This window comes from Bos javanicus, chromosome 11 (assembly GCF_032452875.1).
Source record: "Bos javanicus breed banteng chromosome 11, ARS-OSU_banteng_1.0, whole genome shotgun sequence".
Taxonomy (NCBI): Eukaryota; Metazoa; Chordata; class Mammalia; order Artiodactyla; family Bovidae; genus Bos; species Bos javanicus.
This window is the reverse complement of record NC_083878.1, coordinates 67586847-67698161: the sequence shown is the minus strand read 5'-3', so window position 1 is coordinate 67698161 and position 111315 is coordinate 67586847. Positions and strand designations below refer to the sequence as shown.

The window sequence follows — 111315 nt, the reverse complement described above, 5'->3', positions numbered from 1 at the left end:
ACTCTTTGCGACCCCGTGAATCGTAGCACACCAGGCCTCCCTGTCCATCACCAATTCCCAGAGTTCACTGAGACTCACGTCCATCGAGTCAAGTGATGCCATCCAGCCATCTCATCCTCTGTCGTCCCCTTCTCCTCTTGCCCCCAATCCCTCCCAGCATCAGTCTTTTCCAATGAGTCAACTCTTTGCATAGATGTTGATAAAACATTATGGCTAGTCACAAAGGACAGATACCTCAAATTAACGATTTTAGTGACTTTCTATATATGGGAAGATGCAAGAATCTAGGGTCATTTACATTCTTCCTGAGGTATGCATCTCAACTATCTGGGAGCCAGCTTATTCAAAACACGGAATGCCTCACCATGTTTTGGTCCCCACCCCCCTCAATTCCCTTCAGGGCTCCCACTGTGAGTCACAGCAGTGGGTTGTGACTTAGTCCTTTATGTAATAGACGGTGGGCAACATTCTTTGAATGGTTAAAGTATGTGCACAATGTATGGTTGACAAGTGATAAGACAGACTGTTTTAGTTAGCATAAAGTCCAAGCCAAATTATGTATAAGCCAGAATAACTTCCCCGTACTTCAGTATGTGAACATTTCTTCCATCAAAGAGAAGGGCAAGGGGAAGGAGAAGGGGAGAAGGAGACCTATGGGAATACAAATGATTTTTTAGGAAAAGACAAATAGGTTTTTCAGAGAATAGAGATAAGATAGTTTTGTGAGAATGTCTGCTTTGGTGTTTTCTTATTCCTAAGCCAAATTCCCCTCTTCAGTGATAGGAGTCCATCTTTCCTGGTTGCTAGACTACTGGGGAGAGGATTTATAACAGCTGAATTCTTTTGTGAGGCTCTATTTTTAGGTAGATAAGGGAAGTTCAAAACAAAGTTCCTGAAGTAGTATATTCTGGATGCCTTCAACAGAAAGAGATAAGTATGTGAGATTGGGCAAGGCTCTAATAGTTTAGAAAGTCCATTTCCACCACCACCTTTTCTCTGCAAAGTAAAATCTGCCAAGAATGAGGAGGAAATGGAAATCTTTAGAGTAGCTAGTAAAGAGAATGGTTAAAATATATATACATATAACTAGTATTTTGAATAGAAATGAGTTCACTAAGATAACTGTGTTTGAACTCAACAGTGTCTGACTTTTTGCGACCCCATGGACTGTAGTTTGCCAGGCTTCTCTGTCCATGGGATCTCCCAGGCAAGAATACTGAAGTGGGTTGCCATTCCCTTCTCCAGGGGATCTTTCCAACCCAGGGATGGAACCCATGTCTTCTGCACTGCAGCTGGATTCTTTTTTTTTTTTTTTTGCAGCTGGGTTCTTTACTGCCTGAGCCATCAGGGATTCTTGCCTGGAGAAATCCCATGGACAGAGGAGCCTGGCGGGCTACAGTCCATTGGGTTGCAAAGAGTCGGACACGACTGAGCAACTAACACACACACCTGAATTGAAGTTTGTCAATTAATCACACACAAAAAAGGGAAAGAGTACCAGGAATGAGGTCCCCCGAAGTGCTTAAGAGGCAGGCAGATGAAACCCTGCAAAGGAGAAGGAGGAGTAATCATAAAAGTAATAGGCACAATTGGCAGTAGTAGTGCCAGGGAAACTAAGGAATGAGATTATTAAAGGAAGGAGAGACCCTCAGCATTTGATGTTCTGGAGGTCAAGAAAGGTAAAAATGAAGAAAAATCCTTCAAATTCAGCAACATGGTTGATGGGGGTGGTCTTGACTAGAGCAGGTCCCCTCCCTGTACCAGTGGGACACAGAAGGCTGCTTTTGGTGGTTTTGATCTCAGGGTGCCTCAGGCTCCAGCAGCTTGAAGCAGGATTTCAGTTTCCAGCCAGAGGTTGAGGTCAGGCCGTGTCAGTGACAGTGCTGAATCCCAGATACTAGACCACCAGGAACAGTGGCCAGGGACAAGTGCCTGGCCTGTCACTGTGTGGCAGTGAAATTCCACATCGAGATGGAAAGTAGTAAGTAAAGTATTTATTAGGAGGGAAAAAGAGTACGTGTGTATAGACACATGGGTGGGCTCAGAGAGAGTCGCACCCTCCTGGTAGTTTGAATCACTTGGATGGGGCATTTCTTCTGGGTTTCCTGTGGCCAGTTTGAGGAGTGGGAGGTGAGAAACTAGAGACTACAACTGTAGGCAACTCTTACATCAGTCGACTTTGCAAGAGGAAAAAGTCATTTGAAGGCGGTTTGGGGCAAGGCAGGATTTTTCTTGTAGGAAGGAGTAGATAAAAGATGGAGAAGTTGAAGGTGAGAGAAAAGATGGTTCCTAACTGGGGTATGTGGAGAAGGCAATGGCACCCCACTCCAGTACTCTTGCCTGGAAAATCCCATGGACGGAGGAGCCTCGTAGGCTGCAATCCATGAGGTCACTAAGAGTCGGACACGACTGAGCAACTTCATTTTCACTTTTCACTTTCATGCATTAGAGAAGGAAATGGCAACCCACTCCAGTGTTCTTGCCTGGAGAATCCCAGGGACAGAGGAGCCTGGTAGGAGGCCGTCTATGGGGTCGCACAGAGTCGGACACGACTGAAGTGACTTAGCAGCAGCAACTGGGGTATGTTCTTGGGCGGAGGAGCCACGTTGCACACTTGATTCAAGGTCTAGAAGACAGTAAAGGGTCAAGCTGTGGATGACACTGAAGTCTAAAATGGGTCAGAAAAAAATGAAGCCAATATACAGCCTTGAGTATGTAAACTGCACTCAGTTTTTTCAGCCCTAGACCAGCTGTAGTCTGAAGCCCTGCCCACTCCCTTCAATGCCTCCCCTTGGATGCCGTCTCAACCTGTCCGACAACAGGTGTGTTGTGTCCATTTCAAAAACCAAAGGGAAAAGTGAAAGTATTAGTCACTCAGTCAGTCTCCTACTCGTTGCCATACACTGTATATATTCTAGAGCAGTGCCTCTCAAAGGTAGCTTGCATCAGAATCACCTGGAGGGTTTGTTAAAACCAATTACTGGATCCCACCTCCCGAGACTGCGGTTCAGTAGTTCTAATGTGCAGTCTGATAATTCACATTTCCCACTCATTCCCATGAGGTTTCTGCCCCTAGTCCACCCTTCGAGAACTGCTGTCCTAGAAAAAACTGTATACCCCAATAAGATTCTGGAAAATAGATAATGAACTTTGTACTGTGCTCTGCAAACTAGTCAGTACTCATGTTTATATAGAAGAAGGCAGCTCTGCACTAAAGTGAGTCTCTGTGCGTGCTGAATCCACAAGCCCAGCCTTATCCAGAGCCATATGGGCCTCACAGAAGGAAGGCAGGCAGCTAGCTGGCTGGAGGAAGGCGAGAATCTTCTCAGAGGATGCTACAGGGTGACTTCTGAGCTGGGGCTGAATGGCGAGAAGGATTTTACTGGAGGTAATGGGCAGGGTTAGGGATGGGGAACAGCATTCTGCTCTGCAGAATCAGGTAGTGCAAAGGCAGCACCCATCAAGTGGGAAAAGAAATGTACGGTTCCGCGCATGCATGCAGAGTCCCTCGTGCTTACCTGACACCTGTGCAGGCATCGAAAGAATTTCTACCTGCCCCCTAGCCCCCCCCCCCATTGCCCAACCTTATGAAGTAGATAAGTAATGGTTTCAAATTCACTCAAAAAAAACAAAGACCATGGCATCCGGTCCCATCACTTCATGGCAAATAGATGGGGAAACAATGGAAACAGTAACAGACTTTATTTTGGGGGGCTTCAAAATCACTGCAAATGGTGGTGAGTGCAGTCATGAAACCAAAAGATGCTTGCTCCTTGGAAGAAAAGCTATGACCAACCTTAGTTCAGTTCAGTCACTCAGTCATGTCCGACTCTTTGTGACCCCATGGACTGCAGCACGCCAGGCCTCCCTGTCTATTACCAACTCCCAGAGTTTACCCAAACTCATGTCCATTAAGTTGGTGATGTCATCCAACCATTTCATCCTCTGTCATCCCCCTTTTCTCCTGCCTTCAATCTTTCCCAGCTTCAGGGCCTTTTCCAATGAGTCGGTTCTTCCATCAGGTGGCCAAAGTTTTGGAGTTTCAGCTTCAGCATCAGTTCTTCCAATGAATATTCAAGACTGATTTCCTTTAGGATGGGCTGGTGGGATCTCCTTGCAGTCCAAGGGACTCTCAAGAGTCTTCTCCAACACCACAATTCAAAAGCATCAATTCTTCAGTGCTCAGCTTTCTTTATAGCCTAGCTCTCACATTCATACATGACTCCTGGGAAAACCATAGCTTTGACTAGATGGACCTTTGTTGGCAAAGTAATGTCTCTGCTTTTTAATATACTGTCTAGATTGGTCATAACTTTTCTCCCAAGGAGCAAGGGTCTTTTAATTTCATGGCTGTGTCACCATCTGCAGTGATTTCGGAGCCCAGAAAAATAAAGACTGTCATTGTTTCCATTGTTTCCCCACCTATTTGCCATGAAGTGATGGGACCAGATGCCATAATCTTAGTTTTCTGAGTGTTGAATTTTAAGCCAACTTTTTCACTCTCTTCTTTCACTTTCATCAAGAGGCTCTTTAGTTCTTCACTTTCTGCCATAAGGATGGTGTCATGTGCATATCTGAGATTATTGATATTTCTCCCAGCAATCTTGATTCCAGCTTGTGCTTCATCCAGCCCAGCGTTTCTCATGATAACCTAGACAGCATATTAAAAAGCAGAGACATTACTTTGCCCACAGAGGTCCGTCTAGTCGAAGCTATGGATTTTCCAGTAGTCGTGTATGGATGTGAGTTGGACCATAAAGAAAGTTGAGCGTGGAAGAACTTATGCTTTTGAACTGGTGTTGGAGAAGACTCTTGAGAGTCCCTTGGACCTCAAGGAGATCAAATCAGTCAACCTAAAGGAAATCAGTCCTTAATATTCATTGGAAGAACTGATGCTGAAGTTGAAACTCCAGTACTTTGGCTACCTGATGCGAAGAACTGACTCACTGGAAAGGACCCCGATGCTGGCAAAGATTGAAGGCAGGAGACCTGGTCGACAGAGGATGAGATGGTCGGATGGCATCACTGACTCCATGGACATGAGTTTGAGCAAGCTCCGGGAGTTGGTGATGGACAGGAAAGCCTGGCGTGCTGCAGTCCATAGGGTCGCAAACAGTCACGACTGAGCGGCTGAACTGACTGAACTGGTTTCAAATAGCCAGACTCAAGCCCGCCGGGCCAGTCCGCAGCAGCGCCGCGAGTGGCCAGTAGGGTGCGCTATTCCCGGTGCCTTGCCTGATCTCAACTGACCTGCGCCTGCGCTCACGCCTGCGCGGGGCTTCGGCACCGCTTCGAAGGCAGGGGGAGGCGGGGGTGGGCGAGCGTCCTGTCCTACGCCTGCGCACTCGGACTAAGATGGCGGCGGCGGCCCGCCTGGGCTGGGGAGTTGCTGCCGCTGCCGCGGGGCTGCGGAGGCGGTAGGTGATGATCCCGGAACTGCATAGGGGTGCCGCTGGGCTTAGCCATCTGAGCGGTGGTCGTCCCGTTCGCCCCCTCTTAAACCGAGTGGGGAGAAGTGCCCCTGACCTTGCTTTTAGGTTCACTCCCATCGCCGAGTTAGACTTGAATCTAGAGGTGGGCAGCTCTCGGTGACGCAGCTCTGCGACCCAGGTTCTGGCGGACCGTGCCATTCCTGGTTCCAAGCTCCGAGACCCGGTGCCTGAATCCCTGCGGTGGGGAGACTCTCAGAGACCGACTGTAGGGACCCCACTGAGGAGCTCTTTTTAAATCGTGGCTCCTCCAGCTCCTCTACCATGTGCATTTCCTCCTCCTTTTAAACACAAAATCAGAATGTCAGACAAAATGTCATCATTTTCTCAGTGAAACCCGGAAACGGAACGTGACCTGAGGTCACACAGCAATGAAGTGATGGAACTCATGTGCATCCAGAACCCTAGATTTCCCCCGCCCACTCCTACCGGCTAAACCCTCTTGGTTTCCTTGTCTTTCCTCTTTCTATTGCACTGTCTTTGACATCTGTCAACATTGATTAGGCGAAAGGCACCTAGGGCTTAAGTAGCTGTTGTACCCTGATTTCTCGAATGGAACAAAAGGAGCAAAGAGCCTAACAAAGGTTGACCTCCTCAGTGTTAGGGATTTTAGTGCTAATGATGCTTTTAAAGTTGAAATGCATTTCCTAAAAAATTAGCTTTGCAGGAGGATTTTTTGTTAGTCACCTCTTGTCTCCCTCTCTTATTCCTGAAATAATTTAACTCACCTTTACTGTTTTATTACTCTAGACTCATTTCTTCTCAGATTATTTGTCCTTTCTGCCTTTTCCATCCTCGATGCCCTTCCATAGTCCAAGGTATCCAAGATTTAGGGAGTGTGCTATATATAAAAATATCTTCACCCCAAACCTGAATTCCATTTAATAAACAATTGTACTGCATGGCCTAGCACTGTTTTAATCACTTTACATCGATTATTTGGATCCATCTTTGCCTTAATCTTTATGAGGTAGCTGTAAATATTACTTCATCTTAGAAATGAGGAACCGGGGTAAGTCATCAGGCTAGTGGCTAGGGACAGAAATGAAGACAGCCTCTCAGAATCAGAAATGTAAAAAACAAAAAATGATCATAAATATGCTTAAAATTCCTCAGTGAAATAAAAATTGGAATGGATGGGTGTATTAATATTTAAAGTAAACTGGATTTTAAAGTAATTACATCAGATTTCTAAAATTTTCACAACTAATGTCTCTTTTTGTTTCCTTTTCCAGTACTATTTGTTTTTCCCTTCTCCTTTTGTTTTTAAGTTGTCAAATCCATGAAAAGAATAGCCAGTCAACACCTGGGAAATTTTGTAACTCTGGTTACTCCATTCTGATTATATTCAGGGTGAAATACAAAACAGGGTCAATATGTTTCCAATCAAAAAGCACATAGGCTGTGGACTTCTTTAGCAGTTTGGTGGAGAATAGTATACTTTCTGTTAGACTTTCGGAGGCATTTGAAATGCCTTTCAAAACAAATAGCAGAGGTTATTGAAAGGCAGAGACATTACTTTGCCAACAAAGGTCCATCTAGTCAAGGCTATGGTTTTTCCAGTGGTCATGTATGGATGTGAGAGTTGGACTGTGAAGAAAGCTGAGTGCCAAAGAATTGATGCTTTTCAACTGTGGTGTTGGAGGAGACTTTTGAGAGTCCCTTGTACTGCAAGGAGATCCAACCAGTCCATTCTGAAGGAGATCAGCCCTGGGATTTCTTTGGAAGGAATGGTGCCAAAGCTGAAACTCCAGTACTTTGGCCACCTCATGCGAAGAGCTGACTCATTGGAAAAGACTCTGATGCTGGGAGGGATTGGGGGCAGGAGGAGAAGGGGATGACAGAGGATGAGATGGCTGGATGGCATCACCGACTTGATGGACATGAGTTTGGGTGAACTCCTGGAGTTGGTGATGGACAGGGAGGCCTGGCGTGCTGCGATTCATGGGGTCACAAAGAGTCGGACATGACTGAGCGACTGAACTGAATTGAACTGATCTCTTTCCAGGGAAACATAGTGGTAGAGACCGAAAAGGAGGGAGACTTTTCACTGTATTTACTTTTATTCCCTTTGAATTTTGAACCACGTGACTCTATTACCTAGTTGTTTTTGTATCTGAAAAAGGATAAAGTTTGTAGCTTTGCCTCCTTCATGCATAGCTAATACTCTGTAACTTTTACACCAAATATTACAATATTCTGTGTACACTCAGTTTTCAAGGTTGTACATTTCCCCTTGAGCTCTTGTTTTAAATTGTTTGCAGATATTGCTTGCCTAAGGGAGTGGAAATAATGTTGATGGAAAATGAAAATTCATCTTGGTTATTATTTTCATTGTGGTTTTTTTTATATATGAGAAGTAGAAACTTGAGCTTATCTCCTAAAATGTCATTTTTGTTTTTAAATATAGATTCTGTCATGTGACGAATCCATATACAATTAAGAAACAGCTTCTGCATCAGTTTGTCCAAAGACCGCTTTTCCCACTCCCTGCAACCTTATGTAACACAGGTAAAATTTCATCTCTTTTAGAGCAAACCGCCGGAACGAAATTTTGTAGGTCATAAACAATGAGAATTTGTAAATTTTCTATTCAGATGCTTATGAAAAGAATATAACATTTTTTCTATCATAAATCACACTTTAATTATTTGCTTACACATATCATTTGGCATTAAATTTCAAGAATCCTGAATACAGTGTCCAGTAAATCTGTGAAATCTTAGCATGTTGTGTAACACATGTTCTGGAACATAAGAGTTGCTCAATAAGTAATTTCTGAAATGGAGATATAAAAAGAAGTTACAAATGGGTATGAAGATAGGATTTGAACATTTTTGCAATGTGACCACAGTCATGTGGTTAGGGAACCTTGGGGCAAGGGTGTGTTGTCTGTCTGTCTGTGAATGCCTACCTTATGGAGCTGTAAGAGTTTGGATTTGCTTATGGAGCTGTAAGAGTTTGGATTCAGCTCTTGGCCCATCTCCATTTCCATTGCTGTCTTGAACTGCTTATGGCCATTCTCTGGAGGGTGGCCGACTGTGTCTTATGGCATGAGTTGGATCAGGGTAGAGACCTTACCTCCCCTGTATCCTGGGGCAAAAATAGGATTGCCTTCCTTGACTCTTTGCTTGAATCACAGAGCAATTTGGGCATAAATAGTAATTCACCTTAAGCTACTTTAATTAGACTTAAATTTTATGGAACTGAATTATGTAGTCATCTAGGCTTTCAAGTTGGAAACCTGCTTATTTTAGTCTTTGATATTGACGTCAGGAACCATTAATCTGTATTTTGGGGGGAGATTATGTCTACTTTTTTATCTGTTACCTGATTGGTCAGAAACAGGGTTAAAAGAACCTTATTTTCTGTGTATTTACAGAAAGTCGTGGCAGCTTTTTCTATAATGTTCCGTCTGAAAAATTGTTCCCTTGTCAGAGGAATTTATTGCTTGGAAGTATAAATATTTTAAATCAGGTATTAGGTTGGCCAAAATGTTTGGTTTTTTTTTTTACCATAAGATGGCTTTAATAGTGCTTAGTTGTTTTTAACTTCATTCAAAACAATTTTGTTAGATTGTATTCTACAGCTGCCATATCAGCATGCATTTTTTAAAAAGCTTATCTAATTTGAAGAACTTTTTATAGTTACCGTAATATTGAAGATGGAGGATAAAAAGGAACATTTTCAGCATATTATACTTTATTATTTCAAGAAAGGTTAAAGTGCAGCTGAAATGCAAAAAAAAGATTTATGTTGTGTATGGAGAAGGTAGTATGATTGACCACATATGTCCAAGTGGTTTGCAAAGTTTCACACTGGAGATTTCTCACTGGATGATGCTCCATGATCAGATAGACCAGTTGAAGTTGGTAGCAATCAAATAGAGACATTAATTGAGAACAGTCAGTTTTATACCATGTTGGAGATAGCCGACACACTCAATATATCCAAATCAAGAATTGAAAATCATTTGCACCAGGTTGGTTATATAACCCAAACCATTTATATTTGGGTTCTACATAAGTTAAGCAAAAAAACCCTTCTTGACTGTATTTTGGCGAGCAATTCTCTACTTAAACATAATGCAAATGTTCCATTTTTAAAACAAATTGGACAGGCGATGAAAAGTGGGTACCGTTCAATAATGTGGAGCAGAAGAGATTGTGGGGTAAGCTAAATAAACCACCACCAACACACCAAAGGTCGGTCATTATCCAAAGGTGGGATTGGAAGGGAGTCGTCTATTATGAGCTCCTTCTGGAAAACCAAACAATTCTAAGTACTTCTCCTAATTAGACCAACTGAAAGCTGCAGTCAAGGAAAAGTGTCTGGAATTAGTCAACAGAAAATGCATAATCTTCCATCAGGATAACACAAGACCACATGTTTCTTTGATGACCAGGCAAAAACTGTTACAGCTTTAAATTTTTTTATTTGAAAACTAAAGGAACTTTCAGGCCAACCTGGTACTTCAATGTTGGAGGTTATCATTTTAAATTTTTCTCCTTAATAGGATTTGCCTGGCACCAAGTCACCAACCAATATCTTTACAAGACAGTGACTTAATCAAAATGTATGGGAGTTTTGCTCTTCTTTACCAAGAAAATGACTCATCATCAGTTAGCTGGAATTGTCTGGAGAGGTGCAGAAAGAATCTCATTTGTCAAATTAGAATGTTCTTTTGTAATAGTTAAGTATTTTTATACCAACCATATGTTTTGCCAAATTTTATCATTTTCTAATTTAAAATAAAACTGTTACTTTGTGATATTTTACTCTTTCTTAAGACAGGTGATGTGAGGATCATGATAGGGTAGAAAGACTGAGCTTAAATATCTTTTTCTTTTATGCTTGGCACTAGTAAGTATGAAGTGGCACTATGCACAGTGGTTAAACACGTGCTGCAGAACTGGCCAGGCTTGAGTCCAGGCTCTGTCACTTAACTAGCTGGGAGACTTTGAGGTTTAGTTTAGTCATTTATAAATTAGGATAAAAACAGTGCTTCCTTGGCAGGATGTAAGGATTAAATGATATAATTCACATAAAGTGCTTAGCACCATATGCAACACATGATAATTACTCAATAAATTAACCTATTTCCATGTACTGCTCTAAGGTGAGAATTGGGTGGTTTTTTTTTTTTTTAAACTAAGTTTATTTTTATCATAAATAACCAGAACCTGTTTAATAGTTGTAAACTATTAAGACCTCAGTATTATCTTTTTGTCCTGCAAGCTGTTATCATAATAGCAAGGTAGGAAATTCAGGATTCTGTTATTCTCAATCTAATCATGGCCTGAGAAGAAACAGAAGAATTTCTGAAGATAATTTTAAAATATCCTGAAAAGTAATTCCCGTGGAGTCTCACTTATATGATGATTTATAATGTCACTATACCTTTGGACAAGTTATTTAACTTTTAGTAACTTAACAAGTAATTTCTAAGTCTCAGTTTCTTCTTTTGTAAAGTAGGAACAATAATACCTTCTTCATAGGATTGTTAAAGGCTTAAATATATTTAAAGCACTCAACCCTGTATCTGACATGTAATGAGTAAGCATAAAATAAATATTATGATAATTTTTTTTTTTTAATGTTAGCACTTTGGCAAGTGATGATGATTTGTAATTATAGCCAGTTTGGTATTGAATTACCAAAGAGAATACATCGAAGACTGCCTTCCTACTTAGGTATACGATTTTGCTAGAGTTTGTGGAGTAACAAAACTATATAAATAATATTAATATAAAATTCAATGTAATTATCCTAGATATTTTTATAAATTTGCTTTTTATCTTTAACAAGTCTTCTTTTGTAAGCTTGGGCAAGAAAGCTTTATTTTTTTGTTTTCTAATTTTTCTTATATCTTTTGGTTCTCTGAAAATGAGCACTTCATAGTCCATAAGCTTGTTAACTAGTTTTTTTTTCTAGAATAACATTCCTTTTTCTTTTTTCTCTTTTAGTGAGATACATGTTTATTCAAACACAAGATACCCCAAATCCCAACAGTTTAAAGTTTATTCCAGGAAAACCAGTTCTCGAGACAAGGACCATGGATTTTCCCACACCAGCTACAGCATTTCGCTCCCCTCTGGCTAGGTGTAGTATTATTTTTATTTGCTTTTACTGAGAAACATAAATAACTGACTTCAGGAGTTAAGGTAGCCTTAGCTATTGCACTTTTATGTGTGTTGCATCTCTTCAGTATAAAGATTGTTTTCTTTTCAGGTAAACAATAAAGAAAAACAAGATTTGATATTAAGAAACTCTTCTCTTGAAAATTGATGTACTTAAGAGATCTGTAGCATGACTAAATAGAATTTATATTTTTACTTTTAAAAAATCTATCAAAATGGTAATATGGCAGATATCCATCCTAAATCTTAAAACGCTGTTTTTTAAAAAACATAAAAATGTGCTCATTTTTTTCTCAAGGATAGCTGAACTTCTAGATGCTTCAAAATGGAGTAGTTTCTAAAACAGTCCTCTCAGAATTATAAATGATGATAATTATTAGGTGTGGCATGAATTTTTAATAAACGAGTTGTGACAGTTTTTATTCATTTTTATTGAAGTATAGTTGATTTACAATATTGTGTTAGTTTCAGGTGGATAGCAAAGTGATTTTTTAATTTTTCTTTTCAGATTATATTCTATTACAGGTTATGAAAAGATACTGAATGTAATTCCCTGTGCTACATAGTATATACTTGTTGCTTACCTATTTTACGTGTAGTAGTCTTTATCATACTCCTGCCTGGAAAATCCCATGGATGGAGGAGCCTGGTGGGCTGCAGTCCATGGGGTCGCTAAGAGTCGGACACAACTGAGCAACTTCACTTTCACTTTTCACTTTCACGCATTGGAGAAGGAAATGGCAACCCACTCCAGTGTTCTTGCCTGGAGAATCCCAGGGACGGGGGAGCCTGGTGGGCTACACGACTGAAGTGACTTAGCAGCAGCAGCAGCAGTCTTTATCATTAATCCCATCCTTCTAATTTGTTGCTCCCTTCCTTTCCCCTTTGATAACCATAAGTTTATTTTCTGTCTTTGAATCTGCTTCTGTTTTGTATAGATTCATTTGTATTATTTTTGAGATTCCACATTTAAGTGATATCATACAGTATTTGTCTTCCTCTGACTTCCTTCACTATGTATAATATTCTCTAGGTCCATCCATATTGCTGTAAATTGCATTATTTCGTTCCTTTTTATCATTGAGTAATATTTCATTATACCACATCTTCTTAAGCCAGTTATCTGTTGATGGCCACTTGGGTTGTTTCCGTGTCTTGACTATTGTAAATAGTGCTACTATGAATCCTGGGATGCATGTATCTTTTGGAATTAGAGTTTTCATTTTTTCTGGATATATATCCAGCAGTGGGATTGTTGAATCATATGGCAGCTCTATTTTTAGTTCTTTAAGGAACTGCCTTGCTGTTTTCCGTACTGGCTGTACCAATTTACATTCAGTGGTGACAATTTTTAAATTCACTAGATAAAGACATATTAAATGTATGTCAGATGATAAGCCACAAGGATAAAATTATAAAACCCCTTCTAAACTGATAGCTAGAGAAATCATTTAAAATAAAAATGTTAAAGTCAGTCACATCAATTGAAATTTTTGGTAACCTAAGTCTGATACTGATTGCCAAGGATATTGAGAAAATTTAGATAACTGTTTCTGTATACACACAGCCATTTTATGTGTCTCATTTAGGGGAGCCAGAAATATGCTTATCTCAAGAATGGTTTTTAAAGTTTCTAGTTAATCAATGTGCAAATTTCCTTTGACCTAAACATGCCACTTCTTGGAAGATATCTTAGCACATTTGTTTTTTGTGCTTTTTAATACAAGCCACAGTAAGAAATATTTTATATGATGATGCACTATACACATATACACGTATACATACAAAGATATACCTATATCTGTGTATACGTATGTGTATATATATATGAATCACATGCATGTGTGTGTGTGTGTGTATATATATATATGAAACAAGTGTTTGATGGGGCAGTTTTTGCCTTTATAAGGTATGAAACTTGGTTATATTTCCTTTCTTTTTATATTATGATGTTCTGTTTTATTTTATTGAATAAAATCCTGGTTACTACATAATTGATTTTACAACTTACTGGTAGGTCTGAAAAACACTGCCTGAAAGAATTAACACGTATATACATAAGTTGTGTGCAGTGGTGTTCATTGTAGCCTTGTTGATAATGGTAGTAAGTTGGAAACAATCTAAATATTCATCAGTATGGATAGTTAGATAAACTTTGTCCATCCATAGCCCACAGATATTGAAAAGGATGAGGAGGAACCATATTTACTGTTAATAGAGTGACATCTAAGACATACTTATTAGTGAAGAAAGCAAGTTGCAAAACAGTGAATACAGTATGTTATTATGTGTATGAAAACAAAACACAAAAATGCACTGACAAAAAAGGTATGGAAGAATGTATATCAAACTGATAACAGAGAATTCTCCAGGCCAGAATACTGGAGTGGGTAGCCGTTCCCTTCTTCAGGGAATCTTCCCATCCCAGGAATCAAACCAGGGTCTCATGCATTCCAGGTGATTCTTTATCAGCTGAGCTATTAGGAAAGCCCAATAGTTTGAAATGTGTACATCAGATATAAGCTCACATATTTAGTATTTTTAAAAATGTAAAAATAAAAAAGCCCAAATTGATTCAGTTATAAATTGGTTGGAGATCATTGTCAGATGTTCAATTGGCCAAAACCTTTTTCAAATTAATCTTTTAGAATTCACCCATTTCTTGTGTTTACAGAATTTGTTATCTTCAGTCAATCTTATTTTGTTTAGCAGAGAATATTTTTGCTGTAAACATGAGGACGGAAACCAGTCTGTCCTACTGGTCACCGTGTCCCTAATGCTTAGAACGGTGTCTGTTACTCGGTATTCAAATATTAGTTGAGTGAATGAGTAAACAGGAATATGTCTGACTTCAGGGAGGCATTTGACTTGTTTTTTCCTAGCCTTGCAGAGAAGATGAGGAAATACAAGCAGAGGGTAGACCTACCTCTAAGGACATGTGAAAGGGCTCTGAATCTCTGTAGTTGGCGTGTTTATTCAAGACATTTTAAAAACCAGCAACATTAATAAGATATAATTATCAGTTTTTCAGATGATAGGATTTGCTTATCTGTTGGATGACAAAATTCAGAGACATTTTAAAAAGTTTCATTAGGCTTGTATGATAGGTTGAAGCAAATAAGATAAAATCTAGCAAGAGTAAGTATTAAGCTGTGTGCTTAAATTTTTTAAATGCCTAGCACAGTTATGGGATAGAAGAATCTGACCTCTCAATTATGTTAGAAATATGCTTTAAAAAGTCAGTCAAACAGAGTCCTAGTGTCCAGCATAAGAGAGGTAATAGTTTTTGTATTCAGAACAAGTTAGACTACCTTTGGGAGAGTATGTTCATTTCTAGGTATCATATTTTGTTTACATTGATGAGTTGAAATTGTCCCGAGGAAAATAACCTAAATGACAAAGCATTTATAATAATGCTTGAAACTCCTTTTTCAGCTTTTTCTTTCTCTTAGGGACAGAACTTCTGAACTCTTTGCTACAAGCAGTCTCCATGATATGGCCCATGTGTGTGCTCAGTTGCTCAGTCGTGCCTGACTTTTTGCAGCCCCATGGACTGTACAGCCTGCCAAAGTCATCTGTCCATGGGATTCTCTAGGGAAGAATACTGGAGCGAGTTGCCATTTCCTACTCTAGGGGGTCTTCCCAACCCAGGGACTGAAGCCCCACCTCTTGCGTCTCCTGTATTGGCAAACTGATTCTTTACCATTGCATCCCCTGACATAGATCAGGTGTCTTCTTTTGCAATGTGCTTTCATTTGGAGGAAAAAGAAGTTTTGCTAATAGTGCTAATCAAGGGTCCTACTTAGAGGTCTGTGTTTTGATTTATTGCATCATAAGCTGCAACCCAGAGAAGGCGATGGCACCCCACCCCAGTACTCTTGCCTGGAAAATCCCATGGACGGAGGAACCTGGTGGGCTGCAGTCCATGGGGTCGTGAGGAGTCGGACACGACTGAGCGACTTCCCTTTCACTTTTCACTTTCCTGCATTGGAGAAGGAAATGGCAACCCACTCCAGTGTTCTTGCCTGGAGAATCCCAGGGACGGAGGAGCCTGGTGGGCTGCCGTCTATGGGGTCACACAAGAGTCGGACACGACTGAAGTGACTTAGCAAGCAAGCAAGCAAGCTGCAACCAAAAACTTTGTGACGACTTGCAGATTTAACATTAAGTGGTTGTGTAAAGGACTTAGCTGACATTGTTTCAGAAAAATTCCTAAGCAATTTCAAAGCAGTAATTTTGATAACATTCTTGCAAAGGTAGACAAAGAAAAGGAAAACTGTGACCTTCCTTGGAGTATGTCAGCTTTTATTCCTAAAGTTGGGGGAAAAGGATACTGCTCTAGTGTCTGCTAGATGTGGTACATGTATCAGTGACTGGGAGGGAGGCCGTATTTCAAAATCCTTTGAAGGGTTTTTCAAATTATAATCTGCCCCTCTTTCTCTTAAAAATTAGCTTTACTGAAATATAATTTACGTACAATAAAAATCACGGAATTTCCAGTGTACAATTTATTGGGTTTTGCTAAGTATATACAATTGTGTATCCACCAAAAAAATACAAATATAAAACATTTTTATCACAGCAAAAGATCCCTCATTTCCCTTTGTTTTCAGTCTCCTCTTGCTTTACCTCCCTGGTAACTTTTTTTTATGGCAATGACTTAATTTTTAAAATTTTATTAAAAAATGTTTTTTCTAGGAGGGAGGGGATATATGTATACTTACAGCTGATTCATACTGTTTTATATCAGAAACTACAACTTTGTAAAACACTTATCCAATTAAAAAAAGATAAAACCAAATAAAAAATGATCAATTAATCCAATAACAATGTTTTTTCTAGCTTCTGTGAGATGTAATTGTTATAAAACATTGTATAAGTTTAAGGTATACAGTGTGAAGATTTGATACACATACACATTGTGAAATGATTACCACAGAAAGGATAGTTAATACATCTCTCACACTGGTAACTGTTGATCTTCTTACCCTATTGTTAAATTGCTGACTTCTGTCCAACTCTTTGCAACCTCATGGTTGCAGCACACCAGCCCTCCCCGTGCCTCAGTTATCTCCTGGAGTTTGCCCATGTTCACATCCATTGAATCAGTGATGCTACCTAACCGTCTACTCCCGTTTTGCCTTTTCTAGAGTTTCATATAAATGGAACCATGTAGTCTTTTGTGTTTGGCTTCTTTGATTTAGTATGATGATTTTGAGAGTCATCCTTGTTCTTGTAGGGATCTGTAGTTCATTTCTCTTTACTGCCAAGTAATACTGTTGATACAAAGTTTGTGTGTGCTCGGTTACTCAGTCCTGTCCACTCTTTGCCGCCCTTTGGACTATAACCCTAGGCCAGACTGTCCTTGGGATTTCACAGGCAAGAATATTGGAGTGCCACTGGAGTGCCATTTTGTCCTCCAGGGGATTTTCCCACGTCTCCTGCGTCTCTTGCATTGCAAGTGGATTCTTTACTGCTGAGACACTGGGGAAGATCTGATGTACTGTATAGTTATTCCCAATCTGTTTTGTCATTCCCCAGGGCTTCCCCAGTGGCTCAGAGGTAAAGAATCTACCTGCAATGCGGGAGAATGGGTTAAATTCTTGGGTTGGGAAGATCCCCTGAAGAAGAAAATGACAAGCCACTCCAGTATTCTTGCCTGAGAAATCCCATGGACAGAGGAACCTGGCGGGCTGCAGTCCATGGGGCTGCAAAAGTATCAGATGCAACTGAGTTATTATCTCTCAGTTTTTATTTTTTCACAGGCAGTTATTTAGGATTGAGGGGGTAAAAAGTGTCTTTTTTGGACCAGATTTCATCACTGTCACAAAGGTAAGCAGAGTATTATATAAAACAAGATGTGATGTACTTCTGCTTTTTTCTGAGTCCAATGCTGCTGTCCAGAATATCCATTCTTAATGTGTTTTACACATGCTGTTATTAAAAATCTCAAGTTTACTTCTCATATTTCTCAAGATAATTATTTAATAGAATTCACAAGTTGAAATTAACTTCTAGATCTCTTGTTTTTCAAGAAAGAAAAACATAAGCTTCAGAGAGTTAAATGCAGTGTCCAAGACTCAACCTTGGCAGGACTAAAATTTAGGCTTCCAAGTATTGTTTTTACTAATTCTTAGCTTACACTGATAGACTACAAAAAGAAGTAAATAAATTATCAAATATATATATGTTAATATATATATCAAATATATATATATATGACCAACAGAATGCTTGAATATTTGTCTTCTTTCACAGTGAGCATTTATAAAATGGCGCCTGGCACATTTTTGTGTCAGCCTGCCATCCCTCAATGAGACTTTAGAGCTTCACAGATGAGAGCAGTGGGCTGTGTACTTCTGTAACACTTGGATAATCTCTTAATGTCAAAAAATCAAACTAAATATGCTATACCCATCCAATATCTGAGATCATATTTGGTACAAAAGACTTTCATTTTTAAGTGTACTAGATTAATGAGAAATGAATTACTTAAATTTAAACTGCATATTCTTTTAAATCTATAATTGATATATATGTGCTGAACTTAATCTCTTGTCCAGTTTTGCATCAAAATCAAAAGTATTCAATGAACTCCTCTTAAGCAGTTTGGAAGGATTACACTTACTGATTTACTTATTTTTATTTCTTACTTTACTGGGTCTTCGTTGGTTGTGTGGGCTTTCGCTAGTCGCGGCGAGCGGCGGCCACTCTTCTTGTGGTTTGTGGGCTTCAGTAGTTGCAGTACATGAGTTCAGTAGTTACGGCTCGTGGACTCTAGAGCACAGGCTCAGTAGTTTGTGGCCCATGGGTTTAGTTGCTGCAAGGCATATGGAATCTTCCTGGACCAGGGTCGAACCAATGTTGCCTGCACTGTCAGGCAGATTTCTATCCACTGCACATCAGGGAAGGCTATGGATTGTTTCTTAAGGATACCAATCTTGTTGACAGTCCACAAGTGCTCTAGCATAGTAGCCATAGATGAGACATGTTATAGTTTGGGTTCAACAGTTATGTCTTTGATGCTCTTAAGTAATATACATAGGTTGAATTTTTTAAATAGTCATAGGATATCCTGTATAGTTCATGAAGCAGTTATATCCTATTTTATTAAAAGAATGGGAAGTCTGTTTATTATCCACTCTAAAAATAGAATCCAACTCTTTTTACTTTATGAAAAAGTATCATTTAGTCATTTTGATATCCCCTCTACGGAGCATGTACACACACCACACTTAATACAGGTTTGATGAATGATTGAATGGGATATGTTCTAAGATTGTATCTTCTAAAAGTCATTATAAGCTAGCTCCTCAATAGTAACTGACGTATTTTCTAGAAATGAATGCTATTGCATGTTATAGAATATAAATAGGGAAAGAGTCCTAAAAGATTCACATTATTGTTTTGTATTTTGTCTTTGCTCTTGGATGAAAATGTAATGTTTTCCTTCAAATATTTACAGGAGAATGAAGAATTAGACTGGAATTTATTGAAACCAGATATCTATGCCACAATTATGGATTTCTTTGCATCTGGCTTACCTTTAGTTACTGAAGAAACACCTTCAGGAGAAGCAGGTAATATGTTGGGAATTAATATTTAGCTTTTTTAAAAAATTGTTCTGGTTTCTTCACATTTGTCTTGATTTCTGAAAGCATGGGAAACAGATTTTTGTCATTATACTTTATTGAGCACTGGAACCAATTCCAGAGGGGATAAAACCTCATGTATACTAGTTTTACCCATCATTTTATAAAATGTGTGTTTACATGGAATATATTATAAAAAACTAAAACTTTCAACTATAAAAATTTCAAACTACTATTATTTGTTATAATATTTATAATATTATAGTATAGTATAATATAATATTTTATTGTTTTCAAAATAATATAATGCTCACCAGCTTGCCCTTCTCTCAGATTTAACAGAAGTTTAACTTTCTGCCTTAATTACTTTAGAATAATTTCTAAACACACTATTAAAGATAATAACGACCCCAGTTTTCTTGCCTGGAGAATCCCATGGACAGAGGAGCCTGGGGGGTTGCAGTCCATGGTGCTGCAAAGAGTCGAACACGACTGAGTGACTAAGCATGCACGTGTGCACATATGTCTACACACACACACACAAACATTTGTATAATCACCTTTAAATGGTACAGTTTAACTTCTAGATATATACTCTAAATGAGTCTGATAAATGTACACAAGACAACATGTGGAAGCATATTTCAATATGTTCATTGAAATATTTTAAAAATATATTAGCAGTTAAAAGGAGTGAACTTGATTAGGAGATACCAATGTGAAAAGAAATGCAAAAAAGCAAAATGGCTGTCTGGGGAGGCCTTACAAATAGCTGTGAAAAGAAGAGAAGCGAAAAGCAAAGGAGAAAAGGAAAGATATAAACATCTGAATGCAGAGTTCCAAAGAATAGCAAGAAGAGATAAGAAAGCCTTCTTCAGCAATCAATGCAAAGAAATAGAGGAAAACAACAGAATGGGAAAGACTAGGGATCTAGTCTTCAAGAAAATCAGAGATACCAAAGGAACATTTCATGCAAAGATGAGCTCAATAAAGGACAGAAATGGTATGGACCTAACAGAAGCAGAAGATATTAAGAAGAGATGGCAAGAATACACAGAAGAACTGTACAAAAAAGATCTTCACGACCCAGATAATCACGATGGTGTGATCACTGACCTAGAGCCAGACATCCTGGAATGTGAAGTCAAGTGGGCCTTAGAAAGCATCACTACAAACAAAGCTAGTGGAGGTGATGGAATTCCAGTTGAGCTATTCCAAATCCTGAAAGATGATGCTGTGAAAGTGCTGCACTCAATATGCCAGCAAATTTGGAAAACTCAGCTTGGCCACAGGACTGGAAAAGGTCAGTTTTCATTCCAATCCCAAAGAAAGGCAATGCCAAAGAATGCTCAAACGACTGCACAATTGCACTCATCTCACACGCTAGTAAAGTAATGCTCAAAATTCTCCAAGTCAGGCTTCAGCAATATGTGAACCGTGAACTTCCTGATGTTCAAGCTGGTTTTAGAAAAGGCAGAGGAACAAGAGATCAAATTGCCAACATCCGCTGGATCATAGAAAAAACAAGAGAGTTCCAGAAAAACATCTATTTCTGCTTTATTGACTATGCCAAAGCCTTTGACTGTGTGGATCACAATAAACTGTGGAAAATTCTGAAAGAGATGGGAATATCAGACCACCTGATCTGCCTCTTGAGAAATTTGTATGCAGGTCAGGAAGCAACAGTTAGAACTGGACATGGAACAACAGACTGGTTCCAAATAGGAAAAGGAGTTCGTCAAGGCTGTATATTGTCACCCTGTTTATTTAACTTATATGAAGAGTACATCATGAGAAACGCTGGACTGGAAGAAACACGTACTGGAATCAAGATTGCCGGGAGAAATATCAATAACCTCAGATATGCAGATGACACCACCCTTATGGCAGAAAGTGAAGAGGAGCTCAAAAGCCTCTTGATGAAAGTGAAAGTGGAGAGTGAAAAAGTTGGCTTAAAGCTCAACATTCAGAAAATGAAGATCATGGCATCCGGTCCCATCACTTCATGGGAAATAGATGGGGAAACAGTGGAAACAGTGTCAGACTTTATTTTTTTCGGCTCCAAAATCACTGCAGATGGTGATTGCAGCCATGAAATTAAAAGACGCTTACTCCTTGGAAGGAAAGTTATGACCAACCTAGATAGCATATTCAAAAGCAGAGACATTACTTTGCCAACAAAGATTCGTCTAGTCAAGGCTATGGTTTTTCCTGTGGTCATGTATGGATGTGAGAGTTGGACTGTGAAGAAGGCTGAGCACCGAAGAATTGATGCTTTTGAACTGTGGTGTTGGAGAAGACTCTTGAGAGTCCCTTGGACTGCAAGGAGATCCAACCAGTCCATTCTGAAGGAGATCAGCCCTGGGATTTCTTTGGAAGGAATGATGCTAAAGCTGAAACTCCAGTACTTTGGCCACCTCATGCGAAGAGCTGACTCATTGGAAAAGACTCTGATGCTGGGAGGGATTGGGGGCAGGAGGAGAAGGGGATGACAGAGGATGAGATGGCTGGATGGCATCACCGACTTGATGGACATGAGTTTGGGTGAACTCCTGGAGTTGGTGATGGACAGGGAGGCCTGGCGTGCTGCGATTCATGGGGTCGCAAAGAGTTGGACACTACTGAGCGACTGATCTGCTCTGATGTGATCTGATGTGAAAAGATATAAAAAATATTAAGTGGTAAAAGGAGACTGAAGTGTTTATTTACAGATTCTTAACAAATATACCATTTATGCAGATTTTAAATAATACATGAAATAGTTACATATATTCTTGATAGGTATATATGTAAAACTGATATATCATTTTGAGAGCCTTTGACTACCTCTGCCAAAATGTAAAAATACACAAGGCTGTCGACCCAACACTAGAAATTTACCTCATAGATATATTTGCAAAAGTGCACTGATGAATACTTTACACAAACACATCAGTAGCAGGATTGTTAGAAATAGCAGCAAACTGGAAACAAATGATTTAAAAACTAGCCAAAAGAAGACAAATTCATATAAAAATCACTATGCATTTATTTTGAAAATTGAGCCACATCTTTATATGCTGATACAGAAAAACCTTTTAGGTCTATATTAAATAGAAAAAGGAGAAGGCAATGGCACCCCACTCCAGTACTCTTGCCTGGAAAATCCCGTGGACAGAGGAGCCTGGTGGGCTGCAGTCCATGGGGTCGAGAAGAGTCAGGCACGACTGAGCGACTTCACTTTCACTTTTCACTTTCATGCATTTGAGAAGGAAATGGCAACCCACTCCAGTGTTCTTGCCTGGAGAATCCCAGGGACAGGGGAGCCTGGTGAGCTGCCGTCTGTGGGGTCGCACAGAGTCGGACACGACTGAAGTGACTTAGCAGCAGCAGCAGCAAATAGAAAAAAGCAAGATACATAACAGTGAATGTAAATATAGACATGTAAATGTAAACATGTACTAGAAGGAGGGTATATACTAAACTAATGATAGCAGTTGCCTATAGAAGTGATGATGGCAAAAGGAACTTAGGTTTGCTGATGTAAGAGAATTTTAACTTAATTGTATTCTGTTTATTTAAAAAAATCAAAGTTGATATAATTTAATATTAATATGTTGGTATTTATATTGTTGCCAGAATCCTAGTGTCTGTCGCAATGTAATTTGAATTAGCTGTATTTTTAGTTTTCCCAATGATAAAAGAGATTTTTTTCCAAATAAATGTAAAACCCATAAAGATAGACATATGTGAAGATCTATATATAACCTTACAAAGTAAAAAGGAAAACAAAAATGGACTTTGCTGGTGGTCCAGTGGTTAAGAATCAGCCTGCCAATGCAGGGGATGTAGATTTGATCACCGGACTGGGAAGATTCCACATGTCTCGGATCAGCTAAGCCCCTGCACCACAGCTGCTGAGCCCATGCACGCTAAAGGCTGTGCTCCAAAACAGAGAAGCCACCGCAGTGAGAAACTCATGCAGCACAACTGGATAGTAGCGCCTGCTCCCTGCAGCCAGAGAAAGCCCGTGTGCAGCAATGAAGACCCAGTGTAGCTAAAAATAAAAAATTAAATAAATTTTCTAGAAAAGAAAAAAATGAAAAAAATGAGGTTTTTGTTCAGATTTGTAGAACATTTTAGAATTTCCATAAGGCTTATATCTGTACTTAGTATGATTGTCATCATGAAAACCACTAAATTGAGGGGTTAAAAATTTAACTTAAAAAGTAGTTAAAAAAGACTTAAAAAGTGCCTTTTTGTCTCAAAGTTTTCATCAGGATCCAGGCAATGTCTTTTCTTTGCTCCTTTTCAATCCTTGAGAAGGATAAAAGTTTACAAATATATTGACCAAAAAATTAAAACCCTAACATCATTAGTAGATCATGTTATTTTCGTATATTCACAGTTATCACCATGTTGATCAGTGCGCCTTAGTTTTTCTTCAGAGAATCAAATGAATGATCCTTCCATTTTCCCCCTATCACTTATTTCACTATACCAAGTTGCATGTTCTATGCTTTTTTTAATGAGACATTAAGTTAAAGTCACTTTATTTTAATATTTGTACTTGCATGGATATAAAATTTCTTTTGTTGATATGTTTTATTTGTAATTGTTTCTAGGATCTGAAGATGATGATGAAGTTGTGGCAATGATTAAGGAATTGTTAGATACTAGAATACGGTATGTGTTCGTCTTTCTACCTGAGATCAGATACACTACAGTGTAGCAATAAATTTTTGGTTGTCTCTGAGGTTGTAGTAGAGTTCCAAAACAAGTATAAGTTAATGTAAACAAAATAGGTAACCACAGAAATTGAATTCTAAAGTCTGCAGTTTCTTTACCATCTGAGCCACCAGGAAAGGTCCCTCCAAAATGTATAACACTCTGTCTAAATATAGTCAGTAATTTATGTAATTTATCTTTCATGGTCACTGTTTGGATTTGATATTATTATAATACCAAATTTCTTAGAAAGAAGAAAATGACTTAACAGTGTTTGGGAGAACTGTGAGGAGAGGAGTACCTCTTTTCAGGCTGCTGCCCCACTTTTGCTTATAGTAAACCAATGGTCCTGCTGAGAGTTCCAAAAAAATCTAGGTAAAATACACAAAAAGTTTGTTGTTGGACAGTATGATATAGCTGCCAAAGCAAATAAGATTCTGTAGAGAGGGGAAGCACACTGAAGCTTCTCTTGGGGTATTTACTCATTCTTGGTGTGAGGTTAGAGTATGAGAAGGTGGGCAAAGAGCAGCCATTGAGAAACAGAGAAACTGTGTTAACTTTCAGCAAATTTGTTGAGATTTGGAAGAATGAAGCTTTGACTTTAAGGAGCAAGACCCCAGAGGAAAGAAAAATGTAAGCCTCAGCACTCAGAGCTTCTCCCCACAAGGCACTTAGTTGTTTTTAGCTGTGAAAGGAAAGAGACTAAGTGAAACAAAAGACAGTTGAAAACCTGAGCAGAGTTTTGGCAGTTTTATGGTGCTGGGAGTGATAAAACTTGGAGTTTAGTATCTGTCAAGGAGGGTGGGGCCTCAAAGAACATCCAGGCTCTTAGTTGGGTTCTCTAGAGGACTATACCGTTGAAAGAGAGAAGCCAGAGGTAGACCAAGCCTTGTGAAACTATAGGCCAGTATTGAATGAACTTAATTCCACAGAGGGTTAAGCTGGTGCCACAAGATAGGATGAACCCTTTCTAGTATAATATAATCCCAAGTCACTTTAGTTCTTCATATTCGTTGTCCATCATTTCTTGCCCCCCAAATTACTAGGCATAGAATTTGGAAACTGAACCAACAGAAAATAAAACAAATCCATTGATAACCTAGATGTGAGAGTTATCAGACATGATCTTTAAAATGATTGTGAATAAAACGTTAGAGAAAACAGAAAGTCAGATGAATTTCATCAGAAGACTGGAATCTATAAGAAAAAGTAATTCTGAAACTAAAATATACAATAGCTAAACTTAAGAACTCATTAGGTTAGTTGAATGTCACACTGGATTCTGTTGGAGAGAAGATTAATGTACTGGAATATTTTAATAGGGCAGTAGGAAATATCCAGCTAAAGCACAGAAAAGAGAATGGAAAATACAGCCAAAAAAAAAATGATAGACATAGAATATGTGACCAAAAAAAGTCTCACAATATCCTGTAGACTTTTTAATATATGTAGAATTTAAATATGGGACAAAAATATAACGTGCTAAGTATAAGAGTAAGTGTTCTTCATTCTTGGCATATCTGGGAATTAATAGCAGTATAATGTATTTTGCTGAGCTGTGTGTGCTCAGTTGGGTCCAACTCTTTGAGACCCCATGGACTGTAGCCTGCCAGGCTCCTCTGTCCATGGGATTTTCCTGGCAAAGAATACTGAATTGGGTTGCCATTTCCTTCTCCAGTGGATCATCCCAACCCAGGATCAAACTCACATCTTCTGCGTTGGCAGGCGAATTTTTTACCACTGAGCCACCTGGGAAGTCTGCACTAATCTGTATTCAGTTCAGTTCAGTTCAGTCGCTCAGTCGTGTCCGACTCTTTGTGACCCCATGAATTGCAGCACGGCAGGCCTCCCTGTCCATCACCAACTCCCGGAGTTCACCGAAACCCCTGTCCATCGAGTTGGTGATGCCATCCAGCCATCTCATCCTCTGTTGTCCCCTTCTCCTCCTTCCCTCAATCCCTCCCAGCATCAGAGTCTTTTCCAATGAGTCACCTCTTCGCATGAGGTGGCCAAAGTATTGGAGTTTGTATATAGGTTAATTAACAAGAAATAAAATTGTCAGATTGCCTGTTGAAAAAAGCTATATACTGCCTATAAGGACAGTACCTTAACTATAACTTAACTATAAGGACAAAGAAAGGTTGAGTAGAAAGATGGAGAAATATATAGCATGCAAAGAATGGATAAGAGAAAGCTGGTATAGTTGTACAGATATCAGACAAAATATACTTTATAGCTAAAGACATTACTAGCAATAAAGAGAAATCTTTCATAATAATAAAACGGTAATTTCTGTGAGGAATATACACTAATTTTAAACATATGCATCTAATAAGAGCTTCAGAATAGGTGAAGAATATTTGACAGAACTAAAATGAGAAATAGATAATCCACAATTAACAGTGGAAGACCAACACATCTCTCTTAGAACAAGTAGAGCAAACACATACAATGATGAGTAAAAATACGAACGTTTTATACATGTGATTAACAAACCTGACTAAATTGTCACACATGAAACATTACACCCAACAATAACAAAGTGCTTATTTTTTTTCAAGTGTACATGGAAGATTTACTAAACGGGACTATATTCTAAATCATAAAGCAAGCTTGAACAAATTTTCTGGATTGAAATCATTGAAAATATTATTTTCTATAGTTAGATTAAGCTAGATGTCAATTACCAAAAGGTATCTACATAATCTATATATATTTGGAAACTAAACAGTGCTCTTCAAAAACACCAATGGTCAACAAAGAAATCGCAAAGGAAATTTAAAATAGAGTTTTTGCATGACCTTTGGATAGGCAAAATTTTTTTTTTGCAAGACATAAGAAAACTTAAGAGAAAGACATATAAAGTAGACTATAATAAAAATAAGACTTCTTCGTCAAAAGATATCACTTACCATGAAGAAGCAAAGCACAGATTAGAAGACATTGATAATATGTATGTCAGAATATATTTAAAATCTCTTACATAATGTTAAGAAAAAGACAATCAAATAGAGACTGGAGCAGTCTCTTCACAAAAGCACTGGAGTAACAATTCATGAAAAACAATAACCAAATGACAGTAAACATGAAAAAGTACTCAACCTCATTATAGATATTCAGATTAAAACTGTAATGAAATATCACTGCATATCCACTGGAATGATTAAAATTATTAAAACTGACAACACCAATTGTTGGCAAGTTTGTGGGGCAACAGGAACTCTCGTGTACTGCTGGTGGGAATATAAGTTTAAATAACTTTGGGAAACTGTTTGGCAGTAGCTACTAAATCTGGACATAAGCCTATTCTTGGTGAGCAGTTTCACTCTTGGGTACATTCTTAGTTGTAGTTTATTAGTATGCCATATGGAGAAGGCAATGGCAACCCACTCCAATACTCTTGTCTGGAATATCCCATGGATGGAGGAACCTGGTAGGCTGCAGTCCATGGGGTTGCTAGGAGTGGGGCATGACTGAGTGACTTCACTTTCACTTTTCACTTTCATGCACTGGAGAAGGAGATGGCAACCCACTCCAGTGTTCTTGCCTGGAGAATCCCAGGGATGGGGGAGCCTGGTGGGCTGCCGTCTCTGAGGTCGCACAGAGTCGGACACAACTGAAGTGACTTAGCAGAAGCAGCAGTATGCCATAGGATATTTGAAAAAATCTCCATAGCTGTGCCATTTGTAAAAGCCAAAAGCTGGTATTAACCCAGATGTCCATCAGCAATAGAATGAGTCCTTCTCTGGTGGTCCAGTGGCTAAGCTTCATACTCCCAATGCAGGGGGCCCAGGTTCAATCCCCAGTCAGGGAACTAGATCCTACATGCTACAGCTAAGATCCAGAGCAGCCAAAGAGATAAATAAGTAAAAACTAGATATTAAAAAAAGAATAGATAAATTCTGGCATATTCACTTAATGGAATACTCTGCAGCAGTGAGATTGAATGAACTATTACTATATGCCACAATGTAGATGAGTCTTGCAAAGAGAAAAAGAAGCCAGATTAAAAAAGTTAATACTTTGTGCTTTCTAAATGAAATTTATGTTTATAAACTATAAAGTTAAAAAGCAGGCAGAATTTGTCAGTGGTGATAGCAGTTGGAATAATGGCTACCTTTGGTTGGGAGGAGTGGTAAAAAGGAAGAATAGGGGGGACTTTGGGGTTCCAGTGTTCTGTTTCTTGGTCTAGAACATATATATGTTCAGTTTGTTAAAATATACTTAATTGATCTTACATGATTTATGCATTTTTTTGAATTATTTATATTTCAATGAAAAGTTTTAACTGGAAAAAAAAAAAGCCAGCACATGTCAGTCTCCCTCCATTTACTTAAAAGAAGTGAATGAGTATATCTTAGGTAATCAGTATAATTATTAGGAAATTTGAAATCTTAAATGATAAATAAGATTAAAATGCAATAAGCAGATAAAGTTCTTGTATGAATGAATTGGCATTTTATCTGAAAGTTACAAATGAGACTAGCTACTAACTGTTGTTATTCTTGTTTATAAGAGTGGCTCTAACTTTGTGAATTTATTAATATAAAATCTAAGCTCTGTGTTGTATTTTTTCAATAAAAACATATTATTTTAAATATATCACAAATATTCTGTGTCTACAGGCCAACTGTGCAGGAAGATGGAGGAGATGTAATCTATAAAGGCTTTGAAGATGGCATCGTACAGCTGAAACTCCAAGGTTCTTGTACCAGCTGCCCCAGTTCAATCATTACTCTGAAAAATGGAATTCAGAACATGCTGCAGTTTTATATTCCAGAAGTAGAAGGCGTAGAACAGGTATGCCAATATTGTATGACAGTTTAGATTTAATATTAAAATGAAGTTTTTGGAAAGAAAAGAAATTCATGACGTGACATTTTCTTCAACTGCTATATCATTGTGTTACCATTATTATCAGGCTCCTTCTGTGAGAATTATCTTTATGTTAATAATTCCCTGCTGTGTGCTCAGCAGTTTTCCAAATATTACATGGTTTATTTTCTAACAACACGGTTTGTTAAAATTAAATAAGTCACTTTCATTTTGTACTTGGGAAACAGAGGGCATATTGCTGTTCTGGCTGTAGAAAAATTATGAAAGGGAAACATCATGGAATTTTATAGATGACATTTATCAGTCTTTAGTGGAAGAGCTCTACTACTTCATATTTTTTTAATTAATTGATTAATATTTGGTTGCACTGAGTCTTTGTTGCTGTGTGTGGGGTTTCTCTAGTTGAAATGAGCAAGGGCTACTCTTCATTTTGGTGCACAGGCTTCTCATTGCGGTGGCTTCTCATGTCGCAAAGCGTGGGCTCTTGGGCATGCAGACTGCAGTAGTTGGGGCTCATAGGCTCCAGAGCACAGGCTCTGTAGTTGTGGCGGACAGATTTAGTTGCTTCACAGCATGTGGGATCCTCCCGGACCAGGGACTGAACCTGGATCCCCTGCATTGGCAGGTGGATTCTCATCCACTGTACCATGAGGGGAGCCCCTCCACTACTTCACATTTAAATACTTCTTGTTCTTAAACATGCAGGCAAGAAGCCCTTCAAAGAATCATACTTTGTTGTACAAAGTACAGTTACAGATAGAGTTTTAGAGCTTTATTTATAGCCTGATGTCGACATTTTTTTCCTGCCCAAAGATATCTAAGGAATATAGTATAAGTATTTTTCTCAGCAGTAATAGTGACCTTCACTGCTGTTATTCTCAACCAAGAGGCAAGGCTTTCTGGAGAGCCATTATCAAGGAAGGAAAGAGAATATGGAAATTAAAAATTTGAAAAAAAAATGCTTCAGGTAATTCTGTGCTTTTAAGGAGAAGGCATCATCTCTCAGTTCCTGTGAGACTCACTCTTTTCTGGGCAGTACTTAAACCTGTCCCTGTGGTACAACACATGCCATCTCCTCTTTGAAGTTCTTATTAGTTCTTCAGTTGGAGTTAAGCCCTTCTTTGGTGCAAAGCTTCTGTGTGTCTGTTTCAGCTTTCTGGTAATGGATAATTCCTTGAGAGATTTATAATCGTACCTAGGTCTCTGTGTTCTTCTGTAACAGCCTTGTGTGTTGTACATGTTTACCTAGTTTTCGTTAAATATTTAGAAACATTATTCCAAATTTAGGAATATTTTGCCTAAAATAGAAGTTGATTGACAAAATTTTTTTGATTGGATGTTGCTGAGATTGCATATAAAAATATCAGTTCCTTGAAAGTAAATATCCATTTTTTATTCAGTGCAAAAGAAACTATGAGGGAATTGATTGTCTCAGATCAGAACCAGATTCATCTAGATTTAAAAAAAATTAATTTTGGCCCCATTATCCTCTGTATGCCTTTTTAAAAAAATAGCTAACATTTTGCTAGATTGACAAAGGAAGGTTTTTATTCACTTGTCCAGGGTTGGGTGATGAATTGGCAGTAGGATTATAAACCTGAGTTGGTTTTAATTACAGTAGGTGTGGCTAAGAAAAAAAATAGTCTTAGGTTTATATAACCCTTTTCTTTTCCAGAGGAGTTGGTTTTTATTATCTGAGTAATATATTAACTCATGAAAAGATACTAATCCTTTTATTTTTTCCTTCGAGTATTCATTAGTATTTTTCCGTAACTTAACTTGAAATGAAAATCTTCATATTTTTCTAAGGTTTAAAATGAACTTTTATCTGAGTAAGACCAACGTGATTAGTTGCTAGTATATTTTCTAGCAACTATAAAGGTATAGTCTCTTTACCATTTTTAGGGATTCATTTTTCTAATACATATTTTTGCAATAGCAATTTGGTATATTTCCCTAGGACTATGCTTAAGGAAATAAGATGCTTTTGAAATAAAAACAAAAGAAGTCAATTCTGTATATTAGTCATAGAGCTAGGAAATACCAGTTCATCATGATGGTCCTCTATGTCCACCTGAGACTCTGCTTTTGGAAACCTCCTTTGGAACAAGGAACACAGACCAATGTTTTAATTAACTTGCTGCCCAATATGCTACTGGAGATCAGTGGAGAAATAACTCCAGAAAGAATGAAGGGATGGAGTTAAAGCAAAAACAAGACTCAGTTGTGGATGGGACTGGTGAAGAAGCAAGGTCTGATGCTGTAAAGAGCAATATTGCATAGGAACCTGGAATGTTAGGTCCATGAATCCAGGCAAATTGGAAGTGGTCAAACAGGAGATGGCAAGAGTGAATATCGACATTCTAAGAATCAGCGAACTAAGATGGACTGGAATGGGTGAATTTAACTCAGATGACCATATCTACTACTGTAGGCAGGAATCCCTTAGAAGAAATGAAGTAGCCATCATAGTCAACAAAAGAGTCCAAAATTCAGTACTTGGATGCAATCTCAAAAATGATAGAATGATTTCTGTTTGTTTACAAGGCAAACCATTCAATATCATGGTAATCCAAGTCTATGCCTTGACCAGTAACACTGAAGAAGCTGAAGTTGAATGGTTTTATGAAGACCTACAAGACCTTTTAGAACTAACACCTAAAAAAGATGTCCTTTTCATTATAGGGGACTGGAATGCAAAAGTAGGAAGTCAAGAAATACCTGGAGTAGCAGGCAAATTTGGCCTTGGAGTACAGAATGAAGCAGGGCAAAGGCTAATAGAGTTTTGACAAGAGAATGCACAGGTCATAGCAAACGCCCTCTTCCAACAACACAAGGGAAGACTTTTTACATGGACATCACCAGATGGTCAACACCGAAATCAGATAGATTATATTATTTGCAGGCAAAGATGGAGAAGCCCTATACAGTCAGCAAAAACAAGACCAGGAGCTGACTGTGGCTCAGATCATGAACTCCTTATTGCCAAATTCAGACTTAAAGAAGGTGGGGAAAACCACTAGACCATTCAGGTATGACCTAAATCAAATTCCTTATGACTATACAGTGGAAGTGAGAAATAGATTTAAGGGACTAGATCTGATAGACAGAGTGCCTGACCAACTATGGACTGAGGTTCCTGACATTGTACAGGAGACAAGAATCAAGACCATCCCCAAGAAAAAGAAATACAAAAAGCAAAATGGCTGTCTGAGGAGGCCTTACAAATAGCTGTGAGAAGAGAAGTGAAAAGCAAAGGAGAAAAGGAAAGATATACCCATTTGAATGCAGAGTTCCAAAGAATAGCAAGAAGAGATAAGAAAGCCTTCCTCAGTGATCAATGCAAAGAAATAGAGGAAAAAAACAGAATGGGAAAGACTAAAGATCTCTTCAAGAAAGTTAGAGATACCAAGGGAACATTTCATGCAAAGATGGGTTCAGTAAAGGACAGAAATGGTATGGACCTAACAGAAGCAGAAGATATTAAGAATAGGTGGCAAGAATACACAGAAGACCTATACAAAAAAGATCTTCCCGACCCAGATAATCACGATGGTGTGATCACTCACACTCACCTAGAGCCAGACATCCTGGAATGTGAAGTCAAGTGGGCCTTAGGAAGCATCACTACAAACAAAGCTAGTGGAGGTGATGGAATTCCAGTTGAGCTATTGCAAATCCTAAAAGATGGTGCTGTGAAAGTGTTGCACTCAATCTGCCAGCAAATTTGGAAAACTCGGCAGTGGCCACAGGACTGGAAAAGGTCAGTTTTCATTCCAATCCCAAAGAAAGGCAATGCCAAAGAATGCTCAAACTACCACACAACTGCACTCATCTCACACGCTAGTAAAGTAATGCTCATAATTCTCCAAGCCAGGCTTCAGCAGTATGTGAACCATGAACTTCGAGATGTTCAAGCTGGTTTTAGAAAAGGCAGAGGAACCAGAGATCAAATTGCGAACATCCGCTGGATCATCAAAAAAGCAAGAGAGTTCCAGAAAAACATCAATTTCTGCTTTATTGACTATGCCAACACCTTTGACTGTGTGGATCACAATAAACTGTGGAAAATTCTGAAGGAGATGGGAATACCAGACTACCTGACCTGCCTCTTGAGAAATCTGTGTGCAGGTCAGGAAGCAACAGTTAGAACTGGACATGGAACAACAGACTGGTTCCAAATAGGAAAAGGAGTACGTCAAGGCTATATATTGTCACCCTGCTTATTTAACTTCTATGCAGAGTACATCATGAGAAACGCTGGGCTGGAAGAAGCGCAAGCTGGAATCAAGATTGCCGGGAGAAATATCAATAACCTCAGATATGCAGGTGAAACCACCCTTATGGCAGAAAGTAAAGAAGAAGCAAAGAGCCTCTTGATGAAAGTGAAAGAGGAGAGTGAAAAAGTTGACTTAAAGCTCAACATTCAGAAAACTAAGATCATGGCATCCAGTCCCATCACTTCATGGCAAGTAGATGGAGAAACAGTGGAAACAGTGGCTGACTTTATTTTGGGGGGCTGCAAAATCCCTGCAGATGGTGATTTCAGCCATAAAATTAAAAGACGCTTATTCCTTGGAAGAAAAGTTATGACCCGCCTAGATAGCATATTAAAAAGCAGAGGCATTAGTTTGTCTGCAAAGGTCCATCTAGTCAAGGCATTGGTTTTCCAGTGGTCATGTATGGATGTGAGAGTTGGACCATAAAGAAAGCTGAGTGTCAAAGAATTGATGCTTTTGAACTGTGGTGTTGGAGAAGACTCTTGAGAGTCCCTTGGACTGCAAGGAGATCCAACCAGTCCATCCTAAAGGAGATCAGTCCTGGGTATTCATTGGAAGGACTGATGTTGAAGCTGAAACTCCGGTACTTTGGCCACCTGATGCGAAGAGCTGACTCATTTAAAAAGACCCTGATGGTGGGAAAACTTGAGGGCGGGAGGAGAAGGGGACGACAGAGGATGAGATGGGTGGATGGCATCACCGACTCAATGAACATGCGTTTGGGTAGATTCCAACAGTTGGTGATGGACAAGGAGGCCTGGTGTACTGCGGTTCATGGGGTTGGAAAGAGTCAACACGACTGAGCAACTGAACTGAACTGAACCGAATATTCAGTTTGCTTTTATGTTGCTAGAATATCAGATTTTTATGTAAACCTTGTGCTTTGGGGCTGTTGATAGATTTATTCTTACTGGATTGGTATGTACTGTTGCAGAGTATTTTAGGTAAGCAAGTAATATTAAAATCATGAAAATAGCAATTTCTACTCCTTAATTCTGTATTTTTGTTTGTTTGTTTGTTGTTTGTTTTAGGTTATGGACGATGAATCAGATGAAAAAGAAGCAAACTCACCTTAAACTCATTTGAGTTTTCTGTGGGCCCTGCAGTTGGACTTGTTGATAATATGTACTAAGCTTTTATTATTAATCTGCTAAGCAACTTGAGGATTAATAAAATATGTCCTTTCTTCAGAGAATGATATATAAATATTGCATGTTTGCTTTACCTCATATGAGTTATTTATAACATCCTGAATCATCTTCTGTACACGTGGATTTTGTCCAGGGATATTTTTATTTTTGTTCTTCATTTCTCATGGTTCCTTCTTTGCATAATGTGTGAAGCAGTTTAAAATACATTCCCTACCCCCAATCTGAGTTATTTACTCTTTAAATACAGAAGTAAATAGGGAGAATCTTAAGATATTCTAAAATGGCTTCACTTTTTATGAGATGTTTTAGACTATTTTTACTGAACTTTTACCTTGTTAAACACTAAACAATTTTAGTTTTAAAATGGTATCTGGTGACTTCCCTGGTGGTCCAGTGATTAAGAATCCACCTTGCAACGTAGGGGATGCAGTTGGATACCTGATCAGGGAACTAAGACCCCACGTGCCACAGAGCACTTGAGCCTGCATGCCACAGTGAAAGATCCCAAGTCCTGCAACCAAGACCCGATACAGCCAAATAAATAAAATATTTTTTAAAAATGGTATCTCGCTAGTAGCTCCCAACGTAGTATCATGTAACTTCCCACTGAAAGACCAAAAAAAAAAAAAAAGGATCACAATGCTGAAAACTGATAAAGAACTAAGTCCTAGAATGTGGACAAAATTTCTATTGATTACAAGACAGCAGGCTGAATTGAGAAAAACTGCCTTAGTGTGCCATGCCAGAAAATTCGACAGTTATCTTTCTATTAACATAATGCAAAGAGCCAACTCATTGGAAAAGATCCTGATGCTGGGAAAGATTGAAGGCAAAAGGAGAAGGGGGCAGCAGAGGATGAGATGGTTAGACAGCATCACCAACTCAATGGACATGAATTTGAGCAAACTCCAGGAGATAGTGAAGGACAGGGAAGCCTGGCTTGCTGCAGTCCATGGGGTTGCGATGATTCAGACACAAGTTAGCAACTGAACAAGAACAACTTTCTACCCCATAGGGGTAACTTTTCTCAGATGACCCAAATAGCAAATTACACGTCTCTCTTATTTTTGATGGGGTTTCCCTGGTGGCTCTGATGGTAAAGAATCTGCCTGCAATGAGGGAGACCTGGGTTTATTCCTCAGTTGGGAAGATGCCCTGGAGAAGGGAACAGCTACCCACTCCAGTTATTCTTGCCTGGAGAATTCCATGGACAGAGGAGCCTGGCAGGCTATAGTCCATGGGGTCACAGAGGCAGACAGGACTGAGTGACTTTCACTTTCACCTTCTTATTTTTCTATAGGAATTCAGAGACAGCAGTTCATAGACAGTATCAGGAAAGGAAACATAAGTACGTTGGATCTTTGGAACTTTCTTCCCCAAAAGTGTGGAGATTAACATAGGGATGGAAACAAAAAGAACTCCAGCATTTGTGAGTGGTGGAAAGAGAAGTTTTTATTTTTGTTCTTTTGGTTCATAGAACCGGGCATTGCGGTTGGAGAATTTGTTTCCTGAGCCATTATAGCGGAGAAGGCAATGACACCCCACTCCAGTACTCTTGCTGGAAAATCCCATGGATGGAGAAGCCTGGTAGACTGCAGTCCATGTGGTCACTAGGAGTCGGACACGACTGTGTAACTTTCAAGTAGACAACCTGAGTGACTTCACTTTCACTTTTCACTTTCATGCATTTGGAGAAGGAAATGGCAAGCCACTCCAGTGTTCTTGCCTGGAGAATCCCAGGGACGTGGGAGCCTGGTGGGCTGCCGTCTCTGGAGTCACACAGAGTCGGACACGACTGAAGTGACTTAGCAGCAGCAGCAGCCATTATAGATGAATTTAGGTTAGACTTTGGGAATTACTTTGTAAGCTAGGCACAGTAACCTGCCCTTTAGCTGAAGCTACAGGAAATTGAAATTGTGGAGGAGATGCAGTTAATCAGTCTTGGGTCTGGCCACAAAATAAGTGGCTGAGTGGGGGTGGGAGATTCAGTTACTGGAATATAGGAACTCACAGAACTGAGAGGCCAAGTTATTGGAAAGATTCTCTACAAAACAGAGCAGCCATGAGGGACAAGGAGGAAAGGTGGAGAACGTTCTCAGCACACAAAATGTTGTAATCAGAATCTGGAAGCTGTGAGATGTATTTGGGAACTGCAGGAAGCTAAGTAGGACTTGAGTGTGAAGTGGAAGGATAGGCCTTAGCTGGAATGGGGCAGAGGCAGGCAGTGCTTTGTGCAGACAGCACTGTAGAAGTTCTTGGCTGCCTACCCTTCTTTCAGCCAGAGAGTTTACGCTGAGGCTTTCTTCTGACTGAGAGGTCTTCTCAGTTACCATTTGCTTGCCCTGTGCCCAGGGAAGATAGGTCTCAGCTCAGTCCCAGGGGATAAATTATGACTAGTCTAACTCAGTACATCTTAACTCCTTTTTTCTTTGCCAGTCATTAGTCTAAGTATGGACACAGTCATGTCCGACTCTTTGTGACCCCATGGACTATGCAATTTATGGAATTCTCCAGGCCAGAATACTGGAGTGGGTAGCCAGTCCCTTCTCCAGGGGGTCTTCCCAACCCAGGGATAGAACTCAGGTCTCTCTCATTGCAGGTGGATTCTTTACCAGCTGAGCCACCAGAGAAGCCTCTTAAGTATGGATACATGACCCAGCTCTGCCTGTGAACTGAAAGAGAAAGTCTATTAGAAAGTTCTGGAAAGATTGTCTTCCTTGATTGAGAGAGAAGGAAGTTTATATGTAAAGAAGGCTCTTTGCTTCTCCATTCCATTCCTCCCTGCTAGGTACACTGTAATATGAAGACTTGATGTCCAAGGCTCTGACAGTCAGCTTGTGATCATGAAAAGCCAGTTTGCTAACAATGGCAAAGAAGAAGCGGAAAAAAAAAGGAGATCTGGATATTTGAGGACTCTATTGACCTTTGAGCTAGTCCAGGAACCACCCATTTTCAGAGTATCATGTGAGATAAAAGGTTTTCTTGTTAAAGCTGCTGTTATCAATTACTCTCTCATTTGAAGCTGGTTGCCTTCTAACAAAGAACCTGGTAAATCATGGAGAACTTTGTAAGTAATTTTACTGCTTAATTATTTGTGGTAGACAGTGCCTAATGTTTGGAGAAGGCAATGGCAAGCCACTCCAGTACTCTTGCCTAGAAAATCCCATGGATGGAGGAGCCTGGTAGGCTGCAGTCCATGGGGTTGCTACAAGTCGGACGCGACTGAACGACTTCACTTTCACTTTTCACTTTCACACAATGGAGAAGGCAATGGCAACCCACTCCAGTGTTCTTGCCTGGAGAATCCCAGGGATGGCAGAGCCTGGTGGGCTGCCGTCTATGGGGTCTCACGGAGTCAGACACGACTGAAGCGACTTAGCAGCAGCAGCAGCAGTGCCTAATGTTGATCCTAAAATGACAACAAATTTACATTTTTAACTGAGCCACTTTTTCAAATATTTTTTCAATCAAATATTAATTTAGGTTTAGATTAATCAGGTGATAGTTTTTCATTTTGAATATTTAAGTTATATTTAATTTCCTCCTCCCGGACAGCCACAAAGAAAGTAATCATTAGTTAGTTGTTTTTCACTAAAACAAAAAAATTAACCCCTCAAAATGTATAAAATTTTTGTTACATGAAATATTCTTGAAGGCACTTTATGGGATATTTTAATATGTATTTGAGACAGAGATTATTGGCCAAAAGTAAAGAGAGCACCTGGAGGATTTTTTACTAAACAAAATTAGGGTGTAGCCTATCATGGAAGGAGTAATTTCCCCCTCCACCTCTCTTGAGTTCTTATGAGTGGACACATAATTAAATTGATACAAGATAGATTAGCTGGAGAAAAAGAAAAAAATTTAATTCTTATAGATGTCTCATAGCAATTCGACCTAAGAAGTGGCCAAAGCAGTTGGCTTTTATATTTCCAGACAAAGTTGAGAGGAATTGACAGAACAAAGAAATGTAAGTTTGGGTGCTTAATTAGTAGGACTTCCCAGGTGGCTCAGTGTAAAGAATTTGCCTGCCAATGCAGGAGAGGCAGGAAACTGGATTCAGTCCTTGAGTTGGGAAGATTCCCTGGAGGAGGAAATGGCAACTCACCCCAGTATCCTTGCCTGTAAAATCCCACAGACAAAGGAGCCTGGCAGGGTTGCATTGAGCCAGACGTGACTGAGCACACAGGCTCAATTAGTAAGGAAGAAGTTTGGACTTGGGTGGGTAGTAAGGTAGAAAGGAAGTGACGAGGTTTGTTTAGATAACCTCCTGGTCTGAATTCCCTATCTCTACTGATAAGGATGTCTTCCTACCTCCCAGTACAGGAAGGGTACCTGTCACATGGAAGATTTATTTCCTGCTTTCAGGGAGACGAGAGGGTCAGTGAGTCCCTCTTGTAATGGCTATTTCTTAAGTAACTTGAATTCAAAATAATATGTCTTTGAGGCATATTTTGGGGTGCCTGCCTTGAGCCCCAACAAACCCTAAACAGAATAATGAGCAAAGTATATAAAAGTAGTAAACTTTCATTGTACATTCACTGTGTGACACTGTTGTAAGCACCTTATATTTATGAAGTCATTTAATCTTATGAGATCAGTAACTATTGTTGTTTCCATGAGGCACAGAGAAGAGAAGTACGTATTCCATTGCCATAGAACTTAAGGGGAAAAGACAGGAACATGAACCCTGGGCATTCTGGTTGCAAAGCCTTTGCACAATACTGTACTATTTTGCCTTAAGGGAATTGAACCCATGTACCTTTCCTGAGTATTCCTATCTCAGGGAAGGGAAAAAGCATCTCTTGTCTCCATAGCTGCTGCTTTCTAGTGGACAAATGTCTTTCCCATCTGTTATTTGCTCCAGACCATTACGGGCCAAAGCAGTGCGTATGGTGGACAGTTTTAAATGCAGGAATATGAAGCTAGCTGCTCTTCAGTCCATTGGGAATTTACATCCCTTTGTGAGGGTAAATTTACACTCCCAGCCTTATGCTCTGCTTCTCCACATCAGGATTATCAATGACAATTCCACAGGGTGCTTACAGTCTGCAGAATCCACTTTTGGAAGAAACTCCAGAAAACAGTATTTTTCGTCACTGTACATTTCTAGCTGTCTTTCAGCTCTAGGCAGCTCCCTAGAATGGTCCACTTTTATTTTGGCTCTGGTCACATCCTGCTGCTGCTGCTAAGTCACTTCAATTGTGTCCGACTCTGTGCGACCCCAGAGACGGCAGCCCACCAGGCTCTGCCGTCCCTGGGATTCTCCAGGCAAGAACACTGGAGTGGGTTGCCATTTCCTTCTCCAGGTCACATCCTAGAGGACAGAAATAGACAGGCCCGGTTAATCTCATGGTGTCCAATTTGTTGACAATTTCTTGGCAGTAGAATGAGTTTCTTTCTAGCAGAGGAAGAAAACTTGCCCCAGGTTCTGCCTACTGTGGAAATTTGGAGCCACCCTAGAGGGGAGTATTGGGAAGTGTGTTCATTGTTCATTCTAGTTGGAGTCAGTACCTCAAGTTTGTCCTCAAACCTGAGGAGTGGACATCTTTTGATTGTGTGTCTTTGGTGTCCCCTCATTCTTTTCATCCTTTCCTTTGAAGACCTACATTTTCCTGACTCCATGTGGCTCTGTCCAATCACCATGTCCTGCCTTCTTTGCAATGGAAGTGGGGCATGTGACTCACACTAGACCCATCAGAATCCTTGCCTAGAATATAAAAAATGAGGATGGAGAAGTAACCTCTTTCCCCTTGGACTGCAAGCTGGAAATAGGTGATTTCAGAACTGTGGGGGGTGGGGTGGGGGTCTTTTCCTTGTCCATGAGGTCACAGAGAGAGACAGAGTTCTGACAGTTTGTGTCCCTGGATATAGATGTACTTGAAACTCTGTATCTCTGTCCTTCCAATTACATTAGCCAATAAATCCCCTTCTTCAACTAGTTTGAGTTTCCTCTAGAAATTTAAAATAAATACATATATTCACACTGAGGAAATCAGTAAGATCAACCTCGGATGTATTAAGGTTCTCTAGAAAAACATAACTGTTAGGACAGACAGGGAGAGAGAGAGTGAGAGAGAAGGAGAGAGGGAGGGGAAAAGAGAGAAACAGAACTAATAGGAGCGATAGGAGGAGAGAAAGTAAGAGAGGGAAGAAGGGAGAGAGTGAAATTCATTTTAAGGAAGTGGCTCATGCAGTCATGGAGGCTAGCGAGTCCAAAGCATGCAGGATGGGTTCCGGGCTGGAGACAGGGAAGAGCTGATGTTGCAATCCAACTCCAGTTCCGCTGGGGAATTCTTTCTAGCTCTTAGAGGCGGGTGTGTCAGTGTTTGTTCTGTTCAAACTTTTAACTAACTGGATGAGGCCCATCTACGTAATGGAAGGCAATGTGCTTTACTCAAAGTCCATTGAATATAAACATCTGGAATATAATATTTTACCAAATATCAGGGCACTAGTGCAACCAAATTGACACATAAAATCAACCATCACGGTGGGTAAAGTTTGCCTTCATCTCCAACTTCTTTCTGATTCCTTCTTCCATATCTCAGCCTCCTCTCTCCGGCATTACCACACCTAATTCCACACGCCCTTATGTTGTCCCTTTCTCGCCCAGTGTGGTAATTTGTCTGGGTGTTCTTGTCTGGAGAATCCCAGGGATGGGGGAGCCTGGTGGGCTGCTGTCTATGGAGTCGCATAGAGTCGGACACGACTGAAGTGACTTAGCAGCGGCAGCAGCCTTCCTTCTAATTTTAGAATTATCTTCACTTTATCCCCATCATAACTTGTATTTCCTCAGGGGTTTTTTTCACACCTGATATCCAAATGAAAATAATCCCATATTTTCACTCTAAAGTATAATGGATAATGACTTAATGTAGATCTCCTTGGGGAGGGAGTAGTGAGTAGTGTTCCACATTAAATATATATGTACAGGTAGAGTTCAGGAAATGTGATAGGGAAGAAGTGAAGGTAATTTTGCACAGGGAACTTGCTGATTCCCTTGTAATCTTATTTTGTGAGTAATTGTCTAGTTCTCTATAGTTAAGTCCTAACTACTTAATATTTGGTTCCCTTTTTAATGCTTCTTTTTTAAAAAGGGGAAATGCAAAGATGCAAAAGTTCAGGATTTTTCTTTAGGGAACTACCAATAGATTAAATATAGCTAGACCATAAGATGCTTGAATAGAACGGTGGGAGATGATGCTAATAAAACTGACAAGAGTGAGATCTGAATAACAAATGGTGTGTGCATAGGAATCTGGACTTAACCCTGCAGGTGAAGGATACCCACTGAATTGGAAGCAGAGAGAAACAGGATCTGATCTATATTTTTGAAAGATCACTCTGGTGTGAAGGTGTATAGGATGAACTGGGTCAGTGGTGGAACCAAAGGGGTTCACTAGAGGGGTCTTTCTGAGGCCACGACTGGTGCCTTCTGTTCTTCTGTTTGTTGCTTTCTTCTCATAGGCCTTTGTGGCTCAGCCTACTTCTTTTTCCTTTGATACTTGCTACCACCTTCTCTGTTCACTGAAGTACACTTCACAGAACTCCAGAAAAAGTGGGCTACACATGTCCTTGCTTCCTGTATTCTTTTAATGCACAGACCTTTTAAAATATTGAGATAGGGGCTTCTTTGGTGGTCCAGTGGTTAACAATCTGCATGCCAATGCAGGGGACACGTGTTCCATTCCTGTTCCAGGAAGATCCCACATGCCAAGGAGCAATAAGCCCATGGGCCACAGTTACTGAGCCTGTGCTCTCGGGCCTGTGTTTTGCAACAATAGAAGCCACCGCAATGAGAAGTCCATGCACCACAGTGAAGAGTAGCCCCTGCTTACTGCAACTAGAGAAAGCTTGTGTGCAGCAACAAAGACCCAGTGCAGCCAACAATAAAAGTTAATTAAAAATATTGGGATATAATTGACATATATTCGTTTCAGGTGTATAAAATTATTGATTTGTACTTATTACAAATGATCAGCACAATAAGTCTAGGTGACATCCATCACCATACAGTTATAATTTTTGACCCTGGAGATGAGAACTTTTAATATCTTAGCAACTTTCAAATATATAATATGGTCTCATTAATTATAGTCACCATCCTGTACACTACATCCCCAGGACTTATTTATCTTATAACTAGAATTTTGTACCCAGGCCTTTTTAGTTTTAGTAATTTATTGCTACTTATTGTTATAATCCAGATGAGGGATAACAAAAATCACAAACATGGGAGCATTTAAAAATCTTATAAAGCCATTTCAATTATGGTTCTTTGATTCATTGGTAAAGACAATGAAATCTCTAATGGCCTTCAGCCCATCAGTTAGCATGGCAAGGAGAAGGCTGAGAACCATCATATTCAACAGGATCACTTATTTAACTTATATGCAGAGTACATCATGAGAAACTCTGGGCTGGAAGAAGCACAAGCTGGAATCAAGATTGCTGGGAGAAATATCAATAACCTCAGATATGCAGACGACACCACCCTTATAGCAGAAAGTGAAGAGGAACTAAAAAGCCTCTTGATGAAAGTGAAAGTGGAGAGTGAAAAAGTTGGCTTAAAACTCAACATTCAGAAATCGAAGATCATGGCATCCGGTCCCATCACTTCATGGGAAATAGCTGGGGAAACAGTGGAAACAGTGTCAGACTTTATTTTTTGGGCTCCAAAATCACTGCAGATGGTGACTGCAGCCATGAAATTAAAAGATGCTTACTCCTTGGAAGGAAAGTTATGACCAACCTAGATAGCATTGAAAAGCAGAGACATTACTTTGCCAACAAAGGTTCATCTAGTCAAGGCTATGGTTTTTCCAGTGGTCATGTATGGATGTGAGAGTTGGACTGTGAAGAAGGCTGAGCGCCGAAGAATTGATGCTTTTGAACTGTGGTGTTGGAGAAGACTCTTGAGAGTCCCTTGGACTGCAAGGAGATCCAACCAGTCCATTCTGAAGGAGATCAGCCCTGGGATTTCTTTGGAAGGAATGATGCTAAAGCTGAAACTCCAGTACTTTGGCCACCTCATGTGAAGAGTTGACTCATTGGAAAAGACTCTGATGCTGGGAGGGATTGGGGGCAGGAGGAGAAGGGGATGACAGAGGATGAGATGGCTGGATGGCATCACTGACTCACTGGACGTGAGTCTGAGTGAACTCCAGGAGTTGGTGATGGACAGGGAGGCCTGGCGTGCTGCGATTCATGGGGTCGCAAAGAGTCGGACACGACTGAGCGACTGAACTGAACTGAACCATCCTTACTTTTTTTTTTTTTTGAGTTCAGTTAGTTCAGAACTTTCGTTCAGGAAAGAAAATCTTTTCCATTTCCTCAGATGTTTGAATTAGACCCAGATGTCCTGTTTCTTTCATAGACCATTTATTTTCTTCTCCAGCCCTTATCCCCAAAGGTCCAGCTATGGCAAAGCTCTGTAGAGATGGGGGTCAGACAAAGTTCTTCTGTATCAGTGTCTTTTGACTGATGGTTACAAAGGCTCTTTGTTGCAGTGGGTGGGTGAGCTTGTTCAAGGTTGGGCTGGGAAAATATTGACCTTCAAAGTTTCTTCCTGGCAACTGGTGCATAAGCATCTTCCAAAATAGCTGTAGAACGGACAAGACAAATTGGTAGTCACGATAGATGAGCAAGCAAAAGAGGAAAGCCAGGGTCTGATATATAATTAGTTTGAGCATGAGAACTTTGGTGACACTGGGTAACATTTTCTTTGTGGCATCAACGGGTTTTCTGGTGATGCACAAAAGTAATGTTCAAACTTTGGAATCGTACCTTCACTCCTTGAGTGAATATCACTAAGTAAATATCACTAAGATTTTGCCAGAATCTCTTAGATCACGGTTCTGAGGCTAATATGTACATGCATAGACTTTTTTGCCTCTTGAGTTAAAAAATGCGTAGTCTATTAACAAACAGCAAACAGCTCACTGTTCTTTAACTTTGCTATGGGTAATTAAGGAACCTATTTCAGGGCCTGAAATATTAAATGGCTTTCAGGTAAGAAGTACTTTAATTAGTTAAATGTGACATTTTCCTGTCTTCCTTTGAGAACAGTGATAAAAGGGCATCTTTTTCCTTTTTTGAAAACAAACAACTTTTTATTGAAGTATAGTTGATTTACAATGTTGGGTTAGTTTCAGGTGTACAGCAAAGTGATTCAGTTATATATATATATATATATATATATATATATATATATATATATATATGTTGAATGTATTAATAGTTTCCTGTGCCATACAATATGTCCTTGTTGGTTATCTATTTTATATATATTATATATTTTATATATAGCAGTGTATGTATGTTAACCCCCAAATTCTAATTTATCCCTCCCCCCTTTCCTTTTTGGTAACCATAAGTTTGTTTTCTATGTCTGTGAGTCTACTTTAGTTTTGTAAATAAGTTCATTTGTATAATTTTTTAGATTCCACTTATAACTGATATCCTGTGATATTTATGCTTGTCTGATTTACTTCACTTAGTTTGATAATCTCTAGGACCATCCATGTTGCTGCAAATGGCATTATTTCATTCTTTTTATGGCTGAATAAAATTCCATCATATATATATATAGAGAGAGAGAGAGAGAGAGAGAGTTTGTAATGGAATATAATGCACCTTCTTTATCCATTCATCTGTTGATAGACATTTAGATTGCTTCCATACTTTGGCTACTGTAAATAGTGCTGAACATTGGAGTGCACCGTATCTTTTTGAATTAGTGTTTTCATCTTTTACAGATACATGCTAAAAGGACATCTTTTTTCCTCTAAGAAAAACTGGAAAGCCCTTTGCATTTGATTAGATAACCAACCATAGAAAGTCAATTCTGCTAAGAACACAGGACTTTTCCCACTCATTCAGAAACATTTTTGATCTCTTACTTTGTGCTAGGGTATACTAGGTGCTGGGCATGCAAAGACTTGTTCTACTCTCAAGAAACTTAGCTTTGCAGGGAAATATACAAAAAATCATAAAATATAGATGCATATTGCTTTAAATCCGGCAGCTCAAAGAATGAGAGGTTAATGAATAGGCTTAAGTCTCTCTGGGGAAGACAAAAAGGGTTTTCCCCAAGAAGCAGTACTTAGGCAGAGATGGGCTGGGGATTCCCTGAAGGTTAACTAATACATGCAAAAGATTGAGGATGTTGAGAAACTGCCCAGTTGAGAAACTACCTGTTCAGAGTGTAGAGGACTGAAAGGTAGAGTAGGAAGACATCAGTAGTGCGAGAGACGTGGAGTCAGAATATCATGTGGTATTCTGTGTATAACACAAATTTTACTTGATTCTAATCTTGGCCATTAATTGAGTTATGATAGCACTCTACGTTTGATCAAAGATAGCATTTAAATCTTCTTAAAGCAAATGCTCAGGTAGTAAATTTTCAGAAACATCGTCTCTCTCTGATTAAGTCTCTCTTGGCAGGAATGGTGCATTAATTCATAGAATTAATCATTCATGAGCCCAAGCTAAGGCTGTCAAATCTAGGCAATTCCTACACTCCTCTCCTGTTGGCCATTCGAAGTCTGGGCCAGCAGAGTTTCTTAAGCCCGAGCACATAGTATTATTGGATAGTTGAACCTTACAGTCAGCCCCTCCGCCTCTGCAAAAAAAGGGGGTTATGCGGTGGGTATGGGGAGCAGAGGTTTTAGAGGCCACGCGTATGACTTAGAGCTTAAGCTGGGACCTGAATCTCCTGTCACCAGAAAGACTGGCCGAACCTGAATACTGCCTTTCTCCCCTCCCCTCACTCAATCCTGTGCAATTTCTCATCAGTCTTCTGTCCTTTTCCCTTCCTGACTTGTTGGTCCCCCAGGATAAGGCCGCCTGTTCTCTTCCTCCTCCTCCTCCGCTCGATGGGGTGCTGGGTCTTGGGGCCTTGGGCTACACGAGGCGAACAACGCACGCTATTTGCTTTGCTAACAAGTCCATCCTCTTTACTGATCCTTTCGTCGTTCCCTGCCAGCCGCCGTGTTCCTTATTCCCCGCAGGGCAGTGCCTAGCGCTCCTCGCCCTCGGGGCGGGCGTCTCCAGGAACCTCAAGCGGATACGGCCACGAACCGGTGCCACGTCTCCGCCGCCAGCAGGCCAGGGCCTGCGTGGGCTCGGGGGCGGGGCGGGGCGGGGCGGTGCGAGGAGGCGGGACCTGCGCGTGAGCGGCGCGGGCGCGGCCCAATGGGACCTGCGGGCGGCGGCGGCGGCGGCGCGCTGCGCGCCGGGGGGCGGGGCCCCGCGGCAGTTGCTGGCAAGCCCGGGAGGCCGAGACCGCTGTCGTTGCCTCCGCCGTCGCATCCCCTGAGGGAGTCGTGTCGGCGCCCCCTTGGTCCCCAAGCTCGCGGGTTGCCCTACAGGCTCGTGTACGCTCCCGGACTCGCCAGCCGCTCGCCATTCGCCTTGCCAACCGTGCCTCCTGCAGCATGTGTGGTAAGGGGGCCGCGGGCGGGGGGCGTGTTGCGGGGCGGTGCTGGGGTGCCGTGCGGGCGCCGTTGAGGCCGGTGGCGCCGGCGGGAGCGGGGAGCGGGAGTGTGGAGGGTGCGAAATCTGGGTGTTGGGCCGGGGGCGTCCCGCGGTGGCTGAGGCTGCTGGGGGAAGGGGAGCTGGAGTGTGGAGGGGTGGACCTGGGAGGGCACCTGAGAGGAGGGCGGGCCTTAGAGGGGATCTGGGGGGCCGAATGGGGGCTTTGCGAAAAGAAGAGAAATAGGAGGGAAAAGCAGTGTCTTGTATTGGAAAAGGGGCGAGGGCTGAGGGAACTGAGGTGTGGAGGGGAGTGAATTCAAAAGAGTCCAGGTGAGTGAGGCAACCTGTGGAACATCAGGTGAGGTCTCTTGAATTTATCTCGCATGTTTCTAGGATTTATCCTTTAAAAAATACTTAATTTTAGTTTCTTTCTTTCGGGCACGCCCAGCAGAAAATAGAACTATAACTAGAACTACGATAATGACATTATGCATGATCTTACTTCCTGCCTACCCCCCCGCCCCGCCCCCTGCCCCCGACTCAGCAGAACCCAATGCTGATCAATACCTTTGCGAATGGGCCCGGAAGTGGCCGTGGAGAGAGATCGTACTTCATTTATCCCTTGAGTGTGCTTCCATTTGAAACACTTACTTATGAGAAATATTGGCCTACATTTAATGAATGTGTTACCTAGAACAGCTAAAACCTGAAGTTAGGCTCTTCTATTACATGATTTGAGACTTAGTCATTTTAATAGTAACCTGAAAGTGTTGTGAATTAAAAGGGGCTTCCCAGGTGGCGCTAGTGGTAAAGAAACGACCGGCCAATGCAGGAGATGTAAGGAGACGCAGGATCGTACCCTGGGTCGGGAAGATTCCCCAGGAGGAGGGTATGGCAACCCACTCTAGTATTCTTGCCTGGGGAATACAAAGGACAGAGGAGCCTGGCGGGCTACAGTTTGTAGGGTCTCAGAGTCGGACACGACTGAAGTGACTTAGGACGCACGCACAGTGAGTTCGAAAGGAATTGTCAGAATTGTATCTGAAATGACTAATATGCTCTAAAATTGGTACTAACTTGGCTATTGTAAACAAAAAGAATTGAATTCTTACCTTCCTTATTGAAATTTACAACGACCTTACCCCTGGAAGATAAACACCTTTTAAGGGAATTATGATTGCAATAGAATTGAAGCTACCTGGGAAAGTTATTCTTTGTAGCCCTTTTCAAGAAGAACTGAGCAGGAGGTAGCTGGTGCTGATTAGTGTCTCTTTTTCTTGTATTTAACTTAATGCTAATTTCAGCTTCTAAAATGAAGATCAGATTTAAATTTAGAGTAGACTAAAAAAACTGCACAAAAAACAAACAACTATAAATAGCTTGCTGAAATTATTTGGAAGAGTGGACTTTAGAATCAGTTATACTTTTGCTGTGTCTCAGGGTAGCAGAATGGTTTTCCGAAAGACATAATTTAGTTTGGAGCTGGCCCCCAAACTAAAGGGGGCCCCCAGGGTGCTTGGTTTGGTAATTAAGTGTTTCTAAGTGATGAAGCATTCACCTAGTCAAGTACCTGGCTTTCTGGTTGCAGATCATTTCTTATCTTGTTCCAGGAAAAAGGAAGTAAAAAATAGATTAGTATAAAAGAAAACATAAGATCTGGTTTAGAAAACGTTCAGATAAGAGTGGAGGTTCAGATTTTAGGGTGGAGATTAAATGTTAGACATTTTCACACAGCCAGCATCCCCATTCCACCGTGTTTTACTACTGAGGAAACAGGTGACGGAGCAAGAAATAAAAAACTAGTATTTGAGGCATTTCGAAGGTCCTGCTCTTAACCTGGATCAGAGTTTTACATGATTCCAGGAATATCCAGAATTTATCTTCTCTTTGGTGTATGGTTCTGAAAGTTAACTGTTAAGACAAGATTTGTCTTTGTTTTCTTCCCACTTATTAATTATTGAAATAGAATTTCTAGGCAGAGGAACTGAGTGGAGATGAGATTAGATGGGAAAATTTAGAGGTTTACTTTGTGAATACCTGCTGCTTGTTAAAGGTTTTCTAAATGATTATTTGATTTCAACATTGCAGAATATTGAAACAGAAGAATGAGGGTAGCAATTCTTTTTTGATAGCTTTTTCCAATCAGAAATACTGGTAAAACTGTTATTTATCAGATTGTATTGGGATGTTAGTGAGTGTTACTGAGGGGAAAAAAGATTTTATGGTCAAATAAACTTAAGAAGCAAATTTAAACAATACTGAACTGGCCTTTTTTTTTTTTTTTCAGTTTTTTAATTGCAGGATTTATTGGAACGTTTCATGTGCCAATAAGCATTAAGAACCTTTGTCTTCCTCTTATTCTTGATTCTTCGGAATGCACTTTGTCCTTTATAATCTGTTTTACCTTTGGCTTCAGTGAGAGAGTCAATTCACTTAAACTTCACACAGCTCTTAACAGATTTTGCTGCATTTTTTTTTTACATAAGTATGGGATTATACGTTTTTGCTTCAGTGGTATATATAAGCGACATTTTCGTAGATGAGATTGTATTTAAAAGCAGTTAGAGAGCCGCAATTAAAAAATATTCTGAAATGAATCCTTAAAAATTGTTTTGTAATTATACTGTGTAATGGCTGTGGGGCTATTTAAGTGATGCTGAGACTGGCTTCTATGATAAATCATAAAATTAGTTATATTGCCATATTCTTAAACATACCGAGTATGAAGTAGAAGTGAAAGAAAAGAATTATCGCTTAATGAGCATTTTCTCAGTTGTGTTCCCTGGAAAAGGAAAAGTTAACAGGTTCTGGTAATGAGCAGTATAAGGTGGGAGTTTTGTAACAGATAAGTTTGGGTAATTCTGCTTTTGGAGATTCTCAATTAGCAAGTTTAAAGTTTTTAGGAAGTTCTACAAATAAAACTGTTAACTTTGTTTAACCCAGTATTTCTTAAACCTTTAATTATGGAGACTTTCTTTTACTGTATGCCTACTTAGCATCCTGCAATATAGTGTTCTCTTTCTGTGGTTTGAGAATTTTTGACTGTACATTTTAGGTGCCTAGAAAGTACTAGAAGGTATTTGATATGTATGTATAACTGAGTCACTTTGATGTACATCAGAAATTAACACACCATTATAAAGCAACTATACTTCAATAACAAAATATTGGTAAAAGAAAAGAAATTTTAAGTGATCTCTTTGTACTTGGCACTCTGCCCTTAGGAGAGACGACTAGAACAAGGGAATTGCCTTCAAGGAATTGCTGTCTGATTGAAAGGAACAGTAAATACACGTGCAACAGGTGTGGGTGATAATAACACAGTCCTTGTTCATTGCCATGTTTAAGATTTTGAGTGAAATGAATAGAAATTCAGAGACTGGTTAGGCCAGGAATGTTCCAGATGACAGGATAGGACTCTTGGTGAGGACTGCTGCCAGCTGGTAAAGAACTAGTGCATTGTGAGAGACACCACTGATGACACATTTTACCAAACAATGTATGAAGTCAGAAATAATAAATTAAGAAGCACTACCAGTGGGTTTGAAAGAAGAAATTGAAGTACCAGGAAAAGAGGCCAAAGAATAGTAGTTAGAGGCACAAACGTTCTAAAGTGGTATATTGCCTTAGTAGAAAGTCTGTAAGAGTAGAAAAAGGTCATTCATGTTTAATACTGCAGAGAGAGATTAATTGCATTTGGCTATAAAGAAATCATTAGAGAAGTTACACATATGAAGGTAGAAGAATTTAAGTTTGTGTTCAGGAAGAGAGCATGTATACCAACAAGAGAGACAATATTGTGAAACTGAAGTCCCTGGTAGAGTTGAAAAGTTGATTTCCAACATGTAAGCTATGAAATTAAAACCAGGTGTTAACTGGTTGATTCATACCCTAAGCATTGTCTCTAAATTGACTGAAAGTTGAGCTAGATCATTAGATAATGAAAACTCAACCCACTGTTGTGTAGGACAGGGATGCCTGGTGTGCTGCAGTCCATGGGATTGCAAAGAGTCAGACACAACTGAGCTACTGAACTGAACTGTTGTGTAGGATCCTCATAATATTTTGATGTTAACAAAAAGTTCTGTATTTATAAAATCAAGGACTCACTTATCAAGACAAGTAGGAGAGGTTTGTTCAAGTAGGAGAGGTTGGTTCATGGAATAGTGTGTAGAATATCTTTCTCTATTTTGAGTTTATAAGGAAGGATAAGAGAGGTATAGAGTATTATACCCTTAAGATGAAGAAGAAGGCTTCAGTTCTACAAAGAATCTACCAGAAATGAGAAAGAAGCTGGAAAGAGAGAAATGAGGATTTAAGAGTTAGTCTAGATTCTAGACTTTAGCATAATATCTGGGGGTGATTTGAAAGTTAGACAAACAGTGAATTAGCAGAACTGGTCAGCAGTTGGGAGGGTCTCTAGGAAAGTAGACCTCAGATGGATGGATGACCTGAAATGGATGGATTTCACTGTAGGAGTGCTCAGGGACACAGGTGAGAGCATAATGGGCCCAGAGGGGCTGACTTGGCAAGATGATGAAAAACTGTGGTCTGATGTGTGATTGATCAGAGAGAAGCAGGAGAGATGGAATGTTGGAATGTGTGTAAGCAAGGAATGCATGCTTTTTCTCAGGAAAGATGATGACAAAGGTAGACTGTGAGGGAGTGTATAATTAGTGATGTCAGGGTTTAAAACACAGCTTTGAGTTCCAGGGTGTTAAATACGCAAGAGAGAAGTGTTTTGGAGCTCCGTCCAGTGGCCACAAGTATTTACAACAAAGTAGGGGACAATTCAACCAGCATTTTGTAACTAGGAAAAAGATTTTGAACAGTTAAATAAAAAATGGGAATTTCTCTTGTGTCACTCCATATAATTTTTTCTTTGTGTTTTTGGGGTTGTAGAAAATGTTCTCTCAAATATTTCATCTTTTAGAGGAATCTTACCTATAGAATGTGCCTGCACAATTATAGTATTGACTGTGTTTTATGGCAAGTGTCCAGTTGTGTATAACTTTAATTGCAGAATTGTTTATAATTACAAAGAGTTAGGAAAGCCTCAATAAATAGGTAAATGGCTGGGTAAAAAATGAGAAGTCTATTATGATCTACTATTATTATCCAGCCATTAAATAGACTGGGGTGGATGTGCTGTACTGACATAAAAAGATCTCCAACATCTTAAGAGAAAAATACAGAACAATATGTGTATTATCACATTCATATGCTTTTAGAAAAACCTCTAAGACCATATACATCTGAGTTTATATATGTAGAAAAATTCATACCTGAAGGTTTGGTGCAATTTGTGTGGGGTTAATGGTAGTTATCTCTTGTATGGAGGTGGAAAAGAGATTTTTCACAATTTATTCTGTAGGATTTGTGTAATTTGAATCTTTAGTGATAATTTGTAAGTTGTTATAAGAATTGTAAAAAGGAAACAAATGACATTGTGGATGGATTGTTTCAGAAAATATAAAATTTGGAGAAGGGATTTGAACTCTTAATACTGATAAACTCTGATATCTAGGTTCTCATCAGAATATTGAAGCTGTCAAAGTGAGAAAATACGGAAGAGCAAAATTTCTTCCTGAAACTAATACAATATTGCAAGTTAATAATACCTCATATAAAGTAAAATTTTTTGTTCATAAGAACCTAAATTAAACCAGACATAGAAACAATAATGTGATTGGTCAGCTAAATTGCATTGTTTTCATTTCAGTACAGTTGAACAGTCTTTGCCTATAACTAGATTGCTTTTAACCAGGTGTGTCAAGTCTATGATCTAGGTCATGTCTGAATATCTTGTTAAGCAAGGCGCTTATAAGTGCTTTTATGTCACTGAATTTAAGTTGCCATTTTCTGAGAATGGTGCTTGTAGGTGCAGCCTCTTGCTTCAGTTAGGGATATATTTATTCCAGGTATATTACATTAACAAGAAATTTTCACTTTGGAAACACAAGCCGACTTGGCAGTAGAAAATCTCCTGTGCTCCATATAGCTACTACTGTTAGTGGCATTGGAACAGTTACTGAAGAGCTGTGAAGAGTTGGTTTTTAGGCTTTTGTAGTTACCTTAAGCAGAACTGTTTATTGTGAGGTTTGACAAGACAAATACCAAAGACCTGAAGTAGGGATTGCTACTCTGTCGCTTTGAGTTATGAATACCTACCCTGTAAACAGCTGTAAATATGCTCTGCATGCCCAGTTGGCAATTGTTTGCGGTTCTGTTTTCCCCAAGATTACAGATAACCCCCTAACCTGAACAAGTGGGCCAGCTGTGCTCTCAAGGGGCTGGTGTGTAAATCAACAGATTTATCCTCTTTATCTTTCATTTTCCTAATGCTGGATAACTAACTTTCTTCTCCCAGCTCTGATACTTTGATCTTAGAGAATTTTTCTATGTGTGTCGTCCTTTTAATCCTCTTAGTTTCTGCCTAGTTATGCAAGGAGAAATATCGCTCCTACTACTTCCTCTATTCTACCTCTTCTTTTTTACTTTGTTCCAATAGTGAACCAAAACAATGACAGTAATGATTATTGGTAATAGTAGTGCTTCCTCTCTTGAGAGAAAGGCAGGTTTTGAATTGGAATTGATATATGGTATTTCATTGAATATAAGATGCCATTTATTGGGAAATGTACCATTTTTATATGGACCACAAAGAAAGAAAATATGAATGTCTTGAAATCAGTGTTGTCAGTATCTAAAGGCCTAGAAATTGTTATGAGAATACTTTCAGAGTATCATAGGCTAAGCGATATAGTTGTCTTTACCGTAAAGCTGCGATGAATCTTAGTATTGCTAATAGGGAATCAACAGACAGTATAAAAAACATACATACTTACGTGAAACTTCCCTGGCGGTCCAGTGGTTAACCCTCTGTGCTTCCATTGCCGGGCGCGGGTTCGATCTCAGGTTGGGTAACTAAGGTCCTGCACGCTGCAGTGAAGGCCAGAGGTCCTGTGTGCTGCGACTAAGACCTGGCGCAGCCAGATAAATAAAAACCTTGTTTGTTTGGAGAGGGATATTCGTTTAGAGAATATTTCTCTTCCTATAAAATTGTACTCGGGATCTCAGGATCCATACAATGAACCAATGTAAACCAGGGAGATTGAAGTTAGGAAAAATATCAAAGTTGAATGTTGTTGAATTACATGTGTTGAAATTAGTGAATTTAGTATGACATCACTGTGAATTTTCTTTTAAAAAATGTATTGAATCTCTCTATAACTTGTCTTAAAAACAATGTTTTTGTCATTAACATTTAAATTGTTTTAAAAATTGGTATTTGATTATCATATTTCATCTTTAATTCTATGAATGTATTATTTTTTTACCATCAGAATTGCATTTCTTTAAGTGAACAAACCAAACAAAAACAAGAATGTAGCAACACAGAACAGAGTATATAAGGTATACAGAAGTAGAAATATAATGTTGTATGTGTGTGTGTGTGTTAGTTGCTTAGTCGTGTCTGACTCTTTTCAACCCCATAGACTGCAGCCCACCAGGCCCCTCTGTCCATGGGATTCTCCAGGCAAGAACACTGTTGGGGGCGGGGAGGGGTTGCCATTTCCTTCTCCAAAAGGAACTATAGAAAGAAGGAAAGTGATGTCGCTCAGTCATGTCCGACTCTCTGTGACCACGTGGACTGTAGCCTACCAGACTCCTCCATCCATGGAATTTTCCAGGCAAGAGTACTGGAGTGGTTGCCATTTCCTTCTCCGATAATGTTATATACATGCAACTTATTACCTCAATAAAAAAATAAATACCTCATAAATTATATTGAGGTAGAAAGAAATGCCTCAGTATTACCTCAATAAAAAAATAAATCTCAGGAAAAAGGAATTATATTTCTTTTATTTTTATTTGTAAAAAAATTTTGGCCATGTTTCACTGCACATAGGATCTTAGTTCCCCAACCATGGATTGAGCCCACACATCCTTCATTAGAAGTGCAGAGTCTTAATCACTGGAACGCCAGGGAAGGAATTACATTTCTTAAGGGAGAGCTGATTTAGTAGTGAATTTTTCTGAATGTGTTGCATTATTGGGATTTGGACTTCTTTAAGGCTTTTGGAGAGTGAAAAAGTTGGCTTAAAGCTCAACATTCAGAAAACGAAAATCATGGCATCTGGTCCCATCACTTCATGGGAAATAGATGGGGAAACAGTGGAAACAGTGGCTGACTTTATTTTTCTGGGCTCCAAAATCACTGCAGATGGTGACTGCAGCCATGAAATTAAAAGACACTTACTCCTTGGAAGGAAAGTTATGACCAACCTAGATAGCATATTCAAAAGCAGAGACATTACTTTGCTAACAAAGGTTCATCTAGTCAAGGCTATGGTTTTTCCTGTGGTCATGTATGGATGTGAGAGTTGGACTGTGAAGAAGGCTGAGCGCCGAAGAATTGATGCTTTTGAACTGTGGTGTTGGAGAAGACTCTTGAGAGTCCCTTGGACTGCAAGGAGATCCAACCAGTCCATTCTGAAGGAGATCAGCCCTGGGATTTCTTTGGAAGGAATGATGCTAAAGCTGAAACTCCAGTACTTTGGCCACCTCATGTGAAGAGTTGACTCATTGGAAAAGACCCTGATGCTGGGAGGGATTGGGGGCAAGAGGAGAAGGGGACGACAGAGGATGAGACGGCTGGATGGCATCACTGACTCGATGGACGTGAGTCTGAGTGAACTCTGGGAGTTGGTGATGGACAGGGAGGCCTGGCGTGCTGTGATTCATGGGGTCGCACAGAGTCAGACACGACTGAGCGACTGATCTGATCTGATCTTATAGTTTGATTTTTCAGTTTTTATACATTTAAGCTATATTCTTGCTGGCCAAAGCACAATCATGGAAGACCTCAGAATATTTTCATGCTGCTATTCCTAAAATGTGGATTTCCTTTACCTGTGTTCTGTTGCCACTTTACTGGATCAGTTTATGTTGTACAAGTCTCTGTTTATAGTTTTGCTTTTCGAAATGATTGCTCCTTTTCTATGAATTCTCAGTTCAGGTTCAGTCACTCAGTCGTGTCCGACTCTTTGCGACCCATGGACTGCAGCATGCTAGGTTTCCCTGTCCATCACCATCTCCTGAAGCCTACTCAAAATTATGTCCATCGAGTTGGTGATGCCATCCAACCATCTCATCCTCTGTCATCCCCTTCTCCTCCCGCCTTCTATCTTTCCAGCTTCAGGGTCTTTTCAAATGAGTCAGTTCATTGCATCAGGTGGCCAAAGTATTGGAGTTTCAGCTTCAACATCAGTCCTTCCAATGAATATTCAGGACTGATTTCCTTTAGGATAAACTGGTTGGATCTCCTTGCAGTCCAAGGGACTCTCAAGAGTCTTCTCCAACACCACAGTTCAAAAGCATCAATTCTTCGGTGCTCAGCTTTCTTTATAGTCCAACTCTTACATCCATACATGACTACTGGAAAAACCATAGCTTTGACTAGATGGACCTTTGTTGGCAAAGTAATGTCTCTGCTTTTTAATATGCTGTCTTGATTGGTTCTCAAGAGTGAGAATTCTCAAGAGTTAATAATATGTGTTACAGTTATTTGTCCTTTACTAGAGTCTGGTGAACAAGTGAGAAACCACTGCTTCTATGATGATTACATATTGTTTAAGCCTTTTTCTCTATGATTAAATGATTTAGATTGTGAGTATTCTTCACATCATTGTTATTTATAAGTTATTTATTCCTAAATGTGTTGATAGCATGGTCATTGAAAGTAAGAAAAATTATTCTATGTAAGTTTTGTAGGGTACATATGTTACTTAAAATATTTAGTTCAGAAAATGTTTTCCTTTAAAAATAATGCTCAGTGTATAGAACATAAATCCCAAATTTGTTGGTTAATTTTGAAAAATAAATTTTACTTGATAAAATGTCAATGTTGAAGGTAAGTCACCAGTCTTACAAACTTCTTTGAAAAACTGAACATTTGTTTTGACATATTTGCTTCAGTCTTTTTTATATGTATAAGAATTGAAAAAGTTTCACTGCCTTTGAACAGTTTGAAGTGAAGATTTCTTTTGTTTTCAAAGATGGACTCAAGCTTCACCTTTTTTGCACATCTTATACATTATTATGCAAATTAGGGTTTTGGTCATAACTATGCCAATTTTGATTCTCTAGTCAGAATTTTCTGTTAATTAAATTTGTTTATTTGCAGGTATATTTGCTTACTTAAACTACCATGTTCCTCGCACAAGACGAGAAATTTTGGAGACGCTAATCAAAGGCCTTCAGCGACTGGAGTACAGAGGATACGATTCTGCTGGTATTTCCTTTAAAAAATATTACGGGTGTTGCATGATTCTTGACTCTCAATAAAAAGGGTTTTTTGTTTTCGGTTCCTAGACTTTTTATAATATCCATTTTGTTGTTTCTGGTAAATCTAAAATCTGAAGAATTTTTGTTTTTTATCATATTTAAGGGTTGTTCATTCAGTTTCAACAACATTACCATTTATGTAGAGAATTGCTTCTTATGGGTCTCTTCTTGTGCTAAGAATGTTACTGTAAAAACAAGTTACTGGGGCTATTTTCATTATAGAACAGAGTTTTTGAAGGCTTTACTCTCTAAAATTTTTTTTCTTTCCAATATCTTTTAATTTCTTTTTCTGCATGGATTCCATGCTTCTGGCGTGTGATCTTGCCCAAGATTCTGTCTTACATAAATGACAAAGCAAAGAAAAATAACTTTTTGTCAACTTTATGTTCTACTCCAACTCCTTCCCTTAATCATATTGGGGTTCCCAAGACCATCTCCAGTTTCACTGATTCCTTCAGAGCATTCAGCATATAATTGTACTCATGGCTATAGTTTATTATAGCAAAAGAATAAAAAGCAAAATTAACAAAGAGAGAAGGTGCGTGGGGCGAAGTCTGGAGGAAGCCAGGCATAGGCTTCAGAATTCTCTCCCTGTGGAGTCCCCACACGTGCTTGATTCCCCCAGCGAGTTGGACAACATGTGTAAAATGTGTACCAGGGAAGCTCATTACTAACTCTGTGCTCAAGATTGTCACTGTGGGCTGGTTATGTAGATACCTGGTGCCTAACATGTACCAACATTGCAGGCTCTTAGAAGGGAAGTGGATGTTCAGCATAAGCCACATTGTTTGCTCCAATGGTATAGGTGCAATAAGCCATTCTTAATCAGTTAACCTGGTGGGGGCCAGCTTTGCAAGCAAGCCTTTCTAAGATAGCGGTCTTGGGCCTACCATATTAACTCTTTACACTCAACATTGCCCTATGTAATGGGCGTTTATCTTCCTTGACTCTTCCTCAGCTAATGGAAAGTCAATTCCTCAACTCTTTGTTCTTCAAATTCTCTCTCTCCTTCACCTCTGACAACATATCTTCTCATTCTCTTCCTAACTTGCTGATTATTTCTTTTTTGTCTGCTTTGGAGGCTGCTTTTCTTTCACCTATTACTTATTTTAATGTTCCTCAAGATATTGGGTTGGCCAAAAGGTTCATTGGATTTTTCCATAACATCCTGTGGAAAAACCCGAATGAACTTTTTGACTTACTCAGTGTTTTCCTGAGTCCTCTTTCCTTATTTTGTATCTTTGTGTGTGAGCTCTGACTTCATCAGCCTCCTGTATGTTGGTGACTTACAATCCATATGTATTTCCCATGTTGCACACCTGTTTTTCCGGCTACTTCTTAGAAATTTTTCCCTGGACAAACCACGATATTGTAAACCTTGCATGCTCAGAATTGAACTGAATACATTCCAGTTCTCATCCGTGTCTCACTCTATCCTTTCTCTCTTCCTTTTGCCAACAGCCAGTCATTCAGCAAGTCCTTTGAGCCTGGGAGTTGCTTTCTCTCGTTACCTTCAGTCAGTTCTGCTTTTCAGTACACCCATCACTTCATGACCATTGTGTAGCTCAGGCCTTCCTCATTTTTGCTTTGCTGTAACTGTAACTTCTGACAGCAGGTTTCTTCTTCCCTGTTTCTCTCCTCCAGCTTTTGCACTGTTTTCAAAGAGTTTTCTAAACTTCTTTGCCGTGTCATTTCTCTGCTTGAAACAACTCAGTGGTTTTCCAGTACCTCTAGAGTAACTTTTTCAAATTCTGTAGGAACTTTAGTAGAATCTTGAGAGCTGTGTGTCCTGGCATCCCTTCCTTACCCTGCTTCTGAGGTGGTGCCAGTCTTCTCTGTATCTCCATTGTGCTGCAGTCGCAACCTGTAGCACTTTTATTCTAGTCACATGACTTTTATTATATTAAAATCACACTGTATGGTAATTATTTTTTCCTTGTCTGTCTTCTCAATAGACTGTTGAGAAATTTGAGAACAGGAATTGAATTTTCTTCATTTTTATCTCTAGTGGCTATCATGGTTCTTGACATATAGTACGTTTTCAGTAAATTTTGAATTGATAAGTAAATGAATTAATTAGATGAAAAAAATTTATTTTTCACTTACAAGTTCTGCCTTTCGGTCATAGTTTCTAAGTAGTAGCCAATTTCTAAATCTTGCTTTTCTACCTCTGGATGATTCAGGTGTGGGAATTGACGGAGGCAATGATAAAGATTGGGAAGCCAATGCCTGCAAAATCCAGCTCATTAAGAAGAAAGGAAAAGTTAAGGCACTGGATGAAGAAGTTCACAGTAATGTACTTAGTTTGTTTTTTGTCCCCCCTCCTCTTTTCTTCCTTCTCCCTTCCTTACCAAATTATTTTTCCTCCCATATTTTGGGGCCCATTTTAAGAATGGTGATTCTTAAAGTTGAAGGGAGGGAAGAAAAGTAGTTTTGATACTGTTTGTACTGCTTTTAATGTACCTTTGTTGCAGAAATATTATTAACTGGGGAGGGAAATAGCCATCATTCCTGAGGAAGGGCCTTTCATAAGACAAAAGGTATTTTTAGTAGTGCCCTTACTCATGTGGCTTCACTTGGTGCTTGTCTTCACTTTGGACTAAAATGCTGAGTTTGGATATATCATCAGTCTGGATGTTGTACCTTTTAGTAGGTCTGATACAATCAGGTAACTATCATATTTTTACCTCGTGATTTTCTTACTCCCCGAGCATAAAGTAGTTGCCAGAGATACATATTCCATCATACAGAGTGTACTTTACAGTATTTATTCATTATTTTGTGTTTATACATTTTATTTTTTCACAGAAAACTTGAAAACAAAGCAAATACTTTGAAATAAATTGATTGAAAAAACATATAAAAAAATCCTCCACAAAACCCAGGAAACAGTAGGTTGTTTATATACCTGCTGAAATGGATGCCATCGTTATCATTGTAAAGGGGTACAGGTGAAAGAGGAGAACAATGGATTTACTCATCTTTAATTTTTGCATAAGCCAGACATTCAGCTTCATGGTACAATTGATGCTTTAACAACATGGGTATGAACTGTGCAGGTTCATTTATATGGAGATTTTTTTTTTTTCCCTGTAGTAAATACTACACTGCTACACCATCCATGGTTGGTTAAACCTGTGGATGTGGAACCTTGGATCCAGAAGCTGGCTATAAGTTACATGTAGGTTTTTGACTGCTCAGTGAGTCAGCACCCCTAACCCCCTGTGTTGTTCAAGGGTCAACTGTACTTGTTCAACAAATTATGACAGTATTTATTTTGAATCTGTTATGGATAAGATTAGCTTGGAATAAAGCAGACACCCAAACAGCTACACTTCAAAAACTTGATTATAAATATTTGGTCTACTGTGTGTACTGCATCCTGTTTACCAGGTTGAATATAGTAGGTTTTATAGGAGAGAACAAACGGATTGGTTTAAGATTCAGAGGAGAGCTAGTTCCCACAAGTTGGGGAGGCTAAGTATATGTAAGGATTGGCTGCTAATTATATTGGGGCAGTGAAGGTGAGAGGGAGGACCTTCTGAGTAGATTAGCTTGGGTCAAAGTAAGAATAGGGAAGGCAAGTTTGATGGAATGGTAGATAGCTTTCAAAGCTGCATTGTTGGTCAGTGAGTATGGCAGGCTGGAAAGGAAGATAGTGACCAGAATCACCATCTTTGAATGTCGTCATATTGAAACATGTTCCCTCCTGCAGGAAAGTGATCTCTTTTCTGGAATGGTCACTTGCAGACAGAGCTGGAGAATTTGTACCTGATGAGTCCCTTGGGAGAGCAGTCTGGCACTGTCTAAATGGGAGATGCTTATCCCTTATGGCCAGGCACTTCCATTCGTGGGCGTGTACTCGAAAGAAACACTATGACAAGGAGACATGACAATTAGATGGCATTGCAGCAAAGTTTAGAAGCAACTTCAGTGTCCACCAGTGAGGGAATGGGAGAATAAGCTGTATGTGACAGTGAATGACCATATTTAGCTTCTGGAAGGTATGTACCAGCTCTGACTCTGCTTTCTGAGAACCTAATATTGGAGTGAAAAAAAACACACAAAACCTGTGGAAAGGTATGTACAGTATTGTGCTATTAAAAAGAAGAACACTATAATTTATAGCTGTATTAGCACAATGGAAGTTTGAAGGCACAGGTGGGAAAGCTCTTGTGACTCCTTTGGGGAGGAAAGGAATGAAGTAGGGTATAAAGGAGGCACCAATTGCATTTTTTTTTTTTTTACATTTCAGGACTTAAATAGATCTAAAGCATAAATGGCTAGAAATTAACATTTGTTAATTTGGAGTGTGTTGTTTGGATATTTGTGGTGTTTATTTTGTTATTGCCAGTGTGTTAGTGTTTAACCTCTTAAGACAAAAGGGAAGGAAGACATCTCAAAGAAGGTCATTAGACTGGTTATTGGTAGCTTCTAACTTGGATAATACTTGCTGACATTTGTTGCTTTCTGTGTCCCAGACGCTTGACTGAATGCCTTCTGTGTAGTCCTCATTGTAACTGTGGAGTAGTTAAAATTATCTTCCTCATTTGCAGATGAGGAAATTGAAGCTCAGAGGAGCAGGTACTGACTTTAGATGGTGTCAACAGTAAAGCCAGTGAGGTTTGGGAGCAGAGGAAAGGCAGAAGAGGATTGCTATCCTAGATCGTGACAACTAAAGATTTTTTTAGTATTTTATATCTTAAAGCTGTAAAACACAAATGATTATATTAATATGTTAACATTTGTTCTCTGGGTGTAGGTATTTAGGTATTTTGTTATTACCAGCACATTAAATATGTTTGGACTATTAAGAAAGGTGACATCTGAGAAAAGGTACCCAGGGGACAAAGAGCCTTGGGAGTGAATGCAGGGGGAAGAGAGAAGATGCAAGAAAGGAAGTGATTGAGGCATTCCAGCTCAGAAAGGTGGGTTTGGGTAGGGAGTTAGCCTTCGTAGGGGTTAAGGGCAAAAGAAAAGCTGATTTAAACAGTTATGAGGTGAAAGAAAGCTGAGTAAGGTAGAGATTGAGGGACTACATAGAATTGAGTCTTAAGGAGAGTGTAAAAGATGTCATGAACTGTTGGGGAATTGAATGAGCTCTCAGTTTAATTAATAAGGAACATGGGTACATGGCTTTAGAGTGGAGTAACAGCGAATAGAAACAGTCAGGATTGGAGCCATGATTAATCTATAAAACCTGAAATACTACTTGTGGGGAATTTGTGTATTGTTGTAGCAATGATTTTTTTCTTATCAGACCTTAAATAAAGTTCCTTTGGCAACAGTGTACTGCTGCTGCTGCTAAGTCACTTCAGTTGTGTCCGACTCTGTGCGACCCCATAGATGGCAGCCCAGCAGGCTCCGCCGTCCCTGGGATTCTCCAGGCAAGAACACTGGAGTGGGTTGCCATTTTCTTCTCCAATGCATGAAAATGAAAAGTGAAAGTGAAGTCACTCAGTCGTGCCCAACTCTTAGCAACCCCATGGATTGGAGCCTACCAGGCTCCTCCACCCATGGGATTTTCCAGGCAAGAGTACTGGAGTGGGGTGCCATTGCCTTCTCCAACAGTGTACTAGATATGGTAATTACCTTGAATTTGAAATGGGTTCATTTTATAGACTCCTGTTATTTTCTCTGATGTACTTTCTCTTGCCAGTATGTGACGGGACATACTGCTTTCAGTTACAGTTAACCTTAATCTAAAAAAGCTAATTACGTGTTTTCATTGCTTGTATTGGCCTGTTAAGTAGTAATAAACGGTGATCCTTACTTTTCTGGAGGTCATTTATCAGGTTGCCTTAATTATTTAGAACACTGTTAAATCAGAAAAGACACTGACGATTTTTCTCCGTTGATTGATTGAGCTAGCCAACAAAAATTCGAGTATCTGCTCTATATAGCTTAATACTTAGAATTCAAAGATAATAAGACAAGCTCCTCCTTTTTGTAGAACTTAAATTCTGGTAGAAGCCAGGTTGACAACATGTCAAATGTTGTAATAGTACAGAAGAGTGTACACTGTGGTTTTAATCTTAGGCTCTGGAAGCAGCCAGTCTTGGCTTCAAATTCTATCTCTGCTTCCTATAGCCATGACCTAGGGCAGGTTTTGTGACCTTGTGAGCCTGTTTCTTCATCTATAAAATGGGGACGGTTATACCTAATAGTATGTAATCGAATTGTAGGGATTCAGTAACAGAATGAATATCTATTGAGTACCTGTTGTATACCAGCCATTGTTCTAGGCCCTGAGGACAGAGAAGAAGATAAGCAAAGTCCCTGCCCAGATGGAGCTTACTGTCCACTGAGAGAGCCAGACAACAAATAAATACATAATATCAGGTAGAGATCAGTGCTATAAAGGACAAGTATGGTAGAGGTGACATTTGAGCAGAGATCATGTGATTGTCTGTATGAGGGAATTCTAGGAGGAGGGAACACCAAGTGCATAGATTGTGTGTGGGCTTGGCCTGCTTGCAGCTGGAAGTCAGTGGGGCTAGAGCTCAGTAAGTGAGGAGTAGAGTGCAGGAGATGAGGCTAGAGAGGAGGCTGATGGCTAGGGCACAGAGGGTCTTCAGAACAATGGATTTTGCTGTTTGTTGGGAAGCCATTGGAACATTTTGCATAGGAAGTAACATGATCTAACTTCTGCTTTGGGTGGATCACTGGCTAGATTGTACAGAAGGAAGAGTGGACACAGGGCCACCAATTAGGATTCTGTTTAGTAGTCCAGTGTAGAGATGATGGTCAGAGTGATAGGAATAGAGTGAGGAGGTATCTGTAGTACCTCACACAAGATAAGTTCTCCATAAATGTTAGCTGTTGTTATTTGTAACAGGTGCATTGAGAGCTTTGAGGAGTGACTGGAGAGGGTTGGGAGATGAGGATGGAAAGGGGATGGAAAGGTAGGTGGGGGCCAAATGGTGAAGGGCCTTGTATATTGTGAAAAGGTGTTGGGGCTTTATCTTGTGAGAAAATAGTTTTTGAGTTGTGTGTTAGAATTTGAGAATCTACGTATAAATCCCTGACCAGGTTTAGGATGGTTCATATGGGTAACTAGGGATGCAAACCACATTTTAAGTAATTGGAAGTCTATTCAAGGATTTTAAGCATTGTTTCTTGATCAGATTTGTATTTTAGAATGACCTTTGATTAGCCAGGATAAAACCCACAAAGACTGTATATTAAACTGCATGGACTTTCCTGTTCAGACTTCTCAGCAGTTTGCTCTTAATTTCGACCTAATTTGATAAGCTTTGTTATTTGCTTCCTTAGCCAAATGAATTTTGTATGTAGGCAATTAAAAGGGGACATTCTTAGTACTTTTTTTTTTTTCTTTCTTTCCCCTGGAAGAAGAAAAAAGAGTTCATAGGGAGAAGGAATTAGAGTACCTGCTTTTTAAAACAGAGGAGGAACACCAGCCTGTAACCTCATGCTTTCATAGTATTGCTTTGTTCTCAAGGACTGTTCTTTGATTTTGGAAACTTCATAATTGCAGTTTATGGTGTGAGATACAGGCCACTCACTGGGGACCAAAGACATTGTGGTCATAAGGTTGTGTGGCACTGAGAAAATGAATTTTTCTTAACATGATACTAATTAAAATGATACTAATTTTTTTTCAAAGAAAGGATTAAATAAGATTTTTAAAGATCACATTAACTCTTTTTGACCATAAGTTTGAAAATTTTCAAATTTGTAGAAAAATTGAAAGAATAGTACATTAATCATCCATATACTTCATCTGTTTTTACCAGTTGTCAACATTTTGTCATATTTGCTTTATCTCTTTGTACACACTTTTGGGGTTGTTATTGGAACCATTTACCCTAAATATTTCAGCTGCATTAACTCCTCTAAGTCTTTTAATTACTGTTTGAATAAGCCTGATCTTCAGTTTTAATAATTGTATATTCCAGGTGTAAGACTGTAATAATTTAAATACAGCTTATAGCATTATCCCTACAGTTTGATTTAATATTGGAATTTTTTATTTTATCTTCTTCAGAACAACAAGATATGGATTTGGATATAGAATTTGATGTACACCTTGGAATAGCTCATACCCGTTGGGCAACGCATGGTGAACCGAATCCTGTCAATAGCCACCCCCAGCGGTCTGATAAAAATAATGGTATGGACGGATTGTACACACTTTGGAATGTTTGTATTTTGGAAGCCAGTAGGTAGCACATAGATACATATATCACAGATAATTGGATATCATAGCAATTAATCTGTAATTATGTAAGAGTGTGTTTCTAAAAAGTAAGGACCTAGCAGATTGATTTGTCTCCTAAGAGACTACTCCTTTTCTCTCCTTTCTTCCTTGCAGTTTACTCTGTTATTTGTACTATTGAGTTTCCTACAGTCTAAATCTTGCTAATGGCATGCATCCTGTGGTGTTATTTCACATGATTCATGATTCTCTGTGTCTAAATACTTTGATAAAGAGAAGCTTCTCCATGTTAACAGTTTGATTGCCCAGATGTACAGATTGTCTAGGAAAGGCAAGATAAATGTTTAATTTTTCCCCCTTTATTTACCATTTTTCAAATGAAGTGGTTCTAATGGTCCAAGATGAACAGATTTTTTCGTTGTTATTATAAATTCATGGATTTAAAATATTTTGTTTCAAAACACTGAAGTAGTTATCTATATTGATGCACAAAATTTTGCATCTTTAGTCACTGGGAGCTTCTTCAGGTTGACTCCTGAGTACTTTTGATGTGATCCAAGTAGGTCCAGTAGTCTTTGTTATTTTGGTAGTTGAAGATATGCAGGTTTTTCTAATCCTGCCCCAAACTTGAAATCAGCCAGTTCTCTAAAGAACCCTAGTTCCTTTCAGTGGAAACAATAAAGACTCTAAGCCTGGGTATCACAGTGGCTGTGGGGGTGGATGTGGAGCAGATGCTGGAAGTAAGGGTACCACTTACAGTGAGAGGGGTACTGCCATACAGTGAGAGCTGCGGCCTGAGGGAGTGGGCGTGGCAACCACAGAAACACAGCACTGTCTGTCCCCTCTTCTCCTGGGGCCTTGTTACTCCCCTCTGCCAGCTGCGGTGGGTGAGTACCTTTGCTGCAGGAAAAGGAGAAGGAAAGCATTGAAGAAGACCACCAAAGGAATAGTAGAAACCCTGTCTTTCATAACTCCTGGGACACATAGTCTTCTAGCAGTGTTAATGGTGGGAGCAGCAATAGAAACAGCATCAGTAACCTAGACAGGGCCAGTGGGCTTGAAAGCAGCTTAAACCACCTCGTCGCCAGTCCAGCCCACAGCATCCCCAGCCTGTGCCGAGCAGTCCATGCTGTGCCAAGGCCCGCCCTTCCACATCAGCCAGACCCTGGAGGAGGCCCACTTTCATAGCCAACAGCACTGAAAATGGCTTCCCATGTGGTGTGCTGGCAGTTTCTTGCCTTCTGTGAAGGAACAGTTCTGTGCATGTTTGATATTTCAACTTATAGTGTTTTAAAAAGTTGCGCAAAAAAATGCTTGTTGGTTTTTCAATCAGTATTTGAAATAACAGGTTAATAGGGGTTGCTAAGAGTCGGACATGACTGAGCGACGTCACTTTCACTTTCACTTTTCAGAAGGAAATGGCAACCCACTCCAGTGTTCTTGCCTAGAGAATCCCAGGGACGGGGGAGCCTGATGGGCTTCCGTCTGTGGGGTCGCACAGAGTCCGACACGACTGAAGCGACATAGCAGCAGCAGCAGCAGGCAGTTGTTTACTTGTGGTTTTGCTGCACTATTATGATTTCAGAAAGATTTTGAAGCAGTTTTTTATAGGATGCTTTTGAATGTGGGTATCAGGGTAACCATAGGAAGAAATCTCATCTGCATGTTGAATCCATAGTTTGTCCAGTTCAGATTGGTTTCTATATAGACCTGTAAGTTAGAAATTCTACTTTATGTAAAAAAGGACTTTAAAAAATGTGAGCGCTTTAATTTTTAAAGTTCAGTACACTAGAAAATGGGGTGCTTCCCAGGTAGTGCTAGTGGTAAAGAACTCACCTGCCAATGCAGATAGACGTAAGAGACATGGGTTCGATCCCTGGATGGGGAAGATCCCCTGGAGAAGGGCATGGCAACCCACTGTAGTATTCTTGCCTGGAGAATTCCATGGATAGAGGAGCCTGGTGGGCCACAGTCCTTGGGGTTGCAAAGAGTCAGACATGACTGAAGTGACTTAAGCACAGCACAGCAAACTAGATAGAAAAGAGTATCTAATTTCTAAAAAAAAAAAATCTAAGTTTTTTCCCAGAAGATAGAAAGCTTGATTTAGTTTTGCACTGAGATTAATTGCTATACTACCTCTTAGTATGCAGATGTTATATTGAAAGTACTCTTTCCTCTGCAGTAGGAGAATAATCAGATCCAAATTAAACTATGTAATAAGCACCCTCCCTGATAACTGTCTTCTGTCTTTATTATATATTTGTGTTTCCAGAGAGGTCTTTCAGACACTTGGATACCCAGATAACTTATTACCATTATTCCTCCAGAGCCTACCTACATCACACTGCTCAGTTCTGACAGTCGAGAAATATGTAATGAATTTCTGTCTTACAAATTTGTCCAACAGTAGCTTATGTGATCTCATTGATAGTTCCACCTTGTAGTGTCAAGAATTAAGGCATGGGCCTCCCTGGTAGTCCGGTGGTTAAGAATTCACCTAGCAGTGCATGGGTTACAGGTTTGATCCCTAGTCTGGGAAGATCCCACATGTTGCAGGGCAGCTAAGCCTGTGCACCACAACTGCTGAGTGCGTGTGCTCTAGGGCCCATGCTGCACAGTAAGAGAAGACGCCGCAAGGAGAGCCCTCTGCACCGCAGCTAGAGAGTAGCCCCCCTCTCGCTGCAACTACAGAAAAGCCTGAGCAACAACAAAAAACCAGCTCAGCCAGAAAATGAAAAACCACAGCAAAATCTAAAAATGAATTAAGGCATTGGTGAAGGCTGACAAAGTGTAAGCTATCTGAACTGATGTCTGAAATCACAAGTACTGTGAAATTATTGGAAAAGGATTCACTTTCTGCTTCAAGTAAGCCCCAGCAGGAACTAGAGCGCCACATTCTACCACTGAACCTGGAAAAATGGATGCAGCATAGAAACAGACGAGCAGAGACATCTCTAGAAGAAAGTGTTTATTTAGGGATGATTGTTCCCGTGTCATTTAGTCATATTAGAGAGCCACCCAAGTTTAAATAAATTAAGGCATCTGTGAGTCTTCTTCCTCAGTGACAAGCTGTCTGAATGAGGAGCCAGGATGGGTTGAGTCAGCTGCTCAGGAGAGGGCTGGGGGGACAACCTGCCCTTGTATGTGGAGGAAGGTGCCATAGAGTCTACCTGAGTCCTCCTGTCACTCTCCCTCCTCTCCACTGAGTCTGCACCGCATACATAGCAGATCTGAGGAACATGGATAGTTGTAGAAGAGAACTTTCCTCCTTGTGAAGATTTGAGAAGGATATGGGGGCAGAGTGAGATTTTTTTCATGTGACAGAACTAAAGGTAGAAGATGAGGGTAAACTCTGTACCCCCTTTTCATGGTTGGTTGGTTGGTTCCTCTAAATGGGTAGGGTTGAAAGGTCGGTTACTTAAAGTAGAAATGTAGAGTTGTGAGGGAAAGGTTCACAGGCCTGTGCTTATGGAGTAGGTGGTTTGTGTAAGAATTTTTTTTTTTTTAACTACCACCTCCCAAGTTCTAAAATCATCTGTTTGACAAAGATTTTAAATCTTAATGGGTTTGATGGCAGGGAGTAGGGAAAGGATACATTGCTAATGTTTTATCTAACAAAAAAGCAAACAACTAAGTACTGTAAGAAGATAAGCTGTCTGAGCTCTCAGACACACATGTACACAACACAATTCAGAAATAGCCAGGAGGGCCCCTGCAGGCTTAATGGACGGCAGCCTACTGAAACGTGTATTAACAAGAACATGGAAAACTCAAGAAAACACATTTTTAAAAATTTCCTACACAGCTAAAAGAAATGAAAGATGAAACCATCACCGAAAAAACAGTTTTTTCCCCAAAAGTGCAGTTTATATTATAAAGTACTAGGCTAGCAATTAATTCTTTAAATTTTAAACTTTGTTCTTTGAATTTTCTGTTCAGTTCAGTTCAGTCGCTCAGTCGTGTCTGACTCTCTGCGACCCCATGAATTGCAGCACGCCAGGCCTCCCTGTCCATCACCAACTCCCGGAGTTCACTCAGACTCACGTCCATCGAGTCGGTGATGCCATCCAGCCATCTCATCCTCTGTCATCCCCTTCTCCTCCTGCCCCCAGTCCCTCCCAGCATCAGAGTCTTTTCCAGTGAGTCAACTCTTCACATGAGGTGGCCAAAGTACTGGAGTTTCAGCTTTAGCATCAGTCCTTCCAAAGAATACCTAGGATTGATCTCCTTTAGAATGGACTGGTTGGATCTTGCAGTCCAAGGGACTCTCAAGAGTCTTCTCCAACACCACAGTTCAAAAGCATCAACTCTTCAGTGCTCAGCTTTCTTCACAGTCCAACTCTCACATCCATACAAGACTACTGGAAACACCATAGCCTTGACCAGACGAACCTTTGTTGGCAAAGTAATGTCTCTGTTTTTCAATATGATATCTAGGTTGGTCATAAATTTCCTTCTAAGGAGTAAGCGCCTTTTAATTTCATGGCTGCAGTCACCATCTGCAGTGATTTTGGAGCCCCCCAAAATAACTCTGACGCTGTTTCCCCATCTATTTCCCATGAAGTGATGGGACCAGATACCATGATCTTAGTCTTCTGAATGTTGAGCTTTAAGCCAACTTTTTCACTCTCCTCTTTCACTTCCATCAAGAGGCTTTTGAGTTCCTCTTCACTTTCTGCCATAAGGGTGGTGTCATCTGCATATCTGAGGTTATTGATATTTCTTCCGGCAATCTTGATTCCAGTTTGTGCTTCCTCCAGCCCAGTGTTCCTCATGACGTACTCTGCATAGAAGTTAAATAAGCAGGGTGACAATAATAGACAGCCTTGACGTACTCCTTTTCCTATTTGGAACCAGTCTGTTGTTCCATGTCCAGTTCTAACTGTTGCTTCCTGACCTGCATATAGATTTCTCAAGAGGCAAGTCAGGTGGTCTGGTATTCCCATCTCTAAGAATTTTCCACAGTTTATTGTGATTCATGGGGTCGCAAAGAGTCGGACACAACTGAGCGACTGATCTGATCTGATTGTGATCCACACAGTCAAAGGTTTTGGCATAGTCACTAAAGCAGAAATAGATGTTTTTCTGGAACTCTCTTCCTTTTTCTATGATCCAGCGGATGTTCGCAATTTGATCTCTGGTTCCTCTGCCTTTTCTAAAATCCGCTTGAACATCTGGAAGTTCACGGTTCATGTATTGCTGAAGCCTGGCTTGGAGAATTTGGAGCATTACTTTACTAGGGTGTGAGGTGAGTGCAATTGTGCGATAGTTTGAGCATTCTTTGGCATTGCCTTTCTTTGGGATTGGAATGAAAACTGACCTTTTCCAGTCCTGTGGCCACTGCTGAGTCTTCCAAATTCGCTGGCATATTGAGTGCAGCCCTTTCACAGCATCATCTTTCAGGATTTGCAATAGCTCAACTGGAATTCCATCACCTCCACTAGCTTTGTTTGTAGTGATGCTTTCTAAGGCCCACTTGACTTCACATTCCAGGATGTCTGGCTCTAGGTGAGTGATCACACCATTGTGATTATCTGGGTCGTGAAGATCTTTTTTGTACCCGAATTTTCTGTTAAACACAAGAAATAATCTCCATCCCATCCTGCTTATTTTCTGCAGTCTTGGAAGCCTGAGCTACATTTCTGTTATGAGGCTTCTTGATAGTAAATGGGCACCTTTTAAAACTTCTGTTAGTTCAAGCTACTAACACTGTGTTCTTATATATTTGTGCTCCAAAAAAAAAAAAAAAAAGACTATTAACCAGGGAAGTGCTTATTGTACCTAGGCCTTTTCAGTGGGCAGAGCTAAGAGATAGAGACACACACACACAGACACACACACCTGTGTGTGTATGTGTCCATGTGTGCCTGCATAAATTTAAAAAGAAAATACAGATAATTTTACACTAATGCTTCCAATTCAAATCCAGGGCTATACAGTTTTTATTTTACCTCATTGATTTATATGTTTCCTGTCAATAACACTTAAAACCTTAGTTCTTAACACCAGCGACATACTTACATGATCTATCAAATGATACATGTACAACAGAATCATAATGCCAACATTGCCACAACAGTATATTTATTGTTTTTTGTTACTTTCTTTTGTACTTAAGGGATCTCTCTCTAGGGATGTACAATCAAATTACTGTATTTTGGAGTCACTTGGACTAATCCTTCTGTAAGTGGTTGTGCTGCTAGCTGGGTACAGCATTCTGTTAATGTATTTTATTTTGAATTTTAGGGATTGATTTTCTTAAACCGTTTTTATTTAAAATATTTGCATAGTTCTCAGAGGTCACACCTATAAAAAAGACATACTAAAATAAGTCTAGCTTCTATCTTATTTCCTTTTCCTTATTTCATCTTTTCCTGTATATAAGCATTTAACAAAATTTTTAGTGTCTCTTCTTCCATGGTTTTTAAAAATAAGCGAATGCATACATATGAATATATGTATAAATATGCATATGTATGTGTGTGTATATATCCCTTTGAGGTAAGATTTTGTAATTTAATTCAGAAGCCATCTTTTTTAGGTTTTTCATACTTCACATAATTACTGGATTGAATTAGAAAGCTACTGAAATTTTTAATTCAGAAGCTATCTTTTTTAGGTTGTTCATACTTCACATAATTACTGGATTGAATTAGAAAGCTACTGAAATTTTTAACACTGACAATCTTTATAAAAGATTCCTGAAAATGTATATCCATAATTATATTTTGAGAATTTGGCTTTAACTTCAGGCTTTATATCAGCTATTTATGATTCTCTGTGTTCTAGCATTAAAATTTTTTAAAGTTTTTATAGTATTTTATGATATCTTAATCTGCTGCTGCTGCTGCTAAGTCACTTCAGTCGTGTCCGACTCTGCGCGACCCCATAGACGGAAGCCCACCAGGCTCCCCCATCCCTGGGATTCTCCAGGCAAGAACACTGGAGTGGGTTGCCATTTCCTTCTCCAATGCGTGAAAGAGAAAAGTGAAAGGGAAGTCGCTCAATCGTGTCCGACTCTTAGCGACCCCATGGACTGCAGCCCACTAGGCTCCTCCATCCATGGGATTTTCCAGGCAAGAGTACTGGAGTGGGGTGCCATCGCCTTCTCTGATCTTAATCTAGTGACATGTTTATTTTATTATTTGGTTTGTAGTGCATTCAGTTCAAGCTCACTTAATGTAAGACCAGAATATTAGATCTTATTTTGATAGTTATCAAATGTTATCAAAATAAAATTTTGATAATTTGATATAAAAGTGAATTTAGTAGTAATTTCTCTCCTGACTTACATGAACTTTGAATAGTAAATCCACAGTAGTAGTCTTTACACACATTCTAAACATACATTCTAAGTGGCTAAAGATAATGTTGTCAACTGTTGATATCACATTTTTAACATTTTTGAAAGTTATTTAATCAAAAATATGAATAAAAATTATCCCACTATCATCTGTATTTGATCTTGGAATTTTCTGGACCTCAGGTAAATATAAACTGAATAACTTTTTTTCTTGCTAAGTTCTATAACTTTAGTTTTGAACTTATTTAGTGTAAACTGGATAAAGCCTTTCTCTTTAAACTTTGGATTGTTTTATGCATAAGATTGAATGATAAAAGAAGTGAGAATATAGTTAGTTCAACCCTTTCGTTTTGCAAATGGAAGAAACTGGCCCAGGGAACATGCTTCTTTTGCGTGATGACATTGGACTGGTATTTTAGCCACAACTGAAGTTGATGCCTCTAAACTCCAGTTTATTCTATTAATCTGCTATACCCACTTCTAAGCACTGTGTGCCTTTACACATGGACTATGCTGCTGATCTACCTGAAGGTAATCTGATGATGAAAACTGGATAATACTTGATTACACCTGAAGTACAGTATGTTACAAATTTTTTGACTTGAGAAAAAAATCTATTGACAGTAATGGCAATTTATTGTGTTTATTAGACCTGTAATTTTTTGGTCAGCAGTGATTTTATCTCTTTTTAGAATTTATTGTTATTCACAATGGAATCATCACCAACTACAAGGACTTGAAAAAGTTTCTGGTAAGTAAAGTGACCTAAAAAGACCACCAGTCTTTGAGAATATTTCTAATGAGAGCATTGAGGTTGTTTGGGATGTGCAGTAAATCCCATCTAGGTATGATTAAATAATTCCTACGACAGTTACAGGGTATGTGGTTTATTGGAGTTTTCTTTGTTGACAGTGGAACTTTTTTGTTTTCTTATATGAAAAGGAAATAATTATTTGGCTTTATTATAAATGTCCCAAAAGTGTCAATAAAATTGGAATTTGGGAGAGTCTCTTTTGCATTGAGAGAGACCTTGTTTGTCATTTTTAAAAGTTTCTAGAGTGTCAGAAGACTTAAGACAGATTGAATGAAGGCTCTATGCCCTAAATAGCTATATACTACATTGTCATGATAATGATGATGACCTTCATTAGTGATTGAGCAGAGCTGTCCAGTTCAACTTTTCTGCAGTGATGGAAACTTTCTATACATGTACTGTCCCAGAATGGTAGCCAGTGTCCATGTGTGGTTGTGGAACTGGGATGAATGAGGAACTAAATTTAAAATTTTATTTCACTGTAAATTTAAATAGCCGCATATAGCTAAAGGCCATTGGATCGGATAGTGAAATATCATCATTAAAGAATCATTATGTTCATAATGAAATTAATGTTTTGTGAATGTTACATATTTCATTATATTTTAATTATTTTAAAATTTATTTAATTCATATATGGCATATATAGATTTGTATAATTATAAGTATTATGTTTGTTCACAGGGAATACCTTACTATTTTGGCTTCCACATAATTAGATGGTGACCTTAATTTTGAACAGTAGGTATAATTGGGTGTTTGGTGGTCAAAAAAAGACCAGCAGAAGTTGGCTAATGAGATTTTTGAGGAAAAAAATTACGTAGAAAGAGTTTAGATATTATGAATATTTCCTTAAATGTGTCAATTTTTTTTCCTTTCTAATTATAGGAAAGTAAAGGCTATGACTTTGAGTCTGAAACAGACACAGAGACAATTGCCAAGCTTGTTAAGTACATGTATGACAATCGGGAAAGTCAAGATACAAGTTTTACTACCTTGGTGGAGAGAGTCATCCAACAATTGGTATTAAACCACAGTTTTAAAGATAGTTATTGCCAATGTTAATCACAATTAAACAAACACTTAAAAAATGATAAGTAGGAACTAGCTAATTTTTCAAGCATTTTTTGCTTTTATTCCTCCATATGTGTAAAACTATTCAATTTGAATAATTTTGAGACTGCTGCTTTAATGATTTTACTTCTTTCACTATAATTTAGTGTCATGGGAATGAAAAATGTCTAAATGTGAAGAGTTTGTCGAAAAACTGTGTATACTCGTACACAAACCCATACATACCACACACAAGCATGTATACAGTACGTAAGTTGGGGATTCATCACTTTCCCACTTCCTGCTCATTCAAGTGTTCTTCCCAGTCAATAACTTAGCAAAAGGTAGCTTTGGTGAAATACACACTTATTATTCTGAGATAATGTCTGCATGTCTCTGAGCCAGTACAGTCAATTAATTTTTCCTTATGGGGACTTTTACTTGGCACTGTACCTTTTCAGAAGAATATTTCCCAGCCCAAGAGAAAAGTGGTACTTTTTTAAAATTTCATCCCAGTTGTCCTACTTTAAAGATATCAAAGATACACAAAGGTCCAAATACATAGTGACTTCACCCCACCCTTCTACCCCCACAACTCTAGCTTTCCCGTTTGAAAGCTCTTTACTTCTCTGTAAAGGTCCACCCTTCCTCCCATCTCACCCAGATCTTACGGTGTCTGCAGCAAAAGGAATGAGGAAGATAGAGAAGGTAGAGGACTGTTCTTCCCTTTACTCAAGGCAGAGTAGTGTGCTTTCCCAGCCTTTTTTTGTTTCTACTCATTGTATAACCCAGATTGTTCTGTTCCTTCCCTCTCCTACCTTATGTTCCTCCTTTATTCATTCTTGATTTCCTTAGACCCTGTCTCTGAGGAGTTTGGGTTGAGGGAGTTGTATGGTGTGCATGTTAATAATTATGACTGTGTGTGTATATGTCTCATTATCAAGGGTCACAAAGAGTCAGACATGGCTGAAGCAACTTAGCACAGCACACACAGCACATCAAGTTCAAAAAGAATGAAGGTTAACAGTGATGGAGAATTTCTGGGCTAGAGAATGGGTTTTGAATATGGAGCTTAGTATCTTTTCTGACTCTGCCCTTCCTTTACTAATGCATAGTATGGGACACAGGAGAAGCGTTGGTAGCATGTACAAAGGTGACTTTTATAATGCTCTGTTTTTGAACTATTATCCTTTGACCCTATTTTAAGAGTGGGCTTGTTTAAAAAATGAATATTGGAAACATCAAAGCTGGAATAAGTGCCTGAAATTTAGGCTAATTTATAAAGTGCAAAAGAGCAGTGTGTGAACTGAAAATTGCTGTGCTGAAGCCAGTATATTTTAGGCATTTCTCATTTAACAGTTGATTATAATACGTATTGCTAATGCACTTTTTTTCCCTCCATAGGAAGGTGCTTTTGCACTTGTATTTAAAAGTGTCCATTTTCCTGGCCAAGCAGTTGGCACAAGGTATATATAGATTTAATAATGACTAATATTTATATGTATTTTGAAACTTCTGAATTATAAGCATATTCTCTTTATACTATAAAATGATCCTTTACTATAATGGCTCTGCCTTTTCTAGATATTTGTGAGAATCATCCCTTAGTATCCATGAGGGACTGGTTCTAAAAACCCTTGTGAATCCCAAAACTCAAGTCCCCTATATAAAATGGTGTGGCATTTGCATATAACCTGTACACATATCCTGTATACTTAAAAGCATCTCTAGATTACTTACATACCTAATATGATGCAAATCTTATGTACTTAATTATAAATCCAATGTATATACTACCAGTGTGTAAAAATGTTGCCAGTGTGTGGCAAATTCAAGTTTTGCTTTCTTGGAACTTTCTCAAATTCTTTTTCCCTGAATATTTTCAGTCCACAGTTGGTTGAATCTGCATATGTGGAGCCCATGCATATGGAGGTCGACTATATATTTTTTTCACATGTTTTCTTATCTGTTTTACTCTTCTTCTATGTGACAGAAACCCTTAACAAAGCAGAACCATTCTGGCATTTGTAATTGGCCTTTTGTCTGCAGTGGGGCACCATTGTTACTTTGTGAATTTGGAGGTTGAGTATTCTGTACAATATCCATAGTTTCTGGAACTAAATATTCTAGACAAAGTCCTAGATGATTGTACGATTATTGCTTTTGCTGGGATATTCAAGCCTAAGCATTAAGTCCTTTTGAGAACAGTGTGGAGGCCTAAGACTTTGTAAGAGAGAGGAGTCTTTAAAAAGTCAGAGGAACTAAGGATAAAGTGCTGAATGTTCATATATTGTTCATCTATCAAAAGAAAGTTTCCATTTAATGTTAAAAATGAGAAACTTTTTAACGTATCATCATAGAACAGGGGTCTGCAAACCTTTTCCGTAATAATGCAAGCGTGCTCAGTTGCTTCAGTTGTGTCCAGCTCTTTGTGACCCTGTGGACGGTAGCCTCCCAGGCTTCTGTGTCCATGGAATTCTCCAGGCAGGAATACTGGAGTAGGTTGCCGTTCCCTCATCCAGGGAATCTTAGCGACCCAGGGATGGAACCTGCTTTTCCTGCATCTCCTGCATTGCAGGCAGATTCTTTACCCACTGAACCACCTGGGTAGCCCTTTCTATAACAGGCCAGATAGTGAATATTTTAGGCTTTCTTGGCCATGCCATGCCACTCAGTTTGCTGTTGTAGTGTGAAAGCAACCATAGAAATAAGTAGAGGAATGGGCGTGGCCATGTTCCAGTAAAAGTAGACAAACCTGGCTGTGGGTCATAGTTTGCTAACCTTTGAATATTTTTTAAAAACTCATTCTTTTGTTACATCTGAAGTCGACCTCAGAGGGAGAATTTAAGCATTATTTGAGTAGCATTCCCTCATCATATTTGCATTTTGTATCATTACTGCATTATTTATAAAAATGGTTTAATTCTGTTTAATTTTGTACTAACAGACGAGGAAGCCCTCTGTTGATTGGTGTACGAAGTGAGCATAAACTGTCTACTGACCACATTCCAATTCTCTACAGAACAGGTAAAAACTATTCCTATATTATGGTACGGGGAAAATGTATAAATTGAGTGCAGTAGATACAAAAACTTGTTTTCCATAAATTGATTAAATGCCCATTTGATCAGATCCACTCATATATATAGTTCTGTCTAGACATGAAAAGGATTTGTTTTTGCGATTTCTCTGACGAGTAGAATTTTTTTCTGTTGTATATCCTTAGCTAGGACTCAGATTGGATCAAAATTCACACGGTGGGGATCACAGGGAGAAAGAGGTGGGAAATGCACTCTGCATGGATGGGGAGGAAGCTTTATCCTCTTTTGTTCATTCTTTACTAATTCTTTGTTCTTGGAGTGAATGAATGTGCTGGGCCTCTAAAAATGTGCTTATTTTATGGGGAAACATATTTTGACCTTATTTTTCTAATTTGCAGAGTATATTTTGTCTGTCTGCTTTTGCCATTTAGAAAACTGCTTTTAATAATTTGTTTCTTTAAGATCTCTGAGATTTGAGGAAATGGTTGAAATTGTAACTTTTTTTCCCTTTGTTTTAAATTAAAATCATGTAGGATATATTATTATAAATAAGATGCTAAGATTAGGAAAAGAGCATTGTGTGTTAGGCTGTTATAGATTGAACTCCATGGTAGTTATTTGAATAATTTAGCCGAAATATGTTTAAATGGATTTTGTTTTATGCATGACATTTTACTTTTCGATTTACATTCGATATCTTGATTGGGTTTGTTTGAATTTGGAATTTAAAAAAAATTTATGTTTGAAATTTATCTTTTCAGCCATACAAACTAGATCATTTTATTGATATAATTAGCAAAAAATGATGTGTTCTTTTAGTTTACCTTTTTACTAAACACTTTCTAGGTAAAAGACACAGGGAGTGGTAAATTCAGGAGATTGAAACCCATATTATTGATGCATAATTCTTGGCTTCTTAAAAAAGATTTAACAAAGTACTCTAAACCTATTCATCCTTAGATAGTGGCTGCTTTCACTATTTTATCTAGAGCAGACAGTTATTTCCTTAAATAACCTTCAAATCCTGAGGTGTTAGAATTTATTTTCCTCTTCTCCTCCAACTCTTTTTGGAAGTAAAGCTAGTCTACCAGTATAAATTTTGGATCCAGAGTTTCAGGTTTCTTTTAATGATTCTGCTTGTGTATATTTATTACTTACATGTTAACATTGTACATTGTCTTAGGCTGCTTTTAGAAGCAATAGAAAAATATTGGCTAAGATCTTAAGAGGCTGGAAGAAAACTTTGTAATGAGACAGATCTTTTTGAGATCAGGAGTTGTGTTATAGTAATCCTGATTTTTTTTAGCTCTTAGTAGGTAAAAAGTTTTTGAAGTACAGCCTCTTGTTAAAGAGGCTGTATATAGGGGAAAACATGGGAGTGGCTTTCAGGCATTGCTTTTTCTCCAGGTGTAACCACTGACCAAATAAAGTAGGATGATAATAATTGTTTTCCACTTAGATCAGATGAAATAATCAACAGATGGAAGACGTTTTACAGATTGTAAGAGTCATATAGATGTATGTAAGCAATGTTCATTTAAATAGGCAGTGATACCTTAATTAAGTATGCCTTGTTACTTGAAGAATGAAATAACCAGTATTGGAAGAAAGAATATGGTGAAACTCAACCCCAGTAGGACATTTTATAAGCAAAGCTAGTTGTTTTTATGTAAAAAATGTAGGTACTAGCCGATCCTTTTGCTTATTTTTTAACTTACTTTTTCACATACAGTAAAGTTCGTTCTTTCTGATGTACAATTTAATGAGTTCTGTCAAACACAGTCAGTTGTATAACCACCTCCACAGTCGAGATACAGAGCAATTCATCCCCTATAAAGTTCCTTCAGCTGACTCTCTGTAGTCAACCCTTGTCCCTGTATCCAGCCTCTGGCAAACACTGACCTGCTTTATCTTTCTGTAGTGTTGTCTTCTCTGGGATGTCTTCTTATACTTATTTTTTAAAAGCATGGTGTCATTTCTACTGTTGGGTATGGATGGGAAGAGCTGTTTTGTTTTCATGCCTAAATTACATCAAATAATCGTGGACTGTGGAGAACTTTGGATATATGTTACTAAGAATAGTTACTACCAAGTTTTTGTACACATTGATTTTAAAGGATGGACACAGTATGAGTTCTTACAAGTGTATTTATAGTATTCTTGGGCCATTGTGTCCATTGGTTATAAGGTCTACTGTGTCCTGATCTTTGAGAAAGGTGCTTTTTTGTCTCTGAGAATTTATATATATAGTTTTAAGTTAATAGTATTTTCTGTATTTGGCTAATTGGTCAAACTTCATTATACCTTCCAGTTTTGACTTTAGTCAAAGAGGAAAAAGAAATTCTTCATCAGTAGCTTAACAAGTTAAGTAGAGATGCCAGAATTCTACAGTGCTAGAATTAAAAGATGTTACTATTACAAAAGGACTACACTTTATCCTGACTTAAAAGAAATGTAAGAAAATCCAGTTTTTTTTTTTTTTTAAAGAAAGGTATGGTTCTGGGTTTATAGTTCCAGTCCTTAGCAATAGCTGCCTTGTATGGTATACCACAGTTAGAGAGTATCATTGTTTTGTTTTTAAATCAGAATTAGTGTAGCCTGAACTTTGATTTGTTACTTACCTTTAAAATCTAGAGAAGTTTTATTTGGAGGTAACACAAATATGCCACTAGCCTTCATTTTATTTTTCATTGCATAATTTTCATATTTTTAATGTAATTTTAATGTTTAAGTGCACAAATTTATATGTATGAATTCCATTAAGTTTTGTTTAAAGTTAAAATTAGGCTATACATACATTTAAAAAGTTAGTGACATCATTTGCCTTTTACTTGGAAAAGAAATATTACATTAAAAAATGCATAACATAGCACTGTATATGCCACGCTGTCTGATAGTTGCTCTTTCACTCTGTGCCCTTTGTTCTTGTTGGCTTATTGCATGGAAATAGGGTGATCTACCTGGCATTGAAAAGTTGCTGGAATTATTTTGCATTGCTATGGTTTTTTTGTTGATTTTGTAGAAAGTTGTGTATACTTAGAAATCAGCCATGGTTTTCTATGTGTTTGCTGATTCCTTTAACTCCACGCTCTAGGCAAAGATAAGAAAGGAAGCTGCAATCTCTCCCGTGTGGACAGCACAACTTGCCTTTTCCCTGTTGAAGAAAAAGCAGTGGAATATTACTTTGCTTCTGATGCAAGGTGAGCATCATTGGTTGATACAGAGAAAATTTTTAGTAAAGCTTCTTAGGCTGCAGGAAACCAAAAAGTCATTTTGTATAAATCTAGTCATGCTGTATAGGAGAACTTTGTTAATTAAGGTTGTGAAGGTGACCATTCTGGGGTCCTAGAATGTCTTTTCTCTCAATTTAGAGTATGTAGGTCCATCTGCAAAGAAGAGATAATGGTCATTGAGACTTGTTCTGATATATTTACTTGGAGCTCATGTATTTTTTTTGTCTCTCTTTTTAGAGCCATAACCCAGGTTTTATAGGGAGGAGAGATTTTATTTATTTATTTTTACCTGTTTTTTTTTTTTTTTTCACTTTTTATTTTGTATTGTGGTATAGCCAATTAGCAATTTTGTGATAGTTTCAGGTGAATAGTGAAGGAACTCAGTCACATATGTATCCATCCCCTCCCAAACTTCCCTGGGAGGAGAGATTTTTAGATTGGAGAGTAGAATGGCTTAGCATCATACCAGTGAAAGTATAATTGCTTACCTAGATTGTAGTTTTAATCCAGTGTGGACACATCTTTTTGATTGAAAAATAACTGGCAGCAAAATCACTTATATAGGAAATAGTACTAGACTGAGACATTTTGAGAGAAAATGCAGTAGGATGCTTGGAGGCATTTATAAATGAAATTTAAATAGTAATGAGGGTAAAATGAAATCACCCAAATTGCCAGCAGGTGTTTGAGTCATTCATTGTGCCTGAAAGTAAGGGGACCTAAAAATGAATATTCATGCAGGTTAGGACTGCAAAGGGTGTATTATCTCAGTGGGAAAGCAAGCCTCACTATTTTCTGAATTTTACAGGTGTGTAGGGTATGTAGTCAGTGCCGAGATGTGTCATTGCTGTCATTAAGTAGGCTTGTTACAGAGTTGACAGTTTTGGCTTAAGTGAGCTGGGAGTTATGAAAGGATTTCAACATTTTTTCTTTCACTCATATATTCATATTGAACACTCCAGCAAAGTAATGTACTGGGCTCAAGAGACAAGGGTGAGTAAAAATAAAAATATTACTTGTCCTTAAGGATCTCTTCCTTAATGGGGGGAGACAGATTTTAGTGAATACTCACCAAGTATAGAATTCCATTTGTGACAAGAGCTACAGAATGCTGTGATAGAGGGATTTAACTTTCCTAATGGTACATTTCTTTAAGAGAGTGATGTTTGAACTGAGACTTAAAGAGTTACTAGGAGTTAACTCGGTGAAGAGGTGGAGGGGAAGAGCATTCATTCTCTGCAGGTGCATCAGCCTGTGAGAGCTAGAACAGGTGTGAGTGTGGCTGGAGTAGAGAGAGGAAGTTTGGTGGGAGATGAGGCCAGAGAATGAGGTAGGGGTTGTGGTAAAGGCATTTTGCTATTTTCCTGAGAACTAAGGGGAAGGTGTCAGCTGGTTTACTGGGTGAGGGAGAAATCTTGATTAGAATTGACCTTTGATACACATTTTGGCAGAAATGGAGAGTGGATGGAGGGAGGTTAGAGGGAACAGGGGTGGAAGCTAGGAGGTTGCTGCAGTAGTCCTGTGAGGGCTGGTAGTAACTTGAACTGGTTTGTGGTGGTGGACACAGAGAAACTCTGGGAAATATTTAGGAGTTAAAATTGGAGGACTTGGTGGTGAGTAGGATGAGAAGGAAATAACCATGCCTTCTAATCTGATCTCATCAAATTTGGCTTTGGTTGTTAGACTGAGGTTTTATTTTCATTGTCTGTATTGACCACCCCCTCCTTCATTTCTCTGTAAGGAATAGCATTGATAACCAGAAATGTATCAGAGATACTGCCAGATGCAACTTTGTATTTAAACTTGATCCTTTTGTTCTAATGATAGTTATATTTATAATAATCATCCTAGATTATTGATTGTTCTGTCTCCTGGAACATTTTGTAGTGCTGTCATCGAACACACCAATCGCGTCATCTTTCTGGAGGATGACGATGTCGCCGCAGTGGTAGATGGCCGTCTTTCTATCCATCGAATTAAACGGACTGCGGGAGATCACCCTGGACGAGCTGTGCAGACCCTCCAGATGGAACTCCAGCAGATCATGAAGGGTGAATGTTTTTGTCCTGTTATAGCTCAGTGTCCTCAATGGAAAGGATACATCCTCCTTCCTGTCCTGGTGTAGGAATCTGGTGACACAGAATAGTGAAGGGTTCACACCAGAAAAGGGGATGATTCTTTGGAGAAAGTATCTGCTCATTTGACCATATTCTGCTAGCACCTAACTCATAGTTTGTTGTTTCTCACATTAAAAAAGAAATCAATCATTTAAATAGTACAGGGAAGCCTGGTGTGCTACAGTCCTCGGGGTCACAAAGATCAGACACGACTGAACGACTGAACTGCACTGATATTTTTAAGATGCTTTATAAGCATAGTTTGTGTTCTCTTCTTTATTCGTCTCTTCTCTTTGTGCTTCAGCTTTCTCATATATGAAGTGGAGATCATAGGACTTACCTCATTAAGGTTGTTTTGGGGATTAGCCCTGACAGCAGTGCCTGACATGCTTAGTGAGCTCTATATAATGTTTGTTTCTATTAACTATTGTGATTATGGTGATAGGGGTTTTTATAGTCCTTTCTGATGGGGTTGTAGTGAAAAACAAGCTAAAGTTTATTGCATAATGACTATATATGTCAAGTCTTTACTATATTAACCCACACTACCACACTATGACGGTGAAGGCAATGGCACCCCACTCCAGTACTCTTGCCTGGAAAATCCCATGGATGGAGGAGCCTGGAAGGCTGCAGGCCACGGGATCGCTGAGGGTCGGACACGACTGAGCGACTTCGCTTTCACTTTTCCCTTTCATGCATTGGAGAAGGAAATGGCAACCCACTCCAGTGTTCTTGCCTGGAGAATCCCAGAGACGGGGGAGCCTGGTGGGCTGCTGTCTGTGGGGTCGCACAGAGTCGGACACGACTGAACCGACTTAGCACCCTTAGCAGCACACTATGAAGTAACTGTTAGAACAGATTTAACTGGTTAAGGAGTTTCCCAGAGCCTCTTAGATAATAACAATAGAACCATTATTTGAATCTAGATCTGACTCTAAACCTTAAGCTTGTCTCACTCCCCTGTTTTACTGTAATTGCATATTTTAGGTATAAAGTTAATAAAAGCCTTTTTTCTCCATACTTGCTTATTTTTCTTCCCATAGGGTAAAGTGTCATAAATGAATATTGTTCTCTACTGCATGACCTTTTGTTTAATTTCATTTACTAAGGTTATATCGAAGGAGATAGACTTTTACTTGAATACAAATTTCTTACCCTTTGGCTTGTTAATTTTTGTTTTAATGATACAATTTATATTACTTTAGGCAACTTCAGTTCCTTTATGCAGAAGGAAATTTTTGAACAGCCAGAGTCAGTTGTGAACACAATGAGAGGAAGAGTCAACTTTGATGACTATACTGGTAATTACATATGAACTATGTTATTATTTCAAAGTCTTATGGGGGTTGACATTGACAGCCTTATTAGAGTTCATTGTCCTTTATAGCTTTATAGAATAACTATGGCTGCCAGCTATCAGTGGAGCCCAGTCCTCTTTTAAAAGTCCTTCAGTGTGTGATTCCACTGATACGAGGTTATATCTAAGTTATCCTTAGGGGCTGAGGAGAGGAGGGAATGGGGATTTAGTGTTTAGTGGATATATATCTAAGTTAGATTTGTAGAGACAGAAGGTAGACTAGTGGTTAGCAGGGGCTGAGGAGCAGAGAGAATGAGATTTAGTGTTTAATGGATGCAGAACTTCAGTTTGGGATCATGAAAAAGTTCTGAGATGGGTGACTGTGATGATTGTACAACAATGTGAATGTGCTTAATGCCACTAAATTATACACTTACAGATCATTAAAATAGTAAATTTTATGTTATGTATTTTACCACAGTAAAAATAAGGGAATAATAAGTAATGGTTGCCAGGAGCTGAAGGGATGGGGGTGGGGAATGGTGAGTGACTACTAATGGACATAGGTTTTTTGGAGGTGATGGAAATATAAAATTAGATAGAGGTGATGGCTGTACAACTCTGAAATACTAAACACCACTAACCATACACTCTGAAAAGGTGAATTTTATGGTAAATGATAGCATATCTAAAATGGTTATGAAAAATGTATAAGATGGCTAGAGAGTCACATTTGAAAATTGTTGTCAGTTATGGGAGTATTTGGGCTTCCCTGGTGGCTCGAACAGTAAAGAATTTGCCTGCAATACAGGAAACCTAGGTTTGATCCCTGGTCAGGAAGATCCCCTGGAGAAAGGAATGGCTACCCACTTCAGTTTTCTTGTCTGGAGAATTCCATGGCTACAGTCCATGGAGGGTTGCAAAGAGTCGGAGATGATTGAGCGACTAACACTTTCACTTTCATGGGAATATTAGGGTGATCTTCCTGGGACAGGGAAAAGTCCTTCAGTGTACCATTAGAAACATTTAACCCATTTTCAGTTCAGAGATCTTTTATTGAACACTTGCTATTACCAGGGGCTGTTCTGAGCACTGAATTCTCAGAAGAATGCGATGTGGTCCCCTTATTGGGAAGCTTACTTGTATCTGTTCAGCCTAGGTTTTTTCTCTCAGTTTATAAATGAGTGAGATGTGAACTTCCCAGAGGTTTTCAAGTGTTTGCCTAATGCCTTTTGTGGTACTTTGTCTTCCTGTGTGTGTAAGGTGGGATGATAGTGCAGCTCTGGTCTTATTTCTGAAAATTCTCTCTAGACCTTGTGTCATAGGATTTTTTGCACTTAGTAAAATGAGTTTGAGATTGACTTTCTGTGGTCGTAGAAGATCAGATTGAACATTCCTTGTGACCAGTTTCATAAACAAGCTTTGGGCTAAACTTCTCAGTGTTAGGAATCAGTTTTTGAGAGATTTTGTCTAGTACACAGAAATCTTTTCCTGAATTTGTGTGTTAAATAATAAATGCCTTCTCCTTTTTGTGATGTCCTGCTAATTGATAGAGAATTATTTCTCTGATAAGTGTGGTTTTTGTATACTTCATTGTCTGAGAATCATCATACTCTTTCTCAGCTAGAGAGATTTCTTGATGGCTGAGTTATAAGTGACATCTGCAGGAGGAGCACCATGCTGAATGCATCAGGAGCTGTGGGGAAAGTTCTCTCTGCTGTGGTCTCTTCCTCTAGGTTCTTAGAAGGCGGAGGATTTGCATAATTTTACATAATTAACCATTTAAAGAAAGGTAAAATATGATAAATGACATTAGATCCACAGTTTAGTGTTGAAATGTTTAATGTTGAATTGAGAGAGAATGAATCTGTGTGGACAGGGGGCCAGGCCAGGTTCCATGATGTAGGCAGATATAGTTGTAAAGGATTTGGAAGGTTGGAATAGGTGACAGGGAATTGGGAGCTTTGCAGCTGGGTAGAATGCGTTAGCTAAGGGGAGATAGTGGAAAACCATCAGACGTTTATTTGTGATACAATGTGTAGTCCGGTTTGTCTGCCATGTCTTGTACATGAAGAGGGGTAGGGAGCAGTAAGTCTAGGCAGGAGGATGAGAGGATCTGTCAAGGAGGGCCTTGAATGCCTTCTATTGTGTATGAAGGGTGCCTCCCTTGTAGAAATTACAGAGCTTTTAGGAGACTTAGGAGAGGCTTGGGAATGATCCTAGCTTTGCTGAAGCCAGGAATGATCCTAGCTTCATTGACGTGACCGGACTACCAGTCTCCAGTGTGCACTGGAGGAGTGAGAGGCTGAGATGCAGTCACCAGTTACAATGTTGTCCCATCTGGGGTAAAGCGATGGGGAAGGGGAGGCAAGTGGAGGCTAGGAGAGAAACAGGAGCATTGGAAACCAGAACCTGCATCTGCTTGTATGGGGCGAGGGAGTTGTGGAAGGTGGTTGAACTGAAAGAACTGGGAGAGTAGCAGTAAGCAAATACTGTTACAGCATGGAAGGGAAGTAAGATTAGGAAAAAGCGTTGTTTTATAAAGGAAGAGAATAAGATGAACTTTGAGAAGTCATTATTTTAAAAAGCACTTTTATCTATGGTATGTGTTCCTCATAAAAGTTCTGTAATATAAACAGGATGACTGTTATCTTTTTTTATTGTTAAGATAAGGAAGTTGAGGCTCTGTCAGTTTGAAGTCTTGCCAGAGGTCATACGGCTGGTCACTTATGGAGTCAGTCGGGCCTCCAGCGTTCAGTGGTTCCCACTCCTCCAGCCCATCCTCCAGGCGCTCCTGCTGCAGTCATGGTCTCCCTTACCAGGAGTAGGAGTCTCTCCAGAGCATCCATTCAGACCATGGGCGACTCCTTCCAGAACTCTCCCAGACACCCCTCAGCTAGCAGGGAATGGCAACCCACTCCAATGTTCTCGCCTGGAAAACGTCATGGACAGAGGAGCCTGGCGGGCTATAATCCATGGGTTTGCATGGAGTTGGACATGACTGAGCAACTAAAACACAGACAATTTTAAGGAAACACTTAATGACCAGCTAACCTCATGGTCCAACCTTGCTGTCCTTCTTGGTCATCATCTGAAGTACTGGTCTCTCCGATAGTCTGTCTGCTTTACACTTAGTCATCTCCAGACTCATGTGCTTTTGCATGACCCCATACCTAGATTCTTAAAGTTGTTTACTCTCCCCCGACTCACATCTTTTCAGTACCTGCTGAGGTCTGTGGAAAAATGCCAGAGACAGAGCTATACGTAAAGGAATAGCAAGGCCAGTCTGGCTGGAGTGGCCTTGGTGAGAGGGCAGATGCCAGGAGGTGAGGTCAAAGTGAGGCAAGAAACAGGGTGTCTGCCTCCTGAAGGCCATGATAAGGAATTTGGACTTTATTCCAAAGTTTATTTGGGAAGCCATTGAGGCTTCTCTTTATTGTTTTATTTTCTGCTTTACTCATTTCTTAAAATAGAGAAATACAGTATGCCCTCTCAGTATTGAAATTTAAAAGGAAGACTATAAAGTTATTCAAAAATATTCAAAAACCTATATCTTGCTTCCATTTTATAACTAGTTAAGGTAGAAAAAAGAGTGGAGGAGACAAAGAGCAGGGGCAGAGTAGACAGACTGATGGTGAGTCAGACGGAGAAGGAGTCTGCTCACGGGCGTGCTCCTCACTCTCACAGTCAGATGCTGAACTGTCTGATAGCCACACAGGCCTTGGACAGTGTGTTCACTTGGTAGGTGCTCAGAATATTAGTTGAGTGATTGAATAAATGCTGGATGAAACTTGCTCACAAGTAGAAAACTAGCCATGTAACCATGTGTAGAAGAATCCATAGACAAGGCACCTTTAGAAGGATACATACGTGGCTATAGAGACAGACTCATTGGAGGGTTTTGATATCAGATTTGTTTCTAAAGAATCCCTCAAAGATCATTCTGGCTGTGTGTGGAGAAAGGCTTTAGGAGGCGGAGAAGAAGTTGGAGAATGTGATCCAGGGTAGAGATGTTGAACTCGGGTGATGACATTAGAGGGGCAGTTTGAAGGTAGGGCTCTCAGGACTTGCTTGTGTAGTGGTTGTGGGGCAACCAAGGATGACCCCGATGTTACGTGAGTGGTTGGCATTTACTGAGATGGGAAAGACTGAGAGGGGTGTGGTATATATTGTGTTCAGAGCACTGTTCTGGGCACGTAGTAGAAATGAACATAAGATAATTTTTTTTTTCCAGATAGACTTAGAGATAATTATATAATAAAACTTGACTGTTCTTAATGTATAATTCAGTGAGTTTTTACAACCTCTTACAACATGGTCATAATCCTAAACAACCTGTACAACAGTCAAGAGTTAGCACAGATCCTTCTTAAAAATTTCCCCATGGCCCTTTTAGTCAGCTCTTTCCACATCTCCAGGCACTAACATCTACTGATCTATTGTCTGTGTTCTTACCGTTTTTGCCTTTAAGAGAACTTTTAATCTGAAGAGAGGAATGTAAAAATGACCAATCAGGGTAGGTTGTGGTAAATTCTGTAGTTGTGTAGGCATGTTTGTGCAGTGAGGAAGGTTAATTACAAGTTTGGGGTGATCAGTTACATTCTGACTTATTTAATTTACTTTAAAAACTAGAGAGAACTGTGTTTCCTAAGAGGAATATGAACAGCAGTGTTGTTTTCCCAGAGAGGCAGTGGACACTCCTGAAAAGTGATTACCTGTTTCATATGGTTCTTTCCTAAATAATTATGTCCACAAACTTTCTTTTCAGTGAATTTGGGCGGTTTGAAGGATCACATTAAGGAGATCCAGAGGTGTCGGCGTTTGATTCTTATTGCTTGTGGAACAAGTTACCATGCTGGTGTAGCAGTAAGTGGCTTCTTAAAATTTTAACTGTGTTATTTTGGTTATTAGAAAATATCTGCAGACAAATAGTACCTCCAGTAACATAGCATGTAAAACTATTTTTTTTGTTGTTATTGTTAAAACATCATGTTTTCATGTTTTGATGACAAAACTCAAGAAGGTTGAGGAAAGGAATTTTAATAGCTACTTGGAATTACTTATCAATGGATCATCTACTTTAGAAAGGTCCTTAGATATACAGGTGGACTGCCTGCAACTGACTTAACAAAAGGCAAAGAGTGGCAAGTTCTTGTGCCCTCCTGGCCTTGTGGTTCACACCGCATGCCTGCTTCTGTTAGAGCAGTTCCTGGGTTTTGTGTGTCATTGTTCACTTACCTCAAACAGGGGGATGGGGCAAGTGAACCTTAACAGGATTTTACCTAGTAAGCACATTTCTGCAGAGAAAGAACGTCTTCTTTTTTGATAGACTTGACTGTTGATTTTGGAAGCTGAAATTCTGTATCAAAGATGTGTGTTGGTTCTCAGTATGGAAATATGGGACTTTAACAGTCTTTCAGTCCAATAGATCAGATCCACATGTAGTTACACTATAAAGAGACAGGTTATGTGCTATTGATACCAATTTCTATAAGTACAAAAAACCCTTACCCACTCAGTTTCTGCTTTAGGATTGATTTCCAAAGTTCATGACAGTAATTTTTTAATTTGCTGGGGCATAAATATTACTTATCTACAATCGTGGGAACCATTCATTTGATGAGTGAGTAAACCAGCCCTTGCCTCTCAGTAGGCTTTGTTCTCTCTCTTCTCCCTCCTTCCCTACTTCCCCTAAATTACATGGTCCTAAAAAGGAAAATCTGTGCAGTTTTGAAGGGAAGAGTTGTAAGTAAGTAATTGTTTTGAGCATTAGAAATAAAAAGAATGAACTAAAGACATTAGTGTAAATTAAGGGATTGGTTAATTAGTGGTGGCTTAGATCTGTTACTGAATGAACCCTCTATTCAGAAATTAAAAATTGATTAAATGTTTCATCTAATGCTAAGCCTGTATTGTGGGGCATAAATTATATATATGCTGTGTTAGAATTCTCTGATTTGAAAAGATGTATGGTCTTCTTTTGGTTTGTTTGGTTTTTTGGAGACTCTTCAGTTCAGTTCAGTTCAGCTCAGTTCAGTCACTCAGTCGTGTCCGACTCTTTGAGACCCCGTGAATCACAGCACTCCAGGCCTCCCTGTCCATCACCAACTCCCGGAGTTCACTCAGACTCACGTCCATTGAGTCAGTGATGCCATCCAGCCATCTCATCCTCTGTCGTCCCCTTCTCCTCCTGCCCCCAATCCCTCCCAGCATCAGAATCTTTTCCAATGAGTCAACTCTTCGCATGAGGAGGCCAGAGTACTGGAGTTTCAGCTTTAGCATCATTCCTTCCAAAGAAATCCCAGGGCTGATCTCCTTCAGAATGGACTGGTTGGATCTCCTTGCAGTCCAAGGGACTCTCAAGAGTCTTCTCCAACACCACAGTTCAAAAGCATCAATTCTTCGGCATTCAGCCTTCTTCACAGTCCAACTCTCACATCCATACATGACCACAGGAAAAACCATAGCCTTGACCAGATGAACCTTTGTTGGCAAAGTAATGTCTCTGCTTTTGAATATGCTATCTAGGTTGGTCATAACTTTCCTTCCAAGGAGTAAGTGTCTTTTAATTTCATGGCTGCAGTCACCATCTGCAGTGATTTTGGAGCCGAAAAAAATAAAGTCAGCCACTGTTTCCACTGTTTCCCCATCTATTTCCCATGAAGTGATGGGACCGGATGCCATGATCTTTGTTTCCTGAATGTTGAGCTTTAAGCCAACTTTTTCACTCTCCACTTTCACTGTCATCAAGAGGCTTTTGAGTTCCTCTTCACTTTCTGCCATAAGGGTGGTGTCATCTGCATATCTGAGGTTATTGATATTTCTCCCGGCAATCTTGATTCCAGCTTGTGCTTCTTCCAGTCCAGCATTTCTCATGATGTACTCTGCATATAAATTAAATAAGCAGGGTGACAATATACAGCCTTGATGTACTCCTTTTCCTATTTGGAACCAGTCTGTTGTTCCATATCCAGTTCTAACTGTTGCTTCCTGACCTGCATACAAATATTAAAAATCTCGTGTGGTGGGATTTCCCTGATAGTTCATTGGTTATAACTCCAGGCTTCCACTGCTGGGGGCACAAGTTTGATCCCTGGTCAGAGCACGACGATGCCGCATGCTGCACCACTGCAGCTCTCCCCCACCCCCGCAAAAAAAAAGTAATTCCAGTGTGGTTTAGGATACAAATGTGTCATTGAATTAATCCTATCTAGTTATCTACTGCCTACTCTACCCTCCATACTGCAGAGTTTGAAAATAGTGAGCTTTCTTAAATAAGATTTCTGAAGTGTATTGACTTTTTGAGAAAATGCATTCTTAATGAATACATAGTATTTTGAAGTGTTTAATTTTTCATTTGGTATTTCTGCATCTGTTGTCTCATTTGAAATCTCTTACTGATCTGGTATTATATGAATTGTCATTTAAAACTTAGGAATTGGGAAGGTAGAGTTAATATGCAAGCTAACTCAGAACAGTGCTTTTTCCACTACTCAAAACATTTTATATGTGTGGGTGTATGCTTATAAGAACACATGCATTTATTATTGTCTAAAGAGACTTGTGCTGAAATGTTAACAGTGCTTATCTCCTGGGTGGTGGGATTTTGTTGTTGTTTTTTTTTTTTAATGCTTTAATCTTTGTTGTTTGTATTTTCTAACATTGCTTACATATCATTTTTATAATCAGAAAAAGTGAAAACTATACATTGAGTCTAAAGTATTCCAGTGAAAAAGAGTATTTGAAGTACAGTTGTCTGACCAAGGCATCTTTTTCCTCTGCAGACACGTCAAGTTCTGGAAGAACTGACTGAGTTGCCTGTTATGGTGGAGCTTGCCAGTGACTTCCTAGATAGAAACACCCCAGTTTTTCGAGATGATGTTTGCTTTTTCATTAGTCAGTCAGGTATGCTAATTTTAAAGACTTAAAAGGAAAGTCATTCTTTCTAACAACTACAGCATATATCAGCAAAACTGATATTTAAAGATAAACTAGTATTTGCTGGTAACTTGACAAATAACAGATTTATTTTGATATTATGTTAATGAGTTGATAAAGGCAACACATTTTACACTCAAAAGAGCTGAAGTTTTAAAGACAAAGAAGAAAAGGAGATCCTAAGAAGTAGGATCCTGTTATTAAAAGCTTTATAATTTTATCCTTTTAAGTACATGTTTTAAATTTTATTTAAAATAAATGAGGGGGAAGGCGGGGGAGGGATGAATTGGGAATGGGGATTAACAGATATATACTACTATATATAAAATAGATAAACAAGCACAGGGAGCTATATTCAATATCTTATAATAACCCATAATGAACAAGAATCTGAAAAACATATATATAACTGAATCACTTTGGTGTATGCCTGAAAAATAATAAAGCAAATGATATTGTTGAAAGAGTTGTCAGTTTTCTGTTTTTGCATCTGTGGAAGAGCAAATGTTCGCTGCTCTGTCTGTTACTATTGTCTTCTTTTATATCCAGGAGAGACAGCAGATACCTTGATGGGACTTCGGTACTGTAAGGAGAGAGGAGCTTTAACTGTGGGGATCACAAACACAGTCGGCAGTTCCATATCGAGAGAGACAGACTGTGGAGTTCATATCAATGCTGGGCCTGAGATTGGTGTAGCCAGCACAAAAGTAAGTTCTTGACTTAATTCTCATGTGATAATTTAATCATAGTGTTGGTGAAATAGACTAATCTGTATCTTCTATTTCATTTCTTAGCAGTTGTACAGTTCATATAGTTAACTAGTCATTGTAATTATCCTAAGACTTAAGGGTCAAAAATAGATAAAAACACTTGTCATCTCCCTTCCTCACGCTCATCTTAAGAGCTTAAAAGGGACAAAGGTATATAATGTAAGTTCATTTTGCCTGAGTCTCTGCGGGGTCTCTCCATTCAGCATTTATATTACTCCTGCCCTGGGGGTAGGATGTGTGGTAAGTATAACAGCTTCTTCTTTGAGTATAGTAGGGAATTAGAAAAATAACAGAAGCATCCAGTTTAATTCTAATAATTTTTGACGTCTTTATTTACGTATTTATACTGTCCTAATAAATGTGCCAAAATATGCACACTACCTTTGAAGGTTTGTAAAGAGAAATACACTTTTAGTATAAAACTTGGTGATATTAAAAAAAGAGTAATATATGACACTATCTGTTTTTTCTTTAAATATACCATACATTTGTGGAGATTTAAAAGCACCTTTATTTTTGTTGAGGCCTAGTGAGACTACTTTGCTCTTTGAAATTAGGATATGCATAATTTTAGTACTAGTAATAAAAATAGGAATCTTAGGAAGTTGTATAAATGCAGGAAATGTTCTCCAACATGTATTATTCTTTGTGACTTCAAAATTTCAGTTTCTTGTCTGTTGTTCTGCTTAATCTAATATTTATTGCTGATTGTTGAATAAGATGCTTAGGTATTGGTGGATTTATGTTAAAGATGTGTATAGTATGATGTTAACATATACAAATAACATTTGGATTCTTTTTTTCATTTAAAGAACCCCATGGAGAGTTTTTTTTGTGGGAAAGTTACAATTTTCAAGTAAACATTCCAATTTTCAAGTAAACACTCCAAGTGAGGTTTTTGTTTCTTGGTTACTTCGATATTGCTAACACTATAGTTAACAGAAAACTGAAGTCTGAATTTTCTCCATGTGGTAATTAAAACATGTAGGATATTTGTTCTTGGGTTTCTGTTACCTGAATGAATAAACAGCCTCCCTCAGCAGCAGTTTGTGGATTCTTGGAAAGTGTACAGACCGACAGCTTTTGATCAGGGGTTAGAATCCCAGACCCTTCATTCAGACACATTTGAATCAAGGGCTTCAGCATGGCATGTGTGGGATGTGGGATCATAGCAGTGAACAGGAGCTGTTGATTTATCTTTTTATTGAATCTTTGTTAACTATGAACTGCCAGGAGAAATAGATTTATTTTTGAATTTCTAATTCTGTCATTCATGAAAAGATAATTTTCCTCAGTGTTTTATTATAATTTTCAAACTTATTAGCAGAATTAAAAGAATTTTGCATTTAACACCTCTACACCCATCACTTAGATTCTGCTGTTAACTTTTTTCTACAGCTTTACTGAGGTATAATTTTCATATCATAGTATTCACAAATTTTAAGTTATACTTTTAGTAGATTTGGCTGTTTATCACCATAGCCTAATTTTAGAAGACTTAATTACTTGAAAAAGTTCCTTTGTGCCTAGTCAATTTCCACTTCTACCCCTCAGCCTCAGCTTCAGGCAAGTATTACTTTCTCTTGCTATATTATTTCATATTTAATTTTATAGAAATTTCTTATAAATGGAATTGTAATAATACATGTCTTTTGTATCTGGCTTCTTGCATTTAATATGAAGCTTTGAAATTTATTCATTTTTTTTTAATTTTAATTTTTTATTTTTATTTTTTTAAATTTAATTTTATTTTTTAACTTTACAATATTGTATTGGTTTTGCCATATATCAAAATGAATCCACCACAGGTATACATGTGTACCCCATCCTGAACCCTCCTCCCTCCTCCCTCCCCATACCATCCCTCTGGGTTGTCCCAATGCACCAGCCCCAAGCATCCAGTATCGTGCATTGAACCTGGACTGGCGACTTGTTTCATATATGATATTATACATGTTTCAATGCCATTCTCCCAAATCATCCCACCCTCTCCCTCTTCCACAGAGTCCATAAGACTGTTCTATACAACAGTGTCTCTTTTGCTGTCTCGTATACAGGGTTATTGTTACCATCTTTCTAAATTCCATATATATGCGTTAGTATACTGTATTGGTGTTTTTCTTTCTGGTGTATTTCACTCTGTATAATAGGCTCCAGTGTCATCCACCTCATTAGAACTGATTCAAGTGTAATCTTTTTAATGGCTGAGTAATACTCCATTGTGTATATGTACCACAGCTTTCTTATCCATTCATCTGCTGATGGACATCTAGGTTGCTTCCATGTCCTGGCTGTTATAAACAGTGCTGCGATGAACATTGGGGTACACGTGTCTCTTTCAATTCTGGTTTCCTCAGTGTGTATGCCCAGCAGTAGGATTGCTGGATCATAAGGCAGTTCTATTTCCAGTTTTTGAAGGAATCTCCACACTGTTCTCCATAGTGGCTGTACTAGTTTGCATTCCCACCAACAGTGTAAGAGGGTTCCCTTTTCTCCACACCCTCTCCAGCATTTATTGCTTGTAAACTTTTGGATGGCAGCCATTCTGACTGGCGTGAAATGGTACCTCATAGTGGTTTTGATTTGCATTTCTCTGATAATGAGTGATGTTGAGCATCTTTTCATGTGTTTGTTAGCCATCTGTATGTCTTCTTTGGAGAAATGTCTGTTTAGTTCTTTGGCCCATTTTTTGATTGGGTCATTTATTTTTCTGGAATTGAGCTGTAGGAGTTGCTTGTATATTTTTGAGATTAGTTGTTTGTCAGTTGCTTCATTTGCCATGTTTTTTTTTTAATGTCAGTAGTTTGTTTTTTTTTGGCAAGTCATTTTCTAAAATCTTTTTGTTTTGAAATAACTATAGATTTATAGGAAGTTGCAAAGATAATAGAGAAGTCCGGGTACTCTTCACCCAGTTTCCCCTGGTAGTTGCATCTTGTATAGGAAAATAAGCATCTCTTTATAGTATGTACTTCAATTTCTTTAAAAAAATGACTCCCTGAAAATATAGTATTATGACAGTTTAGTCTTAGTTTAATTTTTCTTGGATTCACTAAAAGCTCCAGGCCAATTATCACTGAAGAACATAGACAAAAAAATCAACAAGATACTAGCTAAGCAAATTCAATAATACGTTAAAAGAATCATACACCAGGATCCGTTGGGTTTACCCCAAGGAGGCAAGGATTTTTCAGTATCTGCAAGTCAATCAGTGTGATACACCACATTAACAAATTGAAGAATAAAAACAATATCATCTCAGTAGATGCAAAAAAAGCTTTTGATGAAATTCAGTATCCGTTTATGAAAATGCTCTTTGGAAAGTGGGCATAGACAGACTCTGCTGCTGCTGCTGCTAAGTTGCATCAGTCATGTCCCGAGACTGCGTGACCCCATAGACGGCAGCCCACCAGGCTCTGCTGTCCTGGGATTCTCCAGGCAAGAACACTGGAGTGGGTTGCCATTTCCTTCTCCACCTCAACATAATAGAGATCATATGTGAGAAACCCATAGATAACAATATACTCAATGGTGCAAAACTGAAGGCATTTCCTCTAAGATCAGGAAGAGACAAAGATGCCTGCTATCACCATTTTTATTCATCACAGTATTGAGACCCTATTCATAGCAATCAAACCAGAAAAAGAAATAAAAGGACTATAAATTGGAAAGAAGTAAGACTGTCACTGTTTGCAGATGACATATTATACATAGAATATCCTAAGGATATCACTAGAAAACCGCTAGAGCTCATCAGTGAATTTAGCAAAGTTGCAGAGTACAAAACTAATACACAGAAATCTGTTGCATTTCCAAATACTAACTATTAGCTATCAGGAAAAGAAATTAAGGGAATAATCCCATTTACCATTGCTTCAAAAAGAATAAGATGCCTAGAAATAAATATACCTAAGGAGGGGAAAAGACCTGTACTCTGAAAACTATAACACAGTGATGAAAAAATTGAAGATTACACAAGTGGATGGAAATACATTGTGTTCTTGGATTAGAAGAATTAATATTGCTAAAATGAACAACTGCCCAAAGCAATCTACAGATTGAATGCTGCTGCTGCTGCTAAGTCACTTCAGTCGTGTCCGACTCCGTGCGACCCCATAGACGGAAGCCCACCAGGCTCCCCCGTCCCTGGGATTCTTCAGGCAAGAACACTGGAGTGGGTTGCCATTTCCTTCTCCAATGCATGAAAGTGAAAAGTGAAAGGGAAATCGCTCAATCGTGTCTGACTCTTAGCGACCCCATGGACTACAGCCTACCAGGCTCCTCCGTCCATGGGATTTTCCAGGCAAGAGTACTGGAGTGGGGTGCCATTGCCTTCTCCGAGATTGAATGCAGAGCCTATCAAAATACCAATGCTGTTTTTCACAGAACTAGAGCAAGTAATTTAAAAATTTGTGTAAAAACACGAAAGACCTTGAATAGATAAAACAGTCTTGAGAAAGAAGAACAGAGCTGGAGGATTCATGCTCCCTGACATCAAACTATGCTACAAAGCTATAGTAATCAAACAATATGGTACTGGTACAAAAACAGACACTTAGATCAATGGAATGGAATAGTGAGCCCAGAAATAAACCCATGCACTTAAGTTCAATTAACCTATGACAAAGGAAGCAAGAATATACGGTAAAGTCAATCTCTTCAATAAGTGGTACTGGGGAAACAAGACAGTTACATGCAAAAGAATGGAGTTAGAATGTTCTCTAACACCATACACAAAACTAAACTAAAAGTGGATTAAAGAAAGACTTAAAAGTGAGACCAGAAATCATAAAATTTCTAGAAGCAAACCTAGTAGAACACTCTTTGACTTACATTGCAGTAACTTTTTTTTGTATCCTTTTAAAATAATGGAAACAAAAGCACAAGTAAATAAATGGGACCTAATTATACTTAAAAGCTTTTGCACAGTAAAGGAAACCATCAGCAAAACAAAAAGACAACCTGCTTAATGGGAAAAATATTTGCAAATGATATGACCAATGAAGGACTAATATCAAAAATAATCAGCTCATACTTATCAGAATGGCTATCATCAAAAAGGGCACAAATAACGAATGTTGATGAGGATATAGAGAAAAGAGAATCCTCATACATTGTTGGTAGGAATGTAAATTGATACAGTCACTGTGGAAAACAGTATGGAGAATCTTCAAAAAATTAAAGACAATTATCAGATGATCCAGCAACTTCTCTTCTGAGTATATATCCAAAGAAAATAAAAAATACTAATTCAAAAAAATACATGAACCCCAGTGTTCATAACAGCATTATTTACAGTTGCCAACTTATGAAAGTAACCTAAGTGTCCATCAACAGATGAATGGATAAAAAAGATATGTATATAAATCACTTCTTTTTTATCCATTCACCTATACACACACACACCCACACACACAGTGGGATACTACTTAGCCATTAAAAATGAATGAAATTTTGCCATTTGAAATAACATGAGTGGACTTGGAGGATATTATGCTAAATGAAATAAATCAAAGATAAATAATATATTGTGTCACCTATATGTGGAATCTAAAAATATAGGAATCTAAAAAATACAGCAAACTAGTGAGTATAACAAAAAAGAAGCCGAGTCACAGATTTAGAGATCTAGTAGTTACTAGTGGGAACGGGGAAGAGGAGAGGAGCAATATAGAGGTAGAGAATGAAAAGGTACAAGCTATTATGTGTAAAATATGCTACAAAGTATAATATAGGAACTATATCCAGTATTTTATAATAACTATAAATCAACTATAATCTTGAAAAATTATGAATCACTATTTTGTACTCCTGTAGCTTATGTAATATGATACATTAAGTATTACTTCAATAAAAATAAGTTTTAAAATATACAGAAGTCTTTCTCTGTAAGCTGACAGTGGCTACTTAGAAATGTATGGGTGTGTGTGTTTGGAGAGGGGATTCTATTTTTTAACAACTATGTGTTAGTCGCTCAGTCATGTCTGACTCTTTGTAACCCCATGGACTGTAGCCTGCCAGGCTCCTCTGTCCATGGGATTCTCCAGGCAAGAGTACTGGAGTGGGTTGCCATTTCCTTCTCCAGGGGATCTTTCCAACCCAGGGATCAAACCCAGGTCTCCTGCATTGCGTGCAGATTCTTTACCATCTGAGCCATCAGGGAAGCTATAAAAATACTTAAAATACTTAAAAATAACTCTACCAAGAAATGTGTAAGATATTCATAAATGTTTGTCAAACAGATGAAAACTATATAACTTTTTTTTTTTTTTTTTTTTTTAATGGGCTTCGCTGTGGCTCAGTGGTGAAGAATCCACCTGCCAGTGCAGGAGATGCGAGTTCGATCCCTGGGTCGGGAAGATCCCCTGGAGTAGGAAATGGCAACCCACTCCAGTATTCTTGCCTGGGTAATCCCATGGACAGAGAAGCTTTGGTGTGGGCTACAGTCCCCGGGGTTGCAAAAGTCAGACATGACTAAGCAACTAAACAACAACAACATATAACTTTCTAGACTTTTAAATTCCTAACAAATTGATAGAAACCATGTTTCTGGATGGGACGATTGTTTTGTAAATAAACTAAAAATGTGAGGCAGGATCTGTATTCTGTGACATAGCTCTAGTATATCAGAGAACTTAGGCTACAGGAAGTGTCTAAGGAAAAAAGCAGAAAGGGACAATGGAACCAACAGAATTAAGAATATTTAATAATACTTAATTGATGTTAGGGTGGAAGGACTGTTTATGCTAGAAAGTATGACCTAAAGTTAAAAAATTAAAACTTTTGTGTCAATACACACTATTGTAAAAGATTAGCCTAAACTGGGAAAATGTATTTGAAATTTAACGAGATCTTTCAAGACCAACTGAAAAGAAAATAAACCAAGTCAAAAAAAAAGCAAGTGAAGAATAATGAAATTAATTTTCAATAGATAAAATGACTGACTAACATGAAAAATCTTAATTTTTTGAATTCAAGGGCTGTATGATGAAGTAGTAGTGAGAGTCTATTGTCCAGCTGTCTGGTAAAAGTTTGTTAAAAGGATAATTCTTCACATTGCAAAGAATGTGGTAAAATAGGCATATCTCATATTCATGTACAGCTAACAGGAATGAAGAGGGTCTGGGCACTGTGATTGCAGGTCTTTAAGATATTCACAATCCTGTAACCTCAGTGGAAATTTTTTGTTTATTTTCATCTTTTTTTTTTTTAAGTTAATTCCAAGTTCTTAAAATGCAGTGCAGCTAATTCTGCGCATTCTTGTGCTCTTTCAGGCATACACCAGCCAGTTTGTATCTCTTGTGATGTTTGCTCTTATGATGTGTGATGACAGGATCTCCATGCAGGAGAGACGCAAAGAGATCATGCTTGGATTGAAGCGGCTGCCCGGTATGAAGACCCTTACACACACAGTAGTTATTGTCTGAGGGAGTGGGGGATGGGTGAAGCTGTGGCTTGTACCTATTTAGTCAGTAGTATCTTTTTACTTTGTACCTGTTCATTTAAAAACCCCGCACTGATAGCACAGAAGATTAGAAACATTGGTGTTTTACCGATTGTTACCCATATGGGCTGGAAGAAGCACAAGCTGGAATCAAGATTGCTGGGAGAAATATCAATAACCTCAGATATGCAGATGACACCACCCTTATGGCAGAAAGTGAAGAGGAACTAAAAAGCCTCTTGATGAAAGTGAAAGAGGAGAGTGAAAAAGTTGGCTTAAAGCTCAACATTCAGGAAACAAAGATTATGGCATCTGGTCCCATTACTTCATGGGAAAAAGATGTGGAAACAGTGTCAGACTTTACTTTTTTGGGCTCCAAAATCACTGCAGATAGTGATTGCAGCCATGAAATTAAAAGACGCTTACTCCTTGGAAGGAAAGTTATGACCAACCTAGATAGCATATTCAAAAACAGAGACATTACTTTGCCAACAAAGGTCCATCTAGTCAAGGCTATGGTTTTTCCTGTGGTCATGTATGGATGTGAGAGTTGGACTGTGAAGAAAGCTGAGGGCTGAAGAATTGATGCTTTTGAACTGTGGTGTTGGAGAAGACTCTTGAGAGTCCCTTGGACTGCAAGGAGATCCAACCAGTCCATTCTGAAGGAGATCAGCCCTGGGTTTTCTTTGGAAGGAATGATGCTAAAGCTGAAACTCCAGTACTTTGGCCACCTCATGCGAAGAGTTGACTCATTGGAAAAGACTCTGATGCTGGGAGGATTTGGGGGTAGGAGGAGAAGGGGACGACAGAGGATGAGATGGCTGGATGGTGTCACCAACTTGATGGACAAGAGTTTGGGTGAACTCTGGGAGTTGGTGATAGACAGGAGTCCTGGCATGCTGCAATTCATGGGGTTGCAAAGAGTCGGACATGACTGAGCGACTGAACTGACCCATATGTTATTATTATATTGTTTAGTATATTGTCCTTTTTTCATAGATTTTGCTAATATTACTTCTTAACAGATTTGATTAAGGAAGTTTTGAGCATGGATGATGAAATTCAGAAACTGGCAACAGAACTTTATCACCAAAAGTCAGTCTTGATAATGGGCCGTGGCTATCATTATGCTACTTGTCTTGAAGGGGCCCTGGTAAGTCTTCTCATTTCCAGTTGTAGTCTGTTGACTCATGAACCTGGCACATAGTCATATTTTCAGACTGAATGAAATAGATGGAACTTTGACAAAAGTGCCTTTATATTTACACATTCTGATTTGTTTACCTTGAGAAAGTATAACAGAATACTTAATTCAGAAATTGAAAATCAAGGAAGTACACTTCAGCATGAGAACTTGGGTTTAGAAAGTAACTTGGGTTAATGTTTTGTCCACATGTGAATAAAATAAATAATATATTCTCTAGGTGTGAGATTTGAGGTGAAATATGAAACAATTAGGAAAACAGTTACAAAGAAATACGAGTACACTTGTGATAACCTAAAATCTTCAAAAAGTCCTTTTGGAGCTCTAAAATTCCGAGCTGCTTGTTAACATTATAGAAATAATGATCAGTAAATGTATTAGCTCTGTTTGTACATCACAGATCCTTTAATACTGTCTGATAAATAAGACAGGGATTTCCAACAGCAGATATCTTGTGTAATATTTATGTAAGAATGGGTTTTTGAAAAACAGACTGAAGACTAATCTAGTTCTTTCCTCTTAGAAAATCAAAGAAATCACTTACATGCACTCTGAAGGTATCCTTGCTGGTGAGTTGAAACATGGCCCTCTGGCTTTGGTGGATAAGTTGATGCCTGTCATCATGATCATCATGAGAGATCACACCTACGCCAAGTGTCAGAATGCTCTACAGCAAGTGGTTGCTAGGCAGGTAAGTCGGGGGCTACTGTGAGGACACAGGCTGCACGTGCAAGGGATCTTGGTTGCATTACGAGAATCATCCTGAAACCATCCCAACCCTCCCCCCACCCACCCAGGTCTGTGGAAAAATTGTCTTCCACAAAACTAGTCCATGGTGCCAGAAAGATTGGGGACCACTGCCACAGAGCTTCTATTTCCTTGACTTATGCATGAGACTTACCACATGGGATTGTGAGTTTAAATAAGCTTAAATAAGTTTAAATCAGTGTGGAAAATTCTGAAAGAGATGGGAATACCAGACCACCTGACCTGCCTCTTCAGAAATCTGTATGCAGGTCAGGAAGCAACAGTTAGAACTGGACATGGAACAACAGACTGGTTCCAAATCAGGAAAGGAGTATGTCAAGGCTGTACATTGTCACCCTGCTTATTTAACTTATATGCAGAGTACATCATGAGAAACTCTGGGCTGGAGGAAGCACAAGCTGGAATCAAGAATGCTGGGAGAAATATCAATAACCGCAGATATGCAGATGACACCACCTTATGGCAGAAAGTGAAGAACTAAAGAGCCTCTTGATGAAAGTGAAAGAGAAGAGTAAAAAAGTTGGCTTAGAGCTCAACATTCAGAAAACTAAGATCATGGCATCCAGTCCCATCACTGAATGGCAGATAGATGGGGAAACAGTGACAGACTAGTTTTTTTGGCTCCAAAATCACTGCAGATGGTGACTGCAGCCATGAAATTAAAAGACGCTTACTCCTTGGAAGAAAAGTTATGACGAACTTAGACAGCATGTTAAAAAGCAGAGACATTACTTTGCCAACAAATGTCCATCTAGTCAAGGCTGTGGTTTTTCCAGTAGTCATGTATGGATGTGAGAGTTGGAATATAATGAAATCCAACCAGTCCATCTAAAGGAAATCAGTCCTGAATATTCATTGAAAGGACTGAAGTTGAAGCTGAAACACCAATACTTTGGCCACCTGATGCGAAGAGCTGACTCATTTGAAAAGACCCTGATGCTGGGAAAGATTGAAGGTGGGAGGAGAAGGGGACGACAGAGGATGAGATGGTTGGATGGCATCACCGACTCAATGAACATGAGTCTGAGTAAACTCCAGGAGTTGGTGATGGACAGGGAGGCCTGGCGTGCTGCAGTCCATAGGGTCGCACAGAGTCAAGACACGACTGAGCGACTGAACTGATGTCAGTGAGGCCACATTGAATTGAGCAGTGCAAAACATGCATGTTCACGTGTTACAGCCCTGCCTTTACTTAACCAGTGATCGTGCCTGTGATCTCTTTCCCAGGGACGGCCTGTGGTGATCTGTGACAAGGAAGACACTGAGACCATTAAGAACACAAAAAGAACAATCAAGGTGCCCCACTCAGTGGACTGCCTGCAGGGCATTCTCAGCGTGATCCCTTTACAGCTGCTGGCCTTCCACCTGGCTGTGCTGAGAGGTTATGATGTAAGTGACGGACCACTGTGGAAATTGAGTTTCCTTCCAAATTTTTAGCAATAGAATTTGATAATTCCATCATACATACATCTGTCACCTGTTGTAGTTCCATGGCCCAGTTTTGTCAGTTACATCCTGACATTTTCACACCCATCGAACCTGAAGGAGTTTTGGACAGAAGCTCCATCAGGGGAGATTACCTCCCTGGGGACTCTCCACCTGTTTTCTTTCTGTGTTTCTCAGTGGGGTAGCTATTGGAAATTCTTTGGGACTTCCTCACACATTGAAGGACTCTCAGCATTCCTAGTCCCTCATTCATTGTGACAACCACAGTGACAATCAAAACATTCTACTCTTAACAGTCTCTGTGGCAGTCACTATTATTTTTCTATTAGGACTGCATCACTGCCTCTGAGCTTTAATCTTGAGGGTCCAATTGTACTTACTGTTCCACATTTTCTGAGGGCAGAAAAATGGATTAATCTGTATTTAAAAGATTTTAATATAGATTCAAGTCAAAAGGGCTCCTTCTGCTCAACTTTTGGTTAATCTAAAGAATCTATTCCAAAATCACATATAGCTAAAAATTTACTAAAATGTATCCTTCTATTGTATTTTGTATAAAAAAATAAATATACAGACAGTGAATGCTGAAAAACAAACAAAAACATCGCACTCTTATACATTTCTAGTGTCCCGGGAGAGGGATGCCAGCTCATAGAGGACCACAGAAGTTTTCCATGTGCTGAACTGGGTCCTTTGGAATTCTTGTTCTGAATTGATTTCAGGTCGTTTTAAGATGCATTATATTACTATATTTCTAATCGAATTCTTTGTAGTCTCTAGTAAAGATGGTTAATGAACAAGTTGTTTTCTATTTTCATGGGGTTTCTTTGGTCATTTATTTGGCTGTACCAGCTCTTAGTTGTGGCATGCAGGATCTTCTGTTGCAGCATGTGAACTCTCAGTTGGCATGCAGATGGCAAATCAGTTGGCATGCAGCATATAGTTCCTCGAGCAGGGATCAAACCCAGGCCCCCTGCATTGGGAGTGCAGAGTCTTAGCCCCTGGACCACCAGGACAGTCCCTGTTCTTATGTTTGTATAAGCAAAAATAATTTGTTGATGGCAACTGCCACCCCAGTTTGTATCATCTCTCAAATCTTACTTCTTTTTTTTTGCAGGTTGATTTCCCTCGGAATCTTGCCAAATCTGTAACCGTAGAATAAGGAGCATCTGAAACTGGGCAATTAAGCAACACAAGACACCTTTGTATTTAAAACTTGATTTAAGATATCACCCCTTTAAGCCTTTTTTAGTAAATCCTTATTTATATATCAGTTATAATTATTCCATTCAATTTGTGATTTTTGTGAAATTACCTCATATTTTTCCAGTGATTTGTGGGGGAGTTTGAATAGTGGAATCTATGTTGGTATCGGTATCAGAGAGATTTAGCTCTCATTTTCTTTAAAGGATGCTGAGAGTTGGATTTTGGGACCCTCCACTTCAAACTGAAAGGATTGTGTGTTATTAAAATAATTGGCATTTGTTTCAGCATACATTGACATTTCATTCAGGCCAATGAAAGTGTGTTTAATTGGAATATTTAAAGCCGGTGACAGTGTACTTGGATATTTAATTAAGGTTTTGCTAAGTTATAAAGAAAAAATGCCATGATTATTGAAATTTATTGTTTTGTTTTTAAATCAGTCTATGAAACTTAAAAACTGAAAACTTCTTCATGGGATTTCTAAGTTAATCTTAGTCTCTCAGATTTATTGCCTGTTATCTGTAGATCAAGGTTTCTTAGGAAGCTAAGAAGTATAGTAGTGCATTGGTTTTCTCCAGCTCTTAACAGAGAATGCTTGTGCAATTTCATAGCACAGACTTTAAATCTGAGCTGCTTTGAACAGCTGACAATATGATATTAAATTTGAAGATGGGATACAGATAAGTTGGATATCCTACTTCTTGTTTTTTTTTTTAATCGCCTAAAAATGGTTTTGGTTTCCTTGTATCTGTAGTTTCTTTTTAAAAATTACTGCTGAAGGACATTCTATCTTGTTCTTTGAAATCACCACAGAGAGTTGCTATCAAATATGTCAAATACTGATGTTCAGAATTCTCTTCAGTTTTGTCCCAGAGAAGAATTCCTTACAGTTAATTTTAACTTCCCCTTTACTGCTTTGTTGAATCAAACTCTAGTACCTTCATGCCAATTTGGAAACTCCTTGCAGTTATTTGGAAGATTTGCAAGTCTTTTGACTAAAATTTGGCTAAATGTATATGATGGGCTAAAATTAGAAAAAGCTATCAGCTTTACAGTGATAGTAGTGAAGGATTATATAAAATTTTTAGTATTACTTTCTAGGTATTTTTCTCTCTGAATATTCTGTGTTTTACCCCTGAAATATACTTAGGAATGAAGAAAATATAAATATAAAAGGGATATTGAGGTGCCTTTAGCTGGCTAGTGTCAGAAATGGAAACTTAACAACTTAGATTAAAAAATTTAGAGTAGAATACTAGTTTGACACCCAAAAAGTTGTGAATAATAATTTCTTCACGGAGCTTTCTAGCAACATCTTGGGCATCACAGGGCAGTGTGTTTATGTTTTGGTTAAGTCCTTTTCCTTCAAAAGTTTTCATTTTTAAATTGCAAAGGTAATTAGCCTAATAAAGTTAGCTGAGCCTTTCCCATTTTCTGTGTTTGAACTTCTAGTAGCTGTTGTCAGAGAAGCATAGAATTCTGCCTTGTGTTAGCGTTAGAGAAAGCACTGGCATATTTTGAGGTAATTCAGAAAGACTCTTAGATTGAGACTAGAAACCTGTTTTTAAAATAGGATTATTATTCATGTCATTATATAGCTACTGCAGGTATAAATTTATCTATTTTAATTGTTTGTAATATTATTTTGTGTAGGCCTGCTAGTTTTAGTCTGTGTGTAGTGTCATCCTTAACTATGTTATTTTAGCATTTTTATGCACATGATTTGTATGGATTTGTAGCATTTCTGAAGTTCAGATTAGCTTTCTAAGTGAAACTGATATGTGAAGTCAGTCATTAGTTTTCAGTCTGTTTCCTCTCCCTCTTTGTGTGTGTGTGTGTGTGTGTGTCTTTCTCTCACAGACACACACAGATACACTTCAAGCTAGGATAAGTTCTAAATCAAATCTCAAAAACCAGTAGTAAGAAAAAAGAAGTGGTATTTTCCAAACAAACATCGTTTTTCTTCCCTACCCCTTTTTCTTGCTCCCTACACTGTTTAATGTAGTGATTTTTAGATGCTTTTATGAATTATGAACACAAAATAATGTAATGAGGCAAACTGCTAGTAAGTGTGGATGCTCAGATAAAACCAATGTAATAAGTATAAGAAAATCATTTTTGGGGAAAGATATTCTACAAAAGGAGTCCTTCATATAAGAAATTCTTTCTTGTAATACATTTAAAATTAAATTCACTTTTGTATAACTTAGTACTCTTTACCCAGGCCATGAATCCTTTTTAGGCCAAGGATCATGTTAGCATCTGACACGTGGCACAGTAAATGATTGTTACTTTGACATCAGTCAGCTCTTCCGTCTGTTTAAATCACCTATGCCATAGGAATAAATAGTTGAAGGAAAGTTAATGTTAACTGTCTTTGGCTTGTTATAACTCTGTCAACAGTGTATTATGTGAAAGTCACTGTGCCAGAAACTGAAAAATACATCCTGTTTAAAGTCCACTTGTCTCCTTGAGTACTTACCGCTCCTGGAGACTAGGATCATTGGAAGGTACAGGGTGAGAGAGTGGAAAAATGGAGTTGAGCTTTTAAATGTTGGGAGTGAATTTGTTAATTGAAATGATGGTTCAGGTTTTGGTGTATATCATGTTCCTAAGAGGTGAAGTGCATTTTGCAGAGTTAACTGTTACCACAGGCTATAAATCCATGTGTCTGTAGTACTGTAAGGAACAGCAGTTGTTAGATACAAGGTGAAAACAAGCAACACAACTAAAAGGGAACTGACACAGGTGACACGTAGGTGAGACTGTTGATTAGAGAGCTAATAAAGATTTTCTTTAAGGTTCTTAGAAAGATGTTTCTGAGATGATACTGTCTTAACCTTTTGAATACAGATCTCTTGACCTGAGTTAATTATGAGGATGAGAGGAAAGGAACCCCTCTAGCTCCTTGGTTATATTCCTTTGACATATTTCTAGTAACTCTTGAAAGAGGGAAAACTATCTGAAATGTTGACTTCAGCAAACATATTTTAAGAAGTCCTTTGGGTTCAGTTTCCTTTGTCTCTCTCTCTCTTTCTAATTAGGCTATATACTATAGCAGTAAAAGGGAAAGACTGAGGTTAATTATTATATGCTACAGCTTAAGTGATTTTTCTAAAGAGAACAATGTCATTGAAAGTGTTTATTTAAAAAGAAATCACAGCTCACATTGAATTTATGAAGGCCAAAGAAATTGAAGGGAATGGTAAAGGTAGATAAAAAAGTGTTATATCCACATATTTAATAGATTTTTTTTATATTGGAATACCAGGTAGTGTTTTACCTGTGAAAATGTATTTCAGATTACTTTGTTTTCTTGTGTTAGAGCCTCAAGTTAAAAATTGTAACAATTAAATCATTTTTTCCCAGAGTATTTAAAGATTGTTAATATGACAGTGTTTCTCTAGCTTGACGAATTTAACTCTCTTTAGATCTGTGATGATAACCAATAGGATGGATAGTACTAGCTTTGAACTGATAGTATCCGCAGTTAAAATAAAATCATAGTTAACTAGCAAAACTGTCAAGTTATGCCATATTAACTTGTGAGTCTGTAATAACTTGATATCAATGTTATGGAATATACGATAAATAATGGCTAATGAGAACTTTTTAAGAAATCTTAAATTACCTTTCTTACTATACTAGTTTTCAGAATGAATATAAAAATGATCCTGTTAGCTTTTTAAAACTGTTCTGCAGTAGAAATTTTTTTTTTTTTTGCTTAAGTAAAACTTTTCATATTTGTTTAAGTTATATTTCTTTTGAGCTGGAAGTTTTAGAGTCATCCTGGCTTTGTTTCAGTTTTCTGTTCTTTAAGATGAATGTTTAGTTTACTGAGCCACTTAGTCATTTCTTCCTCATGTCTTCTCAGTCTAATGACTATTTCTGAACTGTGAATAAGTTACCCAAATCTTGCTGCGAATTACATTTTTAAGCAGTTTGCCAATATTTGAAGTATATACATGTTTGTTGTTGTGTTAAAGATTGTATTGTACTAAGATTGTAGCCAATGTTTAGTTGTCAGTAAACATTTTTGATGCTAAAAGTTTATTCATCACTGTTGCTTTTAAAAAGAAGAAATATTGCATTATATTCAAAAGTCATGTCTTCACTCCAACTTCCCAATTACTTTAAAAAGGATCATTAGATAAAACAAAGGCTCTACTTTTTCTGATGTTATGCTCTGTAAATATTATACTTACTCAAGTCTTTTAGACTTGTGTGTGTTTCCAGCACATTTACAGGGTATACAGTGATCAGCAACTTTAAGTTGTTGATAGTTGCAAAAGAAGGGTGTTTAGGATGGGTGAATAGTAAAATAACATATACTCCAAATCTAAAGTTTCTGTCATATCTGGCAGTCTATTAATTGTAGAACAAAGAGTCCTTTTATAGGATCCTTTGATAAACAGCAAGCTAAAAATCTCTGTCCCTAGTGCTTATAGCACTTGCTGTGTTTTGCAGGAGACAGAGTTATGCCCAGCGTGGTTTGAATGAATGGATATGCTGTGTTGCCTTCCCATAGAATTGAGCCCAATCTTTCATCTCTCTTTTGCTCTGTGTTGCTCTGCAGCAAAGCCCAGGGCTGCCACACCAGCATGAATCATTTTTTCCACAGGCCACATTTTTTACATAAAATTTAGCTTTACTTCTAGTGAAAAGTTTTCTTTAAATCCTCTTCAGTTCACTATCAGTAAGTATTTACTGAGTACTTTTAAAGGCCAAGAAATAATTTCCCTAGAAATTACGAGACCACTTTTCATTGGAGTGGATTTAAGGAAAAATAAGTTCTTTAATTTTTTGGATGAGTGAAAGAAGTCTTTATTAAGTTTCTCTCATTATCCATGGTTAAACTGTTCTATCTCACTTCAAAAAATGACGTAGAAGCTTTATTAGCTAGCTTTAACAAGCATCCCAGAGATCAAAACTAATCTTGTAATAATATAAGAAAAGTTGCCAGGTTATAGGTCATTTAACCAGACAAAATTTATTACTGTCTTTTTGGTTAGCATGTATACAGGAGATTTTTCCCACAGTTGAAAAGACATGTTTGTGATCTTCATATTAACATGATTCATTGACTCAAACACCAAAGTTCACACATGTATTTTTTCATAAAGAATGCTGTTATGCAGCCACATTTCCTTTTCCGTATTTCAAAAAATATTTGAATATGGAGCATGGATATGTAATTGAAATATGGAATAAAAAGTGGAGCTTGTAAGCAATTGGAGAAGTGCTCTCTGGATAAAATGGTAGCTATTTCCTTCCCATTCATTTATCAATCTGCCTTTATATATGTTTATAAAAAGTAAAAAACTTTTACTGTTAGGAGGAAAGCAATTGGCATGGTTTCATATGTTTTTAATTTCTGTTGTGTAGTGAGTATTGCATTATTTCCAACAATGCAAGTAAGTTATATTGTGGAACTCACAGCAATTGTACACCCGGGGGATCTTTAGGGGTTAATTTTTGCCTCTGTCACTCAGCTTTGTATGTTTTGAAATGGAGATAAATACTGTGTGGTCTTCGAAGGAAAATGGCCAAAATTCCCAAAGCTTGTAATATAAGTAAATACTCATTGAGAGTTCTAGATCCATTGTACCTAAAAGGCAAATGATCACGTGTTCTTAACTAATGTGTTCTTAATTTGTGAGACCCAAATGTTGATTTCCATTAATTTTAGATTGTCATGCAATAGCCAAGCTTCAAAGGTCTAGATTTGTCAGCATCACTACAGTTTCTGCAAACAGCCCCTTTGAGGTGACACTGTTGTTGGCATTAGGAAAAGCCAGTGTGGCAACAGTCAAGGATGTTTTACTATGGCAAGTTCAATGTGAGATGGACTCATTAGAAAACTTTGTCTTCAAAGAATGCCCCACACTGGGATGGAAAATAGTCTGAGACAATAAAAACCAGTTTCTAGGTAAGCAAAATTGCATTAAATTCAAGTTTCTTTCTGTGTTAGACTTGAATGTATCTAGCTAGTGTGATTTATGGGGGCTTTTGGTGGGGTTTTTTTCCCCCTATTTGCTTTGTGTGTAGAATTGTTTTGAAATACTGAGTATATTTGCTTTGAATTTTATCTCTTTCTGTTTTGTATTCATCCTTTGAATAAAATTGTAAATCCAATATTGATTTTATTCTTAATTTACTTTTACCGCTGCTGTGGAAAAACCAAGGAACTGTGGGAGATCTTTGTAGGTTTTCTGTCTGAAGTTCTTGGTTATTAACTTGGAATCGTGTGTTACTGAATTTCAAAGCATTTCTTTCTTTGAAAGAAACAATTTTAAAACTTATTCATATAGATTGTCTCTTTTTGTGCTTTAAGTGAAGTGGAAAAATATACTGGTCTCTGAAAGCAGAATTGACTTTACTGGTACAACATTAATAATTTAAATACTTTGAGTTGTTATCTTGGCAGAAAAGACAGGTTTATATCAATTTATTTGCAAATTCCTGAGATTCCCCAAG

The 111315-nt window shown here is 38.7% G+C and overlaps 2 protein-coding genes across 6 annotated transcripts; both read left to right on the top strand.

The window, feature by feature from the left end:
* Positions 1-5251: 5251 nt before the first annotated feature.
* On the top strand, positions 5252-34239 carry NFU1 (NFU1 iron-sulfur cluster scaffold). Of its 3 annotated transcripts, XM_061432865.1 has the most exons (8): positions 5270-5417; positions 7900-8000; positions 11456-11591; positions 17395-17461; positions 19095-19209; positions 23826-23886; positions 28554-28728; positions 34076-34239. In XM_061432865.1, exons 1-8 carry the CDS (start codon positions 5356-5358, stop codon positions 34118-34120), a joined length of 762 nt encoding a protein of 253 aa, XP_061288849.1. In that variant the 5' UTR covers positions 5270-5355; the 3' UTR covers positions 34121-34239. The 3 variants fall into 3 exon arrangements, with proteins under 3 accessions (XP_061288851.1, XP_061288849.1, XP_061288850.1); XM_061432867.1 differs by lacking the exon at positions 7900-8000 and having other exon boundaries at positions 5252-5417; XM_061432866.1 differs by lacking the exons at positions 5270-5417; positions 7900-8000; positions 17395-17461 and having other exon boundaries at positions 11503-11591.
* An 822-nt stretch (positions 34240-35061) lies between these two features.
* GFPT1 (glutamine--fructose-6-phosphate transaminase 1) lies at positions 35062-110973 on the top strand. Of its 3 annotated transcripts, XM_061432864.1 has the most exons (20): positions 46425-46642; positions 56865-56972; positions 59209-59316; positions 65034-65159; positions 73200-73258; positions 74210-74344; positions 75779-75840; positions 77322-77401; positions 77601-77654; positions 80510-80615; positions 82536-82699; positions 83974-84069; positions 88834-88931; positions 91850-91970; positions 92553-92710; positions 100045-100159; positions 101240-101367; positions 101942-102109; positions 103414-103575; positions 104750-110973. In XM_061432864.1, exons 1-20 carry the CDS (start codon positions 46636-46638, stop codon positions 104792-104794), a joined length of 2100 nt encoding a protein of 699 aa, XP_061288848.1. In that variant the 5' UTR covers positions 46425-46635; the 3' UTR covers positions 104795-110973. The 3 variants fall into 3 exon arrangements, with proteins under 3 accessions (XP_061288846.1, XP_061288847.1, XP_061288848.1); XM_061432862.1 differs by lacking the exons at positions 46425-46642; positions 77601-77654 and adding an exon at positions 35062-37262; XM_061432863.1 differs by lacking the exon at positions 77601-77654 and having other exon boundaries at positions 46401-46642.
* Positions 110974-111315: the final 342 nt, after the last annotated feature.

Bases quoted from the DNA above. Each gene is read 5' to 3' on its own strand.
- NFU1 (XM_061432865.1), top strand. From the start codon at position 5,356: ATGGCGGCGGCGGCCCGCCTGGGCTGGGGAGTTGCTGCCGCTGCCGCG. The intron at 8,001-11,455 runs GTAAAATTTCAT...TTTCTCTTTTAG, and splicing joins TGCAACCTTATGTAACACAG to TGAGATACATGTTTATTCAA. The intron at 19,210-23,825 runs GTAATATGTTGG...AATTGTTTCTAG, and splicing joins AACACCTTCAGGAGAAGCAG to GATCTGAAGATGATGATGAA.
- GFPT1 (XM_061432864.1), top strand. The intron at 77,655-80,509 runs GTGGGAAATGCA...TCCACGCTCTAG, and splicing joins GGGATCACAGGGAGAAAGAG to GCAAAGATAAGAAAGGAAGC. The intron at 82,700-83,973 runs GTGAATGTTTTT...ATATTACTTTAG, and splicing joins ACTCCAGCAGATCATGAAGG to GCAACTTCAGTTCCTTTATG.